The sequence below is a fragment of the Prionailurus viverrinus genome, chromosome D3 (assembly GCF_022837055.1).
Source record: "Prionailurus viverrinus isolate Anna chromosome D3, UM_Priviv_1.0, whole genome shotgun sequence".
Taxonomy (NCBI): Eukaryota; Metazoa; Chordata; class Mammalia; order Carnivora; family Felidae; genus Prionailurus; species Prionailurus viverrinus.
In genome coordinates, this window is record NC_062572.1 from 54,000,448 (window position 1) to 54,122,662 (window position 122,215).

Sequence of the window (122,215 nt, forward strand, 5' to 3'; positions counted from 1 at the left end):
ACATATTTGAAAAAAGGTTATTTACACCCTCAGTGCTTTAGCCAATATAATGTTTAGTAAAACCGTTTGGCTGGCATTCTCCTCCAAGCATTACGGCTGCCTTCTCCTCTGTAAAACTACTGTATTCTCCAGGTCACCCCTAGTTTTGTAATTGCAGCATTGACACTAAACAAAACTAACCTTTGTGAAACGCGTCCTTCCTTCTCCGGGTTTCTCTCTGATTTTGCCAAGCCTTCTCCCCTTACCTAACAGATCCTTTTCTACCTTTTATCTTTATTTTGCTTTCTCTTTCCAGTCCATAAAATGGGAATCTTCTAGTCCTCCACTTCTCTACTCTTTTTTCTTAAAGTGATTTCTCTTAGTGATATCATAACTTTCATTCTAAGAGACTAACCCCCAACTCGATGCCTCTCTCCCATCCCCTTCCTTCAAACTAACTGTATCATCGAGAATGTGTTATCTTCCATAGTCTATCTGTTTTTCCCTTCAGGCCTAATTCAACAAATAATCTGTGGATAGCTACCACATGCTGGCTTTCTTCTAGATCAGGGACCAATAAACATTTCCTATACAGATAATAAATATTTCTGACTTTGCAAGCTGTATGTCTCTGTCACAACTGCTCAAGTCTGCCACTGTGGCACAAAAACTACAATATGAACATGGCCGTGTTATGATAAAACTACTTACAAATGCTGAAATTCTTATGTATATTTCATATAACTTTAAAGTATCCTGAATAAATATTTAACTTTAAAGTAAATACTTTAAAGTAAAAGTAAAAACTTTAAAGTATCCTGAATAAAATATCCTGAATAAATATCCAGCAGACTGGATCTGACTTTTGGGTCATTGTTGACCTACCCTTATGGTAGATACTACAGATTCAGCAATGAACAGGGAGATGATTCTTGCCCTAAATAATCTAAAATTATAGGGGCGCCTGGGTGGCTCGGTCACTTAAGTGTCCGACTTCGGCTCAGGTTATGATCTCAAGGTTTCTGAGTTTGAGCCCTGCATCAGGCTCTCTGCTCTCAGCACAGAGTCTGCTTGGGATCCTCCGTCTCCCTCTCACTCGGCCTCTCCCCCGCTCATATGCGTGCACTCTCTCTGTCAAAAATAAATAAATATTTTAAATAATAATAGTAATATAAAATTGTAAAAGAACCTCTCTTACATCTGCTAGTAGTGACTTTTTCCTCTGTTCGCATAGCAACCTGTCTCAAGTTTATTCCTTATTACCTAGACTAGTACCCACTCAGTGACTGAGTACTTTGATTTCAGGTTTTCACAATACCAAACAAAACAAGTTTACAGTGGGGAAAAAGAAAAAAATAGTCTCCTAAATCTTAATCTCGGCTTTATATCATTCAAAATTCTCTCAATATCCACATAAGGATGTTTATATTTGCAAATAGTTGAAAATATTTTGTATTTCAATTTTTTTTTATTTTTCATTTTCTATATGGGCATTACCTTTTTAAGGTTTTTCAAACAGTTTTATTGAGGTATAATGGATAGATGATACATTATACATTTTTAAAGTATACAATTTGGTCACTTTTTGACTTACGTAATGCTTTTCTTATAACAGCTCTGTAAGAAAAGTCACCCTTCAAAGCTAACAATTCAGTTTAGTAGATTCAATTTAGTATAGCCAGAGTTGTGCAACCCTCACCACTTTTTAATTTCACAATGAGATCACCACAAATAGAAATCCCATGCCCATCAGCGGTCACTCTCCGTTCCCTGCTCCTCCTAGCCGCTGGCAGACGCTAATTTACTTTCTGTCTCTATGAGTTCACCTATTCTGGACATTTCCTACAAGTGGAATCATGGCCCTCAGTGTTTGGTTTCTATCACTTAGAATGTTTTTAAAGCTCATCTGCATGGCAAGCACACATCAGTACCTCATTTCTTTTTGTACTGTGTAATATCCCATTGTATGTAATATCCCACACTTTGCTTTGTCATTCAACAATCGATGGACATTTGGGTTGTTTCCACTTCCTGACTATTATGAATAATGCTACTATGAACATGCTTATGCAGGAGTTTATGTAAACATATGTTCCCTTTCTCTTGGGCCTACCAGTGGGGGAGGAGTTGCTGAGTCATGTTGAGCATGTGGAAATGCTCATGTAGTACTTTGAGTTTTCAACCAATGACGGTCTCAATTTCTCCAAATCATATGTATAACTTTTGTTTTCTCTGACAGGGTATAGGTTCAAATATTTTTCACCTTATTCCTAGACTATTGAAATAGTCTCATTTTTGTTTACTCTGTCTTCAGTCTTTCGTCTATTGCAATTCACCCCACAGTCCCATTAACGTCCATTTCATCCTCTTAAACAATACTTTCTGTCATTGCTCGTACCCCACCAAACCCTCAATAGTTGCCTACAACCTAGGAGATAAATTGTTAGTAGCTTATTCTACAAAAACTCTCAGGATTCAAAGGTCAGCAACATTGACTATTTGCTCCCCACTAACTTATCTTTTTTTAAAAAATGTTTATTTATTTATTTTGATAGAGAGAGTGCACTAGCAGGGGAGGAGCAGAGAGAGAGGAGAGAGAGACTCCCAAGCAGGCTCCTGCTGTCAGCACAGAGACTGACACGGGGCTCGATCTCAGGAACCATGAGATCACAACCTGAGCCCAAATCAAGAGTTGGACACCTAACTGACTGAGCCACCCATCCCAACAATTTATCTTATTCTGCAACCAAAACTCTAATTCAACCAAAACTGTTTATGCATAGCCCTTTTGTGACCAGAGCTGGCTTCCCCAATATGCAACCTGTGACCCATATATAAAACACCATTGCACTTAGTTTTACGTTCTCATGTCAACGTTTTAGAATTTTAATAATGTTTTGACATGAAGGCCCACATTTTCATTCTGTAGTGGGCCCTGTAAATTATGTAGCCAGTCCTGTCTATGCAAGTTGGGTTCCAGTGTATAACCCCATCCAATTCAGCATACCCTTTTTGCAACTCAACCACTTTTGTTAAGATTGCAAAGCACATGCCTTCTGTGTTTCAGGCTAGTCAATTCTTTATGTCCCTTTTATGACATTAATGCTCACCAAGTTTTCACTCTGCTTTCAGTTTTCATCTTTATTCTTTCAGAGAAGTCATGATACCCATCATTATTTTATTTTTAGTTCATAGCCCAAGCTGACATATAACCTGAAATAGTTGAGCAACTTTATTTTTGACTTTGAGATACAGCCTCTTTGGACATTTTCTTTAAAAAAAAAAAAAAAAAAAAAAAGTACTCTAGCTTAGAACAAAGGCCCTCATAGTAGAGGTTTTGATCAAATATATACCTTGATGATGTCAAGGCCTTTCAGGCAAAAAGAAAAAAAAAAGAAAAAAAAAAAGAAAAAAAAGGGGAAAAAGGTATGCATTGTCTAAGTGGAAAAAATGTCTTGCCTGTAAGTTTCTTTTCTATCCTAGAGAGCAGATAGCCCCTTTCAGCTTTAGCAAGCACATGATTTTGGCCAAGGTGTAAAGGCATACCTCACTTTCAGAGAAGTTATATGCTCCTAAGCAAGTATATGTGAATTGAACTTTTATAAATTAGATACACTCTTTCATTGCTTTAAATTGTAATCTCAGAGATAGGAGGTAGAATTCCACAAGAAATAATTTAAAAGAAGGCTTTCGACCTGCGTTTTAAGGTCTAATCTTTTTCATTTGACTGCTGCTAACAATGTTATGCCAACAGTGGAAAAAGCCCATTTTTAAAACTAGTAAAACTGTTTGCATTTGTTGAGATTTCAGATACATGAAAATGGATTCCACTTTTCTGATTTAAAAAAAAATAATACTTGAAGAATTGCCAGAAGATAGCAGCCTTCTCGTCTGTTCCACAATTAGCATAAGGTTTTTTTTTAAGACTTCATTTTTTTAGAAAAGTTTTAGGCTCACTTCAAACTTGAGAGAACAGTACAGAGATTTCCCCTATTGTCCTTGCCCCTATGCATGCATAGCCTCCTCCATTATCAACATCCTCACCATAATGATATTTGCTCTGAACAATCAGCCTACCTCAACATATTATATCACCCAAAGTCCATGGTTAGCTTAGGGCTCATTCTTGGTGCCGTTCATTCTATGTGTTTGGATAAGTGCACAATAACATATATCCATCATTATAATAACCTACATGGTATTTTCACTGCTCTAAAATTCCTCTGCTCTGCCTATCATCCTTTCCCTCCCCCCATCCCTAGCAACCACTGACTTTTTTTTTTTTTATCATTTCCAGAGTTTTGCCTTTTTCAGAATGTCATAGAGTTGGAATCCTATGGTATGTAGAATTTTCAGGTGAGTTTCTTTCACTTAATAATATGCTTATACAATTACTCCATGTCTTTGCGTGGCTTGAGAGTACATTTTTTTTAACACTGAATAATGTTCCACTATCTAGATGTACCAGTTTACTTATCCATGTACTTGCCATAGGACATCCTGGTCACTTCCAAGTGTTGGCAATGATGAATAAAGCTGCTATAGATATTCTTGTGCATGTTTTGGTGTGGACATAAGTTTTCAGCTCATTTGGGTCAATATCAAGAGCACAATTCAACTGTTAGACTGTATGTATAGCAGAAGTGTTTAGTTTTGTAAGAAACTATCAAACCTCCTTCCAAAGCGGCTGTGCTGCTTTGTATTCCCACGGCAACATAGGACAGTTTCTGTCTGGCCACGTCCTCGCCAATATTTGGCTTTGACAGTGTTTAAGTCTCTGGCCATTTTAACAGGTGTGTACTAGTACCTTTTCATTCCTTTAATTTGTATTTCTCTGACAAGATATGAGGTGGAACATGTTTTCATATGCTTATTTGGCCACTGTATATATCGAGTTTTGCTTTACAATTTTCTTTAAGGTGGTGCCTTCCTTTCTTCAAAACAGTCACTGCCAGTATTTAGCCAAAGTTTAATACAGTCACTCTCAGACTATCAGACAACAAATTTTGGTAAAGTTTCTCTGAATATGAAATAAGTACGTGAAAAGTGGATCATTAAACATGCATTAGTATTTGTCTTCAGAACTTAAGAAAAAATGGATTCCTGGTAATTAGCTTCCAGATTGGATCTCTGCATAGTTGTAAATTATCACTTCCTAATCTATTTGCTAAGTAACCTCTACTGGCTTATTTTAAAGAAGAGTAGATTTGCAAAAACACCACATCGATCACTTTACTAAAAATGTGAAAGAATTTCCTCTGTTTGGTCAATTTGTCTCTTCAGTCGGAATAATTAAATTCAACTTCTAGGACTCTCTTGTAGCAATATAAAAGAGAAAAAGAAGAAAGCCTTTGAAATTTCACTTTACAGTGCTTAACTTCTGCAGCTCTGAGTTGTTTACGCTTGAAAATCAACTGGATAGTTTATCTTTACTATTTCACAAGAGAATGGCTGCTAATTAATTACTCATCAACAAAACTATCCCAAATGAGAAGATCCGTAGAGAATACACACAGACAGAGAGTATGATTCAATGGCTTTCAATCTGGCTGTATGTTAGAATCTCTTACCACATGTGGTAGAGGGGGGGGTGGGGAACAGTGGTGCAAAAACACCAATGCCTAAATCCTACCCTCAGAATTCTTGATTTATTTGATCCTGGTGTACCTAGGGGCTGATTTTTTTTAAGTACCCAGATATTTCTAACGTGCAGCTGGGGAAAATAATTTTTTTTTTTGGAAAATCTTTATGGGTTTCAATACAGGATCAGATGTGTGAGTCATGGGTTGGTTGTGGCCACATCTATAGCTTTGCATGAAACAGTCTCAATATTCTTTGTCCATGTAAAAGAACGTGTTCCATCTCATGCTAACCACAGGCACTTTCTGTAAAGCAGGGTCCAGAATTGTGATGGTGAAGTTTCTGTTTGCTTTATTTCACTTTGTGTTTCGTCTATGGGTAAGATAATTACAGCTGAGTCCCAGCAGCATATGGCAGTGGGCTGGGGAGAAGAAAACCAAATGAGGACAAAAGCACAAACACAAAAATAAACATAAGTCAAGTTTGTGCTGCTGGGTAGTTTTCTTTCATCTTTCTGTGAGGTTAATTAACTGCACAATATGTCTTTGCCACTCTGGTGCATCCAAAGCATCCCAGAAGGCTCCTCCTCCACAATCTAAATTATAATGATGCTTGAATGATAGCAGAAGTTTTAGTTTAACTAGAGTTAAGTGAATCAGTCTCAGCAACAAGGAAGTGTCCCTTCACCATGATCCTTATTATCAACTGCACCCCCATTTCAGGGTCTCACTGAGGCCAAAAGCTGGAGTTGGTGGATTCCCCCACAGGCACAGGACTCTCTGCTCACTCCATATCATATCGAATCCATCAAATGCCCCCGTGAACCACATTAGACTTGCCTCAAAAGTTTTGCAAGGAGTACCATGAATTTGCTTTTAAAGTTATTTGCCTTTGAGCCTACCACTTAATTATAATTAGCTATTTTTCTCTATAAGTGTTGCCTGTTGAAAAAATTTAGCCCATAAATTGTTTCCAAATTATGAAGATGACATAGTATTACATTTTGCAGACATCTAATTAAACAGTATTTATTTTGTGTGTTTAGATTCTCTCTTTATGTCTTGCATCCAACATTTCTTTTCCAGTTCAGGATACGTTCTTAGGCTCCTGAAATCTCTCAGGCCCTAGACTCGTGCCTAAGTGTCTTATACATAAATGAGTCTTTGTTGCCCCAACTTCAGATTCCAGTAAGAGACTGAATATACAAAGGGACAGTGGCCAGACCATATATATGACAATAGAATTAGGGGCCACAATCACTGCAGCAACCAGATCGGAACAGTCATGACTTGGTCATTGACTGCCAACTTCTCTATGCCCTGTCTTCTCCAATCAGATGTGCCTGAAGCCTTCCCATTTCTCCACTAAGAAGCTTTCCCTCTTCCTTACTTACCTTTGAGTCTCTGCCAAACGCAAGTGATAGTGGCTGATTCTTTGGCTAGAGCAAACTCTGAATAAATAGTCTCTGCAAGATCTCATTTGAGTGGCCTTCCTTTATTTCCAACCAGCACAGAAATAGTGTAAAGGGGCTGGTGATTGACTCTACATCTGACTTCTAATGGTATCTCTCATTCCTGCTTGCATTTATGTCTTGAAAAAAGACTAGATGATATTAGGCAATCAGTGAAGGAGGAAGGAACCAGTGGTTTACATTGGTTACTTATTGAAGAATTTGTTAATTTTATGCCAAAGTAGTTATACTCTGTTTTAATTAATAAAATATTAAATACATTGTAAAATAATAAGGTTCTAATTAGGTTTGGAAACAGTTTAATCTGTAAAGAAGTAGCCCTTATTTTAAAGGCTAGATAAATCCTGCCCAAAGCTAACAACCATTTAAAATAATCCAAATCCAACTAGGAGTATCAACAACTGAATGGTTGTCAATCAACTGAATGTCAAAATCACTTCTCTTTTTTGACAACATTAAAAAAAAAAAAGTCCTTAGAGCCATAATAGTTTATATTAAAGGACATAATTAAATGAAAGTAGTCTAATGTTAGCCCATTTATTATCTTATTCACTGCCTTTCACTGTATTATCACTCTCAATCCCCCACTAACTCCAACAGCATAATATAGGAAGGCCGCAATTATACATTAACTAAAAAAATAATAATTAAGCTGTTGTGATTTATATGTGGAAATTTACTTTTCTCTAAAAGAAGACATGTTTCAGGGCTCCTGGATGGCTCGGTCAGTTAAGCAGGCAACTTCAGCTCAGGTCATGGTCTCATGGTTTGTGAGTTCTAGCCCCACGTCAGGTTCTATGCCGAGTTTAGAGCCTCCTTTGGATTCTGTTTCTCCCTCTGTGTCTGCCCATCCCCTTGCTCATGTTTTGTGTCCTTCTTTCTCTCAAAAATAAATAAAAACATAAAAAAAAGAAGAAGACGTATTTCTGTCCAAGGGCAGTATCATTTTACATAACTACCAAATAAAATGAATATATGTAAAGCCTTTAGAACAATAGTTAACACATACAAATTCTCTGTAAATAACAAATATGATAATAATGTGGATTTGATACCAAAAGGAGAAAAATTACTACCTAACAGAAAACTTCTTTGAGATGTGAAGTCAAATCCTCACAACTTGAGAACAAGTAACTTTCATATATTATTTTGTAGCTGGATGTTAAGAGCCACCCTTTCCTTTTAAAAGAGAGTTTTAGAATCAGAAAGATTCTAACTGGGGCCTGATGCCATACTTCTTAGATGGCTCAACAAAACCATTCATTGTTAATCAGGTGACTCTTGTGACCTCAACCAGGCTTTGGAAGGAATCAACAGTTCTTAATCTAACAATGCCAGGGTTGTTGATTCACAAACTGTAAAGTCAACTTTATATTAACCGGAAAGATATGTTTTTCTTCTATGAGACTAGAATGTGTTTTCAGATATCATAGCCGTCTTAGTAACTAAGGAAAAAGTTAACCCTAATTTATCTGCCTCATCAGCCCAGAGGCTATGCCTCATCAGCATTTAGCAGAAGACCAAGGAATTTTTTTTTTTTACTTAAAACTAACATCTTTCAATGAGATAATTTTTTTCCTTTCTTTCTTTCTTTTTTTTAAACTACCATTCTGTTGGTGATAGGAGTAGCTTTTCTTTAAAACCTTTTTTTAATTTTTCATAAAAACCAGAATTTCAAACGTGAGAGCTTCAAAATGGTCATTTCAGAAACAGGAGCAATGAAAGGGGCTGTTTAAAGCTGCAACAACTTCAAATGATTAGCCTTTTGAGACAGCAGGTGTTAGATTCAACAGGGTCCTAATGCCAGGAACACATTTACATTCAAATTAAACTGAACGTAATTAGAAGTTATTTCTTCAAAGTAGGAACCCCTTTGTGTAAGAAAATAATTGCAATTCACACTTATGCAAAATCTGAGTTAAAATTTTACACTTAAAACACCCATCTTGGCTATACTAATAAGGATGCCGAAAATTGGCTCTACATTTTTTTCCCTTTTGAGTACTACTATGTGTTTAACCTTCTGTTAACATTCCTATCATTTACTTTGAATTCCAAAGTGAAAAACCAAAAGTGTATTCCAATATGTAAAACAGTAACTAAAAATCAAATTTTCAGGGACACCTGGGTAGCTCAGTTGGTTAAGCTCCAACTTCAGCTCAGGTCATGAACTCGTGGTTTGTGGGTTTGAGCCCCACGTCAGACTCTATGCTGACCGCTCAGAGCCTGGAGCCTGTTTCAGATTCTGTGTCTCCCTCTCTCGCTGTTCCTTTCCAACTCACACTCTGTCTCTCTCTCTTTCTCTCTCAAAAATAAAGATTTTAAAAACTCAAGTTTTCATAATGATTATCAAAGTTATCTGAAACTTTTTTTAAAAAAAAAAAAGAGATATAAACGTCTATGGCTCAAGCAAAACCCCTTCTCCTAACCCACCTTCCTGCCAGCAGCCACTATCAATACCTCCACTGAAACAGGTAAACTTTCCTGATTGTAAAGTCTGATGGTGATTTATCTGACATGATTCCTTTACAACAGCATCCCGTGACCACTCCTTAAAAAATATATCTCTTTCATGTTTCACTGTCTGTGCCCTCTGCTGTTTCTCCTCTTACATTTTTATCTCTTACAATCCAGGCCTCTTGGCTGGCTTCTCTTTTCTTTATTACCTGTACATTGAGTCATTCCCAGAGTTCGGTCCCCAGCTGATGTCTCTTTCCAACCTTCACTTACAATCTCACTCCGTGATTTTGACTCTCATTTTTGCTGGTCACTTTCACCTTCCTGTCTTCTACGACATACTAATTACCTTACATGCTCTGCTTTCCTTTTCTTGACCAGCAGATGTCTAGGGTGATTATTTTTGAAGGTGTATCTGCTGCCCATTTATATCTCAACATCCCACAAAAACTTAAATTCAGCCTATGAAACACTGATCTCATTTTCATATTCTACCTATGTCATCTTCTCATCATGAGAGCCTGTTTCAATAAACAATGCTGCCTCTCACCTAGTTATTAAATATGAGAGCTTTCTATGTCTCCTTTTTCCTTCCCTCGCCATGTACTCTAGCATTCTACTTGCTAGCATTTCTTCAGGTTGTTCTTTTTTTAGCCACTCCAACTTCCTTTGTGTTGTCAACATTTATTCTCAAGAAATGTTGTCAAGATTCTGTATTAACTTCCAAGTTAAAGTCTCTGCCTCTGACTATGTGTCATGGTAGGTAGAACCATGACCCTTCAAAGATGCCCATGACCTAATCTCTATAACCTATGGATATGTTACCTCATATGGCGAAGGGATTTTGCAGATGTGACGAAGGTCAAAGGCCTTGGAATGAGAGATCATTTTGGATTCTTGAGATATGCCCAATCGAACCACAAAAGTCCTTAAAGACAGGACACTTCCAGGATGTAGTCAAAGAGAGAGATGCAATGATAGAAGAAGAGTCAGAGAGATATAACTTTACTGTCTTTGAAGATGGAGAAAGGGACCAGAAACCAAGGAATGCAGTTTGTCTCTAGAAGTTGGAAAAGTCAAAGAAACAAGTTCTTCCCTACAGCCCCCAGAGAGAAATGCAGCCTGCTGACACTGTGATTTTAGCCCAGTGAGTCCTGTGTCTGTCTTCTGACCTACAGAGGTATAAGATAATAAATTGGTGTTGCTTTAAGCCATTAGGTCTGTGGTCATTTGTTAAGGCAGTGTAGGAAATTAATACATATCCCTCTGAATTATTTTTCACTATCTTTCAAAGAATCTTTCTAAAATGCCAATATGCTCATATAAATATGTATATTAATTTTCTACACTGTGTAACAAATTACCACAGATTCAGCTGCTAAAAGACAACACACATATATTATGTCAATTTCCATTGATCAGGCATGACTTAGCTGAATCCTCTGCTCAAAGGTGTCACCAGAGTTGGGACCTCACTGAAAGCTACGTTCATCTCCCAAATTCACTAATTTCTGTTCCTATGGTTGGAGAACAGAGGCCTTTAACTCCTAGAAGCTTCTGGAAGTTCCCTGCCAGGGACCCTTTCTATATACCCTTTCTTTCTTCAGGTCCCTAAGAGAACAGCTGTTATTTCTTCCCCTTTCTATGACCTCAAGATTTTTTTTCTTTAAGGGCTCCCTAATTAGGTCAGATCCACCCAGAAAACTTTTCCTTTTTTGTGCGTGGTGGGGTGAGGTGGGGGGGTTGTTTGGTTTGGGCTTCAAACAACACAAATTTATTTATCTCACAGTTTCTGTGGGTCAAAGATCTGGGTACAAGTTAGCTGAGTCCTCTGCTCAGGGTGTCACTAGACTGAAATAAAAGTATTGATAGGTCTATGATATCAACTGAGGCTCAAAATCCTCTTCCAACTCAGATGGCTGTTAGTAGAATTCAATTCCCTATAGCTGTGTAACTGAAGTCCCCGTTTTCTTGCTGTCCCTTGAGGACTGCTTTCAGACATGACCCCTCCTTTTGCAACATGGCTATGTTTCTTCCAGACCAGCAAGAGAATTCTTCTGCTTTTAAAGGACTTGCCTGATTAAGTCAGACCTACCAAGGATAACCTCCCTTTGGGTCATAGTCAACTGTTTAGGGACCGTAATTATACCTGCAAAATCCCTTTGGCATAAAACATAATAAAGGAGGTGATAGCCAATTATATTTACAAATCTCAAGCGTGCTCAAGAGGAGATTATACGGGGTGGATACACCAAACAGAAGAAATCATAGGGCTCATCTCGGAATTTCACTTACCCCAGACTGCCAGTTGGCTTTGTTGCACTCCTTATACCACTGAACCAACAGGCCAAAGAGAGGGGATTAATATGTTGGCTGTCATAATTGATCCCAATTACAAGGGGAAGTTGGTGGCCGCTACAATGAAAGCAAGAAGGACTGTATCTGGAACCCAGGAGGTTTCCGAGGTGCCTTTTACTACCTCCACGCCGACAACAAAGGTGAATGAAAAATTAGGAACTAGAAAAACAGAAACTAGAAAAGTGATTGAGAATCCATAGCCTTCAGGAAAGAAAGATTGGATCACTCCACTAAATAAGGAACCAAGAGCAGCTGGGTTTCTGACTGTGGGCAAGAGAAATATGGAATGGGCAGTGGAAGGTGGAAGCTACAGATACCAGCTAGGACCTCATGACCAATTACAGAAACCAGGGCTCTGGTAGTTCTGCGTATTTTCTCTTTGCTTGTTATATACATGTGTTTAATTTTTTCCCAGCTTTCTTGAGATATAATTAACATAAAACATTGTGTAAATTTAAGAGGTTCAACACATTGATTTGATACACTTACATATTGCAAAATGACCACCACCATAGGGCTAGTGACTTCACATAATTACCATTGTGTGTGTATGTGTGTGTGTGTGTGTGTGTGTGTGTGTGTGTGTTTCAGAAATTAAGATTTTCTCTCTTAGCAACTTCCAAATATACTATATACTATTGTTAACTATAACCACCATACTGTACATTAGATCCCCAGAACTGATTCGTCTTACAGCTAGAAGTTTGTACCCTTTGACCAACATCTCCCCAGCCCCTGACAACCACCATTCATTCTATTAATCTTGGAGAGAAAAAGACTCTCAGGAAGAGTAGGCAGGTCTCCCGAGCTAGGCTGACATGGCTTGAGAGAATAAGAAATGTAGACAGACTGGGAGTTTTTATTGCGCTTAGGAGTCAAAACCAGTCTGAGGGATCCCACATGCAGGCAGGAGCTAATGTGCTTTGAATTTGCCACCAGTGACAAAGGAGGAAGAATCCAGACTTTCCTAATTTGCATGATGTGGAGAAGAAAATTGAGGGGTTAAGCTTAAATAAATACCAAAAACAATGGAGTCTGATTACTTACTGCAAGGGGGTTTGGAAGATTTGAGGAGATTATCAATATAGGATCCTGGGAACGCATTTGCATAGACATACTATAAAGACACATATCTGAATTATTACATCTGAATTATTACATATCTGAATTATTACTGATACATACATTATCCAGCTTTAGAGGACCCAACTCCCAAGGGCACACAGAGACACAAGTAATTGCCCACGTAGCTTACGGATTTCTCAGCACTAGACTTTGAACAACCTTAGGGCAAAGGACATATTTTATATGTCTTGGTATTTTCGGATTCTAGCCTAGTGTCTGCCACATAGTGGGTGTTCAATAAATATTTACAGAATAATGAGTCTGTGAACTCTAATATACTATAACATTTATTTCTTAAAATACTTGAGCATAATTAGTGTGATGGTTGGTATAACAGTTTAGCCTATGGGCAATTTGATAAAATGCACCATATTTTAATCAGGATTACATATTCTAAAGTGGTTAGTTAGCATTTTAAACACTCTTATCAGGAGTTCTCATTCCAGTGGCAGCTTCTACAAAAGCTTTAAGTATCATTACTTTATCATAAGCACTTAAAGGGTATGAATTGGCATAAAGGATTTTAAAATATTTAATTGGTAGAATGAATTTTATCCACAAAACGTGGATTGACTAGAAATACATCATATGCCTCTTGGTGAACATAGAACCCCCAGGGGTGCCCAGGTGGTTCATTCAGTTAAGCATCTATATCTTTTTTTTTAATTATTTTTTTTAATGTTTACTTATTTTAAGGGAGAGAGAGACAGAGTGTGAGCAGGGGAGGGGCAGAGAGAGAGGGAGACACAGAATCCAAAACAGGCTCCAGGCTCCCAGCTGTCAGCACAGAGCTGGATGCGGGGCAGGAATTCACCAACCACAAGATCATGACCTGAGACCAAGTCAGATGCTAACGTGACTGAGCCATCCAGGAGCCCCAGTTAAACCCCTAAATCTTGATTTTTGCTCAGGTCAGGATCTCATGGTTCATGATTTTGAGCCCCACATCAGGCTCTGCGCTGTCAGCACAGAGCCTGCTTGGGATTCTCTCTCTCTCTCTCTGACCCTCCCCTGCTAATGCACTCTCTCTCTCTCTCTCTCTCTCTCTCTCTCTCTCTCTTTCTCTCAAAATAAATAAATATTAAATTTTTTTTTAAATCCTAACGCACACAGTAGCCTGTGATGTTCACAACTCAAAAATGTACGGAGGAGTCTGCCCTTCAGGGCTCCTGGGTACGGTCTTAGTTGGTTGAAACCCAAAGACTCAGAGCTAGGATCTCATGGAGCTTAACAGAATTACATGAATAATAGTTTGGGGGACAGCTTTCTAATACATGATTTTAAATATGCAAAGTTTTATTTGTCAGTGGTCTTGCTTTCATATACAACCATGTAGTAAGGTTGTGTGGGAGCCCACACCATCGGCTGCCTCCCATGATTAAAGACTACTGATATCAGCAGACTGAAATACAATACCTAAACCACCAAACTGGCTTAGAAAAGTTCACAGCATCCCATCTCTAAAGTATACTAGGGTACTGGGACTTAGGATTTCAACATACATTTTTGGAAGGGGATGCAATTCAACCCATAGCAGATTCTGTCTGTGAATTTGCCATCTGAGCTCCAGTTCCCAAAAGAGAGCTGATTTTTCATTTTTAATCAAGGAACATTTTTTTTTTTTTAGTTTCTCTTATGTAACAGGACTAAAGCCTTAGTCCTTGTTCTCAGTGAGTTGTTAGTCTAGTGATAAGGCAAGTAAATACTGTAAAGGCACTGTTCCCGTGAAGGAATATGCCTCATTACAGCAAAGCATAAAATTTGAGAGATGAAAATAATTATAGCAGGTTACGTTGTCACTTTATTGAAAGTTTTGAAAACACACGCACATTGCCCTGAATTCTATAATGCTCTAAGCTCCCATTAAGAACTTTCATTTCCCTTGAAAAGAAAGGAAGACTTTTTAAATATCTTATCTCAGAGAGAATAAGGCTAATAGCAGAGGAAGATGATTCAGCAATTCAGACAGTAGTTTTGAATGCAGAAAACCGGCATCTGTTCAGCTCTCACCTTGCTTGTGTTATAGGAAGTAATCACCACTGTCAGCCTCAGAAAAGGAAATACGACAATAGCATTTTTGTTTTCACTGACAGATCAAATCATGCTCCAAGCCCTTCACCAACAAAGAAAGCATTTTTCCTTTGAAATATAATTTCTAATAAGTTGAATGCTTGTGTAGCCCCTATTTACTATGCACTTGCCATCAGAAAGTCAGAGCAACACACTCATTTCCTATAAAGAGAAAACGGAAACAATAATAACAGCAACAAAATCTCAATTTGGCATCTCCATAGCACAGGTGAGGTAGATCTCGAAAGGTCTTCACAAAAGCTCCTGAGGCCAGGCTCCAGCCAGGGCTTGCAAAGCGCAGAGCGCTCATAGGCAGGGAATCTGCAGCTCACCCACTGGTCCCTCAGACCAGTGAGCAGCCTGGTTTTCCTGCCTAAAGTATCCTGGGCGCTCGGCAATGCCCTCCTTCTCCTCCCTGAGACTCTTAAACCCTTTCTCTGTCCTTCTCTCCCCCTTGCCCCGGGTCTCTCCTCTCCTCAGCCTCAGAGCCAAAGACCCAAGTACTTTGCTTCAGCAGTGTCACTGGCTCTGATGCTGACAAGGACTTTAGAACCCTTTGCCGGGTCGCACGTCTTTCGTGCAATATGCTGGAAATGTCTGTTTCTTTCTTTGTTTCAAATTGCAAATTGCGTTGGGTCGAGGGAAGCTCTCTCCTCCCTTAGTTTTCTTAACCTGGGAAGTATCGGGACTCATAATTGGAATAAGCAAGTACCGTGCTCCAGTTACAGGGGGAGCATGAGAAAAAAAATCCTCCCATACTCAATTTTGGGAGAAATTTTAATGTTCTATTAAACTTAGGCAGGTGCACATAGAAATTCCAACTATGTTCTTTTACACTGTAATTTTCTCATATATATGTCACAAGAAGAAAGAAAGAAAGAAAGAAAGAAAGAAAGAAAGAAAGAAAAAAAGAAAGAAAGAAAAGAAGAAGGAGGAAGGATAAAAGGGAAGGAAGGAAGGAAGAAGGGAGGGAAGGAAAGAAAGGAAGAAAGAAAGAAAGAAAGAGGAGGGAGGGGAGAAGGAAGAAAGAGAGGAAGGAAGGAAGGAAGGAAGGAAGGAAGGAAAGGGGAGGGGAAGGAAGGTAAGGGGAGGGAAGGGGAGGGGAGGGAATGAGAGGGAAGGGAACAGGAGGGGAGGGAAGCAGAGGTAAGGAGGAGGGGAGGGAAGGGAGAGGGAAGGGAAGGGAAGGGGAGGGAAGAGAAGGGAAGGGGAGGGAAGGGGAAGGAAGGGAAGGAAGAGGGAGGGAGGGAAGGGAACTGGATGGAAGGGAAGGGGAACTGAGGGAATGGGAGGGGAGGGAATGAGAGGGAAGAGGAGGGGAGGGAAGGGAAGGAGAGGGGAGGGGAGGGAGGGAAGAGAAGGGGAGGGCAGGGGAGGGAAGAGAAGGGGAGGGGAGGGGAGGGAAGAGAAGGGGAGGGGAGGGGAGGGGAGGGAAAGAAGGAAGGAAGGAAGGAAGGAAGGAAGGAAGGAAGAGGGCGTAGGAGAGAGAAAACAGGAATTATGGTCTAAGAAGATAACAAAAAGGTTTTTACTAAGGGAAGGGATGAAGGACAAGTATTTCCATTATGAAATTAAGATTTAAAAGACTAATGCCAATACTGATCATTTTTTCCCTTATAGCCATTCGTGGAAAAGCTAATAGGTATCACTTTCTAACAGTAATATTGGATACGTTGCATTTATTTTTAAGCAAAACAAAAACCCTTAAGTTAATGATTTTTTTCAATGTTATGAGTATCTTCTAATCCCCTAAATATTTTCTTAACATTCTAAATATCTTCTAATTCTAAGAAATCTTTTAAAAATATTCAATTTTCTTACCCTTTTACCTCCAACATTTTTTTCCTGAACAACTATAATTTAGTGATAAGGAAAATAGTCTTTACACCAGGAGTAGTTTGTGCAGAAAATGGCAAGTGGTGTGAAGTAATTATCATGTCCGATTATGAAGCAACTTCTCCAAGCCTGGTGAATATTAACAGATCTGGAGTTGCCCCATGCAGATGGTGCTTCAATGGAAGCATTTCTCCCCTAGCAGGATCCTTGCTGGTTAACTTTTTATATTCTCAATGGCCAGTTTACAACCCACAGATATAAAAAGAGTTTCGATAGTCAGATTTACTCGAGCTTTCATCCTAAAAATACCTATCAAATTATACCGCTCTATGAATGAGATTCTTTACTGGCATACATAAAGATAGTAGTCATTTTCCAAGATATGTTCTAAAATGTATTTTTTTAAGTTTATTTATTTTTGAGAGAGAGAGGGTGTGCACAAGTCGGGGAGGGGCAGAGAGAGAGGAGGATAGTGAATCCCAAGCAGATTCACCACTGTCAGTGCAGAGCCCATTGTGGGATTCGAACTCACAAACCCCCAGATCGTGACCTGAGCTGAAGTCAAGAGTCAGACGCTTAACCAACCGAGCCACTCAGGCACCCTAAAATGTATTTTTTATTTCAATATGAACATAGCAAAATAAGGCTCCCATCTCCCCAAGACGCTATATCCTGCTCCTCAGAATCTGTGAATATATTAATTTACACAGCAAAGGGGACGTTGCAGGCATGATTCAACTGAGGGTCTTTCACTGGATTATCCAGGTGGGACCAATATAATCACGAGGTCCTTATGCAATGGAGGCAGGAGAGTCAAGTTAGAGCAGGAGGGACACAGTTGGAGAGGAATGCAGGCAGTCTCCAGAAGCTGGGAAAGGCAAGGAATGGATTGTCTTCCACAGCCTCCAGAAGGAATTCAGCCATTGATTTTAATCCTTTAGGCCCCGTTTCAGACTTCTGACCTCCGAACTACAAGATAATAAATGTGTGCTGTTTTAATCCACTAAATTTGTAGTGATTTGTTACAGTTGCCATAGGAAACTAATAGAATGGGTCATATCATTTGGCATAAGAGAATCAATAAAGTGTAATATTTGAGAGCTTACGCTTTGAATTCGTACAGGCCTAGTTAAAATGTGCCATTCCTGTCATGTACTACTGGGCATAGCAATTAATATCCTCAAGCCTAAATATTTCTCATTTGTAAAATGGGTATTACAAAAATGGGTATTTTTGAAAAGATTAAAGGAGGCATTTGTAAAGCACTTTAAACAGTGTCTGACTCTTAACGAGGCCCTGCTACAACTATTAGCCACTATATCATACAGTATAAACACACTGTATTTATTAGGTTTTTTTTACCCTTGTCAGATGAACCCTGGAACCACCTTGTCTTCGGTGGCTGTTATGCCTTCGTGGCTGTGAAGGAAATGAAACTTCAAAAGGGAATTGAACCAAGTTATCCAGAGCCACTCTCGAAATTTTATGGCTAAATATGAAGCATCTAGAAGTGCTGAATCTGGGAAAGATGATCCATCTATAATATTGCAAAATGGAGGGAAGAATAGAAGATTAAATTGTAACTTGGATCACATTTTTTTTTAAATATTCTTTTTCAGAAACAAAAGCATAATCAGGCAATTTGTAGTCAGCTTTCTATTATAGACACCAAATCATACTCTTGGAAAACTCGAAGGTAATTGACTTCTTATTCATTTTTAAATACCTGGAGCCATAACTTTAACCTACCTTATAAAACAAACGTGGCTTTTTATTTTCACATCAGGATATTTTTAAAAGGTTAGTGTGAAGTGCCTATAAATATGCAAAGATTTCAACAGCTAAGACAAACATCTCAGTAAATAACTTAATTGAGCTGTGAATATTTAGTGATTGAAATCCGATTACTTTGTGGCTTAATTTGTGTACTGCTTGACTGCTCTGTGCTTTCAGGCAATTTAACAATGTAGACAGTATATGAAGATGGAATGTTAAATAGCGACTGAGGCATTCAAAGTGAAAATGTCTGCGTTGTGTTCATTTTTTTTAAGCATAAGACCAAGATTCAGCCTCAATTCGAAGCCTCCAAGCAGACAGAATATGTAAGTCATGGAACGCACAAAGTCTTTCCCCCAATGTCTTTGGATAATTAGTTTTACCTTCTTGTTGAGTTTTGGTGACCGTTAGGCTCATCAAGATTAATAGCACAGCACACTAAATCACCTCCACTCCTGTCAAATACAGCTCTCTCTATGGAGGAAAATACACAGGGTCAGTGAGTTTTTGTGATGACTTACAGCCTTCACAAGACATGTAGAGCATAGGCTTTTTTGAGAGATTTCTTCTTGTCCTTAAACCCAGATAAACGGATTTCTGATATTTTACACAACTATCTACCCAGACTCTGAATTGTAAGATTGATAATAAGTTAGGTCACTGAAGAGGGGAAATGTGGGTATTGTGTGCCAAACAAACTTACAAGCACATTCCAGAATATGGCTTCTCTCCTCAGTTCGTTTTATTCTTCCTTCAAAATAAAGCTAACAGTTTTGTCCATCTCCACCTTTGGCACTCTACTTAAGCCACTTGGACTAATGCAAGAATTCGAATTCCACTTTTCTACACCCCCTCATTTCCGTTCTTCTCATGGAAGCCAAATGATCTTTTCAAAAACCCCTCATGTTACTGCCATCTCAGAACCTGTCAATGTCTTCTTAGGCAATTAGGGAAAAAACCCCAAATACTTACCATGAGCCTCAGGGTCCTACTACTCTTTATTTCCACCAACATATCCAAATGTTATTATTTCAACATATAATCAATATCACAATGTCGATAATATTTTATATTCCTTTTGTCATACTAAATTTCCAAAAACTGGACCAGCACTCCTTGGTTCAGGTTGGCCACATCTCTAGTACTCAACAGTCACATGTGGCACTCACTCTAGACAGCACAGTTCCAGAGGACCAACTAGTTTAGAAATACCAAATGAAGAGAAACATAAGTCATTGAATACATTGTTTCCTTCACAAATAAGAATGTATTTTTTCCAGAGTCAAAAAAATGCCTAAGAAGTAAAATCATCTCTCTAAACTAATAAGTTTTCATTTCTAAGCTAAATTTTTTATTTAAAAAAAAAGTTTTTAATGTTTATTTATTTTTGAGATAGAGACAGAGTATGAGTGGCGGGGGGGGGGGGGGGGGGGGCAGCGTGGCCAGAGTGCGAGGGAGACACAGAATCCAAAGCAGGATCCAGGCTCTGAGCTGTCAGCACAGAGCCCGATGTGGGGCTCGAACTCACGGGCTGTGAGATCATGACCTGAGCCGAAGTCGGACGCTCAACTGACTGAGCCACCCAGGCGCCCCAATTTCTAAGCTAAATTTTTTATGTCAGTATAAATAATAATTAGCTACCCAATAAGTTCTAATACCTTATATGTGATAGTTGTTCCTTTTTTGAGCATTAACTTTCCACTTTATAATGATTACATATTAATGCAACAAATTATGAAGTTTCAATAGAACTACCTCATACTATGTGTGTCTTTACCAACAAAGAAGTATTTCATTAAAACCAACTTTGGCATTCATAATCAAATTAAAGCAACAATAAGCACAACAGCAAGTTCATAATTACTGCGATAAATGTGGATTAAGTGCAGGGATTAATAACATCCATCCTTAATATATTATAACATTGCTATAAAGGGAACTTAAAATGAATTTGAACACTTTCTATTTTTTACTATCAATAATTTTGAAAGTCTGAAAATGACTATGACTGATAGCAATGTGCATAAAACTACACTCAATTCGTTCTGCTCTGAGTTAGCTTTTTGTCCGCTTGATTATACTTTTTCGGCTTTTATATTGCTGAGAACTCAGCAATTGTTCAGACATGAAAGGCCATTTAAATTTGGTGGTTTTAAATGGTCATTGGGACTTACTAAATACAATTATGAATGCCAGTGCCTAAATTGCAGTGATCATTTACCAACTAATGGGTGATCTCTTCCCAGGGAGGAGGGGGAGGGTGGGGGGAACCTCAGCCAAAAATAGGATTTTAAGTATAACTTCACCTAAACCACCTAGATCTCAAACACAGAATTAATACAAATCACTGAAACCCTGAAATGAGAAGCTATTGTTGGCAAATTACTAAGATAAAGGATTTGGCAAACTTTGCTTTTTCCATACTAACATGTTTTAGCTCCAGCCTGGATAGGCTATTTTTTGAGTTCCTCATAAAAGCAAGGTTATCTTTGTCTGTCAATCAGATGTAATTTCAGGCTTCAAGTAGAAACTGCTCTCCTAAAAGCCACCTACAACTCCAAGCTGCACGTGACCTCTTCCTGCATTATAAATAGAGTCCCGTACACTCATCTGTCCCTTGGGGCCCTGTCCTAGGTCCAATTTCATTGTCACTCTTCCAGCTCTTTCTGGTTTGACTCTAATCTTTCCAACCTTCTTTTCAGTCTCCTTGGTCTTCAGATGATGTTTCTAGATACTTCTTCCATTTCCATCTTCTATCCCAATTCACACTTTCTTTCCAGAGATTATTTTAGCCCTAAACTTTCTGTCTATGATCAATGTTTCTTCTTTCAATAAATTTTGTGGGATTGTGGGGTGCCTGGGTGGCTCAGTCGGTTAAACGTCTGACTCTTGGTATCGGCTCTGGTCAAGATCTCACGGTTCATGCGTTCAAGCCCCACATCAGGCTCTGTGCTAATGGCACAGAGTCTGCTTGAGATTCTCACTCTCCCTCTCACTCTGCCCCTCCCCTTCTCATTTGCTCTCTAAATAAATAAACAGACAAATAAATAAACTTAAACAAAAGTTCTTGTGGCATTATTAAAATAACTTTTCTAAGATCAATATGTTCGTGGAACATGAGGAACATGAGGAAATATTCATATTCATGAGGAAACCTGTTACCTTGTTAAAACCGGTATTTTAATTATCTTCAAATTGTGCAGAAGAAACAGAGGTTTCTCCAATAGAATACGCAGAAGTAACAGGCACTGGTATCTATAAAGCAGCGCTTCTCAACCCCAGCTGCATGTAGGAATCACAAGCTGGTACTGGGGTGTAGCTCAGAGATTCTGATTTAAGTGCCCTGGGGTGGGGCCCAAGGATCTGTATTTCTGAAAGTGATTATAATGTGTATTCAAGGATAAAAATCCACCCTCAAGTGTCAGATTGTAGCACTCTGAGTCGAAAGAGCAGCCTTGAGCGAGAACAGTATTACTGGCTTAGGTACCCCAGAGAGAAAGAAAGTGCAGAGACCAGATGATGTGCGGTTGAATGGCATAGGAGCAGGACACTGAGAATAGCCAGTGGAGCCTGGAAGCAGGGAATGCGAGAAGACTGTCGTGTTAGAACTTATGGGCCCTCTGTGGGCAATCGATACTCAGAACTAAACCAGAATTAGTAACAGAAAGACATCAAGGAGGTATTTCGTGACTTAAGCTAGGCAGCAGAGTACCAACTAAAATGATGGCTCAGGTCAGAATCAATTAAAAATGTATTTTATCGTATGTTAAAGAGAGACAATTAACTTAGAAAGAGAGACGGTCAAAATTAATGTGCAAACAAGTTGATAAAAGAAAAAAATCCCTTCTCTGGACCTTGAGACTGCCTCTACCCAAGTGCGTATTTCTTCCTCTTGCTTCCACAGCCCAGCCAGCATCTCAGAAATATGGTCCTACTTCTCAGCCTCCAATTCACCCATCCACTCACTGGGACTTTGAAGCTGCTTTCAGCAAGATTAACAGTGGGCTTCTTACTGGTAACCCCCAGGAACCCCTTTCAGTAATCTTACAGACTCAAGCAGGTTCAGACAGAGTTGACTACTTTCTTTAATTTCTCTCTCTTTCTTTGGCTTTTGTGACACTATCTCATTGATTATCTTCCTCTATCTTGGAAAAATCTTACTATGTTTTCCTTTTGCAGTTAACCTGTCCCTTAGGGTCCCTTTCTTACTCAAGATGCTGTCTTTGGCCACCCTTACAGAACACACTTTGCCCAGGCATTTTCATCAACTCCTATGGTTTCAACTACTCTCAAGAGGCTGAAGACATACACAGCTTTGTCTCCTGCCCAAGCATCAAGCCCAGAGTCTAGAATTTGCATGTTCTCCCATGTCATTCATGGGCACATTATACTCAATATGTTCAAAAATGAATTTATTATCTTTCTCACAATTTTTATTATCAGACTCTCTTGGTCATCCTGGTTGGAACTAAAAAAACTATTCTTGACTTACATTTTTCTCTCTCTCTCCCATAATAACATATATTATCTTGCGCAGCAAAGTGTGTTTGAGGACTAAAAGCTTTGACATCATCTGAGAGCTTGTTAGAAATACAGAATCTCAGCCCTCACCCCAGAGCTGCTAAATTAGAATCTGCATGGTTTTTTTTTTTTTGGTAAGATCCTCTGTTTATTCTTTAAGAGGCACAGCTCTATAATTCACGCCTTGAAAACTCTCAGATTCAACTCCTTCTCTCCATCTCTGCTGTTATTGTCATAATCCACACAATGAGTTCTGAAAATTAGCTGCATGTTACAATCACTTGGAGATTTTTTTAATACCCATGCCAAGTAATACCCCCTGGAGATTCTGATTTAATTAGAGTGGAGCCCAGGACTTAGTAATTTTGAAAAAATTCCCCTAGGTTGTTTTCCTAGGTAGCCAACACTGAAACCCACTCATTGAGGCCATAATCACCCTTCAACAAGATTATTATAATAGTCTCCTAACTGGTGTCTCATTCTTCAATATTTCCAATTTTCCTTCTTCCTACAAGAATGGGCTTTCTTAAAATCTGGATTTAGAACCTTTCAATGGCTAATGTTGACTCCAGCATTAAGCACAAACACTAAAGCCAGACGTTCATGGCCCTCCATCATCTGTCCCTTGCTTATTCATCCAAAGCCATTTCTACCATAACCTTTCCTTCCCTTGTGTTCTCTGCATTGCAGCCAAACTGAATTGTTTGCAGTTTGCCAAATGGGTCATGGTGTTTTTCCCTCTGTGTCTGCTCTTTTTTAAACAGTTTTTTTGAAGTATAAATGGTATACAAAGAACTATACATATTCAATCTGTACAATTTGATGAGTTCAGACATATGCAAACACCCATGATACCATCACCCATGATATCATCATCAAACACCCATGAATCCATGTAATAGACATATCCAACACCTTTCGGAGTAGCCTTGTGTCCCTTTGTTTTTATGCATATATGTTTTTTTGTGTATATGTGTGTTTTTGTGTGTGAGGCAAGAACACTTAACGTGAGATCTACTCTCTCAGAAAACGTTGAAGTACACAACTTTCAGCAACTTGTAAACTTCACTGTGTTCATCTATAGTGAAAGGACTTTGAGCAGAATAACAGAAAGTAAAATGTACTATTTTGACATAGTGTTTAATTTTTGGTAGTAAGAAATTTCTAGTTTTCTCAACTAACCTCCTCCTAAGAACTGTATCTGCTGTGACCTCCTTGCCCAAAGGAGACATCACTAAGCAATTGATGGACACTACCAGAAGTAGAACTTGGAGGACTTAAAAACCTAAGCTATATTAAAAGGAGGAAATTATGTAACATAACAAAATTTTGTTCTAATGTATTTATTAAATACCTATTGAGTGCCTCCTGTATATTAGGCCCTGTGGAAGATATTAAACCAGTTCCTGACATTAAAGATATTAATATGAGGGGGAAATAAAGCATGCCTTCAACGGCACTACCTGATATTGACTTACTACTTTATGTCAGACAGGCGTATATAACCCTCGCATCAACTCCAGAAGAAGATAGACATGATTACAATTTTTGTAGTGTAGATGAAGACAGAAAAATTTCTTAATTTTCTCAAGGGCACCCAGCTGACAAGTGGGAGAGGTTAAATTTCTACCAGGTACTATCTAACTCCCAAAGCCCCACTCTTACATATTGCCCTCTGCTAATTCTTTACAATCAAGAAATGATGGCTAAATGTCATCTGAATGCTGCAAAGCATTGGCAGTATAATAATCTCCCAATCTTACAGTCAAACAAGAAGCTAATTATCCTAAGATAAAAATTCACTCAGTCTTTTGAGGCTGAAAATTTAGATACTTGGACACATCTGGTTGATTCACAGAACCTTTACTTTTCATCCAGATTGCTTGTCATTATAAATGCCATAACATAAACACAACCAAACTTGAACCGCTCAAGCTTTTTAAATGGACCTCAAAGTACTCATTACTCTTTCTGAAGTGTAATGTTGATTTTGATGTACTATCATCTTTTGTGTGATCCCCTATAATTAAAAACGTACGATGCTTCATTATAGGTATATAAACTAGAAAATAGTAAGGTGTATTGATGAGAAATCTTAACATTTATTTCTTTCTGAAGAACCTGGAATAATGAGAAATATCACTGGGGTTGCAGTCACCTCCATGGACGGAGGAACTGATGTTAATCCAACACCTTATATTCTAAGTTAGATGAATGGAGGTCCGGACTCCTAGTCCTGAAGGCAGAATTTAGCAAAGAAAAAGTTATGGCAACAACGTCTGCCCACTAGGCAGATAATAAGACAGGAAAGCTACAGAATAATAACTTTTTTCCCTCAAAAAGTTTGAATGTGGTGGATGCTGGGTGTGTATAAAGCCTAGAGCAACCTGGTTCAGTAATAATGCTGCCTTGTTATTTCACAAGGTCTATTCCTGAACAAGATATCTTAGAATAGAGATGCTAGCATTAAACTTTTGCTTGAAGAATTTCCTGATGAGTCAAATTTTTCCTTCGTGTAGAGTCTCCCACTCACCTTTTTCTACTACTTTGATAGTTTCGCTGTCTTTCCTTTCAAAGTAGGGTTTTGGTTATTTATCAAGCTATTTGCCTAGTAGATATCATTATTCATACACTTATATATTCTTGTGTTAGGTAAACCAGTCATTTTCAGAAAATCTCACTAATTTGATTTGTGGCATCTATCCACCTAACTAATTAATCATTTAATACTTATCATTACTCACCAACTGACCACCGTAAACAAAGAACACAGAAATTTGATCAAACGCATTTGCATGCAGTCAAACCATATCAACAAAGTTATTTGGAACACATATCATGTGTTACCCACACAAATAGGAATGAAATGCCTACATCATAATACCCCAACAGCAACCAATCAAAAAACGACCATAAAGATTTTCTGCTTTGTTTGTTCTTCATTTAATATTTAGAGTTATTTTACTTTATTTCTAAATTCCCCATTCTTTCTTGTAAAATCAGAAATTAATAATGGAAAAAAAAAGAGGGAAGGAGAAAAAATTTAAATGAGGAAGGGTAGAAGGTGAGATGGTCATGTGCATCCCCAACAACTCCCAACACGAAGTTAACTTTTCCAAAGAATAAGTCCTAGAATAGAACCCCATACCCAGTATTTGCATATATCTATTCATTACCTAGCATGAACTATAGTAATATTCTTTAATTTTTTTAATGTTTATTTACTTTTGAGAGAGAGACAGAGTACAAGAGGGGGAAGGGCAGAGAGAAGAAGACACAGAATCTGAAGCAGGCTTCAGGCTCTGAGCTGTCAGCACAGAGCCCGATGTGGGGCTGGAACTCACAGACCATGAGATCATGACCTGAGCCGAAGTCAGAAGCTTAACTGACTGAGTTACCCAGGTGACCCTATAGTAATATTTTTGATGGTGAGTTGCTCTTTTTAATTCTGAACTTGGAGTAATTACAACAAACTTTAGACTTACTAGGCCTGATAAAAGAAAAAGATTGGATCAGAGTGTACAAAAATTTAAAAAGTGGGGCGCTTGGGTGGCTCAGTCGGTTAAGTGTCCGACTTCAGCTCAGGTCGTGATGTCACAGCTTGTGAGTTCAAGCCCTGCGTCGGGCTCTGTGCTGACCTTAGAGCCTGGATCCTGCTTCAGATCCTGTGGTTCCCTTTCTCTGTGCTCCTCCCCAGCTCATGCTCTATCTGTCTCTCTCTCAAAAAAATAAACATTAAAAAAAGTTTGGTTTTTTTTTTAATTTTTAAAGTAAGTCATCAAGAAAGCAGTGAGAACTCATGGCAGTGCAGAATCAGGTGAAAGATGAAGGTTCAAAGAGGATGAGCATAGAAATATATTCTTTAGTTACATGTAAAGAAAGCTTTCAGCAATTACTTAGAGTACAGATATTGGAACTAACATTAAATGGTCTATGTCCTTAGATATGTATCTTTTTTATTTTACTTTAATTCCAGTATAGTTGGCATATAATGTTATATTAGTTTCAAGTGTACAGTATACTGATTCAAAAGTCCATACGTCACCCTGGGCTCATCAGAACAAGTGCTCTCCTAAATCCCCATAGCCTGTTTCACCCATCCCCCACCCACCTCCCTTCTGCTAACCATCAGTTTGTTCTCTACAGTTAAGAGTCTGTTTCTTGGTTTGTCTCTCTCTCTCTCTCTCTCTGTGTTTTTTTTCCTTTTCCCTCTTTTTTCCCCATTTGTTTTGCTTCTTAAATTCCACATGAGTGAAACCACATGATATTTTCTTCCTCTGACTGACTTATTTCACTTAGCATTATACTCTCTAGTCTCATCTGTAATATAATATTACATCTGTATATATATAAATATAATATTACATCTGTAATATAATATAATACATAATATAATATATATATAATATATATAATGTATACACACACACACACATACTAGTCTTCTTATTTATCCATTCATCTCTCAGTGGACACTTGGGCTGCCTCTATAGTTGGCTATTGTAAATAATGCTGCTATAAACATAGGGGTTCTTGCATACCTTTAAATTAATGTTTTGTATTTTGGGGGTAAATATCCAGTAGCATGATTACTGTATTGTAAGGTAGTTCTATTTTTAAATTTTTGAGGAACTTCCACACTGTTTTCTACAGTGGCCACATCGGTTTGCATTCCCACCAACAGTGCGAGAGGGTTCCTTTTTCTCCACATTTCTTCCAATATTTATTGTTTCTTGTGTCACTGATTGTACTATTTCTGGCATGCATAAGGTGATTTCTCACTGTGGTTTTGATTTGCATTTCCCTGATGATGAGCAACGTTGAACATCCTTTCATACATCTGTTGGCCATCTGAATATCTTCTTTGGAGAAATGTTTATTCAAGTCTTCTGCCCACTGTTTTAATTGGATTATTTGTTTCCTGGATGTTGAGTTGTAGAAGTTCTTTATCTATTTTTTTTTTTAAGTTTATTTATTTTTGGGACAGAGAGAGACAGAGCATGAACGGGGGAGGGGCAGAAAGAGAGGGAGACACAGAATTGGAAGCAGGCTCCAGGATCCGAGCCATCAGCCCAGAGCCTGACATGGGGCTCGAACCCACGGACCGCGAGATCGTGACCCGAGCTGAAGTTGGACGCTTAACCGACTGAGCCACCCAGGCGCCCCTTCTTTATCTATTTTAAATACTAACCCTTTATCAGATATGTCCTTTACAAATATCTTCTCCCATTCAGTATGTTGCCTTTTAGTTTTGTTGATTGTTCCCTTCACCATACAGAAGCTTTTCATTTTGATGTAGTCCCAATAGTTTACTTTTGCTTGTATCCCTTGCTTCAGGAGACATATCTAGAAAAATATTGCTACAGCCTATGTCAGAAAACTTACTGCCTGTGTTCTTTTCTAAGATTTTTATGGTTTCAGGTCTCATCTTTAGGTCTTTATCCACTTTGAATTTGATTTTGTGCATGGTGTAAGATACTGGTCCAGTTTCATTTTTTTGCATGTAGCTGACCGGTTTTTCCAATATCATTTGTTGAAGAGACTGTCTTTTTTCCATTGGATATTCTTTCCTGCTTTGTCAAAGATTAATTGACTATATAATTGTGGGATTATTTCTGGAGTTTCTATTCTGTTCTATTGATGTATGTGTCCATTTTTGTGCCAGGACCATGCTTTTTTAATTATTACAGCTTTGTGATATAACTTGAACTCTGGAAGTGTGAGAGATATCTATCTTAATTATAAGTTGTTGTGTACTTTGATGTTAACTTTTGACTAAACTACTACTTTGACTAAAATAAAATATATCAAATTCAACCATATGCTTCCATTTACTCTCAATTACTTCTTCTGTTTTTTTTATTATTACTGAAATTTTTAATGAGATAATTATAGATTCACAAGTAGTTATAAGAAATGATAGAGAGATCCCTTGTACACTCTTTTTTTTTTTTTTTTTTAAATTTTTTTTTTTCAACGTTTATTTATTTTTGGGACAGAGAGAGACAGAGCATGAACGGGGGAGGGGCAGAGAGAGAGGGAGACACAGAATCGGAAACAGGCTCCAGGCTCTGAGCCATCAGCCCAGAGCCCGACGCGGGGCTCGAACTCACGGACCGCGAGATTGTGACCTGGCTGAAGTCGGACGCTTAACCGACTGTGCCACCCAGGCGCCCCCCTTGTACACTCTTTTATTTTCTCTGGAATAAATGCTCAGGAGTACAATTGCTGAGACATACAGTAGTTGCATGTTCGGTTTTATGAGAAAGTACCAAACTATTTTTCATGGTTTTATCCCATTTTTAATTTTAACCAATCTGATAGGTGTGTAGTGATATCTTGTGGTTTTAATTTGCATTCTCTTGATGTATAATGATATTGAACATCTTTTATATGTCTCTTTGTCATCTGTATATCTTCTTTGTTAAAAGGTCTATTAATGTCTTTTGCTCATTTTCTGATTACAATTGTTTGGTTTTATACTGTTGAACTGTGAGTGTTCTTTATATACTCTAAATGCTAGTCCTTTGTTGAAGATGAGATTTGGACATGTTTTCTCCCGGTCTTAGCTTCTCCTTTCATCCAACTCACATGGGTTTTCACAGAGAAAAGGTTTACATTTTAGTGAATACCGATTTATCAATTTAGATTGTGATTTTAGAATGTTTTGCCGGCCCTAGTTCCCAAAGATTTCTACTATGTTTTTTCTAAAAAAAAAGTTTTATAGGGGCACCTGGGTGGCCCAATCAGTTAAACATCCGACTTCAGCTCAGGTCATGATCTCACAGTCTGTGGGTTCCAGCCTCATGTCAGGCTCTGTGCTGGCAGCTAGGAGCCTGGAGCCTGCTTCGGATTCTGTGTCTCCCTCTCTCTGCCCCTCCCCTGCCCACACTCTCTCTTTCTCTCTCTCTCTCTCTCTCTCTGTCTCAAAAATGAATGAACATTAAAAAAAATTAAGTTTTATAGTTTTACATCTTACATTTAACTCCGTGATTTATTTTTAGTTAATTTTTATATGAGATTTATATTTTAGGTCAAGGGTCTTTTTGTTTTGTTTTTGTTAATGTTTTTGCCATGCATATTCAATTGTTTAGGCAGCATTTATTGAAAAGGCTATTTTTCCTTTATTGAATTGGTTTTTATACCTTTGTCAAAAATCAGCCAGGTATATTTGTGTGGATGGATCTCTGCTCTTTTATTCTGATCCACTAACCTATATGCCTGTTCTTCCACCAACACCACATTGTCTTACTGTAACTGTATGGTAAGGCTTAATACCCACACCAAGTAGAGTAATTCTCCCCACTTTACTTTTCTTTGTCGAGATTGCCAAAGAAATTTTAGAGTAAGTATGCCTGCCCCTTCAAAAAGAACCTTTCTAGAATTTTTTATATGATTTGCTTGATTTTATTTTTAAAATACTAGGTAAAGGGGCATCTGGGTGGCTCAGTCATTTAACCATCCGACTTCAGCTCAGGTCACGATCTCGCGGTCCATGAGTTGGAGCCCCACATAGGGTTCTGGGCTGATGGCTCAGAGCCTGGAGCCTGCTTCCGATTCTGTGTCTCCCTCTATTTCTGCCCCTCCCCCGTTCATGTTCTGTCTCTCTCTCTGTCTTAAAAATAAATAAAACGTTAAAAAAAATTAGAATAAAATAAAATACAAGGTAAAGAGCTATTTTAATTACTACTAAAAACTGGTTTTTAAATTTTTTAACGATTACTTATTTTTGAGAGACAGAGAGCGAGACAGAGAGCCAGAGTGCAAGGGAAGGGTAGAAAAAGAGGGAGACACAGAATCTGAAGCAAGCTCCAGACTGAGCTGTCAGCACAGAGCCCGATGCAGGGCTCAAACCCACAGACTGCGAGATCATGACCTGAGTTGAAGTTGGACGCTTAACTGACTGAGTCACCCAGGCGCCCCTAAAACCTGGTTTTTAAAAACGACAGACTCATGGCCAAATGCAGCTATTTTGACGAATGTCTCTTGTTCAGATGTTCCACAGATTGCATAAGGGGTCAGGTTCTGTTCCAGTAGTAAGATTATTGGTCACGATGCCATATATCAGGTAATTCAGTAATCAATTTTTTTTTTTTATTTTCGTATAGACAGCGATGGCATAAACACAAGATGAGCTTTGCTGCTTTTCGGACATACATCTTGTGAAAAGGGAAGAGTAATACCTGCTTATGTTTATACTCTTGCAGAGCTAAGATTAGGATGAATTTGTTCTCTTACTTCTTTGGAAAAGGAACTGACATCTTAGCTAACAGTCATTGTTTTGCACTGATTAATTTTAAGTTTTTATTCACATTCATCATAATTAGAATCAGAATTCTACGTGAGGCCCTAGTAGCCGCCTCTAGAAAACCAAGTGGATTGTAATTAGGAATTGATGAGGTATTTGGCGGAACCGCGGAGCTTTCTGGGTCACTTTCTGCACGTTCTCTGTGAACAGCCATCCCCATGAAGCAGCTGGAGCTCCAAAAGGACATTTGACTGGTAAATTGACTTGATTGATTCAAATCTGATTACATACGAGAAACACATTTAGTTCAAGTTAAGTGCATTAATATATATCAGTTAGGATAAAGACCCAATTGCTTCTTTGTTATTCATTAATGAAACTTAATGACTTCAACAAAACATTAATGAAGAGAAAATGTTGGCTTGCATAATTCATTTGGAAAAATTAATTAATTGTTGTATTAAGGGCAGCCTGTTCCACACAGTAATTACGGAGGCTTTGATGGAGAATTGCTTTATGTTATTTATTTAGCAAGCTGTTGTTTACCTTTTCCATTTTATATTGATTTGTTATGCATATACTTTTTTTTCCCCTACAGAAGGAAATTAAGTCCATTTAAAATGATGATGTAACCATGTTCTTATAATTGATAAGGTGACTGCATTGTAATAGGTTTACTAAACTCAGCATGCATTACAAAGACGGTGATATTCTACACAAACAGATTTTCAACAGTGATATCTGACAAATTATGTCCTTATTTAGTAGGCAACTAGAAGGCAGAAATGGGATAAAATAAACTTTAGCAAGTTAGCATGGTGGCTCTTTTTTTGACTAGGCAAAGTCATGGCTTGTTAATATTGTAACATGAAAGTGCCAGAACTAAATATTTAATAAGAAAATTGCAATAGTTAATGTTTTCTGAAATGCAATATCAAGGCCATATGAATGAATAATTAAACATAAAGCTGAATCAATAGTTTAGAATTCTAATTTTCTTTCACTTCTGTCTTCTATGGCTTTGATCTACATCCTGAACCTCATCATAGCTATTGATGTAAAATAGAAGTTAACAGAAAAGTTCTTGGTAAGTACAGACTGACTGACTAATGACTTTCATTGGTTTGACAATTAGTACAATAATAAGAATTAATATTATTAAAATTAATCCTCAATATAATGTTTATTAAGTTATTTTTTCATTAGATCCAACAAGGAAAGAGCAAGTAATTTGTTTTAAATTGGAAACAGCTGATCAAAGGCTACCCTTCTTTTAGAAGATAATTCATTATCTGCTGTGAATGAATGAAAGCGTTTCCACCTTGAATTGCCTCAAAGAGACTTTCATTCCATCACAGGGTAGATTATTTTGCAGGTAATAGCAAGACCACTTGCATAATGGCACCATGTTTCATTAAGATAAAAAAAGATAAAACCTGAAGTAGTCACATTCCAAAATAAATCAGCCCGGCTCTCTGCTGATCGGCTTTGCTTTTTTCATTACTGTATGGATATGATGGATATTTTTCAAAACCTAGTTTAGACAAACTGTTCAGAAAGGAATGAGTTCTCCAGATCAAATGAAAATTAAGGTGAAAATAGATGTTCTTCCTCCCTCCCTACATGGAAATATTTAAGAATAAGAGACAATTATTTCTCAGAACTGTTAAGTCCTCTCAGGATTTTTCTCCTTCATACATTATGCAGCAACTATTTTAAACTCGTCTTATCTCAGAAGGGTGAAGGATAGAGAAAGTAAATGAAGGACAGCCACTGAATATCATCCCTTCTGGAGACAGACACACAGGTCTGCTTGAGTCCCTTATTTCTATGATTCCACTGAAGCAAATAGCTCAAACCTTTTTCTAAACATGAGATTTCCCCCACTTCATTCATTTCTCAAGTAACCACCGGATGGCAGCATAGGACGATAAATCAAAATTGATCACTTAATTCAAAATCCTCCACCAGAGGTTATTAATCAGACTGGATTCCTCTTGGTGCCTAACACATGGAACTGGTAACAAATTCATTCACGGAGTCAATGTGTGTGATATTTAGTCCACCCGTGTGTGGTTGCAATGACACCTCACCAAGTAATTTCTCAATTGAGTACAGTGGAAAACATAACAGCATCTATCTTTCATGCTGTAGTATCTTGTAGGGTCACGGTGTCACCAGTGTGTACACGAATTTGCAGTGAGAAATAGCAGAGCTTCAGGAAATGTAAAATATCTGTCCATGACAGTCTTACAGTTTGCTTTTTAGGAATCAGTACTCAGTTTCCCGTCTCTGGTGCCATTTCCCTCTCATAAAAAAGAAACTAAACGGTACAAAAACCATTCTGATTATATCACCTTCTTTCGGCTCATTAACACAGGATTTTTACTCCCCTTATCTTTCTGCAGAACTGGATATAATTTATCTTCAAGCTGGATGAATTAGCCCATGAATTTTAGGTACTTTTTAAAGTTTAAAAATTGTAATCTTTTTAAAAATTAGTTTAGATTTTTTTAGTACTCCCACATTCCATATTTTATTACTTTAGATGTATTTCCTATTTCTGCACATGCCTACGATCACTTCAGATGATGTTAGTTGTCATGTTAGAAATCCTCACTTAGGACAGCATTTTCCCTCGGGTGTTAAATATTATTCTGTAAGGAAATGCTTCATAGAAGATGTTCCATTTAAGGAATTCTACATACACCCTCTTTTTTGAAGAAAAGGAATACACACTAACATTCGATCTCTGAAAAGTCCTACAAAGAAGAACTATTTTATCTTTTAAAAATCCAGCTTTTAAATCCTGCCATTAACGTGCACCAACAAACGCTAATTTAAAATATATAAGTCAAAACATTAAGATTACATTTCAAGTTCCATAATATGTCTTACATTCAAAACTGGCATGTGACATCACAAATACTACCTATCCAATCCACTTAGCTATCAACCCAAAATATTTAACCCTGAAAATTTCAAAATTCCTGAGACAACAATTTGAACCCTGTTTTTAAAAATTCTTACAGGGGTGTCTGAGTGACTTAGTCGTTTGAGCATCCGACTTCAGCTCAGGTCGTGATCTTGCAGCTCATGAGTTCGAGCCCTGCGTCGAGCTCTGTGCTGACATCTCAGAGCCTGGAGCTTGCTTCAGATTCTGTGTCTCCCTCTCGCTCTGCCCCTCCCCCCCCCCTCAAAAAACAAATAAACATTTAAAAAATTAAAAAGAAAAAGGAAATGAAAGAAATAAAAATTCTTACATATCTTAAATAATGTAAATAATTCAGTTTATCTAAAATAAAATTTTAAAAATAAAATAAAATGAATTTTTATGTAAAATTTGTGCACTGTGTAACTATAACTCGGACATAACCTTGAAAAATAACTTATCAATATATGTTGCCATCTTGTGGCCATTTCTTAAATCACAGTTTGGACTGAAATGGAGTGGACATTTGGCTTAAAGGTGTCGTAACAGTAATTACATCCAGAAATAGAATTTTAGAGTAGATCATCACTGAACTTGGATGAACTTAGAATTCTCTTTAATTGTTAAGAGAATTTGATTCCAAAAATCTATTAAGTTATTTCATTTATCAACTTTCTAAATATACTGAATGCCTCTAAGGGTAAAGAAGTTTACTATTTCAAAGGGGTTGGACATTAGGCTGATTTTGATCTGCCTACTCACGTATATTTCTATATGGTTGTTCATATACATTTAAGTTACAAATTTACCAATCATGTCAAGTTAGTGATTGTCACATTGCCTTTCAGAAGAAATGATAATCATAATATATCAGCTAATTGCAAATAATGAAAATTAAACTTGTGTTCGGTTCCCCAAGTGATGGAATGTGCCTAATGTAAGCCTTAAAAATAGTTACAATTTCATTTACTTAACCAATACTTTTTAAATACCTACCTAGTGCAATATATGCTAGTAAGTAGAAGTAAATCGTAACGAGGATATATCCAATCTCTGGCTCATGTACAGGAGGAAACAAGCTTTGAATGATAATACATGGAAAGTACTTAATTGGAATTTAACCTAATAATCAGTTCCATCCATTCCTTAGTGTATTGGGGAAGAAAGGGTTTTCACACGTCCACCCATTTATGTACCCAGGAACTTCTTCTCCACCTATATTCCCTACTGGTCACAGCGTGTATCACCCACCGCCACCCAACACGGTGTTAGTGTCAACCACAGGACTCAGTCAACGTGAAATAGCCCCCTTTCCTTTACTGGTTTCCTCCTGGATCTCTCAAAATACCATGACAAGGGGCGCCTGGGTGGCTCAGTCGGTTAAGCATCCAACTTCGGCTCATATCGTGATCTCACGGTTCAAGGGTTCGATACCCTCATGGGGCTCTGTGCTGACAGCTCAGAACCTGGAGCCTGCTTGGGATTCTGTGTCTCCCTCTCGCTCTGCCCTTCCCCTGTTCATGCTGTCTTTGTCTCTCTCAAAAATAAATAAAATATTTAAGTAAATAAATAAATAAAGGTTTGGAAGACCATAACATTTAGAATGATTCTTGAAAAATTAATAGAAATTAGCTTGGAGCACCTGGGCGTCTCAGTTGGTTGAGCGTCCGGGACTTCAGCTCAGGTCATGATCTCACAGTTTGTGAGTTCCAGTCCCACGGTGGGCTCTGTGCTGACAGCTGGGAGCCTGGAGCCTGGATCCTGCTTCGGATACTGTGTCTCCCTCTCTCTCTGCCCTCCCCCCGCTCATGCTCTCTCTCTCTCTCTTCCTCTCTCTCTCACAAATAAACATTAAAAATTTTAATAAAAAAAAAAAAGAAATTAGCTTGAATAAAGGGGATCAGACTTGTAAGGAATGAGAATTCTAAGTAGACCAAAAGTCATATTCAAAAGCCTCAGTGTAAAAAGGAGTATCAGTTAGTAATAAATGCACATCACCATTCCTTAGCAGTCAATTATGACTACTTAAAGTCAGCTTTTTTGGAATATGTATTTCTTCCAGTGAGTTGTGTTAACTATGTTATGTCCCTTTATGTTATTAAATTTTGGCCTTGGTTACGCTCCAGTGGTATCTACCCCCAATTTTCCTGACTAAGTATACTAAACCACCCAATCCAACACCTAAAGGACAGAAATGAGAGTCCACTTACAACCACATCCCTACTGTACCAGGTGTGCAGAAGTCAGCTTGGAAACTGAGGGCATGGGGACATCATGAAGCAGATATCCTCATATGACAAGGATTGTGGTGAGGCTGGTCCAAGACATTGGCAGGCTGGTCATCCCACTCAGCTGTTGGATGTGGAGTGCAAGTCTTCTTGGGGCAAGCAATGTTTGTAGTTATGTGGAAACAGGACTGTTGACAGTTGAGGTCTCTGGATATAATTATACGACCTCTCCACTCACACTATTCAGAGCTAGCACCTGAGAGTCTCCCCCCATAAACAACAAAGGGCTGAGGTCATCTCCCAAGGCTGACAGTGGTTTCACTCAAAATGCTGCTGACCCACTCTGGATGGATTCATCCTGTCCTAGGGAGTTGCCCTCCCTTCAAAAATAGACTATCTTCCTTCACTACATCCAGAGTGTAGGAAAAAGTAGAGAAAAAGAGCGAGAAAGAGGAGAGTTTTCATAGCTTTCTCACTTGGAAAGAAGTTCAAAAGTACTTGGGGAAAAGTAAGCATCAATCAGCAAGTAAGAAAGGAAAAAAGGTTAGGTACATAATAAAATTATGATAGAAAACAATGGTCATATGACCACTAACTGAAGTTTAAGCCAGTTGGCCTATGAAGCAGTGCAATGAGAGAGCGAATGGAAGAGAGAGAGAAAGAGACTCTTATTTTCAAAGTGATTATTTTTAATCAGTCCCTTCTCGACAGAGTTTCAATTTTCAAAACATGGGTAAAATAATACAAGTGTCCCCATTTGTTTCAAATAGTTTTAGTCTTCAGAATTTTTTCAAATTTGATTTTATTGTGGTAAGAACACTTAACATGAGACATACCCTCTTAAATTTCCAAGTGTTCAGTACAGTATTGTTGATTATAGGGTCAATGTTGTACTGCAGATCTCTAGAACTTTTTCAACTTGCATGACTGAAATGCTACACCCACTGAACAGCAACTCCTCATTTCTCCCTTCCTCAGCCCCTGGCAATCACCATTACACTCTTTGAGTCTCTAAATTGGACTATTTTAGACATTTCATATAGGGAGAATTATGCAGTATTTGTCTTTCTGTGACTGGCTTATTTCACTTAGCATAATGTCCTCATTGTTCATCCATATTGTTGCATAGTGCAGAATTTCTTTCTTTTTTTAAGTCCAAACAAAAATATTTCACTGAATGTATATGCTATATTTTCTGAATCCATCTGTCAATGGAATCTTGGGTTGTTTCCACAGCTTAGCTATTATGAACAGTGCTACAATAAACATGAGAGTGTTAATATCCCTTTGAGATCCTGATTTCATTTTTTAATAAATACCCACAAGCAGAATTGCTAGATCATATGGTAGTTCTATTTTTAATTTTTTAAGGCCCCTTCACACTGTTTTCCATAGTGGCTGCACCATTTTTGCATTCTTACTAACAGTGTAGAGGGGTTCTAATTTCTCTATATCCCAACTTATTATTTTTTTTATAATAATCATCCTGACAAGTGTGAAGTAATATTCCCTGAGATTTTGGTCTGCATTTCCCTGATGTTTAATGACATTGAGCATTTTTTCCATATACTTATTGGCCATTTGTGTGGTTTCTTTAAAGAGGTGTCTATTCAAGTCCTTTGCCCATTTTTATACCAGGTCATTAGTTATCTATTGTTGTTGTTGTTGTTGTTTTTACTGAGTTGCAGGAATTTCTCATATATTTGCGGGATCAAGTCCTGATCAGATATATAGTTTCCAAATATTTTCTCCCATTCTGTAGGTTGCCTTTTTACTTCATTGATTTTTTTTCCCTCTGCTGTGAATCTTTGGAATTGAAAACTGTTTGGAAGTCCCAGCTTGACAACAGAAAAGTTAGGTGCTTTTTCAACATATCTACTAAAAACTCAGCATAACTAAATAAAAGTAAGTTAAAAAAAATCTATCACTGAATAAAAATTATCGCAAAAGTCAGTGGCTTAAAAAACACATATTTACTATCTTTTCACAGTTTCTTTGCTTAACAAATCCAGCTCAGCTTAACTGGCTATGTGTTCAAATCTCTCATATGTTGCAGTCATGGTGCCAGCTCTGTTCTAATCAACACAAAGCTCAGGTGGGCAAAGATATGCCCCCAAGTTCACCTGGTTGTAGGCAGGACTCAGTTCCTCCTGGGCAATTGAAATGAGGGTCTTCGTTCCTTTCTGGGTATGGGCATCCCCAACATGGAGGCTTGCTTCATCAAAAACTACAAAAAGTGCAAGAAGACAATAGAATCTTCAAGCAAGATGGATGCTACAACATTTTGTAACCAACTTACAGAAGTTATAGCTCATCAACATTGTTCTACTCTATTGGTTAGAACCAAGTCACTATGTCCCGCTCATACCCAACTGTGTGGATACTAAGAAACTGGGAAACATTCTAGAAGTCTTCCTGCCACAGATGGGATGAAACTTCTTGATAAAGTTAGTGGTCATCGTGAAGAGCGCTTACTATACACATTTATCATACAAGAGACTGGAGTCTGCCCTTCTGACCCACATGACACATCAACCATATCTTCGAGACCTGAGAAAATGTCTCTTAAGTTTTACATTCCAAAAGAAGAGTAAGGAAATGTCTCAGCATTGGATAATATGGTGGATAATGTACAATCCATGCACACTAGTGATATCTGCCAGGGTACACATTTCAGCACCCAGCCCCAGAAGTTTCAGAGCCGCCTAAAGTCTAGGCAATATTTAACTTCATCCGTATTTAATCACACTGATTCAGCCAGCAGTAATATTAAATATTTGGACTCATCATTAGATATGGCACTGTATGGGTCAGGGTTTAGGGAAAACAGAATATATTCAAGGTAGCTTTAGCAACAGATATAAGGGAATTAAGTTCTTACAGACTTGTGAAGCCTGAGGAAACAGATGGAATGGAATTGAACTTAACTGAACACGTTGAACATGTAGGAAATAATACAGGGCCACCCAGGTAACATAGGAGCTGTTTCTACAATGGCTAGTTCCAGGAGTAAGCCACCACTTCCGCATTCATGAAATTACCATTGTCAGGTAAAAGCCACAGTCAAGAAGCATCAATTACCAGGAGGCCATCAGAGGAAAATAAGACACCTCCAAAGACATTTTCAGAAGAAAGGCATGGAAGAAACAAAAACCAGGCCTCTGCCTATCTTCTCCCTTCCAACACCTGTGCAAAACCATCTGATGGATGGAACCTAAATTGTAGCCAAAACCCAAAATACGACGAAGTCTGAGAAATGTAGCTTTTGTTTTTCTAGCTTGTGCACTACAGGAAGGTACAGCAGAAGGCAGAGAGAAAGGATGTTTTGAGTGGTTCTGGGTCAATATGAGCGACAGCTTGTCAGGCCTTTGAATATGACTCAAAGGAATTCTTGGCACCATCAGACGAAAGACTGTAGCCACATGTCTCTTCACCATCATTGTACCAGTTTCTGGCATCCCTTTCCTGCTTGCATTCCAGGAGCAGATGCCAGATCATCAATGTCTACAAAGCAGATCGTAAGAAAAAGGAGTATAAAACGGGATTGTGACACCACACGAACTGAGATCCGTCTCTGCTTAATGTACACAGTCCTTCAGCTGTAACAAGTAAGCTTTTAGGTAATAGTTTTTAAGCTTTCACGTTTTGTTTAAGTTAAAGGTGGTTGCAATTATTAACGCTTGCTTTTAGCAAGCTTACAAGAAGAAAGAGAAAACCCATATGATCTGGAGAAGAGATCGTAGTCACATATAAAGATAGGGAATTTGTCCTTTAGCAGCTGAGACACAAACTGAAGAAGCATTCACAATCAATCGGCATTACCTGATAAAGTCCAGAGTGCCCACCCTGATCCGGTTTGTTGGCTAGATTAATTTCGGTTTCCTCTTTTTAACCAGAAGCAATTTCTAATATCTTGCCACTGGATTTTAGATTTTTTCCATGCTTTGATTTTATGACAGCTGCACCTTCTTCCCACTTTTGTTCACTGTGGTTCTACACACACAGCTATTTTGAGTACATAACCACATCAACACGTGAGTAAAAACTCATGGTTTTAAGTTATCTGGTTGAGCCACCTGAAATCATTTTTTTTTATTATAGCTGGGAATTTCCACCTCCCTCCCCTATTTTTTTTTCTTTTTGCCTCTCTTAATGAAAATTTCTTTCCCATCGAGCCTCTGTAAAACTCTCCTTAGTTCTTATAGATTCTACTGTAATATAAAATAATTTAAACCCTAAGTGTGAATGCTATCTCTGAATGCTTTTGCTTCCAGAATTCTAGTTTTCTTTTACTTTCTTGAAACTCTGGCACAGAGGCTATTCTTCTGGATAAGGATCTTGGCTATTTTGTTTTTACATCTGCCTTTACTGGCTTGTTTAATAAATTTCTGACTCTGGTTTTGGTTTTCAGAGTCACAATTTAGGATATCTATTATTTCTCCTGTTATCAGCCTATTATTTTCTTCTGCAGCTCTTGGTCCCATACTCAAATGTTGCCTTTATCACCTTGTATATATTTATCTTATTCATCAAACATCCTTCCGCTCTGGCAATTCTGGCATCCCACTTACTTCCAAGCATCAGAAAAATAACTGTGCCCTTGTAGGATTATTCTTCTCAGTTTGAACATTCTTACCCTCCTCACTAATCTCACACAGAGATTAAAGATCCATACCTTTGTGGAAAGGAAAACTCCCACATTACAGGAGGTAGCTTAAAATACGGTCTTTAAATATTTATAAATATATTTTAGAAATATTTCATATGGCACCTCTCTAATGGAAATTTGCAATCCATTTTGGAAGAAACCATTTGTAATATGGAACTGTTATTGAAATATCAAGATTTTCAGCATTTTTCCCAGCTAGCACATCTGTAGCAAGATAGCAAGTAAGAATTAAAAAAAAAAATTAAATACATGCTGACTTACTCAAATAAGTGTTTTGGTGTAAATTCTTCTTTGATATATTTTAAAAATTGACTAAAGTAATAGTTTGTTCAAACACTACCATTGTTTTCACAAGCTAAATATAGTTTATAACATCTATTATTGAAAATACTTGGATTCTTGACATGATATGAATAGAATGTTTGTGGATAAAATATTATTTAAGATTTTATTTTTAAGAAATCTCTATACCCAACATGGTACTCAAACTTACAACCCCAAGATCAAGAATCCCATGCTCTACCAACTGAGCTAGTCAGGCACCCCTGTGGCTAAAATACTTTTGGTGTTGGTAAACAAAGCTCGGATGTAAGATTCTGATACACTGTATGACATCTAGATAAAATTATAATGATTTCTTCTCAAACAGCGTTAACATGTACGATAAAACCAGTTAAAATAAATTCATCAGTTGCAGAGAAACAAGGAATGAAGCTTAATCATATGCCCAAAACTTTGAAAAGTAACACCAAAATAAATAAAGATTTGTGGGTTTTACAGTGTAGCAGATCCTCTGACCCCACCCTACCCCAAACAGACTACGAAGGGAATAAAAGGAAGTTATTTTAATTTTTTTTTAGTATTCCAACCAACCTCCTTCAATTCTGAGATGAACTGGGTAACACTTTGAGTGAGCAGACCTAGAAATTACAAAGGAAAAGCCACAGAGAGCAGAAAACTGCCAGAAGTGGAAGTTCATGTTCACTTTGAGACCTTAGCTTGGGCAGGAAGGTCACACACATCTTTTCATCTATCAGGGCACTAGGCTGAATAGAGGGTGAAATTTTGGTGCCATGACAATAGAAAAGATCCCTACCAGGATAGTTTAGACTCATAAAATTTGGAGATGGTATGTATTTTATGATTTATGCTTTTCTTTAAATGTTTATATTTCTTAATAATGAGCACGTATCAATTTTATTATAACAATGCATTATTTAAATGCATTATTTAAAACAATGCATTATCTTATTAAAACAGTGCATTATTTAAATTTAAATGCATTAATAATAAACCAATTGTTATTGTTTTTATTTATAACAATGCATAAAAAATATAAGGAGATAATTGGAGATATTTACCAATCATATGCACAAGAATATTTATCATGATAGTAAGTGGTGATTGACTCATTGGGGCATAAACACGTTGGCACACTCTTCTAGGCCATCGAAATAATAAAACAACTCACCCCTCTCTAATGTTTATCCTTGCTTCTTTATTTAATCCTTTGTTTTTGGTTGGTCATTCTGTCAAAATGACCCCTTTATTCTCAAAAGTCTTATTTGGACAAATTTTTATCCATGAAGCACTTGTTAGTTAATTGAAAAGGTAATTGAAAGCAAAAACCAACTTTGAAGACTACTTGTGAAGACATCTTATAATTACAACACTGATTGGGTTCATTAAATCAACGCGATTTTGAAAATTACTTTCACAAAGACAATTCCTATGTCCACATACTATAGTTTCACTTTTAAAGAAACATTGTTCTTTAAAAAGAGAAATACAAGAAATCTCCAAAAACAGGGGGGAAAAGGGATTTTAAACATGAAGGAAATACTACTAGATATTTTAAATTGTATTTTTAAAAAGAGAAATAGTGGGGCTCCTGGGTGGCTCAGTTGGTTAAGTGTCCAACTTTGGCTCAGGTCATGATCTCATGGTTCGTGGGTTCGAGCCCTGGGTTGGGCTCTCTGCTGACAGCTCAGAGCCTGGAGCCTGCTTCTGATTCTGTGTCTCCTTCTCTCTCTGCCCCTCCCCTGCTCACATTCTGTCTCTTTTTCTCTCAAAAATAAATAAACATTTAAAAAAATTAAAAAATAAAAGAGAAATCGCAATTCCTTCTTTTAAATTGAAAGCAAATAATTTTATGACTTGAAATAAAACATAAGTGATATTTGAAGTGCATATTGAAACATTTGAAATATAAAGATATTTACAGACTCTACAAGAAAATCAAAGGCAGGATCATAAGATGTTTTCCATAAATATTACACAAATCAGAAAACATTTTATAAATAATTTCTATGGTCAAATGCTATCATTGAACCTGAATCATTAGAACTTAGTATTTACTTGTGGCACAATGAGAAATAAAGCTAATCTGTTGCATGGTAAACAATGCATCTTTTGATTTTGTTTTTATTCCCTAGCTCATCTTTCCACATATAAAATGCCAGAAGGTAGGGAGAAACATGAAAAAAATTGGAAATCTTTGGGTAGCTAAAAATTCTTACAGAATCCAACATCGGCAAAATGGCAGCCTAGGAAGGTCCTAACTCTCCTTCCCACATAAAACTTTAACAAAACAACCAGAAGCTAAGTAAACCAATTTTGTAAAAGCTCTAGAAACAAAGCATTGCTACCTAGCAAATGCCCAGTCAAAAGAAAGCTGACTCCAAAATGGCATGGAAGTTTGTGTTTTTCTTTGCCCTCACCCCACCTCTTCCCTGGTCTTGAGGGGAAACAACCCAGTACCAAGTTGCCCTAATCCTTGGACCTGACTGCGCCTGTCTGTTCTAATAAAGCTGCAGGATATCTGTGGGCCTGACTTGTTAGTTTCTGTCTCCCATAACTTGGAATGCAGGCATGAAACAGTGGTAAACACGCCTCATAAAAGCTACAACCCACAACACATGGAGTAAAAGATTATGGGTGGAGACATACAATAGACCATCTAAGGCCTGGGGGAAAATCTAGGGGTGAGACTGTGATATCAGGACATTCAAAACCAACTGCTTCTACAGAGGATTTTAGAAAGTCACATGTGCGTGCCTGGGCAAGATGCATGCTCAAAAAAGTCCTGAGAAAATCATAAACCTTAACTTTGGTCTGATCCTAGGCTTGGAGCAAGCCTAGCTAAATCAACGAAGGATTCCCACTTAACACACACGGCAAAAAACTACTCCACAAAGACTGGGAATCATCATTGTTTCTCTTTTCTCTTTCTTTTTCTTCTTTCTTTCCTTCCTTGTTTCTTTCTATTGAGTGATTGATCGTGTATTTTTATCAGTTTCAGCTCCTGGCATTCGAGAAAAACTCTATCAAAGCATTTTCTGAACATGAGCTAAAGGAACAGAGACTTCAATGAGCACACATGACAAGGAATACATGTCACATAGTTTGGAAAAGTCTCAAAACAAATACAGCTATAACTTTTTTAAAAATCCAGCAAACCCTGGAGAAGGGAAATACCTGATTTCCAGAGTTGCCACATTATAAAAATCAAATGCCCAATATTCAACAACAAAAAAAATCACGAGGCAGACAAAGAAACGGGAAACTATTGATTATTCAGGGAAGCAAAATAACTCAGCAGAAACTGTCCCTGAGGAAGCCCAGACATCAAGCTTCGCTAAAACAAAGAATTTAAGACAGTCTTAAATATGAATTATTTGCAAATTGGTAAGTAGCTCATGGGAAAAAGTGATGCCAAAATGTTGAGATCACTACCTTCCACTTACCTTCTCTGTGAGCCCTCAAATATTCTCTGACTTGATGCCCTTAAAATAAAAGATTTTTAAAAAAACAGTAATGATGCCTTCAGTTGTTCTATTTGTCTCAGGCCTAATGGTTGGGCTGCAACAACCTAACTAAGTATCAATGAAAGTAAAAATAGTAAGACATTTTATTTCAATATACAATAATAAGCAATAGCCAGGAAAGTACTGGATTTCAAACCTAGAAACTAATAGGTTTCAAACTTCCATCATCCAAGAGTTGCTTGCTAAAAACTGTGGCTAAAGGACCGTCAACAAGCATTTGACATTTATAATGTATATGTATTAAATATGCAAACGTATTAACTAAGAGCTAAGAGGAAGCAGATATGAGAATTAAAGTAACAGAGCAGTATGTAAGAAAGAAATGACCTGACCTGACAATGTAAAAACCATAAATCTGCTAAAAATTGTAAGTGAAAAAGAGAAAGAAAGAAGGAGTTAGAATATGTATACTCATTACTTTACCTGCATTAGCTGACACTTAAAATACATTGTGTGAACAGGACGACTCAAATAACAGAAATCTCAGCACATTTTAAAGTACAAAAGTAAGCACGGTGGAAGATAATACTATTGACTGAAACTTTGTGGTACAAAAAAAATGTAAGGGAAGAGAGAAGAGGTAACATGCCAATGTTATTACCACTAAATATTCCTTCAATATACACAAGCGTAACAAGCCTTAATACACTTATCAAAAGAAAAACAGCTCTAGACTGGAAAAAAAGAGGCAAAACAAAATTCTCCACTTTGAGAATATGTAAGTATATGAGAGATGAACCTAAAACAAAGCGACACAAACAGAAAACACAAAATCAATATACACAAAACAATTCTATTGTTGCAACAAATCCAGAAATGACTTTAAGAACACAATTGCATTCACAATAACATAAAAAAAAAAAAATACCAGGAATAAATTGAACAAAAGAAATGTAAAACTTGTACTGTGAAAACTGAAAAATATTGTTGAAAGAAATATCATAATAAATGAAAAATTCATCTTTGTGGATCAGAAGGCATAATATTGTTAAAATGGTAATACACCCTAGGTAAGTACAGTATCATGTCAGAATTAAATTCTACATCCAACATGTACTCAATGATACTAGTTTTCTTTCTTCCTTTCCTCTTCCCAATCATCCTAAACGTTACAGATGCACATTATAATCTTAATTGCATCTAGATGGAACAGCTACCACAGAAAATGCGATGGGTTTACGACACAGATACAAGACATTACATATCCAAAACTATAATATGGCCTAAGGAAATGGGAGCCCTCAATAAATCATTAGAATTTCTATCAGTGGGCTTTCAGAATTAACAAAGAGCTCCAAGTCAGTGTTTTTCTACCTTTCCTTTGGGAATTCATAAGACAGCAGTAAGAAACATTAAAAGCAAAGCAGAATAGAGGCTCAATTGGTTGAGCGTCTGGACCCTTGGTTTCAGCTCAGGTCATGATCTCACAGTTTCCTCAGTTTGAGCCCCGCTGACAGTGCAGAGCCTGCTTGGGATTCTTTCTCTCTCCTCTCTCTCTGTCTTTCCCCGATTCACAGTGTCTCTGTCTCTCTCAAAATTAGTGAATAAGCTTAAAAAAAAAAAAAAGAGAGAGAGAGAGCGAGCAGAATAGACATAAAACCCTGAAGTTCCATTTTCAGTGAGACCAGGAGACAGGGTGTGGTAACAGACCCAGAAGTGACCCCCTATGGTTTGCTGGTGTCCATGCCTTTGTGTCATCCTCCCCTCTGCATGCAGATTAGACTTGTCGTTTGCATCTGGTCAATAGAATATGGCAAAGATCATGGATGTCACTGCCATGATTAGGTTGCATTATGTAAATAGGTGGCTTAGCAGACTGGAGGGAGAGACAAGCAAGAAGATGTGTTGAGGAAATCCACAGGACAAGGATATAGAGTGGCTTTGAACACTTGCTTGTCCTGAAGGACCTGCAACCGATAAGGACAATAGTCAGCCCCAAAGTGGGGGACCTTCAATTCTACAGCTGCAAGGAAATGAGTTCTGCCAAAAACCTAAAAGAGCTTGGAAGCGATTCTTCCATAGCAAGCCTCCAGATGAGCCCATAGCCCAGCAAACATCTTGGTTACAACCTCATGAGACCCTGCGCACAGGGCGTAACTAAGCGGTGCTCAAGCTCTTGCCCCATGGGGTGGAGAGAACAAATGTGTGCTGTTTGAAGCCACTCAATGCATGCTCATTTGTTGCACAACAATAGAAAATGAATGTCCAAAAGTAATTCTCAGGCAACAAAATACATGCAAGGACAAGGAAAATCAGCTGAAATCAGAAACCTTCTGAGGAATAAAGAAGCAGTGAGTTGAAAAGTGAGTGGAGAAAAATCTCAGAAAGTATCAATAAAAACACATCCTTTGAAAGAGCTCATGCTAACGTGCAAAAGCTTTAGAACTTGTTTTCAAATATTGTATGGGATGTGGGGCGACTAGTTACCATCAAGGACTCAGGTTAGTTTATAGATATTTGCAAACCATGCAGGATTATAGAAGGCATAGCATGGATGCACCCTAATTGTAAGAAGCTGAAGAGAGGGAGGGGATCTTCAGGTGGGGATGTGATTGTGCCCTCTCTTTCCCAGGAAACTCCTCAATAAGCTAACTTAATAAATTACATTTTATTTCATGTTAATGGGATTTACTCTTCCCAGAGAGAAGAAGTATGAATCGCATTGAAAGGGGCAGGCATGTTTTAGGTTAACAGAAACAATTTGATCAAGGATCACTGTAAGGTATAACATTGTTACTTAACACATAGCATCTTAACCCTTGTGCCAAGACATTCAGGTGATTAAGCATCCAATAGGTTTTTTTGTCTGTTTAGGTTCTTGGATCACTAGGGATAAGATGCCAAATAATTGCTGAGGGGGAAGGTTCTAAATGTAATCCACTAGTATATGACCCTCAGTGTATTTTTCATTGGGTCGTGATATTACGGTCATTCAAGTCACTGTGAGAGCCTCCACAATATCATAGGTGAAGGATTCTAGGAAGTGATGAAGCTGGGACTTCAAACCCTGTTCTGATTCTAGATCTAGTAAAACTGAGCAACCAAACAAATGCTCACATTTGCTGAATGCTCACTCCGGGCCAGGCAATATTCTAAGTACTGTCCTGGCCAAGGTAATCAGAGCGATCCAATGAGGTGGGGACTGGTATTGTAATCACGTCTCTCGTCTGATTAAAAGTCACCAGTGGACTCTTACTTTATTCAGAGTGAAATCTCTGACAAGAGATTTATGAGTCTATGTCACTTCCAAAAAAGTACTTTGTAAAATTCTTCTGAGAAATTTCAGAGTCCAGAAATTATGCCAACTTGCCGTGCAATGGTGCTCTTAAAGAATGGAAAGAGATCTGTCTGTTAAAACTGCCTTGAATTAAGAATAAACGAATACACTGGGTACCATTGCCCATTATTTCTGTCTCAAGAGTCATAGTGAAATTACTAAAATCTACAACTCTGCCTGGAAAAAAATTCCCATTTTTTTGAAACTGCCCTGATTTGGGGAAGAAAAAAAAAGTCACCCTGCCAACAGAGGTATAAGCGTGGATAGCTGCAGGTTTAGCAAGTATTATTTTAGGTAGGAAATTAAAGAGAAGTGGAAAAAAGACACTTATATATTTGGTCTCTATCCTGAATTCTTAACCTCATTAATTTTAAAATATAAGTTTTGAAAAATAGCCCGTAGCCCCAAACTGGGATTTTCACCTAATGGTGGCAAGGTATGAAAAATAAATTAATTTTCTCATAGAAACCATCTCAAGTACATTTATTTGATTCATGTTTGGTATAAGCAGCAGCAGCAGGAAGAAAGCACTTATAAATATCTATCCACCACACATGAATTGCACTGAGCTTTTATGGTGTGTGAAATAAAGCGTTTGGTTTTAAATAGAGAAGGGAAAAGAAAAAAAAAAGAAAACTGAATTAACTGTGAGTTTGGGTACAGCTGACATAATTAGGAATAGATAAAATGCATTAATAATCATTGTATCATACACTAGTCATATTGATGTCTTCCTAAAATATCCAAAAGATATTATTTGGACACATAAATAAACCCAAAGAGAAAATTAGCTCTCTAGCAAAATAATTTGACAAGTGTCATCTCTTTTTATGGTGAAAGTCAGTAAACACAATGGAGAGGATTTTTAATCTATAATAAATGTAGCTATATTGCCAAATTTTATCTCCTTGAGATCTTTGCAGTTTAAAATCTGCTTACTCATCAAGGAGATGGTTCAGTATATTTATTTGGTAGGCTCCTGGGAACATGAATATTTATGTCTTTTACCCTTCCTACCAGCACATAAAATTATAGGGCTGCTGGTGCAGAGATGAATAGAAACCTAGACAGTGGAATATAGAAGGCCCAAGTCATGATGAAAGATTAGAGAGGACAAGCAGGCTCTGCCTAAAAGGGATATTTTTCAAGCATTGTAGCCAGAATGGATTGACTTGGGGTGGAGACAAAGCGTCAAGGGTCATATAAACCAGCCAGAAGGCAAACATCAGATCTGAAATCAGATCAGGCTCATAGCTATAAAGACATGTGAGAAGACAAGTCAGATTCTCATTGTTAGAAGAGGAACAAGAGGCCAAATGCTGACATTAGCAACTTAGGTTCTCAAAAAGACCAGCTGGTTTATGCCTATTTATGCATTCCCTGTGATATTCCCAAGTCATTCACATGGGTGCCTCCACCATATGTGCAAATGTGAGGATCTGGCAAGTGGCAAAGTTAGGATGCAAACCCAGTTCTAATTCTGGCAGGCAGCATCTAAGACAAAAAGGAAAGGGGGGGGGGGAGGCCAAGGAGGAGGAGGAGGTCAAGCAGGAAGAGAAGGAAAAGAAGGGAAGAAAGAAACTGAGGAGGAAAAGAATATTTAGAAAAGAAGGTGGTGAAGAAGAGGAAGAGAAAGAAGAAAATCTTGTGTACATGCTAACTCATTTTACATACGGTGTAGGATTGTTATAACTCAAGCCCCCAATAGGCTCTCGCCTATTCAAAGATCCCAAACCACTATTACAATCACAGAACCCTGGATGATTGGGTTTCTCACTGCCCTCCTCATCCCACCTCTTCCAACTCTTCCCCTCAAGTTCCACTGCACTAGCTTTGTGGAATATGCCAAGCAGAATCCTACTTCAGGGCCTTTGTGTTAGTGGTTTCCTTTCCTCAGAATGTTCTCTCCCACCCCCTGCCCTTATAACAACATGACTTGCTTAATCTCTCCCTTCAGGTTTTTGCTCAAGTGTCACCTACACAAGGACTTTCTATAACTCTTAATAAAATAAAAATCTCCCATTATTCTCTGCTCCTTATTGTTTAATTTTTCTTTGTACCATTTATTACAGCATGACATTAAGCACATATTTGTATATTTGTTTATTATCTTCTTGGGATGCAGTTGTGAGAACACGGACTTTGGCTATTTTATTCACTGCTGTACCTTTAGCATCTAGACTTAGTTAGCATATGGTAGGTGACCAAGAAATAATTGCCAATGACTGACTGATTGAATGATTGACTGAATGAATGAATGAATGAAGAGCCTTGCTTTAGACAATAAACTGAAGCACAGAGAGATTAGCAAGCTTATCCAAGTTACATGGTAAGTCTTTTCCCAAGCTGGGCCCAGCAATTTTTGTACCATTTAAAAGAACAACAGAAATTGCATTCAAATTTAAAAGTTCTATTTTGTTTGTGTATACGTGTGTGTGTGTGTGTGTGTGTTGGTTTGTTTTGTTGTTCTTCTCCTTACAGTATTGTTTTTCTTTAATTTTTTTTAATGTTTATTTATTTTTTGAGAGAGAGAGACAGAACGTGAGTCAGGGAGGGGCAGAGAGAGAGGGAGACACAGAATTCGAAGCAGGCTCCAGGTTCCGAGCTGCCAGCACAGAGCTTGACGTGGGTGCGGCTTGAACTCATGAACCATGAAATCATGATCTGAGCTGAAGTCGGATGCTTAACGAACTAAGCCACCTAGGTGCCCCTTGAGCATTGTTCTTATGTTGTCTTAGCCTCATCTGTCAAGATAATAATCTTATTCTATTGTTACATATCTGGTATGTGTGTTGGTGTGTAGATTGAAGATAGGAAATTAGACTAATTGGCTGGCTGAGCTAATACTTTGATTCAATAATTTGAATGGATTCAGATTCTTAGATTACTTAGCAAATCCAGTCAGAAATATGGGTTATAAGAGCATACAAGTTTTTTGAGAGTTAGTAAATATAGTGAAAAAAGTGGGGGGATATTCTGGTTCTTAAGATCTCAGGACCAGAAATCCTTCACTCTGATTCCCAATTGCTGCAAGTAGCATCAACTCTCTGAAACTCAGACACGACTTGCGAATACACGAGAGTGAGGGCGAACCCTGATAGGGGTTGTTGGGTGGGGGTGTCAAGACAAAGACAAATTATGACAAAATACTGACATTTTGTACATCTGAATTTGTGATCATGGATATTATCTGTAGCCCAAGGAAACACATATATAACAGAATTCCTTCAAAATGATGTATGATCTTTCTGAAGCACGAGGGTGGGAGGGAGGGAGGGTCCCTTGTAAAGAACACAGTGTGTTGAGAATTGGACTGGAAAAGGTATTCCTGTTTCGCTCTGGGACACATTCTCCTTGTCGATCAGATACATCCAGCTTCACCAAGTTAGAATCACAGAACAGAAATGTTGACTAACCCACCCAGCTTGATTCCAGTAAAATTCACATCATTTTTTTCCTCTCTACTTTTTCTCTCCCTATGTCTAATATACTTAAGCCATTTTCCTGCCTTTCCCCAAGTAACCTTATATTATTACGTATTTGCTTTAACTTGTCTGTGATGATCCATATTAAGGGGGAAGAAACCACAGAAATTTCAATTAGAAATTGAAATTGGGACTTTCTGTGAAATTGCCCTTTAGCTTGGAACCTGCCGCATCATGTCAGAGAAACTTGCATGGTGTATGAAGCCAGAAGGCCAGCCTCAGCAGAACTCTGTAACCAGCAATGCGGTTTAACTCCATAGACTCAGATTTACTTCTATACAGGAAGTGAATCTATTAAGGTTAGAATGTAAATCTTTTAATGAAATAAATGTAAATACACTAATCTCACACAGCGTATCTTTAGCTTAATGTACTTTGAAAAGAAAGCGAAATCAATACAAATCATGTGGGAAGTTAGTAACAAATACTCAAGTTTATTCTGGCATCATATTGGACCTATTAGCTTTCCCCGGACGTAAACTGCTGGCTTATAATATCCGCGGTGCATATTTACCTCCCGCTATGGTTGCAATGTACTCAGGAGACAAAGAACAATTACAAGACAGATAGATTGCCGGTATTTCTGCCCATGTTTGCATTTTTCAATTGGCTTCCAAAGACCCTTCTGTTCTTAAGGTCCCCGTAGAGTAACAACAGTGCTTTCAGGCACTGCCCACAGGTTTGAGCAGCCCCAGGTATCTTTCCGGTAGGTACTGGAGCACAGCTGAGGTAGGTAGGTGTGACTGAAGGGTGTGTCCTCTGCTCTCACAGATCACTGAAAAGGAGCCTTGACACCCTGAGAGCTGGAGGCAAAGGCAGAACACCCAGCCTCTCCTACCTTGAGGATTCATGGAAACGACCTCGCCCAAAGAACACTGCAAAACCAGTTTATCCTGAAAGGAAGTATGTTTCTTTTATGGTGGTCATTGTTGTTTTCCAACGTGGTGAAAAACACTCAAGCTGAGACCTACCTTCAAAGGTTTACCTGCACAGTATAGCATTGTTAACTATAAGCACGAGGTTGCGTTTTCATCTTGCATGACTGAAACTCTATCCCCATTAAACAGCAACTCCCCATTTCCTCCCCACCTCCACCAGCCCAGAGCAACCACCACTGGGCTTGGTGATTAGTGGCTTCGAGGAGCTGAGAGAATGGGGAAACGGGACTGGCAGCTTAAAGGGTTTCCTTTCTGGGAACTGAAGGATGAACATGTTCTGGAACTCATTAGTGTCGATGGCTGCACCAGATTCTGAACGAATGACACTAAACTCTACACTTCAGAATGGTTCAAGTAGGGGCATGACTTTAAAACAAAATCATTAAAATGCCTTAAGTAGGTGAATTTTATGTTATGTGAATTTTGCCATAATTAAAAGAAAAAAAAACCAATACGGGGAAAACAAAAGTTCTGAGGCTCAAATTAAATGAAATCAAAATAAGCAAACAGAACAGCTAGACCTGCAGGGCACCTGTGTGGCTCAGTGGTTAAGCGTCCCACTCTTGGTTTCCCCTCAGGTCATGATCTCCTGGTTGGTGAGTTCAAGCCCCGCATCAGGCTCTGCACTGACAGTGTGAAGCCTGCTTGGGATTCTCTCCCTCCCTTTCTCCCTGTACCCCTCCCCTGCTCATGCACTCTCTCCCAAAATAAATAAACTTAAAAAAAAAAAAAAAAGAACAACTAAACCTACAAACTTAATCTGGATAGTGTTTGCTTAAGTCACTGCCACCATGTTTTCTGTCCACAAGCCAACCCTAATCCTGATTAATGCAAGAGTCATAACGAAGCTGTCTAGAGCTGGGATTAACTCTTTTAAATAAATAAATAAAATATTATCAATGTTCGTTGTAAAAGATGAACACAAAATACAAATCAACCGTAATTCCATTGTCTGGAAAGAATCAATTCAGATCTTTTTTTATACATAGAAGCATAAACTTTTCCTTAAAAAGAGATTAAATATTTTAGTAAATTCAACAACATGAATTCATTGCCTGTATAGCTAACACTTGCACATCTTTCACTATGTACAGGCAGTGCTCTGTTACCACAAATACTCGGTGCCCAGGAGGAGACGAGTGACACGCACTCGGGGAATCAGAAAAGACTGTTTCTTCTGCACCGGTGCTGACCCAGCGGAGTCATCTCCAAAGGCTGAGACCCGAACCTTGGCATCAGCCTCTTTTTATGGCTGGGATTGTAGGGGCTCAAGGGGAAAAAATGAAAAAGGGGAGGGGGCACTTATCAGTGGTGCTACTCGGGCAGTTGGTAGATGCAGGAGTGCAGGAGGTAAGCAAGATTACCAAAATCAAAACCATTCAAGGGGAGCATCTGGTCTCGGACATCTGGTTGACCCCCTTTTTTTATCTATCTGCCCTTGCCAGATTTCCTTCTCACTTTTGCCCACTTCCCTTCTCAGTTCTACATGCTATGAATATAGTAACTCATTCAATCGTTCCATCAACCCCTTGAGGTTGTATTGTTATCTTGCTTTTAAAGATGAGAAAACTCGGGGCGCCTGGGTGGCTCAGTCGGTTGAGCGACCGACTTCGGCTCAGGTCATGATCTCATGGTTTGTTGGGCTCTGTGCTGACAGCTCAGGGCCTGGAGCCTGCTTCTGATTCTGTATCTCCCTCTCTCTCTGCCCCTCCCCCACTAATGCTCTGTCTCTCTCTGTCTCAGAAAGATATAAACATAAAAAAATTTTTTTAAAAAGGTGAGAAAACTCAGACTAAGACTGAGACTGCAAAAAGTCTGACTCTAGAGGCATCCATTCTCAACCACTCTGGCCATATCAATTCTGCTGGATGCTTGGCATTTACCAAATGTTTGGATATCAGAAACAAAAATTCGGGGCACCTGGGTGGCTCAGTGCATTAAGCAACTGACTTTTGGTTTTGACTCATGGTTTCTTGGGTTCGAGTGCCATGTTGGGCTCTGTGCTGGCAGCATGGAGTCTGCTTGGGATTCTCTGTCTCCCTCTCTCTCTGCCTCTTCCCTGCTCATTCTGTCTCTGTCTCTCTCAAGATAAACAAATAAACTTAAAAAAAAAAAAGAAAAGAAAAGAAACAAAAAATTCAATGAGCATTCTTAAAGACAAATACTTAGACACAAAAATAATAATCGCAATAAAAGTTCCTGAAATTGAAATCATGGCTCGAGTTTACACTACAATTAAAGCTTTTGATACAACCATTTTTGAAATGGTCAGTCTTACCTTTGTGGGAAAGCAGACACATACACGACTAGGGAAAAGATTTGCTGTGAGGTACACAGCACCATAATCTGGTTGTGAGCAAAGCTTGAAGGTCATATACTCTGTAAGTGACAGAACAAAGATCGGAATATTGCTTGCTTTTTTTTTTTTTTTTTTTTTGAACTCATGATGCTTCCCCTTGACTACACAGCTCCAGGTAAGAATGTTATGTCAGCATCTTATTTCTGGAACACCCTACAATTACAACCACCTTCCAATACTTCTTTACCCAAGAAAAATCAGCTAGAGAGATACAGATAGATATCATCTGTAAAGCTATGCCCCAAATAGTGCTCTCCCCCCAAATAGCTTAATACGTAAATATATGGACAATTTGATAATGACCCATTCCCTAAAACATTATCCCAGTAATGAATACAATGAACACAATGAAGACAGTCTTGAGGATCTATTTTCATGCCAGTCTTAAGCACAATTTTACAACGTGATCACCTTGGAATCATCTTATCTCTAAATACGGCAAAGACAAGATTATCAAGTTAACAGTTTCATTACATTCTATATCTGCAACTATCACTTTATACATTCAATTTTTGCTTATTTTAACCTGCCATGTTCCTTTAAAGCAAAGCAATTCCTTTTAATAGCAAACTTAAAAATTCTGTTAAAAATGCTACAAACCAAACCTCACTGCATTTTAGACAGTTAACTGCTTCCTTATAAAAATACGAAAAAACAATCTGTACATTGACATTAAAAATTCAAGAACATTCACTGGAAAAAAATGAAAGTTATTTTTACACTAAACTAGCATAATTTCCCCCTTACATATATATGGAAAGAAGAATGCCTCATGTTAAAAATGTTTACATTAGACATAAGAAGACCCTTATAAGGAAGAAAGAAAAGTACCCTTTTCAAAGTCTAGGTCTGTAAAATCTAGATTTGGGGGGGAAATTAGAAAATGGGAAAAGTGGCAACAAATAAAAATTGAGAATCAAATAAAAATTAAGACACACATTTAATTGAAGACATTGTACCTCAGGGCCCAGAGGGCTACATCAGGAAGAATGTATTCCCCATGAATGCCCCATTTGTTCTGCGCAGCCAGTTTGGGCCCGTTCTGTAAATGCCTGAAGACTTGACATGCAGCCGGCTTTTCCCTTGATTCCACACTCCAAATAAGGTGAGGCATGGAAAAAGGGTTGGTGATATTTCACCAAACTTAAATGGGAGCCACCACTGGCCTGAGAAAAGAAGGCAAAGGGGGAGCCTGGCCTAGAAAACTTTAAGTAGCAACTAATTTTGTCTCTACTACCACTCGGTGTCTCTTTATTGGTCTCTCTCCTTGCCCTCGAAGGCCTGGGTTTTCATGTTGCTGACTGTCCAAATACCCCACGTTGCACTCCCCCTAAGTTCCCTGTGTTCCCAAATGACCACTGGGTCTTTTTCTTTCCTGTATTCAAAATTTCTATTTCTTCTATTACTTAAAACATCCTTGTAAGAAAGCAAGCTCATAGAAATTAATTCATACTACAGGGTGATTGACAGCCTGGAGTATTCACCACCTAAGTGTTATTGATCGCATTGGGAGAGAGATTAAAGGAAGGGGATGGATGGGAGAGCTGGATTTCTTTTGAATCACACCAACATCAGTTTAAAACAGGGCAGTGAGGGGCACCTGGTGGCTCAGTCAGTTAAGCGTCCAACTTCGGCTCAGGTGGTGATCTCACGGTTTGTGGGTTTGAGCCCCGTGTCAGGCTCTGTGCTGACAGCTCAGCCTGGAGCCTGCTTCAGATTGTGTCTCCCTCTCTCTCTGCTCTTCCCCTGCTCATGCTCTGTCTCTCTCTGTCTCAAAAATAAATAAAATATTTAAGAAAAAATTTTTAAACAAAAACAAACAAAACAAAACAAAAAAACAGGGCAGTGAGTGGGGAAGTGGCATTTTACAATCCCCAGGCTTGAATTAGAACACAGCAGATGGTGATGGGTTTGAGGTCTTGAATCTTAGGATGGTCATGCCCCACTCAGTCCCTTCAGTAAGATTTGTGCCCCCCTCCCAGCTCCCTTTATCCTTTAAAATCTGACCAACACAGCAGGGTTTATCGGCTCTAAGTTTTACAAACGTTGATTAATAGAAAAGGGAAGGAAAACGGTGATAGAATCTTTTTACCAGAATTAGGTTTTTAAAAGCGTTCAGTATTAGCTCCAAGAAAAGCATTTCATCTCTGGAGCCTTGCTGGTGGGAGTCAGGGAGCCTGAGCTGGAACAGCCATTTGCCAGCTGGCTCCACATTTGTGCATGCAGAAAGAAACTGTGAAGCAAGGCTACTGTTCCACCTAGTTCCCTCTTCCCTTCCCACTGAAACCAGAGAAGTTTAATTAGCTGTATACAATTTAAAAAATTGTTCTTAAGTTTATTTTTGAGAGAGAGAGCGAGTGAGCGTGGGAAAGGGACAGAGAGAGAGGCAGATGGAGAATGTGAAGCAGGCTCCACGCTATCAGCCCAGAGCCTGATGCAGGGCTCAAACTCACCAACCACGAGATCATGACCCAAGCTGAAATCAAGAGTTGGACGCTTAACCAACTGAGCCACCCAGGCGCCCCTAACTGTATACAATTTTAAAGAAATTACCCAAATGTACATGAACAATTTCCTAATATGCTTAGTTAATGCAGCATATAAGAATTAAGTATAAGAGGCTCTCTCTTTTTAGAACTTTAGATTCCTATTGTCAGATACATTCGGCTTTATATCATCATCTTCCCTTTTGGTTTTCATTTTATTTTAAATGTTGCATTAACTAATATGTGTGTGTGTGTGTGTGTGTGTGTGTGTGTATGTGTGTGTGTGTGTTTATCCTTATCCAAAAGTAGAGCATTCCTATGAAAACTTTCATAAACCGAAATGGCATAAAGCAAAGAAGCAATTACCATTCATCCACATGGAAAATTTTTTTAGTGTTCCCAGTCCCAAAATTTAACCTCTCTTAGGCTTCTCTGATACCTGAGGACACATCTTACTAAGTGATGTACAAAATAAATGGAGATAAAGCAGAGATGCTCACAGACACAGTTCAAAGCTGAGGCAGCTTGATACTGAGATGCTGAGTGAAGTTCCTGGGGGAAGGAGCTTGGCGGGCCCGCCTTCTCTGCTCTGGGTACACGCTGCCTCTATAAGGCTCACAGCAAGGTAAACGCTAAATGCTATCCTCTCTTTTTGCATATAAGCACAATTCTTCTTCAGGTACCTTTAGGTTAGCAAAAACAGGTAGTGATGCCAAGGTTTTCATGCAAGTGAAGTGGCGTAACATGAACTTTTGAAAAGTGGGGGATATCACTCTCTCTCTCTCTCTCTCCTATCTATCTGTGTATCTATCTATCTCTCTATTCTCTCTATATCTTCAGTAGTCCTGAATCTCAGGGAAAAAGATGTTAATACTTAGGATTACAATCTCAACAGAAGATCTTTGATGTTTTTTGTTCAAATACTGACAATAACTCTGTATAGTGAACATAGTTCTCTTTCTTGAGAATAAGGAAACTTAGATATATTCCTCATAATAATCCTTCTCCAACCCATAAAGCACACACTCAAAAGCATAAAAACAACACAATTTTTCAGTCTACAATTTCCTGTTGTAGTTTAACATGGTGGCTATGTATTTTTTAAGACCTTATTAGGGTAACCAAGCAGACAGAACTAACTGCCCTTCATGATCTAGTTGCCAACCAGAAGGAAAATGAAATTCTAGTGGTCTTTGGAGCTACTAACTCAGTGGTACAAAATTTTTAAAGAGCTAAAAATTGCAGTACAGTTTACCATAATGTTTGATATAATCCTATTAACTTAAATCTGGAATAAGAACAGAATTTCTAGCCCAGTAGCTGTTCTATATTCAATCAAGTACAGCATAGTTATCATTGGACTGATATTAACTAAACACATTTGTTGGAAAGCTATCTATAAAGAATAGCAGATCCTTTATAGACCTTAAATCCAATGTTACAGCATGATTTTGCTAGCTGTCTATTTATTTTGCAATAAAGAAGGCAAAATACGTTTTAACATTTCAAACTTCTTGGAAAAGATAAGCAACAAATTGCTATAAAACTACAAACTGGTAAATAGAACAATTAAAAATTTAGAAAACTTCATATCTATTTTTCTAATATATATGTTAAAAACACATATCTATATATATTAGAAATTGAAATTCTAATATATATCTAGCTAAATATATACATATATGTATGTACATATATACATATATGTATATATTAGCAATTGAAATTGAACTTTAAATATCCCTTTTGGAAACTTCCAGAATGTCTGGCAAAAACACATCTCATTGTAGCACATTAACATTATCTCTTTGTGCATGTTTCTGCTAATGTAGCAAATTTGGCTCCCAAATTATTTAAAAAGTCAAGACCATCTTCTTCCTGTTTTTCGCTGCAGCACCCTACAGAACCAGCTGGAGATCCCTTTCCTTCATAGTTATACGTAAGGACATAATCTTGAGATGGCACATGGTTTTCATTCTGATTACACAGATGCAATTTCTGTAAAATAAACAAACAAAAAAAAAGGATTGTATTGTTGTATTATTTTAAGTATTCTTAAACATATGAACATAAAATTTATTATTTTATTTACCTTTTATGTCTAATTTTTAACCAGTGTGTCCTCTAATGGAGTCCTACATACAAAAAATGCACATGATTGGTCGATATCACAACCATACCATAAAGTCAGTATATCTTACATTTCTAGTAATCCATACAAACGAAAAAATTTATATATATACAAATGTTATATTTATGTATATTTAAATTATCATTAAATGCTTAACTCTAAACTTTCTATCTGGAGTTCAGGCTAGTCCACAAAACGGTGACACTATGCGTGGTGGCCTAGAATTTGACGTTGTATCTGAACAGTCCGGGTTTTGAGTCCCAGCTCTGGCTGTACCAGCTACGTATGTGACTTTGAGCAGGTCACTAAACATCTCTCAGTCTCACTTCTCACTCTCTTTACATCTAAAATGGGAATATACACAGTGACTATCTCACGATAATGATGAAATAATAGCGCATGAAAAATACTCTTCCTTCGCCCAGCACATAGTAAATATTCAAAAAACATTAACTAAAATCACTATTACGTGCAGTTTTAAAGTAGGCAAGAATTATCACATTGGTTTCAGAATGACGTTTTCCGAGATAGTCAAAACATGACAAAATAGAGAGATGTGCAAGACATTTTAGTGAAATTAAAAATACTCAACATAACCCGGATTGCAAAAACCAGCTCTTTGCACTGGAGAGGCCATGCATTCAGCCACATCCACCCTCACAGTCTGTTACTGGCCAGCTTGTCTAACCCCCCCGGCTCCTCCTCCTCACCTGTGTGCCCCTGCCTCTCTAACCCAGAGCTTATTTCCTTGGCTTATGTTATCAAGTGTCTTTCTTCTTGACCGATTCAGCCTCGTATCCCATTATGTGATGTGCACATTAAAGAACACCCCTAGGAGTGCTTCTTAAGCTTCACTCCTTCCCCTGCCTGATCTTACATGAATACTGGCTGTCTAGAAACAGAAAAGAGATTAACACTTGAATTTGACGGGAAAAAATATGCTATGGACATGCGATAAGCTATAGCCACGTCACAGAAAGGTGCCTAGATGCAATCCATTAAAGGATTAAAGGCTTCTGGTCCATTGTTGGTGTTACAATGGTACTGGCACACTCTGATAAAAAGAAAACTTAGTACCAGGAAGAATATTCAACCCAGTGGTTCTCTACCCAGGTGGCACATGTGAATTGCCTGAGGAGTTTTAAAAATAATAATACTAGGGCCGCTTGGGTGGCTTAGTCAGTTAAGTGTGTGACTTGGGCTCAGGTCATGATCTCCCATCTCATGGGTTCCAGTCCCACTGGACTCTGTGCTGACAGCTCAGAGCCTGCAGCCTGCTTCAGATTCTGTGTCTCCCTCTCTCTCTGCCCCTCCCCCACCCTCAAAAATAAATACAAATTTAAAATAATAATAATAATAAGCCAAACCAATTAAATCCAAATCCTTCAAGGTGGAGCACAGGCATTAATATCTTTTAAAAGCTCCAGGGGGATTTTGATGTGGTCCCAGGACTCAAAAATCATGATTTAATCCCTCCTTTGTTTTACATCCTTGCTGTCCCCTGAATAAAAATGTTTTATATATGAATGGTGCTTTTTACATTAAATATAGTTTATACAGCTCATCTTATTTAATGTTCATCCTAGAATTGTGTGCAGATGTTTTGTTTTCAGAGAGAGAGATGTAGATTGGATTGGGGGAGTTTTGTGATTGTAGGGAGTAAGATTTTTTTTTCACATTCTTCTACATGAAAATAATTCGTGAGGTAAACTACATCTAGAAGTGGCATGTGGCTTTAGGTTGGATATTAGAAACTTCCAGATCGCATGAGATTTTAGAAATTAAAAGAAATATGACAGATGGAATAAAATCTCTTTTATGTTAAATAATGTTAACAAAATCAAAGGGCATGGGGGTGGGGAGGCGTGGAGGAGGGCAGTGCTGGGAAGGACCAGAGAATGAAAGAGAAAAGATACATTGAAAAGATACATAGGGAAAAGCAACTTCTGCAACTGTGTGCTAATTTCAATTTCCTCTTGTTCTACACTTGGATATTTAAACCTTAGAATGGAAACGCTGAGGGAAACTCACTTCACCAAGGCGGGGCTGGGTGAAATTATGCCACTCGGAGTAGGTGTATCTGCAGTTGTCCGTCTCCACGTGTCCTCCCCTGCAGGAATCCAGGGTGTGATGATGCCCCGTCCCCCGGCACGATTCCAGGGTCTGGTGTCCGCCTTTCACCATTTCAATGGTCTCCTGCCCTCCATTCTTCATTCCTGATCCCATGGTACCGCAAAAGCCTTGGCCAGAGTTATTGACTGTCTGGGTCATAAACCCATTGGCAGAACACTGAAATAAAATAAAATAAGACCATTTGTATCAGGAGGAAATGGATCCCAAGTGATAAGAAGGCAAGGGAGAGAGAATGTTTATTCAACATTTTATTGATTCATCCGTTCATTAACAGACATTTGTATTTTCTAATTGTCTGCCCGGTCTAGGGATACAAAGATGGGCATGATCCCTCACCAGCTCTAAGAAGCTCTTATTCCAGTGAGGCAGAAAAATCAGATGATTACTTTAAGAATGTATACGTAGGTGAATGCAGAATGCTATAGAAACACTGAGGAACACATTAAAATCCACATCCAGAGAGAGAAAGTGGAGAAGTCTGAGAGTAGGGGCTCCGATTGAGAAATGGGAGGAAAAAAACCACCACCTGCAGGAAGGTCTACAGGCAAAGGCAACGGGGTGCTTTGGGGGTCTTCAGCTTCAGCCTGTTGAGAGTGGCTGCCACATAGGGTTCAGGGTAAGAGAGGAAGTGGAGAGGTTATAAAAGGCCAGAGAATATAAAGAGCCATATGCCATGCTAAAAAATATAGACTATCATGAAGATTACGGAGACTCAAAGAAGGGTTTTAATAGACAGGCAAGGCACATATTTTTAAAAAGTCATTCTAGTCAATAATGTAAAAGACAAATAAGGAGACAATAAGTTGAGTGTCACAGATATCAGAGAGATATCACAGATATCACCTGAACCATTCTAGGTGAACCATGATAAGGATCTAAGCCAAAGTAGAAGCAAAGATGACTCACAGTGGCTGGACCCCATACAAAGTTTACTGGCAGTTAGATGGATGAAGCAGCAAATGGAAGGAATTATTCCTATGTGCTCTGCTTGTGCAACTCCAGATGGCATAATTCCCTGAAGTTGGGATGAAGGATGTGCTTGTGGGTGAGAGGAGGGGGAACAATTCAATTTGGGGCATGGCAAGTTTAAGAAACCTGTGGATGTCCACAATGCATATATGAATATGGGGTCTGGAGCTCAGGTAGGGGAGCTGAGCTGACGCTATAGTTCCAGAAGTCACCATATAGTCACTATAGGTGGTAGTTGAAGTCACAGGGATAAATTATAACACCCAGGGAAAATGGTAGACTAAACAAAAAGAAGGCTAATAACAGAACACAAGAACAAATGTTTTAAGGGGTTGGTAAAGGAATTAGAAGACAGAACTGATCTGAAATAGCAACTGAGAGAATGAAGGAATCCAAAAGACAAACTCTGAAGCCATGCAGAGAGGATTATGGTAAGGAGAAAACATCAAAGCTGCTTAAGAACTGGTCCCAGTAAAGTAATAACCTCTCAGATTCAAGTAAAAGAGTGGCCACTGGTGATCTGTGTCAAAAGAATTTCCACGAAGTGCTGAATGAACAGGAACGAATGTCATGGAGAAATCGAGTATTAAATCTCTCAAAGAGTTCAGTTTCAAAGAAAAAGAGACATGGAGGGAACTAGAGCAGACAGAGTTGAGGGAATGTTTGAAGATGAAAAAGACTTGATTCAACAGTAACTTAATTCTGGAACCTCAGTTGGAAGTCTGGGCCATGGGTGAGAAGTCGAGTTACTGTGGCAACCTCAGGGTGTCAGTTCTAATTATAAGCCGTTACTTTCAGACAAGACCTCCATTAAAATCGGGCTCCGTTGTGCCATCTTCTTGCCAATTTGGTTTTCTTCTATTGAATATGCAGAGTCTCTAACTAAACTGGAAGATTTTCAAGTGCAGATGATTTGGAGTTTCAGATATTTCAGAGTCTGAAATGTATCTATAAATGTCATACATAGTATCTCATTGCCTTAGAAAATTATACCAGAAAGGAGAACTAAAAAGTAGCCATTTGGTGGCGCTGCTGCCCTTTATTTTTTGCTTAGGTTGCTGCTACCTTGAAATTCTATTTAAAAAAAAAAAAAAAAAATCCTGATTATCAAATCTCCTTGATGGTATAATTTTTGTCATTATAAATACATGTTCAGAGATCACGCAAGCTAATACCGGGAGACTTGAAGATAAACTAAAACCAAAGCTGAGTCCACAGTTCCTTGTTTCACATTCTATTCTCTGTTCCTTCCTGACCGTCTCCAGGTGCTCTGCCCAAAGTTTATTCTCACATGGTATCAACAGCTCCTTTTCCACGTCAATGATTTCCAGATTTAACTTCTCCAGTCCTGACTTTTCAACCAGCTCCTAACCCCATCTGAACTGCCTCTGACTTAAACTTAGCTCTAAAAGTAACGTCATCATCTTTACTCATTGTACTAAAATGAGCTTACCCATTCACTACAAAGTTTTGTTACATTTAAAAAAAAATTTTTTTAATGTTTTATTTATTTTTGAAGGAGACAGAGCGTGAGTGGGGAGGGGCAGAGAGAGAGAGAGGGAGACACAGAATCTGAAGCAGGCTCTGGGCTCTAAGCGGTCAGCACAGAGCCCGACACGGGGCTCAAACTCACAAACTGTGAGATCCTGACCTGAGCTGAAGTCAGATGCTTAACTGACTGAGCCACCCAGGCGCCCCTGTTACATTTTGCAAAAATATGCCTAAAATTATGTCCTGGTATAAATTAATAATCCCAACTCCTTCTGAGAAGTGCTCCTAACAGAGAACAGGTGTGAGTATGTTATGGTGAAATGGCCAATTAATACCATCAGCTCCAGCATCAAATGGTAAAGAACAAATATGAAGAACATCTCAGTCATTCCATTCTCAAATATAAAATAAGATCTTACTTTGAGCCAAGGACTATCAGGGACTAAATGGATTTTCTGAATGGAAAAATAATTACAGGGCTCCACATGGAGGCATGTCAAGCACAGGAGGGCTATGACTTTGCATGATGGTGGGAGGAGGTTAAAGAGAGAAAGTCAGTAAGAAAGGTATCTTTGACATATCAAAGGCTTGATATGAAGTCACTGTCCCTGGCTATGGCCTCTGTCACTTTGGCTTCACTTTTTATTTTGTTACTCTAAAGTTAATAAGCTATCATTTACATATTTGAAATACTGATTATCCTTATTTTAATTTTCCAGTTATCATTAGACTACTAGAGTTATCTCCTGCTTAAACTATAGCAAGATTCTAATCCTTGAACTTCCCCATCCTTAGTGTCTTCCTGTTCTCACTGATCACCCTACTGACTCAGCATCATGCTGTTCCCATTATGCCAATCTATGCAGAAAAACTTTCACTGGCCCTTCCTTTCCAAGAAGATAAACCCCAGATCCTTAGTGTGGCATATGATAGCCCCACCTCTTACATCCTCTCCCCCAGAACCCTAAGTTTCAAGCTTCTATTCTTAAAACACCATTTCTTCCATCTCAAAACAACTTCTTTACTATTTGTTGAATAATCCCTAAACTTTGTCATCCCCTTTTTCATTCTTTATTTTTTAATTTCATGTTTATTTATTTCTTTTGAGAGAGAGAGAGAGAGTGAGTGGGGAAGGGGTGGAAAGTGGGGGAGACAGAGAATCCCAAGCAGGCTTTGCGCTGCACAGAGCCCAATGCGGGGCTCAAACTCATTAACTGCAAGATCATGACCTGAGCTGAAATCAAGACTCAACCAACTGAGGCACCCGGGCGCCCCTCCTGTTTTATTCTTAAGGCTGTTTTCCTCCTCTTTAACTATTCCCACAATCTCTTCACTTTCAACCCCTTCTTACTCTTTCAGTGACAGAGTGATCTGTACCTCTTTCACCAGGCCCTTCAGGTTGATCCAGACAACACGAATGCACTTATGTATCACAAGTGTCTTTGAACTAACAGTGCTCTGTCATGGTGCTAATGTTTACTGAAATGTTCCTACTTATTTTTCCCATAGAAGTAGATTCAACTGCTCACAAGTACATTGAAATCTTTTTGAGGGAAAAATATGCCTTGTAAGAACTCTTGAAATATATGCGCCCCCCTCCCCCAAAGAAGCCTAGTACTAAACACGTCAGCAGTCCCAAGAAATACATAAGGAAAGAAAGTGGCAATAATCTTCCAAGTAATCTACCCTCCACCATATAAAAATATATATCTCTTTGGTATTTTCTTAATTTATCGTCAGAACTTTTAGTAGGTTTTTTCCCCCATTATATATGATCAAAGAGAGAAACAAATGATATCTGGAAATGTACATGGTACAGAGCAACTGAAACACTGTTATTATAATAAATCCACATCAAAAAGTTTTAAATCATAGCACTAGAGGGTGGAAAAATGATAATTAAAACAATATATGTCTTTTTGTAATTTTTTTCAATGTTTTATTTATTCTTAAGAGAGACAGAAACAGAGCATGAATGAATGAGGGGCAGAATGAGAGAGAAACACAGAATCCAAAGCAGGCTCCAGGCTCCGAGCTGTCAGCACAGAGCCCGATGCGGGGCTTGAACTCACAAGCCATGGGATCATGACCTGAACCGAAGTCAGACACAACTGACTGAGCCACCCAGGCGCCCCAAAACAACACATGTTTTAAGAATTCTAATAAATGCCACTACATAAATATCTGAATATCGGCAGATAAAATACTTATGCCTACAAAATCTGACCAAATTAAAAATATAAGTTAACCCCTAAATTTCAAAATAACTTCAGGAGAATCAGTAAAAGAAATTATGGGAGATATTCAGAGATACTCATTTAAAACACTTACCACCTTATCATCTCCAGGTGCTTCTGTGTTTGATATGATTAAGTTTTGCTGTGCTAAATCTTCAGGAAAACCTTTTCTTTTTTTGGCACCAAAAACTCCACATACCAAAGTTAGCAATACAGCTGCATTTAAAAAAAAAAAAAAAAGTTTAACATACATAGAATAAAATGCCTTTTATTTTTTATTACCTCAAGTGCACAGGAGGAAAACCACTAACCACGGTCCCATGAATTACCTTGGCCTTTCTAAATTAATAGGCCATGATTTAGCTTGGATTTTAAAAATGTGAATTAATTATATGTGTATGTTTATATATATATATATATTTATATTTATATATATATATATATATTTAAGTTTATTTCTTTTGAGAGACACAGAGACAGCACAGCACAAGTGGGGAAGGGGTAGAGAAAAGGGGAGAGACAGAGAAGAGAGAGAGAATCCCAAGCAGGCCCCATTGCAGGGCTCAAACTCATGAAACCGTGATATTGTGACCTGAGCCTAAACTCAGAGTCAGACACATAACCGACTGGGCCATCCAGCAGCCCCATTAATTATATGTATATTTTGATAATAGTTCTTTTAAGGGTTCGAATTCTATCTATCATGCATGTTAAAGTATTCACAATCGTGGATTAAATAGTAAATTTTCAAAAAATTCAATGACATTAATTTAAGACAGAGACTTTAAGAGATTTACTCATTCCCAAAAAAACGGTTTGCCTGTATGAAAAGCGTGACAAACATACTTTTTTTCTAGAATATCTTATCTCCATGTATCTTAATTAAAACTACTCCGTATTTTGTCTATTCAAAATTTTCACTGTATGTCATACCTGTGGGAGGTTGAAATATGTGTCAATAAGATTAGCAGTAATAATAATAACGGTTAATAATCACAGTTCCTTACAATGTTCCACAGGCGCCTCCGCCAAGGATGGCCAAACTGCAGCCCCAAACCCCTTCCCATGAATTTTTTGGATGACCACATGTTTTTGAATGGCCCATGAACTATGGTTTTTACATTTTTAAATGTTTTTTTAAAATCAAAAGAATAGTAGTTCATTACATGTGAAAGTTATATGAAAGTCAAAGTTTAGCATCCATTAATACAGTTCTTTTGGAACGCAGGCATGCCCATCACTTAAATATTTTCTATGGCTGCTTTCCTACTAGCAGGGTAGATTTCCCTGGTTATACGTGAAACCACATGGCCTGCAAAATGTAAAATATATACTATCCAGACCTTTACAGAAAAAGGGTACCAATCTCTGCCTATTCTATGTGGCCACTTGTTAAACTTTCTGGTTCTGTGTCCTACCCCACTCTCTTGATCCACTCCACTCCAGCCACACCAGTGTCCCTGTCATGCCTTGACTTCTCCAGCCACCCTCTCACCTCAGGACCTTTGTGCTGACCTCTGACTGAAAAACTCTTCCCCCCAAGTACTGTACTTAGCTGACTCTTTGACCTTTCACAAAAATCACTGAAGATAACCTTGTCAGGCCTGCCAAACCATCCACTGAAAACCGGAGTCACTAGCCCTAATCACCCCCCCCCCCCCCCGCAACACCACACACACACACACACACACACACACACACACACACGCTCCACAGCACTACAGCTCCTAATTATTTCACTCTATTTTTTCCTCCACAGCATTTCACTTATTTATTAGTTTACTGTCACAAGGCACACTGTTTGCATTTGGTTTTGTCTGTTTTGTTCACTGATGACTCCCAAGCACCTGGACAATTTCTGGAATATAGTAGGTGCTCAATGTATATTTATTTTGTTGAGTTGTTGAAAAATAATGAGCATTGTACTGTTGGAAGCTTTTCACATGAGTTACCCAATTAATGCTCAGTGCTGCCCCATAAAGGAGGCTACAAATACCCCCTTTCACAGATGAGGAAACTGAAGCACAGTTAAGTAACTCGCCTCCGGTCTCATGGCTTGCAAATGATAGAGCTGGGTTACGAACTCAATGGTTTGGTGCCTGGGTCTTGCTCTTAACCACTAGTCCTATCACAGAACAAAGGAACAACAGCTAATCTAGGCTGGAAGAGTGGATGGAAATAAAAAAAAAAAAAAGAGGATAAAATATGGTACCATTGGGAATGACACAACTGACAAGCAAGAGGTTAAAAAAATCCAAAACTGGCAAGATACACCCAAGAAGAGATATTGCTGTGATCCGAGTAAGTGCCCTAAGTCCGTGGCTGAATGATGACAAGAGATCACAGTGGCTTATAGTGGACTTTCATACGGCAGTAGTCTTAGAGTGTTGATTTTGCCCTAAAAGGGGTAGTACTGGGACCAAGAAATGGAAACTATACGTTGCCAGATTTGGAAAAATCTAAGGAACTTTAAGCAGCCCTGTCCAAATATGAAATTTTGTATCACAAAAAGGATCTTGTTCCTTCTTCCTGAAAATATTCCATCAGAAATCTGATAATAACACGAAAGCAATTTGTAATGAGGACTCACCCCGGCTGGACAGTTGGACAGGATTACTTTTTAAAGACCTTTTCCTGCACTCAGACATTTGTGAGATAGATAGATAGATAGATAGATAGATAGATAGAGATAGAGATTTTTTTTAGTTTCTTTTTTAATGTTTATTTTTGAAACAGAGAGACAGAGCACCAGCGAGGGAGGGGCAGAGAGAGAGGGAAACACAGAATGGGAAGCAGGCTCCAGGCTCTGAGCTGTCAGCACAGAGCTTGATGTAGGGCTAGAACTCAGGGACTGCAAGATCATGACCGGAGCCGAAATCAGACACTCAACCGACTGAGCCACCCAGGGCCCCTTTTTGTGATATATTTTAACTTTAAGTAGGCAAAAGGACTTACAAAATAGTAATGCTATGCCCAGCAGTATGGCCAGGATCGCCCATTTTCCGAGTATCACTCCTGCGCTCCTTTGGGTCGGCAGACATTGACTTGGATGAGTACAATCACACAGATTAACTCTCACGGTTTTTGTTGCAGATTGACCTTCTCTATCTTTTACAGTAATAGGAACACTATATTCCTGAAATTCAGCATTTTTCTGATATGAAAGACGGGCAGCTGTATCTGAAAGAAAATGAAAGAATTATATTTTTAATGGACATTTACTTCTAGCATTTGTTTCATCACACTTGTTTCTAAACATGTTATTCTCAAGGAACCACCTGCCACATGAAAATGAATAAAAATGGACAACTACCTTCTATTATTCTATCTTCTATTCTATTCTTAGTGCTACTTTTATCAGCACTAATATTACCATGTATGTGTTGCCCATCGTAACTTTCTAGAAGAGAGGCTTAGAGAAATAACTTGGCATTGGAGTGACCCAGTAGCATTTCTGCAGTATTTAATATTACTTATCTATATCCTTATTTACAAACCAATGATGCTAATTGGCTCTTGACACACACTTCAACCATTTTTCTATAGTACCAGTTTATGGTACTTATAAAGAATTAACAATTGTTACACACAAAGCATGTCCGAAGTCAACATTCTCTTACCCATTTATTTTCTGGTATCTGTCCATTATCTTTATGTACAAGGTAACTTTTCAAAGTACAATAGACCCTTTGTTATTATGCCTTCCCTCTAGAAGTAATCTCAATACCACAAAGCTAGTTAATGCCACCCAGGCTGGGTATAAGGCTTACATAAAAACAGATGTATCTGTATCATAACAATATGTTCTTATCAACTATGATATTTCCCCAATTGTCTTGATACCTACTGTAATGACTTTATTATCAACTGATCAAAAGCTCCATGCATTTTCAATGCCAATCACAACCTTCTGAGTTTTGCAGTAAGCGAGATGAAGAAGTAGCACCATGCACATCCTGGAAGTCATCTGTAATGTCTAAGCCTTTCTTAAACGCACTGTTGCAGCTATTAAGAACTTCAAAGATTTCTGCCTGCATCTCAAATGTAGAGCTCCCCAGAGGAGAGTGAATTACTGCTAAGGTTTAGATGGAACCCTCCCATCTCCTATTGTGGCTAAGGTAAAATCCTTCAAACTCCTCTCCTCCCTCAAGACCACAAGCTGTACCATAGTCACCTCTGCTGTCCTTGTCACTCAACTCTGCCCTCTTCAAACTGTCCTGTCACCAATGTCACCTTGTTAAGACAAATCTGGGCACAGCATTCCTTACTGGCACACTCCCAGTGCATTCCTGCTGTCACTGACTGTACAAAAGTCAGTCTCCTCAGCTTACTACATAAGGTGCTTCATCACCAGATTCCATCGCCACTCCCCCCCCCCCCCCAACTCTCTGGGCATTCCTGCTAAAAGCTAAACTCTAACACTGGTTTATTTATCCCCTTAGCATTTTCCTTCTTTATGCATATTTATTAACCAATTATTTATTAAACAATCACTTATTAAGCAGTTAGTATCTACTAAGCACTGGGCTAGGTGCTGGCGAAACACAAATGAATCACAATTATCCTGAGAAACTCATGTATTGAAAAAGAAAGGTAAATAGGTGATAACACAACACAAAAGGAGCTATAATAAAGGTACAAAAGGTCATGGTGCTACTCCTTCTACTTCAAGAAAGACTTCGTAGATGTGAGCATCTGAATTGCCATCATGTCTGTCTTGTTAATCTCTACGTGTATCACCAGGGTCAGAACGGTGCATAGTAGATGGTAGGGGCTCCATAAGAACCTCATGAATTAATACCAAGCTATGAAATGGGAAGGGTAGTATTCTAGGCAGAAGGGACAGCATACACAAAAATCCAATTGTATGGAAGAGAATGGATAGTAAGAAAACAGCAGTGAATGGTGGCTGAAATATAGAACTACACTCCCCCAGAAATCACTATCACAGGATGCTGTCCTGACGGCTCCCATCCAACATCTCTGTCCATAGCTCACCATGCTTCTTTCCAGAACACCATAGAGTGCTTGCCTCCTATACCCACATTCTCATTTCCAGAGTTCGCTTACACTAAAATTTAAATGCCCCATCTCTGTTCTCTCTTCACCTCCCTGGAGTCACTTTAAAACCACATCGGAAACAATTCGTCTTAATGATAAGTTGCCCAATATTTTCAGCAAAGCTTTTTTGTCTTTGTTGTAAATGTAAATTTTGCCTTCATAAAAAATGATAATTTCTTTCATTTTATATACAATATAAAGACCCCATCATAATATTTGTAAATGGTCGAATTAGGCTTCTAAAATATGTCAATGAGAATATTTTAGCAAACAAGGAAATTCACCCTCAGTTATTTTAGAGCATATAAATCGTTACTGTTTATTAAATACCATTAACTTTGGTGAGGGTCCACATTCTGTTCATTTCTGGAGAAGTGTCTGCCAAGCTGAAATAAAATGGAGGCCCATGGATAGGTTCATCGGGATCGACAGCCGAAATGTCAGTATACCTCATCTTTGGTTTGCAAATTGTTACATAACTTTGAAGTATTTCTGGTGGGTTATCATTCATATCTTCAATGTTAACCGCAAGTGTTCCAGTACATGATCTACCATCTAGGAAGAAAGGTAAAAGATTTAGTGTAGTTTTATGCGTTAACATTTTCTTAATAAAATAAATTAACTACCTTCTATATGATATATGTTTCCTCAAATAAGCTGATATTAGAAAAAATGGTAAATAAGAATGTAGAAGAATAAACGAAACCTGTAGATCATCTAAAATGAGTACTGCCATTGATAATATCAGTTACAACTGCCAATAAACTTTTTGCCAGGATCACTACCAGACAAGAAAAATCAATGTGTGAACTCTGTATTTGCAGGGGTCCCCTCTGGTACAGATGTTAATGAGCACTAGAAAGGCTACAAAAAGTTATTCTAATCTTGGTACACATTTAATCCACTTAGCAAGATTTTGAAAATATATGATGCTTGGGTTCCCCAAATATTCTGATTCATTTCATCTAAGTCAATGCTACAAAATGATTTTTTTAATTTTTTAAATGTTTATTTATTTTTGAGAGAGAGACAGAACGTGAGCATGGGAGGGACAGAGAGAGTGGGAGACACAGAATCTGAAGCAGGTTTCAGGCTCTGAGCTGTCAGCACAGAGCCCCATGCAGGGCTTGAACTCACGGTGAGATCATGACCTGAGCCGACGTGGGATACTTAACTGACTGAGGCACCCAGGTGTCCCTACAAAATGATTTTTTAAGTGCCCCAAGTTATTGTAATATGAAGCCAGGGTTAAGAAACTCTGAGTTGTTTTAAGCAACAGAATTCAAGCAAAGGGTCACTGTGACCTAATAATCAGCTAAGTTACTCAAAGATTCAATTTAAAATGGCATGAAAAGATCTAGAAGATTCTGGTGAGATCATCTCAGCCGATCCAAGACTTAAGTTTCCTCTTTGCCCTCCAACAAAGAGATCTATAAGCATGTGAGGTCCCACCATGCTGGGGATATAAAGATAAATAAATGGCTTCTTGTTGCTATGAAGGTTCACCTCGTTAAATGATTAAGGGAAATAGGAACCGTCTTCAAAGTAATTTCTGACAATTCAAAAATACCTATCACAACAATTCTGCACAATAATAATTGCAGCTTATTGTCCAATTCCTCCTAAGATACCATATTAAATAAAATTAACTTTTTTTTTTACCTTGGTCTATTGCCAGGACTGTTATATTATATAAGTCATTTCTGGGAGTCATGGCCTCCCGGTCCAGGATTTTGGAAGTTGTGATTGACCCTGAAATCTCATCAATGGTGATCCATCCTTTAGGATCATGCAATTTTTTGTACCTATTAATATAAAATAAAAATAAAATAAAATAAAAAATATAAAATAAAAAGTCTTCAGCAATATAAAACATATTAAAATAAATTACTGTCTCAATTATTACAAATACATTATTAGTATGTGGTTACAGACTTCTTCATACCTTATGCCGCTGGCACTTCTAGTTTCAGGGTCATATGCCTTATAACCATTGACCTTTGACCCCACTGCTGAGTGTTCTTGAATCCGTACATACTGGGCTGCAGGGCTACATTCGGGTCCTTCATCCTGATCCCTCACGTGAACTGTGACCAAAGCTCTGTTCATGGTTGTTCTGAGTGCAAAATCTCGAGTAAATGGAGCTTCATTGCTTACTCCAATTTCCAGGGTCACTTGGTGGTTTTCTTCATAATTCAGCGGCTTTTTAAAAAAGCACATGCATATCAGCATCAGTGTAAAATACCTTCGGAATTTCAAATAACAAGTGAGCATCTGCAAATACGAACAGTGGCGCATAAATTCTATGCTCCCATTCAATCAATATGGACTTTTACCCTTTGCTAAAGAGAGAGGTGATTCTTCACTAAGCCTTTAGCAAGAGTGGTCCAAAAGTTTCTACAGATGGTTTTATGGAGTTGTGGAAAAACAATCCCAGTTATACTCTCATAGTTCATTCTTACTAAGGAAGATTATTCTGAACCTGGAGACAATGCAGAGAGATGACAGTGTTTTTATGACCCTGCTTTAGAGCACTAACAGACCAGCCGAAGGGGCATCTAACTCCAGGGGAACGCAATTTTGTTTGACTCACTACTTCCTATTGACTATGTCCATTTCCTTAACCACCACACTATAATCCCTCTGCTACACTATGCTGCTTAATTGGTTCACCAGCCTCGAAAAATATTTAAGTGAATCCTTTGATTATAATTGATTTTTAGACAGCGAATCAAGCAAACCCATAATAACATTATTTTACATTGTACTGCAAATTTGAAGTATTTTTTTTATTTGATTCTCTTTCTGCTTATCAAAACCATCACTGGCTGACCATTGAACAAAATAAAAAATGAGGAGTAACATTTTTATTTTAAACCTTTCCCCATACCTAGCTATTTTCAAGCTGAGATACTAATATCATAAGTCCGCTAAGAAATCAAGAAAATTTCTGAATCTTAGAAACCACAAAATATGGGTGAAACTTTTAAAAAAATTTTTATGAACATTCTAGAAAACAGAGAGGCAAGAAGGGAAAAAGAATTAATATGTTTATCTATTGCTAATGAACACTCTCACAAATTACATGTGTTGATATATGATCATGCAGAGAATGAAAGCATTCATTGGAGATGAGGCATGGATAGAAAGTCAGGAAACAGCTGCTGCTCTGGGGGAGGTGCAGTGATTTGATCAGGGCCACTTACTAAAGCCTTAGAATTTCTTTATGTAATTTTTCGAGGTTTGCACTGCATATTGGTTTAGAGGCTTAAAACTCTGCAAGATTGGAAATCTAGTAGGATGAAATCAGCGATTAATGAAAAACCAGGAATTCTCTTCCACCACACGGTAGCTTTAATGTTTCATCAATTTATTTTATATTTTTAATATTTATTTCTTTCGGGGAGAGTGCAAGCGGAGGAAGGGCCGAGAGAAGAGGACAGAGGATCCAAAGTGGGCTCTGCACTGACAGGCTAGCAGCTGTGAGCCCAACATGGGGCTCGAACTCACAAACCGTGAGATCATGACCTGCGGTAAATAAAGTTGGACACTCAACCGACTGAGCCACCCAGGCACCTGTTTCATCAACTAAAAAAATGTTCAAAAATATCTTATATCTGCACTGAGATGCTAGTATCTCGCTAGAAAATGAAGTGCTGTTTTATGGCGGACTCTCTATGTTGAGAATGACCAAGTAGAGTATCTTCTTCATCAAGCCCATGTGCAACTGCCGCTGCTCAAATAGAAAGGAAATGCTGAGATGGAAAGATTACCCAGGACTGAGCTGAAGACTGCATCAGCTCAGGGTCTACAGTTCCAGAAAAGTTCTCCGACATGGACAATTATAACACAAGACCCAAGAACATGTAAGGCTTCTAAAAATAGAATAATAATATCCTACAGTTTACCAAGTGTTTTCACTTTCATTATTATAATTGAATAGCTACTAGGGAGGCAGAGAGAAGTATTATTTATATTCTATAGATAATACAGAGGCTAATTTCCAAGATCACATAGCTATGCAAAGCAATTGAACATGGTGCTTAAGAACATGTACTTGGAATCAAAGAGACCTTCACTCAAATACTGTCCTACTGCATCCTAGCTGTGTCACTTTGGGTAAATTTCTTAATCTCTCTGACACTAAGTTTCGTCCTCTGCACAACTGTTGTAAGAATAACATTTATTTAACATTGTAAGCCCACAGAGAATGCTTTACACTATAGGTTTTAGTAATCTCTCCGGCTGTCACACAGCCAGTCGAAAGAAAAAGGTGATGTATTTTTTGTTAACATCCAATATGATGCATAATAGGAGACACCAACTAACAAGACAATGTTTGGAAGCTTTGTTCAGATAAAGAAGTATATTTGAGCAATCTTTGGCTTGAATTACTGATTATTTAATTCTTTTTTGGTATAGAGGAATGAATAAAGTTCATTCCTATCCATTATTAAGTACACAGCCTATGTGAAAGAAAGATGGATTTCAAAATGCCTTGGTTATACAGTGTTTGATTTTAAAATAGAAGATACCTCATCAATGTTACAAAGTATTTAAATATATAACTTAAGTACACGAACACAAATCTTTAGCAAGGTAAAAGATAAGGTACGTTTACATTTTTTAAATATTTGTTTACTTTTTTTTTTTTTTAATTTTTTTTTTCAACGTTTATTTATTTTTGGGACACAGAGAGACAGAGCATGAACGGGGGAGGGGCAGAGAGAGAGGGAGACACAGAATCTGAAACAGGCTCCAGGCTCTGAGCCATCAGCCCAGAGCCTGACGCGGGGCTCGAACTCACGGACCGCGAGATCGTGACCTGGCTGAAGTCGGACGCTTAACCGACTGCGCCACCCAGGCGCCCGTTTGTTTACTTATTTTGAGACAGAGAGAAAGCAAGTGGTGGAGGGGCAGAGAGAGAGGGAGAGAGAGAATCCCAAGCAGACTCCACGCTATCAATGCAGAGCCTGACGCAGGGCTCAATGTCGCAGACCAAAAAATCATGACCTGAGCTGATATCAAGAGTCAGACACTTAGCTGACTGAGCCACACAGGCTCCCCAAGGATACAATAACTTTAAAGACCAGTGCAGTTGCCAAAGGATCTCTGTAATGAATTCAGATTTTCTAAGGGGTTGCGTAAAATATAGAAAGGAAGATATACCATAGAGAATGCAAATTTTATTGCCCAAAATGTTAGAGAATATTATGAATGGCTTAAAGAAAGAAGGAAGGTAAAACTACCGAAGGAGCTAATAATGACAGAGGAAGGAGATAATTTAAAGAGGAAACTCAGATGGAGCGCCTGGGTGGCTCAGTCGGTTGAGCGTCCAGCTTCGGCTCGGGTCATGATCTCACAGTTTGTGGGTTCGAGCCCCACATCAGACTCTGTACTGATGGCTCAGAGCCTGGAGCCTGCTTCAAATTCTGTGTCTCCCTCTCTCCCTGCTCCTACCCTGCTCATGCTCTGTCTCTCTCTCTCCTTCAAAAATAAATAAAAAAACATTTAAAAAAAAAAGAGTAAACTCATAGAAGTAGAAATTTATTGAAGATACAAAAAGAGAAGACCTCCTTGTGCAACTGAAGTCATGATTTTGTCAAGCCATGTAACCCAAGTATGGGAAAGAGGAGAGCTAAGGGGAACATGACCCCAAGGGTAGCACGCAGGAAGAATAGCACAGTAGCTCTGACGAAGGGTTCTGCATCAGGAATGTCTCAGTTTGCATCCTGGATCTGTCACCTTCTAACTCTATGAATGGGGGCAAGTGACTTTACTTCTTTTGACTCAGCCTCTTCATCTGAAAATGGGAAGAATGATAGGAACAACCACTGGGTTGTTATGAAAGTTAAAAATAAATCTTTGGAATCCTGTATATTTTTGGAGGTTTTTTTTTCCTTTACAATTTCAAAACATGGGAAAAGCAGCAAAATAAATTAATTTTATAAAGCATACCTAATATTGATTTAAACAGAAACTGTGAAAATTAAGAAAACAATATTTTTTATTATAAAATGGGGATAATAATAGTATCATATCCATGGGGCGCCTGGGTGGCGCAGTCGGTTGGGCGTCCGACTTCGGCCAGGTCACGATCTCGCAGTCCGTGAGTTCGAGCCCCGCGTCGGGCTCTGGGCTGATGGCTCAGAGCCTGGAGCCTGTTTCCGATTCTGTGTCTCCCTCTCTCTCTGCCCCTCCCCCGTTCATGCTCTGTCTCTCTCTGTCCCAAAAATAAATAAACGTTGAAAAAAAAAATTAAAAAAAAAATAATAGTATCATATCCTAAAGGGGATATGACAACTAGTTAAAACCTACATAAGGTGTTTAGTATCATTCCCTTGACATGAAAGGTGATCAGTACTTGGTAACTACTTTTAAAATTCTAAAAGAATTTCCTAGATATAAGAACTAGGATGGGGCGACTGGGTGGCTCAGTTGGTTAAGTGTCCGACTTCAGCTCAGGTCATGATCTCACAGTCTGTGAGTTCGAGCCCCGCATCGGGCTCTGGGCTCACAGCTCAGAGCCTGGAGCCTGCTTCGGATTCTGTGTCTTCCTCTCTTTCTGCCCCTCCCCTGCTCATGCTCTGTTTCTCTCTGTCTCAAAAATAAATAAAAACATTTTAAAAATTAAAAAAAAAATAACTAAGATATAATTATAAGTGCAACTATCTTATGTTTAAAGATAACGGGATTAAATGCATATAAATTTTATTGCGGAGGGAGGGGTGTGTGGATTTTTCTATATTCTTCATATGTCCAATTAACTTAAACTGAACCAGTGAAAAAAAGTAAAGTATCACCATGTAATTGCTCTCTCTCCTAAAGAATCCTGGGATGGTACCCAGAAGCTGTTCACCAGAAATAAAATATTTCACCAGATGTTTATTAGTCACATGGAGTAAGAGATATTCTAGAATATAGTCTATTATTTCTGAAAATATGTGCAAACATCTTTCTTAACGTCTCTGTGATAAACATTCCTTGAGGAGAAAAAATCCACTCTGAATATTGAAAAAAATCAAAAGTGCCAACATACTATGATTTTTTTTTAAAGCTTCCTAAAATTCATTTTGTATTGGTCAAAAAACTCATAATAAAAATTTAATTCCTAGCATTACTTGAATTTGGCCTCCCAAACCAAGATAAAATTATTGCGATTTAAAAAATAATAATAACAGGTCTTTAATAATGGTCTTGAATAGAGAGAACTGAGAAGTAGCCTTCTAACCAAGCAGTAGATACAAAACACTCTAAAAGGTCTGAGCATGGGTCTTTGACCTGAGCTACTGCAGTTGGCATAATCTACCCATCTTGGATCTCAAACTATTCCTTTGACTTATTTCTAGAAAGAAGGAAAGGTGGGGTTGAGGGGTATGCAGAAGAAGGTGTACGGGAGAAAACTTTAACAAAACATCTGTTGCCAATGACATCAATTTTGAGGCAAATGCTTGTCCAGCTTTGGAAACTGATGCATAGCAGCCTTTTTCAAAAGAATTACACACCACAGACCCTCAGCCTACCTGACTTAAGCTGCAGCTCTGGTGAACACCTCCACCATTTATACTGATAGATTCACACCTCAAGTGCACAAAGATTCAGCTCTTCAGATTCAAAGTTTGGTCCAAAGCTAAGGAGCTCTCTCTCAGGCAGGCACAGCCACGCCCAGAAGTGCAGGAGAGCTGAGGTTCCCTGGAAGCAACCTTCAACTAGTGAGGCATGGGTATCAACAAAGGGAGTTGATGGACGAATGCCCTGGGTACCACTTTTTGAGGAAATAATTCTGAAGTACATTCTACATGGTTCATTGCATGACTGAACACCAGAGGTGACTAAGTCAATAATGCAGACTTGATTGGCTTTTCATTCTTTTCTATCTTAATTTTCAATTTTTACTCTGGCTTTCTAGGATCCACTTCCTAAACAGTTTCCTTCACTGAGGTCCTTGCCTCGTGTTCTGCTTTCTGGAGAGTCCAAAGGAAGAGTGACTGAGGTGGGCCAATACAAAGAAAATATGACCAGTACCACCTGCTTATTTCCTTTGCTACTACTATCAATTATAAAACTTCATTTTTCTTAAGTGGCTGCTTTTAGTATTCAATTTGAGTGGATCATATTATAGAAAACTGAAATAGAGGGAGGTTTTATGTTGAGAGTCATCTGGAACAAATATATTTGACTATTCACATCTGGATAGAACTTGCCAAAGTTGATTACATAATCTGTGGAAATTTTTAGTGAGGAAATAACTACAAATAGATACTGTTGTATCAAAGTCTACACCATATTGTTGTTGGCAGGAAAGTTTGCTTTATTCAATGGATGACTCCTTTACCTGCCCATAGGACAATTTTCTTTCTTGTTCAGGGCTACAAATATAAAACCAAGGGTCCTTCCCAAATAGGGCCTTCTCTGCCCTCATAACCTGCACCCTAGAATGAAACAGGGCAACCAAAAACACAATATATAGAATAAAGATATATGCTGTCTGATATAACACTGTATTTCACCCTCAAAATCACCTATAAAGGATCAGATACAACCAGGCATATATTCCAGAAAGAGAGTAAGTGAGAAGACTATGGGCTTCTGAATTATATCATGTAAGGAATAGTTAAAGGAATTAGGAATATTTATCCCAGAGAAAGTAAGTTTCAAATGGACATAGCAACCTTTTCAAAAGAATTACACTTCTGTATAGGATTAGAGCCAGAACATTAAAGACAGAACCTAGACATGGGCTAGAAGGACAATAATTCGAGCACAGTAGAAGTAAGGACTTCTGAGAATCAGAGCTCTCCAAAAACAGAATAAGCTGCCAATGGAGATCCTCAGAACTGAGAATGTTCAAGCCTAAGCTAGGTGACTAATGACTGGCAACAAAATTATGGAAGAAAGCCAGCATTCAATAGGAACAGTTGGACTAAACAGACGAAGCTCTATTCCATCTTGTAGATTCTTTGATCTGAAACTGTTTGGTTGATTAAACCAATAGTTGAAGAGAACTTGTTAACTTGCCAAGTTGTCAAGTGTCCATTATTACTGTACCTTTACAACGTACAAAACACCTTCATTAGTCTCTTTGTCTGTGCTGATTTTGAAATGTCCATTCTCATTCCCCTTCAAAATGGTAAAATTGGCTCTCCAGTTGGCAGTGTTAATTAAATCCTTATCTTCTATAGGTATGCGTAAGATCTCCACATTGTATGCATTTTCCTCTACTGATGCTTCATACTGAAACAGAAAGAACTCATTAAAAACTTACTTTATAAAGAGAAGTTTTACAAAGACAGTAAAGTATTTCTTCCACTCCAAAAGTATTGGTTCTTATAGTTTTTAGCTAGTGTATTTTAAAGCCATGAATCTCTCAAAGGATTATCTTTGAAATGAAAGAAATTCGTTATAAATGAAGACAAATGTTACCAGAGGATAAAATACTACTATGAGTAAATAAAGGAGATTTATATGTCAGCTGTTCAAACTTTAATTTTATTCATAAAATAAACATACATACTTCAAAGCATGGCACATGTTATTAATTCATATTAAATAACAAATAACAATTGACAAGTAGACATAGATTTTGATATTATATACTTACAGTATTTTGTTTGAAAGTGGGTGCATTGTCATTTGAATCTTTAACTGTTATGATGCAAGTTGATGTACTCATCAATCCAAATAATTGACCATCCATGTCTTGTACTTTCATTATCAATGAGTACTTATCTACAGTCTGGAAACAAAGAAAATACTTAATTAGTTTTGAAAACATTTGCTCCAACTTATAAATGAAACTTCAGTTGTGTAGTCTTCCATGTGTGTGAATCCACACTTTTATTTGATTCCATATTTGCAGACACTTTAAGAATTGGGTAGACAGGGATAAGCTGGAAAGGTAGACAGAGGTTAAATTACAAAGAGCCATACAAAGAATTTAGACATATTTTAATTGGCTAATAGGGAAAAGTTTTATAGGAGTCATAGGGGGAGCACAAAATAAGAACACTGGAGTTTCAGAAAGAGTATTCTTAATGTAGATTCAGCATAATTTGAAGTAAACTGAGCTGAAAGTCAAAGAAATCAGTTAGAGGCTCCTAAGTGCCTGAGTCAGTTAAGCATGAGACTCTTGGTTTCAGCTCCGGTTATGATCCCACGGTTGGTGAGACTGAGCCGCATCAGGCTGTGTTGACAGTGCACATCCTGCTAGGGATTCTCTCTCTCTCCCTCTCTCTCTGTCCCTCCCCTGCTCGCTGTCTCTCTCTCTCTCAAAATAAATAAATAAATTTTTAAAAGTTAAAAAAAAAAGGAAACCAGTTAAAAAGCTCCTGAAATAGTCTAAGATAGGTGATCCACATCTGAGGCAGTGGCAATGAGGACAGAGAGTAAGGGTGACAGGAAAGCTTCTTGGGAGTTAGCATTTAGTAGGATGTGATGGTAGAGTCTATATAAAATTTAAGAGAAGACAGAGTTGAGAATTATGCTCAGGTGTCCTATTTGGATAAAGCAGAGGGGTATCACCAACCAATGTAGCAAATGCAGAAGGACAGCCTGTGCTCTGAGGAAGTGAGCACTAGCAGGGTGAGCAAAAATGGCCAAAAAGAATGAGTTGTGCCTGGCATATACTGAATTTTATGTGCCTATGGGAAATCTAAGGAGAAATGTTCAGAAGACACTTGGATGTGTGGCCCCCTACTTACAGGAGAGTTCATAGCCAGAAATACCACTCTGGGAGCCATTAGTATGTAGATGGTGGCTGAAATTGTAGCAGGCATCAGATTTATCGAAAAGAGGTTAAAGGATAAGAAGAGCTAAGGATAGAAGTAACAGTGGCATGTCAAGCATGGGGGAAGTAAGAAGACTAAGCGATGGACAATAAAAAGGAAAGATCAGAGAAACAGGAAAAGAACCAGAAATCCAAGAGAAGAGAGAGTTTTAGCAAGTGCCAACAATGGACAGGGGCTTTAGGTAACAGGTGGATTTGGCAACCGGGAGGTCACTGTTGACTTTCTGTGAACAGAGTTTTGCAAATGGTGGGGTGGTGATGGATGATGAATTGATTACTTTGTGACACAATCCTGTTAACTTTCTCTTCTCTCTTACTATTCTTTAGCTATTCCTTTTGGTTTTGTTTCATTTTGGTTTTTTTTTACTTTTCTCCATTTTCTGGAAACCAACATTCTCACCCTGAGATGCTCCTCCTTTGGCTCCACTCTCTGATACCCTGCTTCTTCTTCCTCTAAATGCACTGGTTTTGTTTTTATATCTCCCTTGTTCATTTCTTTATTTCCTGTGTTGTTCCCCACAACACACTGTGGCAGTTCCCCCCAAAATCCTGTTGACTTTTAAAAAAAAATTAAGTTTATTTGTATTTATTTTGAGAGGGAGATAGAGAGCAAGCAGGGCAAGGACAGAGAGATAGGGACATAGAATCCCAAGCAGGCTCCACACTATCAGCATAGAGCCCAACGTGGGGCTTGAACTCACAAACCCGTGAGATCACGATCTGAGCTGAAATCAAAAGTAGGATGTTCAACCCACTGAGCCACCCAGGCGCCCCTCTGTTGACTTTTTTTGATCAGAAAAGCAGACCTGGGTGTGACCACAAATCTGTATCTTACAGGCTGTGTGCCCTTAAATTATTTAATTTTTCTAAGCCTCACTGTCAATGTGTAAAAACTGAGGGAAAATGCTTATTTTCACTTGGTCACTACATCAGCTCTACCTCTTCCACATATACAAAAAACACATTCATCTTGCTCCTTCAAACCTTCCCGTTTGTTATTATCATCACGTGCTTTATCACATAAAATGTACTGACCACACCCAAAAATAAAAATAATGACAAATAAAACCTTTGTACTATTTTTGATTCCTTTCCGTGGCTTCTCATCATCCCTTCCTTTTTCTTTGGCAACCAATTCCACTGATTACTTCTGTACATTATCTGCCCAAGTCATATCGATCCTTCTATTTGTGTTATTCAGGGTGCAGTGGGAACCACTGAGTGTTTTAATAGAGCTATTTTGTATACATGAAATTGATTAATCTGCCTCAGTCAGGAATTCAGGTCTGTGAGTTAAACACAGGCTGGCAAAATAGAGCAAGAGTAACAAAAGTTAGAAGATTGAGTTCAATGATTTGATTCTGGTGAGTCAATCAATCTTTCTGACTGTCACGTTTGTCCTCTATAGATTGGATGTAACAACCTATGTAGTCAAACGAGGAAATTATAAAGATCGAATATAATTACGCATAAAGAATTTGAACATAAAATGCTATAAACCTGATAGTGTGCTAGTACTATGATCCAAATAGTGTTACAGATTTCATAATAAGCCATCAACTAATTCCTTCCTAATAAAAAGTACATATCCACAATAACTGGATAGGAATCAGCATGTGATCTAAACCCATGGAGCATGCAAAATTAATTGTCCTACATGAGAATTGAAGGCTTTCCTGAGCTGAAACCAATTAGTCACACATAAGAACAGAATAATATTCCACAGCAGCAACTTTCATAAGAAATGTATTTTGTTCCCACTCCTTCTAAACACCAATTGATCTGTATTTCTATTCCAATGGCTTTCCTTACATAAGGAAACAGAAGTCATATTTTTTAAAAAAAGCATGTAACATGCCTGGAAATTCTTATTGTCTTAAACCTAAATAAAAGAAAATAGAAACTCCTAAGTTCACGGGAGACCAAACTACAGTAAATGGGGTAGGGATCTAAGCCCCTGGTAAAATTATATGCTAAGGAGTGGAAAGCTACCTCTCTGTCCAAATAATGAGCAACTGTGGTGATGACACCTGTGGTCGGATGCACAGAGAAGATCCCTGGGGACTTCGGGGTCTGCTCCAAAATGCTATACTTCAGGCGTGTGTGCATCGTATCCGGTTCATCTTTGTCTGTGGCACAAACCACTCCCACTGTAGTACCTACATGTTTTACAAAAAAAAAAAAAAAAAAAGAAAGAAAGAAAGAAAGAAAAGAAAGGAAAAGAAAAGAAAAGAGTCTTTAATTTGCAGAACTGCAAAACATATTTATGAATATCTACACTTTTCAAATTTTGACAATGGTAGTGGAAATCTAATTTTAAATGGGTTTCTTATGAGACATGTTCCATCTTTCAATAGCACCAATGAAGAGGGCTTCAAATTTATAATATAAATACTATGAGACTCTATATCAAGGCACACTTCTACTTTGCACACAGTTAAAAAAAATTTGATAAGAAATTACTAAAAACTTATTTAAATGGCAATCAAGAATAATTTCAACACATATTCCCACATACTGCAATAACAAACCGAGCTGGAGAGAGAAATCATGTTTCCTAGGTAAATCAGATTTTTTAATTGAATTTCTGATTAATAGATAAATCAAGACTGACTTGGGGTGTAACTGTATAAGTGGTCAACTTGACCTTTCACAGTCTAGTGTCTATTCCAGTATTTTTTCTTTTTTGTGCCAGACTTTAACGTGTTTCATTATCTTTCACCCGCTTAGCATCCACACCGCACTGCCCTCAGACCCACTTAATCCTCGGTAAGGGATTTCATACTATTCATCCTTCAGGGAGAATTTAGGTCAATTGTTTCTTCATTTGGAGCTATTAATATTTGTCATCTGTATGGAATGTAAGAATATTGCTCAGGTAAAGGATTATACATATCAAAGAGTACAAACAGGTGGTATTGTCCAATGTAAGGTCAGTGTTCCAATGCCCATGGAAATGTAATACATAGATCCACTTTGCCTATAGCCAGTAAGGGCTGGCCTGAAGAACAAATACATAGACATATACAGTCACACAGATATTCACACACACACACACACACACACACACACACACACACACACACGTTTGCTGAAATACAGTATTTGAAGGAAATAAAAACCAATTAATGCCAGAAATATTAGTTTTAAATATTTTTCCCTGTAATATGTCTTTAAAATTTGTATATATGTGTGTGTACATGAACAGATACATACACACACACACACACACACATACACACAGATAGATAAACATTATAGAGAATGTCCAGTTACATATTCACAAATAGTGACAAGACTTTTGCAGTGGATCAATATGAAGGCATGAAGTAATTATCTTATTATGAGAAAACAAATGCTATTCATCTATGTTTGCATAGAAAAAAAAGTTCCTAATCTTTTTAAGGCAGAATATTTTCTTCCTGAGATTTTACTGACAGGACACAAACACTATGTTAATTCTCTGGATTAAAAACTGTTTTACTTATCACAGAAAATCCTCCGAAAATCTTCAAAACCCCTTTTCATGAGCAGTATACTTAAATATTAGTTGAGCACCCCATGTCCCAAATTCTGTGTGTGAATTAAGGCAAACTCAAAGAACACCCAGCAGTTCAGAGTATCACAGCCCAAACTGGTCTGAACCTTCTCGTGTGGGTTGCTTAAAGTACCTTGGGTTCATCTGGGAATCAAAGTACTTGCCCTTGGTTCTCATCTATCACTATCATAAAGAAGAGAATTCTCAAGAAAGACTTTGAAACTAATAATCTCTCTTTGAAAAAAAAGTAAATTGTACCAGAGCCACAGTCACTCTGAAGCTGAAAATATTATAGGTCATCTAATGTAATTAACTCCTTTTACAGGTCAGGGAACTCAAAGGGACTTCCACCATTTCCCACAGTGAATTAATAACAGACCCCAAATCAAAAACTAGGTTTTTTAAACTCCAAACCAACAATTTTTATTTTTTTAATTGTACCATATGAGTAATAAGGAGGCTAACATCTATGACATCAAATTATCCAAGTAAAATATAAAGGGGTATAGCAGATATAAAAATATACTGAAGACCTAAGTAACTACTAGAAACTTTAATAGGCAAGTTAGCAAAGTCACCCTTTATGAATGAGTCCACATTCTTTCAACTTTATTGTGAATGGCTACTTTCCATGTTGCAAGTCTCAGAAGACATCAGGGCCAACTAACCTGAACATTTTGGCTTTCCATGTCTGAGCAAGTGTTTAGAATATGTGATGTAAGCTTCTCTAGAGTTATCCCCATATTCATTCTAAATTGGAAGTAGTAAAGTAGCAGTTTTAAGAAAAGAGGTAATATAAATTAGAGCTTTAAAAAATTGTGTTCTCAGTAGATGTCATTTAACACCTCTTTAAATAAAACCTAATATAAATATTGATATTAATTTTAATTTTATTGTAATTCTATCCTATATGTCCTGTCTTAGAGGAGAGAATGATGATAAACCCACAAAATGATCAAGTGTAATAAAGTATATAAATTGAATATGATTCCAAGATTAAATAACTGTTATCCGCTTTTATAATTAATTGGTACCATATAGACCACACCAAACTCTTCTAATATCCTATAGGTTACACTCTGTTTGGATGTGATAGGATTAAATGTATTCTGGAAAGTAGATACTGGTTCAATATCATCTCAGGATAATCTGGTCTTGAGTATAAAAAAACCCAATGTCTCAAAAAAATGTGCACAAAGATATTTAGCATAATACATTTTACTTTTAAAAGTTCTCTTGCCATAAAGTCCAAAAGGAATGAGGATTGATTTAACTAAATGCAAGTCCTGAACCTCTGTACCTCAAAAAGTAGACTTAATAAAACTGAAAAGCAGCAATACAATGGGAAAATATTTGCAGTGCAACAATAGATTAATAACCTTAATATGTAAAGAGCATTTTTAGGTAGATTTAAAAAAAGAAACAGTTAAGAGCAAGATAAACACCAAGGAACATAAGAGCAAAGGAAATGCACATACAGTTCCTAAAAGAAAAAAATACAAATGGCAAAAAAAAAGCCATATGCAAAAAAGTTCAATTTAAAAAAGTTATCTTACCAAGTCTGCTACTTTCTGGAACTTCAAAATTATAAATAGCTTCTGTGAAAATAGGGTGGTTGTCATTTTCATCCTCCACTCTGATGGGCAGTGGAAGAGGCATGTCTGCTGAATACCCATCTGCAGTTGAGGCATAGGCAATCAACTGTAAAACAGGAAAAAACAATATCAATGGTCCATTAATACAAGATTCTAGCAAGAGAGAACACTATGCTTTATCTGCTACCTTCTTTGCAAATCTTTTTGATAACAAACCACTAAAAACTTCTACTCAATTCTTTTTTAATCACCCAAGCATCAAATGGAAAAACACTTTAAGTACAGTAAAGAGCATCCAATATTTAGTAGAAAGGGCTACACGTTGAATAAAACCCCATAGTATAGCCAAGTCAGAGATAATTCTGTCCATTAGACTCAGATTATAGTCTTATTCTATCCATAATCCATATTCTATCCATAATCAGAAAGTTATACTGGGGACAACAATTAAACTCACTGCAAACAGAAAAATCCCTACTCTACATCATCTAAATAATACCATGATTTTTACATTTGTAACTAGCAAAGCCCTTTTATTGTTTTACTTCATAAATCACATATTTATAAGAGTTTTTCTGACAAAATGCATTTGCCAGTTTCCACATTGCTAAGTAATCGAAGGGCAATGTAGTATCAAATAGAATGTATTTCTATTCAGCATGTGATTATAACACTGAGTTAAAAATTTCCTAACCAAAAGCAAAGAAATGTCATGTGGTGGACATCAGTCACATTTGCTTACCAGCATCTCTTCCTTCTTCTAGGAAGAGAATCCCTCTTTCCTATGGAGGAACATTCCCCCCTGCACCACAGGGATAACCACATGACCTCATAGAATTTACCATATTACACTGAAAACTGTCTGAGTTATTCTCCATTGATTGTAAGCTCATCAATATCAGAAGACTGGCTTATTAACCTTGTTCGGATTTGGTCTCCCACTTTTGCTCCCTTATCTAGTTCCCAGACATGGTCAGAGAATCACACAAGTGGAAGGAGGGAAAAAAAAGAAAACTAAAAGAAGAAAAAGAAGAAGAAGAAGAAGAAGAAGAAGAAGAAGAAGAAGAAGAAGAAGGAGGAGGAAGAGGAGGAGAAGGAGGGAGGAGAGAAGACCCTTCTAATCAACTGTGGCCACGTCCTGGAGAGAGGAAAATGTAGCATGACCAGAGACAGAAAGCACCTCTTAAACAAAACCAACTCTTGGAAATATACTGGAATATACATCCAAATACAACTAAACCTCTTTGCTCATTTTAGGCTTACCTAACAGAAGTTAAGATAAAGAGCAAATCAAATATTCCAAAATACTGCACAACTTATTTCTTTTGACTCTAAGAAGAGAATGAAGGAAGACAGAAAAGAGTCCATACGGTATCAGAAGAAACACAGTTTAATCATTTAAAATCATGCATATCAATAAAACTCCTACATCAAAAACTTCATATTCTTCACGATCCACAGGCCTGGTACAATACAGATTTCCAGTGTCTCTTTCTATGAAAAACAAATTTAAAGGTTCTTGGTCAACTCCATGCCCACTTATTGAGTAGAAAATGGTATAGTTCTGTGCTGCATCAGATTGAACCTAAGAGGAAAAAAACACAGATGTAAAAATTTTAAATCAAAATCTGTTAAAATGCTATCTTTTTTATGTAGCTTATGCATTTATATCTTTTTATATTAAATACACTTTGGGAAAATAATAATCACATTTATCATTTCATCAATGCACAAAACAGTAAGAAGCATTTGGTAAAAGATTTTTTAAACTGCTCAATTTAATGAAAATAATGTTCAACATAAAGAGTAACCAAAGAAAATCTAATTAAAAACAATAAACCATAACCTATACAAGAAAGACTCTTCCTGGCAGAGGAAACATGAGTAACAAAGGTGAGGGTTGTGTCTGGAGTGTTCAAGGTGCAGCAAAGAGGCCACTGTGATTGCAGCAGGGAAAGCCAGTAGTCAGCAAGAAGTAGGAGAAAAGGCCACATCATATCAGGGATTTCAATGCTGTTGACTCTTCCCTACAAACAGGTGGAAAGCCATTGGAGACTTTAGACAAGAGTGATATTGTGTACGTTATATTTTAAAAAGATAATACTTGGTGTTTTTTTAGGACTAAATGGGGGTGGGTGGGTAGGTAAGCAAAGAAGCAGGAAGACCACTTGGTTACTGTAAGAATTCATGGGAGTAATGATGGTTTGTTAGACAGCATGTAGCAGTAGAGATGGTAAGAAGTGCTTAGATTCTGTATATAATTTGAAGGTACAGCCAACAGGATTTGTCGATGGGTTGGACGTGTAGCGTGAAGATGACACTATGTCAGAGGGTGCTGACATCCCCTAATATCTATTCTGCCCATGTTCCTTTGTATGAGAATTTATAGCTGAGTGCAAGATTGCCCAAAAGAAAGACACTTCCCAGGCTCCCTTACAATTAGGTATGTCCACATGAAAAGATCACGTCAATGAGATATAACCAAAAATTATATATGCAAGATCTAGACTGCGCCTAGAAAGTGAAGGAATGGGTCCCCCCATGTGGACACAGAATGATGCACTCTCTTGAACCTGCAGAGATGGTCAAACTAAAAAAAAAAAAAAACAAACAAACAAAAAACAAAAACAAACAAACAAAAAAACTCTAGGTCCCTGGTGATTTTTTTATATTAAATATCTCTACCAGATCATACTTTCATATAAAATAAATAAATCTGTCATGCATAAGCCACTTAGTGACATTTTGGTTCCTGAATTATTTGCTACCCCATCATGGAGGAAACAGCATGTCCCTTGGTTGTGGATTCTGCAGTGTAGCTTGGAGACTCATTCTTGAAAGTTCAACCTAAAGTTTGTTTCTTCAGTCCCCGCCACAATTCTATAAATGGCTTATGTGCTGTAATAAATCACTGTTAACTACTTAGAGGGACGTATGTTCTCTACAACTAAAACCTTACCAAACCGACTCTGATGCCCTAACAACTGAAAGAATGAGGTGTCATTAACTGAGACGGTTGGATGTTTTTAGGAGAAAACACAAATTTTTTGTTTTCTGCATATGTTAAGTTTGAAATATCCGTTAAGCTTTCAAGTAGAAATAGCAATTAGGCAGTCTGTCCTAGAAATATGAAGTCTTAAAGTCTCCAATAGATAACAGTACTCAAAGCTACAAGACTGGATGAGATTATCAAGGCAGTGAATATAAGAAACAAGAAACAAGGTTCGTGGGTCGAGCCTGGAGCTCTCCAAAGTTTACAGAAGAGGAAACATGGGAATGAGGAAAAACTAGCAAAACATAGTATGAAAGAGTGGCCAGGGAGGTAAATGAACAACCAGATGAGTGGTGTTCTAGAAGCCAAGTGAATAAAGTATTTGGAGGAAGAGGGAAGGGTCAGCTATGGCAAATGTACACATGTCAAGGAAATGAGGACTGAGGAGTGGTGACAAGATTAGCAATACAAAGGGTAAAATTAGCTATGATAAGTATAACTTTGGTAATCAGAAATCATGTCTTAATATGCTTCATCAGTGCTTAAAATACAAAATTTGAGGGGTGGCTGGGTGCTTCAATCAGTTAAATGTCTGACTCTTGATTTTGGCTCAGATAATGATCTCATGGTTCGTGGGATTGAGCGCTGCATTGGGCTCTGTGCTGACAGCACAGAGTCGGCCTGGGATTCTCTCTCTCCCTCTGCCCCTCTACCCATCTTGTGCTCTTTCTCTCTCAAAAATAAATAAATATTAAATATGTATATATTTTTTTTTGAAAAGGAAAAATAAGGTCTAGCGATGAACAGAATTTTTGAAAAAGTGCGAAAGACACTGGAAAGACAGTTAAAAACATCAACAAATAGGACACAGGTCCCACCGCTGGAATGAAACATCAGCCACAATAATATAAAAAGGCAAGCACCAGGCCACAGCCCTACTTCAGCAACGGCTTTCGTTGTATGTGTTCCATGTAGATCTTTATGAAGAGTAAACTTGACCTGATTAAAAACTTCTCCTTGTTTTTAGGAAAAAGTTGAACTCCCTAACAGGACACACATGGTCCATTATGGTTTAATGTCTACCTGCGTCCTCTGCCTCATCTCCCTGCTCCAGCCCCATCATAAGTAGGAGGACTCCTCCAACACGCTCGCCTTCTCCTCAATTACTTACTTGCACAATGTCTTCATCCTTCAGGTCCACCCTCTGCTGTCTCCTCCTCTAAGTCTTTCCTTGATTTGTACCACATTTCATCTCAGGACTCGGTGCTGACCCCATGAATCCTCAGATCACCCAAACCATCTCTACCACAGCACCTATCACTCAGTATTGTAACCACCTGCCTACGCTTCTTCCTCACTATTATAGCCTACAGGAGAGCAAGGGTATGACTAAATTTATTTCTAGTGTCGTACTTACAGCAGTACCTTCCATGGGACATAGTAGGTGCTCAATAAGTAGCTGCTAAACGAATGAAAAAACTAATAAAGATCTTTCAGTGGCTGCATTCTCTCTCATATTATTCTTAGTTTTTTAGTGATTTTCTCATTTTACTCACTTTTATTATACTTCATGAAAATCTTCAATCAAATCTGCTTATTTAAATGTCTAAAGAGTTGTGAAGCCTGAACAAAACAGGCTCTGGAATCAAAACCTTCCCAATCAGAAAGAATGTAAAACCTACTTGTTGAAGAAACAAAGGGAACGGGCCCAGTGAATTCTCTTGCATTGAACAGGGAATAGGGGCCCATCTCCTCTTGGAACGCCTGAGAACGGCTTCTTTAGCATGTCTTTTCCTCAGCACCTGAATTTAGAGAAAGGAAATTAGATAAATAAAAGTACCACAGCCAAGGACGACCTTGTTACAAATGAGTAGCTGGTCCATAAACCTAATGCCTCCCTGGAGGCTCAGTCTCAGGAGTTTTTTAAAGTATTTCTTAAGGCTTTTTTGCATTAGGTGGGTAAGAAAGAATGCATCCACATTTTAAAGGTTTCATAAACTGAAGAATTTCATTTTGTATATCTTTCTAACACTGACCATACTTTCAAGGTTAGGAAAATCATCAGTGCACTCTTAGTTTTCCTTCTTTCCCAAATACACATAGTGAACACATTCTCTTTATAACAACCTACAGATGGGCCTTACCTGTTCTTTCTGCTAAAACCTCACAGTCTCAGAAGAACCAGAGCAAGAAAATGCATGGTCTTCATTGCCTTATCACTCCCATCTGCACTCTCCAATATGGTAGCTGTAGCCATACACTGACTACAGCAAGACCTTGGATTGCAAGTAAGTAACTTGTTCCGAGAGGGTTGCAAGACGAGCAAACATTTCTACTAAATTTTAATTTGATAAATGAGCGATGTCTTGCAATACAAGTAGTATGTGACATCGAACGTCACATGATCATAACTGAGCCAATGGCTCTTGAAATTTCCTTTGATATACAAATGCTTTGGATTACAAGCATGTTTCTGGAACAAATTATATTCAGAAACCAAGGTTTTACTGTATTTAAATTTAAACTGATTATAGTTAAATAAAATGTAGAATTCCATCCTTCAGTGGCACTAGCCACATGCCGAGTGCTCAGTAGCCATTAATATTGGGCTACTATATCTGGCCATGCCGATTACGGAACATTTCCATCACTGCAAAAAGTTGGATGGGACTTTTTAGTGATTTCTATTTCATTTCATGGTGTTGCAAGGAAGAAATTTATTTCCTGAGAATTAATACATAAATAATTTTATTAAACATTTATTGATGCGCTAGCGTCATTTAAATTAATTTTATCATTAATACACTTAAGACGGATTCATTGTAATCCACTCTAAACCTTTAATCCTTTTTGTGACTGCTTTCACAATGGCGTTTCTCATGATGTGGAATCTAGAACTGCCAATACCATGCCACGTATACTTTTATTCATACCTACACACTTCAGGATTTCCATCCTATTTTAACACCAGAATCACTGTGACACTTGAAATCAACCTCTTATTCACGGGGAACCTCTGCACCTAACGTGAATTTAACATACACCTACTGACTCGGGAATTAGGTATTACTGAGACCATAAGCAGAAAAAGAATCAGTTTGTGCCCTCAACAACTACAGACAAATTGTTTACACAAATAAAAAATTCCAAATGCTTATAAAAGAAGGGCAACCAAACTGACAGACACGGACACATGAAAGCAATTAGTTGGACGTTAGAAGTGGAAGAAGCCTTCCCAATGGAGATGATGCCATGTAGATTTCACAAGGCCAAACCCAAAGCCAATGTCCAGCCTGTGTTGGTGGGGAAAAGGGGGGAAGAAAGAGAGGGAGGGAGAGAAAGCAAACTGAAGGGAAAGGAGAAGAGGAGGCTTAAAAACCCAATTATCTTTTTGTCCTCTTTGCAATTTTTAATGAAATATTTAAATGAAAAGAAAAGCACGCCTGAAAATATCAACGTGTTTTGAATACCTTCTTCTGATGTTCCAGGAGCACCTTAATCTCTTTCTGTGCCTGTGTCCTGGAGTCAGAAAGCCATATGGTGAATGATCTTTTCTCATCAGACAACACCACGGTGCTAGTTGTGTATACTGATCCATCATCTAGAACTCTGAAATCAGGGTCACCTGACCGGATGAGGTCTGCAGACCTGAGGCACTCTTTCAAATTAACTGCAAGCAAAAGTTTCCAAGTTGTAAAGTAGAAACACATGCAAAAGAAAAAAAAAAAAAGACATGTTAAGATAATGTATACATTTTCTTCAAAATCATGAAGTAGAATGAAATAAATCAATCACTCTGCATTTACCAAATATCTTAACTAGTTTTCTTCACATGTATAAAAAATGATACTTTTCTTTCAGTTAAAAAGGAATTCTTGGGCACCTGGGTGGCTCAGTTGGTTGGGCATTCGACTTCAGCTCAGGTCATGATCTCACAGTTCATGGGTTCAAGCCCTGCAGCAGGCTTTGTGCCCACAGCTTAGAGCCTGGAGCCTGTTTGGATTCTATGTCTCCCCCCTCTCTGCTCCTCCCTCATTCATGCTTTGTCTCTCTCTGTCTCCCAAAAATAATTAAAAGTTAGGAAAAAAATTTTAATTAAAAAATAACTCAATTGTATACAGGCATGAAAGTGTTTTTCAACCTTTATGTGCTTCTAAAAGACTTATAAAAATGATCTATTAAAGAGGAGTGTGTGTGGCAATCACCAAGAAGCCGAGATATAACGCCCCCACACACAGCTGAATCAACACACACAGCTGAATAAACAAACAGAAAAGTTTTCCTCAACACCACAGTCTGAGTCTTTTAAGATACACCTGTCTTCAGCCAGAAGTTGTACACATGAGCCCAAAGAGTAATAGACAGTATGAATTTAGCAAATAGTCAAGCAAGAAAAGTCTATCTTTGTTTTTTTTTAAGATTTTTTTTTTAATTTTTTTTCTTCGTTTTTATTTATTTTTGGGACAGAGAGAGACAGAGCATGAACGGGGGAGGGGCAGAGAGAGAGGGAGACACAGAATCGGAAACAGGCTCCAGGCTCTGAGCCATCAGCACAGAGCCTGACGCGGGGCTCGAACTCAGGGACCGCGAGATCGTGACCTGGCGGAAGTCGGACGCTTAACCGACTGCGCCACCCAGGTGCCCCAAGATTTTATTTTTAAGTAATCTCTACACCCAACATGGAGCTCGAACCCCCACCCCAAGATCAAGAGTCTCATGCTTCACCAACTGAGCCAGCCAGGAACCCCAGAAAAGTCTCTTTGAATTCTTCCCACCGGCACTTTTTTGTTACATGCCTCCCCCAAGCCATCGGCTCCCCTTCCGCCCTTAGTTCTCTTCGTGTTCCTATTCCGAGCTTTCCAGGGCTCCCCACTGAAACCCCGCATGCAAGTCTCCTCTCCCAGGGAGTTTTCCCAGGTAAAAAAGTAATAAAATATAAATATCAATGTAAGTGGTTTAAAACTTCTGTCAGAAATATCAAATCCATCTCATTCTTCGACTATCCGGTTTAACAACAACCAAACTGATAGGTTAATGTTCACTTAAGGAATAACTTCTCATAGGATTCCTATGTTACTCATGTAAAGTGTTTTCACTTTAATCCAAATCTGTCACAGATGGAAACACGTAATCAAAAAGAAGTGAACATCTTTAGTAATGATGACATATTTCTCTCTTCACATTTTTGGCAAAGTAACTTCTGGTCTATCCCTTCAAAGGAACACCCCTGACCTCTCTTTTATATCCTTTTTCTTCTTCCTTTTCTTAGGAATGAAAGTGACATTTGCTTAATAAAAATTAAATGAGACACTTAACCACAAATGAGACACTTTGCTGAAAAAGTAAATTTGGTATCTTTGGGACAAGCTATAGCTCTAAAAAAAACCACAAAAACAAAAACAAAAACAAACAAAACAACAACCATGATGCTTTCTTCTAATATTCCTATACCACATGGCAAGCCCACCTGGGCAGAGCTTCCCAGCTGTTGGGAAAGTTTGAGGTTCCCCAAATTCTCCATGTGAAAATGGCTGATGAAGTTCAGTTTTGAAAGGAGTGGCTCATCTTGTGGTGTGCCTCAAGGCAGCTCTAGCATTGATAAAAATACTGCTCTGATTTTCTCAGCTACTTATCAATATTTCTCCAGTGCTTAGAATCCTAGGGTAATGAAAGGGCTACATTCTACATTTAACTCTTCATGTAATCTCTAAACTGTTAAAACATAAATTACTACAAAAACGTGGATTAGAACATTTGCACTAGAATCAACCACAGAATTCCATGGAATTATAAAAAACAGAACATATTTCAAACCATCTTGAATTGTATCTAAATATAAATAAAGGCTAAACCCAAAAGGCAAAGGTTGGATAACATGCTCTTTTCAGCATAAGGAAACTAAATTTCTGTTTTAAAACCACGTGTTTTGAAATGTCTCACCTCTGCCAACTATTTTGTCTGCCTCTAGTTTGGATGGTATATTAAATGTCACCTTTTTGCAGGCTTCACAGGCAAAACTGAAGACCTTAAAAAAAAAAAAAGTCACATTAATACAGTGTAGAATAAAGAGTAAGGTTTCAAATAAACAAGAAAAATAAGTCCTAGAGATCCACTGTTAACTGTAACTGTATCATAGTTAACTGTATCATATTATGTACTTAAAATTTTTGCTAAAAGAATAGGTTTTATGTTCAGAGCTCTGTCATAAAAAAATAATAGAAATAAAGAGGGTGAGAGGAAACTTTTAGAAATGATGGATATATTTATGCCAAAGGCTGTGGTGATGATTTGACAGATGTATACTTATCTCCAAACTCATCAAATTGTATATGTAAATCTGTACAGCTTTTTGTATGTCAATCTTAACTCAATAAAGTTGTGTACAAAAAAAGAATAAAAGCACATGATTATCTCAATAGATGCAAGCAACTGACAAAACCCAACTTCTATGTACCATTAAGAGTACTCAACAAACTAGGACTAAAAAGAAATTTGCTCAACATGATAAAGGGCATCTATGGAAAACTTAGAACCAATATCATACTTAATAAAAAAGACTGGATGCTTTCCTTTGACATCAGGAACAAGACAATGATGTCCTTTCTCACCACTGCTATTCAACATTATATGGAAACTTCTAGACAGGGTAATTGCACATGTGCACATGCACACATAAATTAAAGGCATCTCGATTGGGAAGGAAGAAGAAAAATAGTCTCTATTTGCAGATGATGTGATCTTGTACATAGAAAATCCCAAAGAATCCACTAAAAAAAACTATCAAAAATCATAAAAATCATAAATGAGCTCAGTAAGATTGCAAGATACAAGATCAACATACAGAAGTCAATTACATTCCTATACACTAGCAATATAAAACTCTGGAAACAGAAGTAAGCAACCACTTCCTTTCACAACAGGTGTTCCATCTTCATGGATCAGAAGATATATTTCCACAATTCACCAAACAGATTCAATGCAATCCTTATTAAAATCTCAAAAGTATTTCTCCAAAAATTAAAAATTAATCCCTGTAGAAACGCAAGGGACCCAAAGAGCCAAATAAATTTGAAAACAACAAAGTTGTAGGACTCACATTTCCCATTTTCAAAATTTACTACAAAGATACAATCATCAAGACAGAGTGGTACTGGCATAAAGGTAAGTGTAGAGACAAATAGGATACAACTGAAATCCCATAACTTAGTCTGTACCTTTGTGGTTAGCCAATTTTTGGCAAAGGTTTCAGTAAGTTCAAGGGAAAGAAGCAGTCTTTTCAACAAATGGTGTTGAGATCATTAAATATCCTCATTAAAAAAATGAATTTGAGCCCCCACCTCATACCATGTGTAAAATTAATTCAAAGTGGATCACAGACCTAAAGAACTAAAACTGTTGAAAACTAAAAAACAAATCTTAATGATCTTAGGTTAGGCAATGATGTCTTAGAACACCAAAAGCACAAATGATAAAAGAGCAATTAATAGGACTTAATCAAATTTAAAACTTTTGCTTCTCAAAAGATACCATATAGAAAGTGAAATTACAACCTAGAGAATGGGAGAAAATATTTTCTAATCACATAGCAATAAAGGACTTATATCAAAAAATATAAAAAAAAAACTTTTACAACTCAATAATAAAAAGACAAACAACACGAAAAATGGGCAAAGGATTTGAACAGATTTTATCCAAAGATGTATAAACAGCCAATGAGCGAATGAAAAGATGCCCAACACCCTTAGGCACTACAGTCATGCAAACCACAGTGAGATACCCATGAGGATGGCTAAAATAAACAAGACAGAAAATTACAAGTGTTGCCAAGGATGTAGAAAAACCGGAACCCTCATGCATTGCTGGTGGAAACATAAATGGTGTGGCAAATTTGGAACACAGTTTGGCAGTTTCTTAAAAAGTTAATCATATACAACATATAATCCAGCAATTTCACTCCTACCCTTAAGAAATAAAAACCTATGCCCATGGAAAAACTTGTACATGAATATTCACAGCAACATCACTTACAATAACAAAAAAAAAAGTGGAAACTACCCACATGTCCATTAGGTTATGAACGAATAGACAAAATGTGATACATCCAAATGGAATACCATTCAGCCATAAAAAGGGACAAGGAGCTGGTGTAATGCTACGATACCTATATGGATAAACCTAAAAAAACATTATGCTCAGTGAAAGAAATGACACAAAGGAGCATATACTGTATGATTTCACTTATAAAAACGTCCAAAAGAGGCAAATATACAGAAACAGACTAGATTAGTTGCCTAGGACTGGGGGTAGGATTGGGGAGTGGCTATAAATGAGTATGAGACTTCTTTCTGACATGATAGAAATGTTCTAAAATTAGATTGTGGTAATGATTGTGGATTCTTTAAGTTTGCTAAATTGTACTGAGCTGCACACAGCAAAGGTGAGTTTTATGGAATATACATTATTATCTTGAAAAAGCAGTTTTGAAAAATGATATAAAAACCATAAAAATCACTCTTTCCACACCCACCTCTACAAATCGGCAGTGAGCAATATCCCAATTACAAATTCATGTAACTTCAGTAAAACAAAACTGGATAATAACCACAAAAATGTATTTCATTTCTGATATAATCAAATATAAAACAAGTTCCTTCATAAAATTAAAAGATTTTAAAACACGGTGGTAACAAACTGTATACACATATACATATATGCATAATCAAATCTTATGCTAATCTGTGCTCTAAATATTACTGCAATGGAAGATCTATCAATGATAGATCTATCTACATTTATCTACTTGAGGAAAACAACTCAAAAATAGAGTCAATATGTAATAGTATTGTTTATTTTAAATATAGCAATCAAAAAAGTCATTTTCAGAAAGTCATAATCATATTGCTGTTACAATAATCAGTTATTTGTTCTTAAAAACAATTCAACCGTATTATATATGCTCAACTGAATTGTCTCTAAGAATATAGTTGTTGCCATGGGTGAAAAATGGTTTTATTTAATAATGCACCCATTGGTCCAAATAAGTTTTAGCTCTATAGTTGGTATTTCTGAATATCAATAGAAAGCCATGTTCAATACATTTTAATCACAACTGTTTAAAAAAAATATTTGAATTTAAATATGAAATGTTTAAATCAAATAGAACATACTAAAATAAATATGCATGTACATTTTCAGATTTTTTAATTAATATTTTGCAATGTTTGCTTCATTTTTTATAAGTTGATTTATTTTGTTTTAATAACCTCTACACCCAACATGGGGCTTAAACTCACAATCCAAGATCAAGAGTCTCATGTTCTCCTAACTGAGCCAGCCAGGCCCTCCTTCATTTCATTTTTTTAATTAAAATGTACAGATGTGGCTATGCTCTATTCCATTTCCTTCCTCTTCTTCAAGGAATAGTTTCTTCTAAGTTGGCATTTATACTTCCCTTGTAGGCTTTTGTACTTTTATTATATACGCATGTGCCTATAAAGTATAAGCTGATACTGTGCACAGCTTGTGTCTTCATGCGTCCTTTTACAACTTGTATTTTTCACTCAACAATACATTTAAGATTTTTCTGTGAATATACCACAGTTTATTTTTCTCATTCTCCTATGATGGTCATTTAGATTCTATTCTTGTTTCCTACTTTCTCTATTACAAATGACACTACAGTAAACAGCCTTACAGGTGCAAGATATTAAGATGCATACCTGCGATAGAGACATATGAGGATCTCCAATTCCAATAATTACTGCCAACTTGTTGTCCAGCGTGAACATAAATTTATTTCATGTCCCCTAGAGTATTAGATACCTCTATTTCTCATATCCTCTACCCCAATTCATTATACTTGACTTTTCTAACTGTTGCCAATCTTACAGCTGATGCTTTAATGTGCATTTTCTTAATTTCTAGTGAGATTGAACATCACTTCTTGTGTTAATTTGTCATTTACCTCCTGTAAATCGTCCGTTGCTCTCATTTAGTCATTTTTGTATTGCTTGTCTTTTTTAAATCATATTTAACTTGTAGGCTTAGGTGGTTTGCTTTTTTAATCTTTTAGTGGTATCTTTTGATAATCAGTGCTTCACTTTGAAAGTAGTCAAATTTATTAAGTGTTTCCTTTAGTTTCTTAAAGTAGTTTCATTAAAACTTTCCTCCATTTTATACTTTTGTATATTAATATCTCCCCTCTGCCCTGTCATAAACACACTATCTGATACTTCTTTATAAAAATTTTAAAGTTACTTCCAACTTTTAAATCTTTTACTCATCTGGAATTATTTTGTGTGTGATGCACTGTAGATATTTAATCTTGTCCTTTGCCATATGGATAGCCAACTATCTAGAACCATCATTGAGTAGTTCTTCCCTTCTTAACTAATAATGATACTGCTGCATATATCATATGCATGGACCCCAATTATAGAATCTATTTCAGGACTCTGCATTATTTCATCAGAGTTTATCTCTACACCAACACTATATAGTTTTAATTAACATAGCTTTATTATAGATTGCAGTATTTGTTTTGGTGACCCAATCCTTATTATCTTCCTTTAAATTATGTTTGTTGTTTGTTGGTTTTTTTTAGCCTTCTACTCTTTCAAAAAATTCTTATGACCAGCTGACCAAGTCCATGAAAACCCTTTCTAGGGTTTGCTTGCTTGCTTTTACTAGTCCTTGCTTACTTTTACTACTTCTCAGTAGTTTGTTGAAGAAGTGTAGGATTTCACATGTAGCTAATCCTATAGCTGGCAAAATGGCAGATTTCTTTTCTTTAAATCCTTAACCTCTTTTCCTATTGCTGTTACATATTTTATCTCATGTATGTCCTCGTTAGGGCCTCCCGTAGCTGCTGAATAGGGACAGCTATAGTGACCATTGTGGATTTGTTTCTAACTTTAAATATAACACATTTACCATTTCACCATTCATTATGAGTTTCCTTCCTTCTTGCCTTCCTCCCTCCCTCCCTCCTCCTTCCTCCTTCCCTGTCCTTTCTTTTCTTTTCCTGTCCTGTCCTCTTTTCCATTTTTTCTTTCTTCTTTTCTCTCTTTTTTTCAATCATTAAGTATTGTTAGGTATGCTTTAGTATGTTAAAAAAATAAAGTACATCCACCTACACTCCTAGTCTAAGAATATTTTATAGCAATAAAAATAATTTCCTACTTAGTTTGAAACATAATAATTTTTCTCTCTGAATATATTACTATGTTAAAATACAATAATAGATTTTCTAATGTGAAACCATTTTTCCATTCCTGAGACAAATCTTGCATGGACATGCTAACTTTTTAAATATGTTATTGGTTTGGCTTGTTGGTATCTATTTCAGTACTTCAAATATATGTTCACAAGTGAGATCAGGCTACTATTTTTCAATATCATAAATCCTTACTAAATGAGTTAAAGACAGTTCCACTTTTTTCTGTCCTTTGAAACAATTTACATAAGATAGAGATTATCCATTCCATAAAATTATGGAAGAATTCACCTACCACAAGCCTGGACTTGATGAATATATGAAGGTGTCTGTGTGTGAAGACATTTAGCTTTTAATTCAATATCTTTATAGTTTTAAGTCTGTTTAAGTTTTGTGTACCTCTTTGAGCCAATGTTGGTAATTTGTATTTTGTAGGAAATTGCTCATTTTGTCTGTATTTTCAAGTTAATTGAAATAAATATTACTATCTGTTTGTCTAAAACATCTGTCTTCTCCATGACTGTACCTCCTTTTATTCCTAATATTGCTTTATCTGTGTCTTCTCTATTGTTTACTTGCCCAATCATAGTAGCATTTGTGTTTACTTTCAAAGAATAGCTTTTGGTTTTGTTGATCTCTATTGCTGGTTTCTTTTTTTAATGTTTTTTTGTAAGACGGAGTATACATACAAAAGAATATATATATATATGTATGTATATATATACACATACATACATACACATATAGCATACATGTGTGTTTTAAGAAACAATAAGATGAACACTAGGACACTCACCTTCAAAGTTAAGAAATAAAATATTACTATTATTTCAATGTTTCCTATATATCGCTCCTCAGTAGCATTTTCTTCCCTCCCACACCCCCTAAAACTCAGGTAATCACTAATGGATGATTTTTGTGTTAATCATTTACTTTCCTGCCTCTGCTTAATTTTATCCCATGTATATCTGTCTTTAAAGAAGGTACAGTTTTATTTTGCCAATTTTTAGCTTTTACATATATGCAGCCATATGCTAATTATATGCTACTTGATTTCATTGCTCAAATTATGTTTGTGAAATTTATCCATGCTGAACATACAGAGAGGTTCATTCATTTTCATTGCTATATAGGGCATCATTAGAAATAATGCACAATTAATTCATTAACATAATTTTTAAAAGGGATAATATTCATATATAAATTTAAGTTATGTCATGCTTCTTAAAACTATAAAATAATTTGATACTATATTTGTGGAGATTGGACATATTATTGAATATAAAATTAAAAATGTAAAGGCACCATTAGATTATCAATGATGAATTAAGGACCTTTAAAGTTAATTTAAAAATAAATTTTGTATGGAAGAATGCCCAATTAAAAAATGCAACATCCAAAAATAATTTTAAGATTAATGAGTTATTGGGTGCTTGGGTGGCTCAGTCAGTTAAGTATCCGACACTTGAATTGGCTCAGGTCATGATCTCACAGTTTTGTGAGTTCCAGCCCTGCTTTGGGCTCTATGCACTGACTTTGCAGAGCCTACTTAGGATTCTCTCTCTCCTCTCTCTCTGTCCCTCTCCTCTCACACTCTGTCAGTCCTTCTCAAAATAAATAGCTTTAAAAAAAAGATTAACGAATTATGGATTGACTATTTGAGTTCAAAAAAATCTCTTTTAATGGAAAATTCTCCGGATCAACTTTAAATATCTCATTTATAAAGCTGAGAGCTGCACAACTTTAAATTAAAATGTAGCAAATGCAGTTTTTAAAAAAGATAATATAAAGTATCCTCTATGTAGTCTGGGAAAAATAATTACTTTGTTTCATTTTACAGTATCATCCAAATTTTATTAATTTTATGATAGAAAGCTATCATACTAATAATAAATCTTGATAAGAAAATTAACGCCAAAAGGAGAGTGAAAATGAGAGGGGTTATCTGAGATTGTTTTACTTTTCCTGTGGACAGTTTTACCGTGAATTCACAGGGAGGCTTTCTAAAATGACATCATTTTTCAACAGAGGAAAAAGAAGCCAAAGAATGGAAATTTATGGAAAGTCCAAAAAGTAAATGGGATCTTCTTAGTTGAGCATAATAGTTATGAAATTTTAAATCTGTCATTTCTCCTCTAGGCATTTACCTTCTGCAAAATGGAAATACTACTTTCAAGTTCTCACCAGCTCAAAGGTAAATCGTTAAGACTGACCTCTCTGTAACTCTCGGTACTTAGGTCATGCCATTAAATTTCTTTCTAACCAAATTCTTTGTAAGACAAGAATTCTAGTTAAATGGAAAGCATGATGAACCACAGGTAACCACAGACTCCATATATGGAATGGAAACTGCCAAGGAGATTACAATAGGACCAAAAAATGTGCATAGGCTTACATGTATTTAGTGATTCAGCAGGTGTTTCAGAATCTAGCTGTATCTCAATATGAACATGCACAATCTACTTTCAAAAAGGTAGCTAAGGGGTGGCTGCGTGGTCCACCTGGTTAAGTGATGGACTCCTGCTCAGGTCATGATCTCACTCATGGTCCTGAGATTGAGCCCTGTGTAGGGCTCCCACTCTGGGCTCTGGGCCTGGAGGCTGCTTAGTATTCTCACTCTCCCTCTCTCTGCCCCTCCCCTGCTTGCTCTCTTTCTCTAAGAAAAAAAAAAAAAAAAGATACCTGATAATGCACCCACTAAATATGTACCAAAACTTGACTTTCTTAGGATTATCATTTTAAAATAGACTAGTTCTCATTTACTTCCTTTATTTGCCTAAGGCTTTTTGTCACTAATGCAAAAACTAATAGAAATTATTGTACTCTTATTTTTAAAAGATTACTACATCAAATGTTATCAACAATGGGGCGCCTGGGTGGCGCAGTCGGTTGGGCGTCTGACTTCAGCCAGGTCATGATCTCGCGGTCCGTGAGTTCGAGCCCCGAGTCAGGCTCTGGGCTGATGGCTCAGAGCCTGGAGCCTGTTTCCAATTCTGTGTCTCCCTCTCTCTGCCCTTCCCCCGTTCATGCTCTGTCTCTCTCTGTCCCAAAAATAAATAAACGTTGAAAAAAATTTTTTAAAAATGTTATCAACAAGAAGAACAACAAAAAGTCTGCTAAAGCAGTCACGTTATTCTTGTTAATTAACGCTATAAAATCGGAAAAGCTAGGGGCGCCTGGGTGGCACAGCCGGTTGGGCGTCCGACTTCAGCCAGGTCACGATCTCGCGGTCCGTGAGTTCGAGCCCCGCGTCAGGCTCTGGGCTGATGGCTCGGAGCCTGGAGCCTGTTTCCGATTCTGTGTCTCCCTCTCTCTCTGCCCCTCCCCCGTTCATGCTCTGTCTCTCTCTGTCCCAAAAAATAAATAAACGTTAAAATCGGAAAAGCTAGAATGCCCATTTGTCAGCATAGATTACAGGCAGAATTCATATATTCCAAGGGGAAAAAGTATTCTATGCTAGAACAAAAAAACTATTTTAATTCCTTTTGAAGGCAAATGATAGATTAACTGTGCCCAAGTCCATACTACTTAAAATATATAATAGTAACGATTCCCCAAGTGGATTTGATGCGATGAACAATATTAAACACATATTTGAAAGGATCCCGTTATTTGTAATGGGACAGAAGGAGAGCTGAGCTCATGCAAATTCGTTTTCAATTTTTGTTACAGTCGGAGGAGAAACATTTTAAGAGACATTCGGTACTACACTTTCAACAGTCCAGTGATGGTCTGATATATTTATTTTCTAGTCCCCAATCCCCACCCCTGATCCTTTATTCTTTTTCTTGTTTTCTTTTTCTTTGTGTCTGGGGGAGGGAGTGGCGGTGGCCATTAGGAGTTGTATTTTGTGGCAGTTTACAGAGTACTGAGGACAGAGGGCTGTGAAAGATGGAGACGGGTGCAAATGGGAAGATTCCTCAGCCTATGGGCCAGCCCAGTGGAAAGGCTAACCTGTTAAAAGTCTCAGTTTTGTGTTAAAGACTTGCTTTGAAGCGCTCTCCCTTCAAGCAAGGAATTGTTTTTGAGATCCGTTAAGGTATCTATAAAAGGAAAAGTGTTGTGATTTTAATATTATACTGAAAAGTTGACGGTCCGATGAATCAAAAGGAAATACAACAGAAGATGGTCAGTAGAGACCTTAATTTACCCATCAGGGAAGCAATCCAAGGTACCTGTATACTGGGGATTTCGGATGAAATAAATTATTCTATATACACTCTCCAGTATTCAAGTCTCCTCATTTAGTCTAAACTTTAGGAAATTCTTCTTTAAAGCAATCCTAAACGAGTATGTCGTATACTAGAGCTGATGCTATCTCCATTTAGAGTAACGCACACTCGTTTGCCTTGCCACACCCCAACACCCGCACACCCCCCACCCCGCCCCCGTTCTGGGCACCGCAACAGTTCCTTGAATTCCACACCCTCCCCTGGGGGAATTCAGGGCAAATCTTGGCAACACAGCACCTTTGCAGTTTCCTCTCCCCATTCCCTAGTCCCTTTCGCAGAAAAATCACACAACACTAAACCCACGCTTTTAAACATCAAAACTGGGAAACTCAAATTTATTACAAAAGATCACACTTTGAGACCAGTTCCTATTTGTAAAGAGTCATTTCATCAGCTCATTTTGTTGGAACAGCTGCCTTGCAGGGCGACGCGCTCATTTGTACAAGTCATTGTCCATAAATTAACTTAGATCTTAAATACCAACCCAATATTCATAACTCGCTGATTCAAAGAGAAGACAAAGCTTTGATCCACTAGCCCCAAAGGCAGAGGAGCAGCAAGAATCCGTGCAGCCACAGCCAACCTACTCCCCAGCTAGGTAGGTTCTCTCCGAATCCGACCCCAGGCCCATCCTTAGATTCGGGTTTGCTGGGTCGCGCGCGGCTCCTTTCCACAGCACAGCCTGAGCGCGACCCTGGTCTAGTCTGAATCTCCGCACGTAATCGCGCCGACAGAGTTCCGGCTTCTTCGCCGTGTGTCTCCTGAATTCTCAGAGAATTGTCCCTAACTTCCTATCCAGGTGAATCTGGTCCTGGGTGGCAGGTTTCCGGGGCACGTACGGCCCGAAGGTGGACTCTGGGTTTGCGCAGTCCTTCCCGGAGCTGGACACTGGACCACCCAAGCCCACGCCTATCCCCCCACTCCCCCCACCCGGACTCTACGCTCTCTGCCCACCCCGACAGTCCCCCCTCCCCCGCATCACCAACCGCGACCCCAACCGCAGCCAGGATCCAGCCTTCCCACGCCCCCCGTGCCTCAGGCACACTTCGCCTCGGGCCAGGAGACTCCGGGGTGAGCTCCGAATAACATTTAGCGGAGGCAGAATCTGGAAGCCGGTTTTCAGAGTTCACTCCACGCCGGGACCCAGAGGCACCGTTCCAGCCCCTCCAGTCACTAACGTCCCCATCCCAGGTAAGCCTGGGGTGGGGCAGCCTCCTGAACCCCATCTCACACCTGTGTTTCGCTCACTCAGGGATCCTGAAACACCTGCCCAAGTACAGTTCGTCGCTCTCCACACAGACGTGCCACCCCCCCCCCCCACACACACACCTTCGTCCCTAGCCTGGGGAGCCAGGGGGAGGACGTGAGCCCCAGGCACCGTCGACCGCCCGGGAGAGCGCAGACACGCCGGGGCGCTACCGTGATGTCCCAAACACAAAACCCCGTCCCGAGTCGTCCCTCCAAGACTCGTTTTCTGCCCTCACCCGTCCAGGCCCAAACTTGGCTGGTCCCGCCCCGCAGGACTGAGCGGAGGCGCGGCGGTCCGCTCTCGGTCCGCTTGGCCCGGGCTCCGCTCTCCCCGCGGGACAGGGCGGGTCCAGCCCTTCCCGATCCCGGCTCCCACTCACCGCGAGGGTCAGCAGCAGCCCGCAGAGGGCTCCGCGCAGGGGGATCGGACGCTCGGCGGCGGCCATCGGGGGGCGGGAAAGGGGCCGCGAGGCAGGAAGGGGGCCGCGGGCGCCGGGCGGGAGGCCAGAGACCGGAGCGGGCGGAGGTGCAGCGGCGCGCGCGGTGCGGGCGTGCCTCGCTGCCGCTCCTCTCCAAGTCCCCTTGGAACTGTCAGGCTTGCCTGCCCGGGAGCGTGTTCGCTCCTGAGACGGGATTGGACGCGGCAGACGCCGGGCCGCCCCTCCTGGTTATTTCTCAAGTCGAATCACACGGGCAGCCGGGGAGCTGCCCGAGCCTGCCCCTCCGCTCCCCCGGGGCCGCGCCGGGCGCTGGCTCTCGCGGGAAAGCGGTCCCAGGCCCACCCTCTGCCGCCTTTCCCACGCCCCACGCCCCTCGTCCGCCCCGCCTTCCCTCCGCGTGGCCCGGGCAGCCCAGACCTTCCCTGAGCGAACCCCCTGGCGGACGCCGCCTGCGCGCTCCCGCTGCAGGACCCAAATCCGCCTGCAGGGATTCCTGTCCCAACACGGGCGCTCCGGGGTGCCAGGAACACCTCCGTCATTGCATCAGCGCATCCTCCCTTCATTCCGCTCCTGATCGAATGCCGGCCAATGTCTCCCGGGTAATAAACCATTTATGTATTCTTTACAAATTTGACTAACATGGTAAGATAAACGACCGAGGGAAGATCATCCCAAGTGGCTTGAATAAACTGGCATTCGGTATACCAGAAATTAAAACCAAGTAGAAGAAACTCCGATATGTGACCGTTTGAAGTGTCCAAAATATGAGTGATTACATGAAGAGTCTTCTTTACCGCCAATTTTGTGACCTTATATGAACCTTCTAAGAAAGAATTTGTTCTTCTATGTGAAGTATTGATTTAGTAATTACATGGTAAGTGTGCTAAGGTGCCATTTTTCAGTCTGTGGTAAAAGGAAAGTAAATCTACCACCCAAAAGCTTCTACTCTAAAATGAAGCTTGTAAGTTCAATATTACTCAATAAATGTCACCCAGGTCACCAAGGCATTGTGCGAGGGGCTGGAGGAAAGAGAATGTTCAAAACCCAGTTGCAGCCCAAAGCAACCCAAAGTCTAGGAGGGCATAAAGGTTAGCATCCTAGCCCAGCAGGGTAAATGTTTTAATGGAGAGGTAGCTAACAACACCTGGACACATTCCTTTTTTTCCCTCTCGATGGAATTTTGTATCCCCAAAGCCCCCACTTGTGGGATTCAGGAGGCACTCCTTCTTAGGTGCGTTGCTGTTCCTCAAAGTCCATGTACAAGTTCCAATGTCAGAACCCTCAGATAGTCTAGATTAATCAGGGAAGGTGCTATGGCCTTCATTCATGCCACCCTGCCCATCCAGTAGGCTTGTTAACTGAAGTCTGGGGCTTCCCTGAAACTCACAGGCTCTGAGGATTCAGACACGAAATTCACTTCCAGTCCAGCTCTGAGGCATCCAAGGCACCCATCAGAAATCCTGTCTCACCTCTGGAGGCCTCTGGATGAAAGAAGCCTTCCAGTCTCAGAGAAAGTTCTCCAAACTTTTCTCCGCCCCAATCATTTTCATGTTACCCAAGACCTCAGGAAAAGGCTCTCAAAGATTCCTCTGGCCCTAGACAGCCTTTAGAAACACAAGTGAATCATGGCTTTCCTGTATCATAGGTGATGCCATAGACTGAACTGTGTCCCCTCAAAATTCATATGGTGAAGACCTAACCTGCCTATGACTGCATTTGGAGATAGGGCCGATGAGGAAGGAATTGACATCAATGACATTATGATGGTGGGACCCTGATCTGATGGAATTAGTGTCCTTATGAGAAGAGACACCAGAGAGAGCTCCCCTCCTCTGTCTTTCTGTGTCTCTGTCTGTCTCTCCCTGCTCCGTGTGTGGACACAGTGAGAAGGTGGGTGTTTACAAACCAGAAAGAGAGTCCTCATCAGAGGTCAAATAGGCCAGCACCTTAATTTTGAACCCTCAACCCTCAGAACTGAGAACAAATGCTTGATATAAGAACCAACAGAGAAAAGGAGAGGGCAGGACCATGTTCCAGACAAAGGCAACAATACTGGTGTAGCACTGAAGAGCCTGGTAACACCTTCCTACATCAGGAATACAGGAAGGGAGATTCTTCAGAACCACTGGAGTTCAGAAGAAGTCCAATGACTGGGAATTAGGTTAGAAAGCTAGGCTTATAAGAAACCAGGTTGAGGAGCTGAATTTCATCCTGGAAAAGATGGAAGAATCATCTACTCAATCTGTAAAAACAGTTGCTAACTACAGTTACAGAATTATCACTTTGGGTGAGTTAATGAAGTTATTACCTTCCTTCATAACCTGTTGATGTCTTCGTATAGCTTTCCTAGGGAATAAACGGCTTGAAATGTTTTCCTGTATTCTAAGTAGTCTTACTTTTCAGTGATTTCGGTTTTATCTACTAGAGCGAGTCTGACCTATTTATTACTGTCATCCAAATGACTAAAACTATAAGATAGCTATTATCTGCTTGTTTCAGCTCTACTGGGTAATTGAGGCGATTGTTAAGCCTACCGACTATGTAACAGTTACTCTGAGCTTCCATGTTTAGCTCCTACAAAATAAAAGTTATAGGAATCTCTTCCAGAAATATGATAAGAAAGCATATTGGGGATATTTTCGATTTAAATTGCAAATTCCGAATAACAGACGTACTTTTAATTACCGTGTTGACATTTCCTATTTTGCTATAGCATGTACTTGCCCATCATGAGTAGATTGGTCTATGCTCTAATGAAAATGCATTTTTATAGCTTAGAAGAATCTTCCTACGCAGTTATAATTATAAATGTGACTTGAGGATAAATTAAAATTACTTTTATTTTTCCTGTGTAAATTATAATATAAAATGAGTTTGTTAAAAATCTATTTACGATATGAACCTCAGTTTGAGCATTGTGAGAACTGGATCCTTCTGTAATCAAGTCAACTTTAAATCACCATGAGACGTCATAAAGCGTAAAGAGTTATTCTGAAATGTCTTTATTTTAATACTCATTTCCCAAGCTGCCAAATCAGTTGGAAGTCACTCCTGAAAGGATAATGTACAAAAATGGGAAAGAAGCATTATTTCCCCTTGTTACTTTCTTAGTCTGAGTAGCTATAATAAAGGTAAGGGCAGCAATAATAAAGGATCAATATGGGAAATGATTTTAGGCTGAAGTACAAAACTTCAGGAATCCAGGTGAATTCGAAAATGTTCAGTAGAAAGCAAACCTAAGATTATTAAGAGTTCTCTGTACTTAGGAGGGATCTCTGGCCACAGAAAGAGTGGAAGAGAGGTGGAAGCTAACCCCTGGCCCACTGACAAGGCTGCCTTGCACAACTCAACGCCAACAGGCTCTGGTCTCACACACCTACTCGCCTCTGTGGCTTGCATGGGCGATGACATGGCAAACGTGGGTCTCCTCAAACCACGCCTATAAAATACAACCAGGGCAACTGTATGATTTTTGGAACAAACTTGCTAGTAAGGAAAGAAGTGTATGAAAAGAAGCTTGAATTAAAGTCAAGTGAAAGATTGGTTTGAATAGTCCTTCTGAAGATGTAACATGAGTTCTGCCATGAACTCAAGTTCATGTAGCACTTTTAGAATAGTAGCTCAGAAGCACTTTTAGAATAGTAGCTCAGAAGCACTTTTAGAATACTGCTTAGGATAAATGGTCACAGTAATAAACAGTAATTGAGCAAATTACTTGTTGAATCAACAGTGAGGAATACCGTACAAATGTGTCCTCACATGCTGGGAGCCCTTGCAGACTTTATTTTTGGGAGTTAGTTCTCCTTAGTATACCCACTTGCTCTTTCGGAGAGACTCCTTCCTCATACTTGGGAACCAAGTGGTCATTTTCCTTCAAGAGTAACCACCTCCTGCTATTGCTACTCAGGTTCCAGAAGAGGACGCTGCTTTTCCTGTATCACCTTTCCAAAGTGTGTCTAGAGGCTCTCCACTAATTTCCCAGAACACCACTGAGAACAGCCTTGACTTTTTGGTCATTTAAAAAGACTGCTGGAGACTTGGGGATACTAGACAATTGAAGTCAAGAATAACATAAAAAAAACAAAAACAAAAACAAAACAAAAACAAAAACAAAAACTATGATACTGCATTGCTGCCCAGGAAAAGAGCCATCCCAGAATCCCTGTCTGCCTCCTTCTCCTGTCTTTCCATGGCAAGTACATTTCCCCCATGGAAATTCTCCAAGCAGCTAAGAGAACCTCAAGTCTAGACCAGAATGACCCTGGCCCACCAGGCAGAGAAGTTTCCCCTTCACCTTTTCTATGCTGGGTCTGTCAGTGTCAGGTCACTCTAGAATTCATTTCTACCCAGAGTGATTGGCAGAGGGACTACACATGCCCTTGAGGAGAAAACTTACTCGCATCCACAGGGGTGTAGCTTTTCACTATATCCTTGGCAGCGATCGTACAAAAATTGGACCTTTGTACATTTCCCAAATTCAGAATTGTCCAATATAAGTAACACCATGATGATCATCCAATCCAGACAGAATGTGTCAGGCTCAGAGAGGCTCCTTTTAGGAGCACCTGGGTGGCTCAGGCCATTGAATGACCAACTCTAGGTTTGGGCCCAGGTCGAATCTCACGGTTCCAGGGTGTGAGCCCTTCGTCAACCTCCACCATGCTGATAGGGTGGGGTGTGCTTGGGATTCTCTTCCCCCCTCACCCTCTTTCTCTGCCCCTCCCCCACTCGCACTCTCTCTCAAAATAAATAAGTAAACATTAAAAAAATTTAAAGAAAGTGTCCTTTCAGTCTCTCCTTATTAGTTAATGATTCAAGAACTATTATAAGAGTTTCAGCAAATCTTCTCCCACTAAAATCTTGAGACACCCTTACAAACATCTTCTGCGCATGGGCCTTTTTAAGGCAGGGAAGTGGTCTTCTAGTGACTTCTCACTGGGCTGGAAGGAATGGTAATTTCCCCTGAGAAAACAAAACTCCATTGTATGGGTAATAACTCCCTCCAGGAACCGGATAAAAGCAATGTAACAAAGCTCTGGTACAAGGTGAAATTTTAGTCCCTCTCATCCATCGTGGAATCATCCCATGATTCTTCACTTCCCTTTACTTCAGAGTGGAACTCTCCTCCCAGCGGGTGAGGCTGTCGTCTCTCCTGGACATTCTCATGTTCCTAAGAGCTCATTGTGTGCATCTGTCTGTTCAAAGGGCATTGCTCAAGCATGAAGGTTTACAGGTGTGAGTGGGCTGACATCCAGATCTCCCGTGTCATTTATCTCCACATCATCCTCTGATTCACTGCCCCATCAGCCTTCTTTTCTCCCACACGTTTGAGAGGACGGTTCCTCAACCACAGCTCGGGGAAGCAGCGTATCCCCCAGCTCAAGTGCCTATCATCTAGCTCACAACTAGAAAACTGCTTTTCCCACCAGTTCCCTATATGGGCAGTAAATTATTTCTTCAACATGTATTGATTTATTGTTATCAATTCATTTTATTGATCATCAATGATCCATTCGTTATTTTTATTTGCTCAAGATTTATTATTCTTGATTTGTCTCTTCTTTTCAGCCTGCCCGGTTTCTCAAGCCCTCTGTCACTAGATGAGGTTTTCTACCAATGAGCTATTCAGTGTTTGCTAAATTGTTCAGCCAGTGCCCCCGTTCTTTCTTTGTGTTCCTTTCAAGGGTCCTATTTGTTTGCCTTTCAATGTTATAAGCTGCACAATTTCCTAAACGGTAAGCCGTAGTTTTTGTTTCTTTGTTTTTTTAAGTTGGCTCCACACTCAGCGTGAAGCCCAACATGGGGCCTTGAACTCATGACCCTGAGATCAAGACCTGAGCTGAGATCAAGCATCGGACCTTAGCCAGCTGAGCCACCCAGGCGCCCCTGGTAAGCTATAGTCTTAACGTGCATGTATCTATGTAAGATTATACCAGAATCTTGCTCCTCTAAACAATTCTAATGCAACGGTCCTTCTTGAATATTTACAAAGATGTAAACAAAAAGACTGAAGAGCTAGTAATATTTCTAGTAGGTATGTGAGCGTGTATCAGGAAAGCTATTTTGTTGTCACTTTCCACTAACTTTGTTTTTTAAGTTTGTTTGTTTGTTTATACAATCTCTACATCCAATGTGGGGCTCATGCTCATGACTCTGAGATCAAGAGTCGCAGGCTTTTCCAACTAAGACATCCAGGCACCCCCTACTTTCGACTAACTTTGCCAGTGTTCCTTATTTTTTAATATTTTTATTTATTTAAATTTTTCTTAATGCTTTCTATTTATTTTTGAGAGAGAGGGAGAGATAAAGAGTGAGAGGAGGAGGGGTAGAGAGAGATGGAGATACAGAATCCGAAGCAGGCTCCAGGCTCTGAGCTGTCAGCACACTGAGCCACCCAGGTGCCCCTGCAGTATTCTTTACATGTTCAATAAAACTGGCTGTCTCTCCCAGATTACAAGTTCTATTCATATGGTGGTCGGAGAAAGGTCTAATCTGAACTATAATATGTCCCTTTTAAACAAGAATCTTTGGCCAAAATCTCCCTGCTAGGCCCTCAAAGTAATAAGTATTTTTTTACAAGTCTCAGAATAAATGATTCCAAACTCAGAGGCATCCATAAGAACTTTATTTCCTATTCAAGAGAACATTTAGGTAGCAATCAGATATTATCTGGAACAGCTTTTCAACATCTAACGACAAGTTATCTGACCTCAGTTGCTGTCCTGTTCCGAAGTCTGGGCAGAGCCTGGAGACCGCTGTCTCCCACACTCCTCTCATCCAGAAAGGGGAGACAAAAAGAAATTGGGGAGGAACAAGCACTATGGATATGGCTTGGACATCTTTTGTCCTTTACGATGACCTGCCTTTCTGTAATATTTCTAAGATAATTGACACCAGTGTCACCCAATCTCACGTGTTCCTTTCTCATTTGGTACAATGAGATTCAGGTTTTCTCTCTCCAGAGATACTGGTAATTGATAAGCACACACAAGTTCTTATGACAAAACGAAAGACAAAGGATATATTGTTTTCTGCCATGTTCCCATATTGTAACATATAGATGATTCCCTGAGAATAAGGTGGCCTGAGCCTTGCTGCACCAGGCTCTCCCATGACAGTCTTCAAAATTCATCTGTTTATAGAAGGAAGTACTGTGTTGTGGCAGTTGGCCAGGAATATGCCAGGCCCCCCTCCCCCCAAGTTTGTTCAAAGGCCTCGAGTTTTTTCCTCCCCTTCATTCCCTCTTTTAATTTTGAACAAATGGAAACAGTGGTCTTTAGATCACAATAGATCTTTGTACTTGGCTATTGTTGAGGCAAAATGAAAGAGACTGTTTTGGCAACAGCATTATATTAAGAAAATGAAGAAAAACACTTCAAAAATAACAAGAATTCAAGGGGTGACTGGTTCTTTCAGTCAGTAGAACATGTGACTCTTGATCTCAAGGCCGTAAGGTCAAGTCCCATGTTGGGTATAGAGATGACTTTAAAAAATAAATAAATAAAAAGGAAACAAAAGATGAAAATTTAAGTCAGCATGACCTGGGTATTCTAGCTCCATTTGTTTAGAGATTCTAAGTAAAGTTATAAATTGTTTGTTTTCAACATAATTGTCCTGGGGTAACCCTATTTGGTTTTAGAATCTCTGGCTTTTCCATCATGTGAAAACATACAATTCTATGAAAGTTTTTTCCTTCCCATTTGATCCAACTATGTGATTGATCTATATACCTGAGTAGGTCCCAATTCACCTCACCCAAATGGTCAAACATGATGCTTCTGGAACCTTTTATTTTTCTTTATGGGGGTATAATTTACATAGAGTACAATTCATAGACCTCAAATGGACACTTCAATAAGTCTTGACAAATGTATATATATACTGGTGTTACCATCATTCAAATCAAGATATAGAACATTTTTTGGGGGGCGCCTGGGTGTCTCTGTCAGTTGGGTGTCCACCTCTTTGTTTCAGCTCAGGTCATGATCTCACGGTTCCTGGGTTAGAGCCCCACATCAGGTTCTGCACTGCCTGCCTGGGATTCTCTCTTTCTCCCTCTCTCTCTGTCTCTGTCCTTCTCTCCCTGCTCCTCCTGCATGCTCTCTCTCTCTCTCAAAATTAAAAACAACAATAAAAAAAAATGAAAAAGAAAAAGAAAAATGTTTTGACCCAAGTCAATACCTATCCCCATGCTGAGGCAACCACATTCTGCTTTCAATCATTAAGTAATTTTGACTTCTTGTAATGTCACATAAATGGAATGACATGCTGCATTACCATCACACACGGTTATCTATTACTGCATCACTTTTTATCTATTGGACATCACTTTTGCAATATTCCACAATTTAGTGGCTTAAAACAAGAACTCATGATCTCACAGTTTCTACAGAACGCACGCGTGGCTTAGCTAGCTGTCTCTGGCTCAGGCACTCGCAAAAAGGTGTTTAGCTGACATTGCCATCATCTCAAGGCTCCACAGGATCTGTTTCTTAGTTCACTTATGTGACTTTTGACAAGCTTCCTTTGAGACATCAGTTCCTTGCCACATGGTCCTCTCTAGGGAGAGGCTTCCTTCAGAGCAAGCAAGAAAGATCAGGTAACCAAAGTGGATGTCACACACAGTCTGTTTGTAATCTAGTGTCGGAAGTGATCTTCTTTTACCTCTGCCTAATTTTGTTGGCTAGAAGTAAGTCACCAGAGATACTCTAAAGTCAACAGAAGATGATTACATAAGGGCATGAATACTGGGAGGCAGAGATCTTTGGAGGCCATCTTCTAGGTTTTTGTGTCTAGGCTTTTGTGTCCTTGTTCATCCTACTAATAATTAGAATAATGATTTGTTTTACTTAAAATATAAAAACTTTCACAGACAGGTGTTAGAATGTTAATGTTGTCTTCTCTCTTTGATGGTTTATACTATCAGAATAAAAAAGAGTTGATAAGCATTTTGTTTATTTAACTCAAGTTTATATCCTACCCACTTTTAAAAAGGCTTATCAAATTAAATTATATAAAGCAGATAAAAATAATCAGGTATCAATAAAGCAATTGAGGTGGGTTGTTTACTATCATCGAGTCCTGGATTTTGCTTATTAACTTCCTGGATATTCAGGCAAAGTATGATACTTTTAATTTTGGAGTTACATGGCTCTCATTATGCAATAAAAGAGAATACAAAAGTTCATCCATAGTGTTACACTTTATCTTAACTTTGTATTAGAATGTTAAGAGGACCATTAGGTGAAAGCAATGAATCTAGTTTTCAAATATGCTTTTTCAAAAACGTAAAGCATTATTTGAACGTGATATCCTAATATGGAACATATTCAAATGCAAACGGAATTTATATGTAATTTCTGTCCTATCTCAAATGGGATGACTTTTGAATGTAGGGCCATCCTTCTCTACAATATTACCCATTAGCACAGGGAGCCCTGGATCATATCAAGACATCTGCTGGGAAGCCATTCAGTTCATCCTTTCTTTAGAGGGTCAACTTTACAAGGCTTAACAAAACTTCCTTTAAAGGAAAAATGGTAAAATGACTAAAAAAACAAATGATGGAATGTTGCCATCTTGAATTTCCTATACAAATGCTGAGATTCAGGGAGGAACTTTGTCTAAGTTACAAGACACTAGAAATTGCCAAAAATATTATTGACAACTTTACTAAAGAAACTCGTATTGAAAAATCAAAAGGGAAGTTCCTTAGGAATTCAGTTTCAGGTGAAGACAAATGATACAAATCCAAGCATCAGAAGAGTCCCAGGATTAAGACAGAGACCTATGCATTTGTCAGCTAAAGACATGTTATCAGGACCACTTACCAGATTCATGGAGGTGTGGAGCTAAAACCAAACTAACTCAATCACTGCATTCCAAGTTAGTAAGTATTCCCAAGTTAGTAAGTTAGTTTTAAGTATTACTAATACTGAATTACCATTTCACTCATATTTAATTCATATAAAACCCTAGAAAATTATACCTAAAAGTGGCTATATATTTAATCTAGTACAATTTCTCATTTTATTGAAGAAACATATACCCAAAGAGGGAGTTAGGTGACTTACCTTAAGATGAGAAGGCTTAGATAACACTCCAGAATTTTAGACCCCTATTCCTTTCCCTTAAAAAACCTTATGGAGATAAATGAATCAGCTAATCAAAACCAAAATGGTTGAAAGCAACAGTGTTGTTTTCTTTCTCTCCTGCTTAAACCTAAAATGTTTTGGCAAGGCTTAAATTATTATCATTCTTGGAAGAAATAGTACGCCCAGTTATAACTATGGAAAACAAAACTGAATCTGCAAGTTAAGTCCTGTTCTGATTTCTAGGAAACTATCCAAATTCTTTTATTGTCCTATAACTTATTTTCTGAAGCCTTATGTGCAGTGAACTATATGGAGATTTAAGAAATATTTTTATTATGTAGAAAGTTTTAAAAATGATCTTTATATGCTTTCTATATGTTATGCAAAAAAAAAAAAGGGAATTTAAATTAACTGATGTTTGGGGCGCCTGGGTGGTTCAGTTGGTTAAGCATCCAACTTTGGCTCAGGTCATGATCTCACAGTTCGTGAGTTCAAGCCCCGCGTCGGGCTCTGTGCTGACAACTCAGAGCCTGGAGCCTGCTTCCGATTCTGTGTCTCCCTCTCTCTCTGCCCCTCTCCCACTCATGTTCTGTCTGTCTCTCTCTCTTTCTGTCTTAAAAATAAATAAAACATTAAAAAAATAAAAATAAATCGACTGATGTTTATTTTAAAAACTTTGTAAAAGGGAACATTAAGATATAATAATGTTAGATGCTGAATTTTTTTCTTGCTCCAATTCAGTCATTTACTGTGAATATAATATGTTCATTGTAGGCTTGACATAGTAAGGCTGAGATTTAAGGCTTTTCTTCACGGTCAGCAAATCTTCAAAAATCCTAAAGCCTATGAGTTGTTTTTTTTTTTGTTGTTTTTTTTTTTTGTAAGTTTATTTATTTATTTATTTTTTTAATTTTTTTTTTCAACGTTTATTTATTTTTGGGACAGAGAGAGACAGAGCACGAACGGGGGAGGGGCAGAGAGAGAGACACACACAGAATCGGAAACAGGCTCCAGGCTCTGAGCCATCAGCCCAGAGCCCAATGCGGGGCTCGAACTCACGGACCGCGAGATCGTGACCTGGCTGAAGTTGGACGCTTAACTGACTGCACCACCCAGGCGCCCCTATTTATTTACTTTTGAGAGAGAGCATGAGCAGGGGAGGGACAGAGAGAGGGGGAGAGAGAGAATCCCAAGCAGACTCCCTACTGTCAGTAGAGCTAAATGCGGGCCTCAGGCTTAGAAACAGTGAGATCATGACCTGAGCCGAAACCATGAGACGCTTAACTGAGCCACCCAGATGCCCCTATGAGCTTATTTTTCCTCTATATTTCATTCTATTAATTTCTTCCATTTGTAAATAGTAATGCTCATTATAAAATGGAAACATGGAAACATATAATAAAGAAATATTCCCACCACCCAGGGATTACCACTCAATATTTTAGTGTATTACATATAATCGTATATTTATATGAATGTGGGATTATACTGATTTAGCAAATTATTCTACTTTTTCATTAACACTGTATTTTATGCCTGTCCTTATTTAATTAGTCTTCAAAATAAAATGATTGCATTATATTCCCTTATCATCATTGTCACAAAAATGACAGTAGCTACCATTTATTGATATATTCAGGAACCAAGCACTAAGATAGGACCTTTATATATTTAGTCCTATTTTGTCCCCATTTTGTATGTAAGGCATCTGAGGCTTGTGTGACTTTCCAAGGTTACTCAGTTAGTGTGAACAAAGCTACAGCTCGAATTCAGTCTTCCTGACTACAAAGTCGTGTCCATGATCATTATATCCATTATCCTCAATTGTGGTACATTGTATTATGGTAATATATTATGAATTATTTACTTTTTTGTTATGGAGCAATTAGTTTATTTCCAATTATCCACGTATTTAATGTCACTGAGATAAACATCCTTGCATGTGTATGGGATCTTTGTGCCATCATCTTACTTCTTTAGGATAAATTCCTTTTATCTGATTTGACTGGTAATTTTACATTGAAGCTTGTATGTTGACCCCCCCCCCCTCCCCCACCACCACCACCTTCCACCTCTGGCTTTCTGAACTCATCATTCCGTATGAGATCCCCTCATGTTTCTGGTTCTTAGAAATTTTCCAGTTGGCCTCCTTCCCATGGAAACATTCCTTAGACTGAAAACTCTTGACTTTCCCCTTATGCCCCTCTCTTGTTTCATAGGCCCCTCTGAACATCCTGGCCATAATAATCACCCAGTGAACATCACCTGTCACCCTACCTGACAAGGCTCCCACACAATGGCATAGTGCTGCCAAAGAGCTACCATGGACAGAGTCACCAGATGCATCTGCTGTTGACCTCTCTGGTACTATTGGTCTCTGGAGATTTGACAATTATTTTTGGAAAATGTACAATATAATTTGGACGCATCTTATTGGCTAGCCACATTTATGTAGCAAAATTAGTTCATTTTTATTGAGCATTTACTAAGTGTCCTGGTCCCGTGGTCCTGTCCTAAGATTATGCCACCGGTTCACTCCAAGTGGTGAGTGGGAATCATGGAGTAGAGTACATTCTAAAACGGTTCATTTGCTGAAAGTGTGGAAGTTTACTAATCAGTGTGTTTCAACTCTTTGGTATAACTCCAGCATCTTGCTTAATGCATCTTATATGAAGAAAGAAGCTGAAAATACTTAAGTTTCATAAACCTCCAAACCATACATAGACCCAGTCAGTAAATCCCTATCAGTGGTTCTCAAACTTGAGAGGGTGTAAAAGTCGCCTAGCAAACTTACTAAAATTGAAGTCTTCCATACTTCCTCCCTGTCCTCCTTGTGATTCTGATTCCATAGTGGATCTTTATTTTGACAAACACCAAAGGTGATTGGATGCAGATGGTCTGTAAACCACACTTTAAAAAAAGTAATGCAAATATTTTCACAAGTTCACTCTAATCTTTGTCAACTGCAAAAGAAACAATATTCTGCTCTGTCCTCTCTCCTGTATCTTAACATAATAACTTAAAAAAAGAGAGAGAGAGAGAGAGAGATGACTAGTAGAAACTCCATAGTTCTAACCTCTTACCTATGTCCAGATTTCCTGCTGGGGAAAGAGGGTGTAGTCACAGAGCTAAAGAGTGGCCCAAAACAGCCCTTGACTTTTCCTTCCAGCAAAGGGCCACAATGAGATTCTTTCTTCTCCTGAGTCTCATATATAACAAGAATGTAAAACATACCAGATGGGTTTAAAAGTAGAGAGTATGTCCCAAAGCCACGACACAGTAATATTCCTCTATAAAATGTGTTTTTTAACAAAATCAGATCAAAGTGTTCTGCTTACTACACTAGCTATCTGCAAAACACTAGTTTCCTTTTTATTTCCTGTTTTGTCAGCACTCTGTTGTTTTGTTTTACATGAAGACATTATGCTGTGTGTTTAATTTAAAATGCAGCTGGAGGATGCATTTATTTGTTCTATTTTAAGAAGTTAAGCAGAAGTGACTTAAATCGTTCAACTATTGAGGTAGCAAGGGGCAGGGGGAAGGTGAGGACAGAGGACAGGAAAAACAGGATCTCACTTTTTAAGATTTCAGTGGTGCCTGGCTGGCTCAGTCAGTAAAGCATGCAATTTTTGATCTTGGGGTCGAGTTCAAGCCCCACACTGGGTGTAGAACTTACTTAAAAAAAAGAAGACATAGTAACTTATTAAGATTCCAGTCTGAGGACTGAAATCTAGACCCTGGGAAGAATAAATAATAGAGGAAGGAATATTAATGATTCCTAAAACCAAAAACCCAGAAGCATAGCTGACTTGCTATTTACTAAGCCTTGCCCACCATTGGCTGGATAGGTCTGTTCCTTATAATGGCAGGACAGTCCTATCTTATGTGTTATCTTCAGGCAACATTATCAGCTCAGAGTGCAGTATAGTCATTGCCTCCCAGGCTCACAGCTGCACATGTCCTTTCCTTTCCTCAAAAGGTTTCCTTCTCATGGTGTTCTTGAGCACTGTGGTGCCCTGTTACAGAATGTTGTCCCACTCTAACTCAGAGGAAGTTCTTAGATCTGCACCATTCCCTTGTCTTCTGGTTTCTCAAGGTACTTTTTAAGTCAAGGCCTGACTTTCAACCGTCACAAATAATTAACCTGGCTTTGGCAAACCCATAAGAATCATTTCTTGGATTTCTAAAATATAACTGACGTTTCGTTGCTTTTCCTCAGGAAGTTAGTGAGCAGTCTTTTAGAAAAACTAGTGTTAGAACATGCTGACAATGAAATGATGGTCACAACTAAGATTTGCACATTGGTCAATGAGTTTCACATTGAGGAAGAAATGGCTCTTTACACAAAGCTGCAGTCCAATCTCACTCAGTACCTATGTGAATCCATTCATCCATTCATATAACAAACACACGGAAAGCCTACTGTTCTAT

The 122,215-nt window shown here is 38.3% G+C and overlaps 1 protein-coding gene across 1 annotated transcript; it reads right to left on the reverse strand.

Annotated features, from left to right (window-relative positions):
- Positions 1 to 59,354: 59,354 nt before the first annotated feature.
- On the reverse strand, positions 59,355 to 108,229 carry DSC3 (desmocollin 3). Its single transcript, XM_047826665.1, has 17 exons — positions 107,942 to 108,229; positions 107,631 to 107,873; positions 96,496 to 96,580; positions 94,026 to 94,225; positions 92,238 to 92,357; positions 88,993 to 89,148; positions 87,525 to 87,669; positions 84,423 to 84,589; positions 81,246 to 81,380; positions 80,693 to 80,878; positions 73,590 to 73,846; positions 73,307 to 73,449; positions 71,975 to 72,199; positions 69,539 to 69,763; positions 66,678 to 66,799; positions 61,785 to 62,042; positions 59,355 to 59,620 (listed from the first exon to the last, which is right to left on the reverse strand). Exons 1-17 carry the CDS (start codon positions 108,227 to 108,229, stop codon positions 59,423 to 59,425), a joined length of 3,153 nt encoding a protein of 1,050 aa, XP_047682621.1. The 3' UTR covers positions 59,355 to 59,422.
- Between the last annotated feature and the right edge of the window lie 13,986 nt (positions 108,230 to 122,215).

Excerpts from the sequence above, each read along its gene's own strand:
- DSC3 (XM_047826665.1), bottom strand. The coding sequence starts at position 108,229 with ATGACGGAGGTGTTCCTGGCACCCCGGAGCGCCCGTGTTGGGACAGGA. Across the intron at positions 92,358-94,025 it reads TCCTGGAACATCAGAAGAAG|GTGCTGAGGAAAAGACATGC; the intron begins GTATTCAAAACA and ends CTCTAAATTCAG. Across the intron at positions 69,764-71,974 it reads GACCCTCACCAAAGTTAATG|ATACAGCTGCCCGTCTTTCA; the intron begins GTATTTAATAAA and ends ATTTTCTTTCAG.